Source organism: Gobio gobio (genome assembly GCF_949357685.1).
Source record: "Gobio gobio genome assembly, chromosome: 15".
In the NCBI taxonomy this organism is placed as follows: domain Eukaryota; kingdom Metazoa; phylum Chordata; class Actinopteri; order Cypriniformes; family Gobionidae; genus Gobio; species Gobio gobio.
Genome location: NC_137108.1, coordinates 32,974,878 through 33,088,512, shown reverse-complemented (window position 1 = coordinate 33,088,512; position 113,635 = coordinate 32,974,878). Strand labels below are relative to the sequence as shown.

The following is a 113,635-nucleotide window of genomic DNA, read 5'->3' as shown; positions in this document are numbered from 1 at the left end:
AACCAGGGTGACATACTCCTCGAAGTCCACAACGCCATCAGCATTTGCATCCAGAGCCATAAACATCTTGTCCAGAGCTGCCTTGTCTTGGGTTTTCTTTAACATACACACATAAAAGCATAATCAGAGACACAATATGTACAGTGATGAATCAAACGGCCCATATATATTAGCTCAAAATATATTCATTATGAGAATACAAAATAATTTTTCTTATTTTTAAAATAATGTTATTTATTTAATTTAAAGGAGCAATTTTAATACTTAATTTTTAAATGCATTTTTTAAACAAAAATGTCATAATGAAAAGAGAAATTATTTTTCAAATGTACAATGTATGAAAGAGACCCCAAATATGTCTCCTTGCTCTGCGATGAGCAGGTCCTTGAGCTCGCCTTTGCTCAGGGTGAGCTTGTCTCCTTCCTTTCCTGAGTATTTGCGAAAGGTTGCAAGCAGCTGAGCAATTGCTTTCTGAATATCTGTGAAATTGGGGTGATGCAAAATAGGTGTCAGTAATAATAATAATAATCAAACAAGGCTGTGTCCACAACCTCCAAAATTATTAGTAGTGGAGATGTCAAAAATACACATATATGGAAAGACACGCCCAGCAACAGCATAACGCATGGAACAAAGTTACACCCCTCTAGAGTCAAACATAAGGCATGGAAGAAGAAGGAGGAGAGAAGGGATGGACCTGTAATTGTCTAAAGAGTGGGAGTTTTCAGAAAAGGAGGGATTAAAAACAACAGTTTTATGCACGGCCAACACCCTGGACATACCCTTTAATCAAGGCAGAAGTGGAAGATAGAAAGAAAAAAAGATATCTACTCGATTTTGTAATTTGATCCATTACTAACATGCATTCTCTTCCCAACACACAAACTCTTAAACTACTGTGTTCAAATTTACAAAAGTTCACAAGGTAATTAAAGCAACAGTTTTTCCAATAATGGAAGAATAAAAGTATGGTATTTGGGGGGCGAAAGGCATGATAATAAATAGCTGGCTGACTTATCCATTTGTTGACATGACATGGAAAGATTCAGATATTTAATATTTATTAAAGCTGCAGTCCGTAACTTTTTGTGCTCTTGTGGTTAATAAACAGAACTGCATGCGTCTTGTGGAAGAACATTCTCTCTGTTTATGTCTATGGCGAGTCACGCAGGGACTGTGCTCCTCCGCAGCGGTTCCTACCTGACCGGTCTAAAATAGTCCCAATATAAACACTTATTAAAGGGTTAGTTCACCCAAAAATGAAAATTCTGTCATTAATTACTCACCCTCATGTCGTTCGACACCCGTAAGACCTCCGTTCATCTTCGGAACACAAATGAAGATATTTTAGTTGAAAGCTGATGGCTGAGAAAGGCTTCAGATAGGCCTCCATTAGCATTCACATTTACACTCCCAAGACCCATAAAAGGCACTTAAAACGTTGTTACAAAGTTCATCTCACCACAGTGGCTCTACAATAATTTTACAATGCGACGACAATAGTTTTTGTGTGTAAAAAAAATCAAAATAACACCTTTATCCAACTCGTTCTTGTCTTCCGTGTGTCATGCACGAGAATATGACGTAGCGCCGGCGTTCATTTGAATTTTTGGGTGAACTAACCCTTTAAGTGTACCATAATGATTCAGAGTAAGACAAAAACACGTTTTGGAAATGGATTCATGTTGTACATTCTCATTATATCATTTTTGTAAATCTTGAACACAAAAAAAGTTACGGACAGCAGCTTTAAGTTGGATGTCCACTTTAGAGAGAATACCATATTTATAATGAAACCATCATATTTAAAAAATGTGATATTAATCATATCATATAATTTTGATTAACACGCAAACAAATTTTACGTAACGCTTGCGAAAACACACTTAAGGCAATATCTCCGCAACGCTTCACCGTATTCAAAACAAACTTGGTACATGTCATCACAAGCATGACCTGAGGCAACATGCAGCGTTTCGGCGCAGCGCCACCTACTGGGCCGGAGATACAAAAAAATTGCTATTTTTGCTTATAACTTCTGAACCGTTTGTCTAAAAATCTAAAAATTTCAGGTTCAGGACGTCATGCCGAGTTGTCTGATATCCAATTTTACCATTTCGGCCCTTTTGACTGTCGGCCATTTTGAATTATGTGCTAAAATGCTGTATTTTATCAACGCATGAACGGATTGTTACGAAACTCGGTATGGGTCATCAGCACGATGCCCTGAAGGAGCCTGAGAAGTTTCAAAACAGCGCCACCTAGTGGATACATTTTTTCTCAAACGCTTATAACTTTGGGTGTGATTGACTTATTTTCATGGGAGTCACTTTTTTTTGTCTCCTGAATCCTTGCAGAGTCAAACTATACTAGACTTGCCAGGTTTCGGCCTATGGTTTGTGCAGCGTTGCAATTTAGCGCTTAAAAAAATTAGCTGATATATTCGAAACCGCTAGTCCGATCGAGACGAAACCAGCATCAGAAGTTCGGAAACATTGGTCGATAGCTATTTGCTAATTAGCCTACATGTCAAAATATTGATAGTAAGGGGGAGTAAAATCAGTCATTTTTCATGTGTTTTTTCATATAAATGTCTATAACTCCAAAACGAAATGAGATATTTTCACCAAAATTGACACACACATGTATGGGCTCACTCCGAGGACACATACAAAAATGGAAGGATTGTGCCTCTTGGTGGCGCTATAATAGAACAAAACATACTTAAAAGGTTTCAAAACAGCGCTGCCATGTGATTCATACTTATAATGAAAAGGCCTCTTGAGGCTATATCTCTGCAATGACATATTGACACTATATTGACACCCTGCTTTGATATATTGACACCAAACTTTGCATGTGTCATTGTTCCCTTATTCTGACCACACCACATCAATTTCGTAACTGTGCCACCTATTGGTTGAAAGTGATAAATCATTATTATTGACTGTATTTATCATTTTACAGCTATTTTGCCTAAAATCACCTTAATAGGTCTTTAATTGCTCATTGCTGCAGTTGATCTGACACTGCGAGCCATTTTGGCATGTCTTGTCTTCTTTGCGCTTGGCCCTGATAATGGCTGCTTGCAGCTATATTTAAAAATTCTGTTTATTCTGAATTTAGTTGCAGGAAATTACTAGCAAATTACTACTAGATATAAACAAATTAATTATTTGAGATTTAAGTTCTGAACTTGAGATAAAGTTAATAAAGAGATAAATGGCTGAATGCTTTCAACATTGTAACACTGTAATCGACTATTTTAGTTTAATAGATTTAAATATTAAATATTTACAACTCAAATCATGTTTTAAGTAACTGTGTAATAAGCAGGATAGTGTACCACAAAAGGTCATTACCACAAAATACTCTCATTCAAAAGTAAAAAAGGGTGAAATTGTGAGATATGAAGTCACACTTTAGAGATATATCATATAATATAAAAATCTAAAGTTTTTTATTAAACTAATACTGAAACAGGCCTTCATAGCTTAATGTTGAGAATAACATCATTAAACTTGGTCACAACGGAGAGCAACAGGGATGTTAAATTAACCAGTAGTTCAACTGCACACGGGCAGTAAAAGCATGGTATAGGCCACAGTTGAGCAACTCCTGAGGACAAAAGAGCACCAAAACAATGCATCGCTTCTAGGGGAAAAAGAGGAAGGGAGGGAGAGGGCAATGCTCACTAGCTGTAATCTACAGGAGCAAAAGGGCAATGCAGTACTAAAAGGGAAAATAAACTGCTCAAAGAGCTGATAGGAAGGCGGAGACACTACAACAAAACAAGATAGTGGCTGAACCGTGTAGTGGTATGTGGAGATTAGTAGACTGAAGAGAAAGATGAAGAGCTGGAAGAAAGAGAGGAAAAGAGTCTGAGACGACGGCTTCCTTGTTTACCAATTCATGCAAACCTGATAACCAGCAGGAGAGAGAGAGAGAAGTGAAACACTGGGCTATCAGCGCACTGGTGCCTTACTCATCTTGTCTCAGAGGAACTTGCATCGTTTTCCTCCTCTGAATCAGTCAGACTTGTCACGTTTGTCACGTTGTGTCAAAATTCAAGCTCCTTTTTGTTCTCGTCTATCCTTGAGAATGTGCTTATCGAAGAGGAAAAAACATTCCTAAATGGACATTAGTTGAAATAAACCAGAAGAAAACATTTATCCTCAGTTCTCTTAGTGATAAAAAGCAAGAGTAAAAGACGGGAGAACAAACATGCAAGGTTTCATAGTTAAATTTTATCTGAAACTAAACTTTCAAACCATACAGAACTAGGAACTGTAAATGTATACATGTTTAATATAATATTCTTTTAATAGTAATTACAATCTTAATACAAGCATTGTATAATGAAGAGACATCTTAAACTGGCATTTTTAAGGTGGACAGCAGCTTGATACCAAATTTATTAGATCACTCTAAAGCATGGTACAACAAAAGAAGGAAGGAAATATAGGGAATGAATAACAAAAACAAATAACTGGCCATCTGATTGCAGCTGAAAATCATTTCGAGTGCCAGGCTCGCAAACAAAACTAGATTTACCCTTCAGCCGATGCTTAAGAGCTGAGGACAGAAGCAGAAATTATTGCACTAGAAAGAACTAAACAGCTGTTTCGGAAATACCAGTAGAGTCATTAGAGTTAAATATTATTTACTAATCATTGCAAATTCAGAAATGAGAGCAAAAAGAGGTTGCAATCATCAAATTGTGGTCCTTTGGAAAATGAAATGGATAGAAGAAACGCGAATAGGGCAATTCTCCAATAAATATTTAGGTAAAATTCAAAAGCACTAGAAAGGCTCCTTTGCGATTGTAATCAGCTCCACAGCAGGACTTTCAACAGGTCTGTTCTTTTACAGAGCTGAAGTTCCTGTTGCTCTAGTGACTCAGTGTTAAAAAATGTTTTGAGAGAAAGAGACTAGAATGTTATCAAGTTACTGGTCACTATGAAATAGTCCTCGGCTAGTATTTAATAAATGAATCTTTTAGGAAAAGGATTAGAAGATGCATTGGCAGTTGATCACTAACTTCCAGTTCTTTCTTCATTTATCTGAATAAAAGTGAGCAAACACTATGCGAATGTGCCTTAACTCAATGAAGACAGTGATAGCATTTGCCTCGTTAATTCCGGGGGAAAGAAACACCCTGAACTAAAAGAATTTCTATGCTTTCATTCTAGCTAGTTACCAGTTAAATGTCATTCACCATGATTGTTGCATGCTTTTTTTTTACACAGTCTAACAATGCAATATATAATCACAACAGTCCATGTTTAACTGTTCCGTTCAATCCACACTACGATTGTGTCCAAAATGACCCGCAAAAATGGATGCAAGACACAAGAACTGATAACATTTCTGATCAGTCTCATGAAACAATGGTTTCCAGAGCTGGACGGAGACTGCAGATTCAATGCAGATAAATCTTTGCTAAATGAGCTTTCAGATTAAGTGTGACACTAAGCAAGTATGTCAATTAAGGAGGGTTGCACTTAAAGTTCAGAGATGGATAAGGCATTCCAGGGGTACCTATTATGCAAAGTGGGTGGAGCTATATTTGAATGTGGGTGTGGCTACCTAAAAGCCAGCTATTGTTTTTAGTGTTTGTCTGTGTATTTTTTTCCACTCTCTGAAATAAGGCAGGAGCACTGTTGAGAATCTACGCACGGATGCATACTAAAATGTATACACCATTTGGACACATTCAGTTTCGCCATTTCCTCTTTTATGTAGACATTGCTGCATTCTCTCTAACTACAGTGAGGGTAATCCAAGTGTAATCCTACAGTCGTGCAATAGGCTGCAAGTTTTCATCCCTTCGTTAAATTCAAAAATACTCCTTGCATATGCAGCTTGAATAAGCAATCCCCTAGTTAATCCCAGTAAAAGCAGTGATTGCAACTGCTGGCTTTCTGTTTCTCTCTCCCCCAATATGTGGATGGCAAAATGTTATATAATCCAGAGCGTCACGCTAATCCCGCTCAATCCGAAGCAGGTCAGAATCTTGTAATCTTCATTCCCGAGTCCCCAACAATCAAACGGGCTATGGAGGGATGAACCTGAGACAAAAGAAGGTACAATCAGACATGTTAAAAATAAAATAATTAAAACAAAACTCTAAAAACTAAAAATAGTGACAATATGCATTGTGAATAGTTAGCTACTATGTGAGGGGAAAAAAAGTTTACAGAGTTTTAGTGTCAGTACTACATTTAACCAATGTTCCTTCTAAACTGTGCGCGTGCGCGGCCGTGCAGACACAGATGCACAGATGCATTTGATTGTAGTTTAAATGAGAAATAATTGCAGTGCTCTGTTCTACCGCTATAGAGTTAGTATCGCTATCGTGTTAGAACCGGTTGATGCGGTTTACAGGTTTCATAGAAAGACTGATGTCACGTGTCGTGTTTGCGGTCCAAATAGCTCAAAATGAGAGGCAATGAGCAACACAAAGACGTGGAATAAAACCTCATCATGTTTTAAAGAAGAGTGGCTTGATTAAGTGGTGGAAATAACAGATGATGGACACAGCATGGTAAAAAAAACAGACATTTACAGTTAGCTACACCCCCCACAAGTGTAGCGTGCAAACTCTAAACACTAAAGTAACACACATCAGTTTAAATTGATGCGTGTGTGTGTGTGTGTGTGTGTGGTTTGGGTTTCAGTGATGTTTAGATAACTATAAAAGAGTTCACATGTTCCCTTGAACATATTTAGCTATTAGATCTATTTTCAGCTAGTTTAAAAAAACAACAAATTTAAACTGATATAATATACTATCAGTTTAAATACTTCCATTAGTATTTATATTATATTATAGGCTATTATAATTGTATTATAGTGTAAGCTTAATAAAGAATTGATCTCACAAGGGGATTGTTTAGGGATCCTTGCCATTAAAACGTTTGAAAACCCCTGATATAGAAAATCTTGATTCATAAGCAATAAACAAACATTTAATATAGATGGTTTAATGCTGCCTGTCGCCAATAAATGACTGTACATCGCTTAATTTTTTTAATATTATATTATAAAGAATTGAACTGTCCTGGGGGAGATTTTAATAGTATTTCTTGGTAAAGAAGACTACAGTTAACAGCACTGTAAAATGTGCTTAATTTAGTGACTTCTGAATGAACTGTTTTTTATTTAATTATTTTATTTAATATATCACTAAGTTACATCAATGGTTAAATAAAATAGAAATGGCACATTAAAGTTAAAAGTTATAACTGCATGATGAAACCACTTTTTTGTGTGCGTTTACATACGCTGTACAGGTAAAGAATGTTTTTGCTCAGGTGACCAAAATGTCCGCCCAATAAAGAAAAGTTTTGCTCAGCGAGAAAATAAAAAATTAGAGGGAACATTGCATTTTACTACTATATAAATGTTAAATATAATGTATAATACTGCAATGGGGGAATATGTGTGGGTCCTGATGCCAAATGTCTTATGTTACCAGTAAAAAGTAGCCTACATTATTTTAAATATATCAAGTCAGTGACAGAGTGCAAGCATATTTGACCAAAATAATTATGTATTTTCAGCTTCAGAATATTTTTATTCTGGTGTCACCATTGTTCTGTGCATTGTGTCCAAGCACTTCATTATTCATGTCCAACCCCGATGTAATATCAAATTTAGCATTTTAAATCAACAGTACATTTTTTGTTAACCTTTTACGGTCTTCATGTATCGCAATAATACCGTATCGTGAGTTCAGTATCGTGACATGAGGGTATCATTACACTCCTAGAATTTAGGCATCACAACTTTATAATGTTGAAAAATGGAAATGGATTATGAGATAATTCAATAATTTGTGTTTAACATTGTTAATCAATGAATCAACATCAACAAATAAAAATATGAACAAAATAATCTTTAATATCAGCTTGATAAGTAATATGGAACTGATATATTGTGCATCCCTACTTCCACTAGTAGCTCTCTTCTCACCTGTGCCTGCAGTGGCCCATAGGGCACCAGCTCTCCATCTACAGTGAGGGTTCCTCGAGGGGAAAGCGGCTGAAGGCGGAATGCCCGAGCAGAAACATGACTGACGTAGGGAGAGCTAAGAGACATATGAGCTCCTCTCTCCATTGCTAGGAACAGTCTAAGCAGCGTTGCCCGGGAGATACCAGCCCGCACAAATGTCAGATGGATCAACCCATCATCAAATCGAGCCTGAGGCGCAGCAAAAAGATCTGCTCCCAAGTGGGACTGGTAGATGGCAAGAACCAAGACAAAATCCCCCTCAATAGTGACCCAGTCACGTGTAGGGAGAGGCTGGTCCAGAGGAGGTAGCAGATCATCCTCTGGCAGGTTGATGGAGGATGTCATGTGATGCCGGTTCTTCAAGGATCCTGCAGGCTCTGCAAGGTCAAAGTTGAAGGAAGGGGACGGGGAATGAAAAGAAGGTGATGGGGAAGACGAGCTGGGAGTGTTGGGACATGGTGCAAGATAAGAGGAGTGGGGAGAGGCACAAGATGGAGATGAAGGAGGGGTCGGGGAAAGGGATAGAGAAAGCGATGGAAATTTTGGAGGTAGAGAGTTTGAATGCGATTGATGGAGAAGGGAGAGGGGCCGTGGCCGCGAGGGGTTCTGGTTCTGGTCCAAAGTTTTAGGTTTGAAAGTTTTGAAAGGAGATTGACGGAATGGAGAGGATGAGATGGTGAGGGCTCGCTCACGAGACTTGTCCAGAGAAAAGGCCTCTCTCTGAAAGTAGGTGCCATTTATGTCTTCATCTTCCTTCCCATAAGCTGCCACCTCCAAGTCTTGGTCATTGTCTGCACCAATTGGCTGGCTGAAGAAGGCATTAATTATCTGGCTAGAGGGGAGTGAGTTTTTACGTAACGCGCGTTGCAGATCAGCTGGCGTCTTCTGATAACTCTCGTCACAATCATCTCTGTCACTCAAATCTCTCGCTTTCGTCACTGCTTGTCCATCCATCTCATGCCCATCTGGTTTATTCTCTTCTACTCTGTTCCCATTATTCCTGACTATGTTGTCACACTCTTCCCTTTCGGTTGATTCTGAGATGGTCTCTGACGTCGCCTCCATCTTCTCTTCTGCTTCCACCTCTCTCTCTCGGTCTTCTGCGAGACTGCTTGCTCTCACAACCCCAACCCCTCTTGCCCTCTCTCTCCTCCTTTCCCTCTCCCTCTCTCTCTCCTGCCTCTCCTGTTCTCGTTCCCTCTCTCTTTCTCCATCTCCCTTACCGAGACTTCTTTGTTCACTCAAGCCCATGTCGGAACAGGTGCGGTGGATGGGCGTGCGACAAAATGCATCCAACCCTTCGGTAATGCTGCGTGAAAGCGGCCTTCGGGCCGGCTGTGGCGTGGCATCGGGGGACGGGTTGACCATACCGGGTGGCAGGTAGGATAGACGGCCCTTATAGGACCGCAGAGAAGCCAATCTCACCAGTGTTCCCAATGTAAACCGTGCTGAGCCCAGCCCTCTGTAGCGCTCACTCTCTATGTCCACGTCAGACACAAAACCCCAGGCCACAGAAAGGAAAGAGAAAAGCCTCTTGGGAGCAGGTGGGTGCCCATTCTGATTGGATGTGGATGAAGAAGCACATGGGCTGGTTGTAACAGAGACCAAGTCCATCGGTTTAACCCCACCCCGGCACAGCAGAAAACAACAGTTGAGGAGGAGAGGCTCCCGAAGGCACATGTCATATCTGAAAGACAAACAAAAATAGATTAAATCATATTTAGAACACCAAAAAAAACTTACTAGCCTTACTAGCCATGGCTCAAAAATTTATCAAATATGGAAGAGAATCAGCACAACATAGATTTTGTCTGTGAGTGTAAAAGTAGGTAATTGCTACCAATACACCCACACATATAGGGCAAACACTGAGAAATGTATGACGCTCATTTTAGTAAAAGGAAAGGTGAGTTTTCTTTACATGTAACTTTTCTTTTCTTTTCCTTTTTAGTAATAATAAGCTTTAATATTTAGCAGAGACCCTTAATATGTTGCAGCATGTACATTTTTTATGTCAAAAGTTTTAAAGCATTCAAAATAAATTGTACCAAAAAGGCTTGCATACATGCCTGAAAAATGGGATTTAAAAGGATTCTCAAAAATAAAACCTCTGTCATTTACACACCCTCATGTTGTTCCAAACCTGTATGCTGTTTTTCATTAACAAATATAATAAGTCTTTTGTTTTTTTTGCGTACAATGAGAGATCATAGGAAAAATAACGTGTGTTTGGAATGTGGGTGTGGGTGAGTAGATTAAACTACAGAATTTTATATTTTTGGGTGAACTGTTCCTTTAAAAATAAGGGAGGCTCTCTGAAGAACTAGAGATTGTCCCAGGTGAGCTCAAGAACATTTCGTACCCTGCATAGTGGTTTATGGAACCAGCAAGTGCATTTCCAGAGCCACAAGGCAGTATTCCCAAAGGGGTTTTTATTGCTTGTTCCCAATCTGGCCTTTCCATAAGGCCATTTATCACCTGCAGAAAGAGGACACACAGATTAATATGTAAATCATCTTATTTTTAAATACAAAGCCTGTGGTAGATCAGTCAGCTACTACAGAAATCAAACGTGTGAGCCTTGACGCAGAAAAGGCATTTGATAGTGTCAATTGGGCCTTTCTATACCAGGTGCTTGAAAGATTTGGTGAAAAGCCGAACCAAAATAAATGGACATTTGACAGCCACTTTCAATCAAAGTAGGGGTACAAGACAGGACTGCTACTTTTTGCTCTTTATATTGAGCCTTTAGCCCACGCAGTATGGCAAAATGAGGACCTGAGTGGGATAAGAACTGGAGAAGAGGGGTAATCATGTAATTAGGTTGTTTGCTGATGATGTTATTATCTATTTTAAGGTGCCCAAGTCTGCTCTCCCATAACCTATGAACCTACTGGAAGATTATGGGAAACTATCTGGATATAAATTAAATGTCTCAAAAGTTTGCATGGAAAAGTAAACAATTATCCACAGACACCACAATAATGCTGGAGGATGTGTGGTCATGTTGATGTTGACCATCTTCAAGTATTCTGGAGTTGGCCAAAAATATGATCTTTCTGGAACATGGTTTTGATGGAGAGCCAAAAGATTTTAGGGTATGAAATACCAAGAAATTTCACAACATTGTATTTTGGAAACATTACACACTGTATCATGTAAGAAGTGTATTACTAGGCATTAGTTTAAGCAGGACATCCCTTTACTTGGTGAATGGATATAAATTGTTAAAGAAATGTGTAATATGGAAGAATTAACTTAATTTGAGACTTAAAAAGGACCCATTTACTGTAGTACTGGAAGAAATGGATTGATTACTGTAATGTCTTTAATGTGAATCTATACTTGCCCCAAAACAGAATGTATACCCCAGGTTAAAAATTCTCTTTTTTTCATGTTTTCTTTGAAAAATCAAAGAAATGTTTCTCTCTCAAAGTCAGTAGATAACATCTGGGATTTGTAATAAGTTGATTAAATATATAATGTGACACAGCCACATGACATTGTTAAGACATTCACCTCGTGCAAGAGTCCATCTCCAGATACAATGATTATTCCGTCCCATTCTTGTAGCGAGATCTCTCTGATTAGCTCTCGTGCATGATTCTGACGCTCTGCACAACAACAAAACCACATGCATCACAACCGTTCAATGGAATAATTCCGATTCTGATCACTGCTGGTGTCAGCGCTTGAATTTATTCTGAACCATTTATAACCAACAGCATGTGTGTGTGTTGTTCTTACCTGTCTGTATGAGGTTGTAGCTGATGTTCGCTTCTCTTATCATTGGAAGTATGTGCGTTTGACACCATTGCATTGCCTGACCCCGGCCACTGAATGGGTTGACCAGCAGCAACAGTCGACGGGGACGGGGCAACATGCTTTTGCAAAATTCTGCACAAACAAAAACAAGCAAGTCAGGATAAGGCCTTCATTCTAAGGCTTAATAGGAACACTAAGCTACATCCTAAACCAGCTGAAAGTAGACATCATGATGTTTTAGTGGATGTGAAAAACCTCAAAATCACATATCTGAAATACAGATAAAATAGAGAATTTAAATCATCCAATTGTTAATGGATAATTTAAATTCAGTTTTTTACTGTAATTGATACTTTTCCAAAAACAGAATCACTTAGTTTCTTACATTATTGGTTCAACTGTGTGGTATCTGAGAACATTTCACTGTTCTGGGATTTTTTGATTGTAGGCTTCTTCGTTAACAACTGTTTTTTTCCCCAGACGACTGATTCATGCATTTTGAAATTAAACTGATGCAAGACTTTCCTGTTAATTCCTTGATGTTAACTTTTTCCATAAATGTAAGATGTTTCTTTTCGTTTAAACAGCTGATTGTGAAATGTTATGATTGAGTTTTGCTTTAAATTATAGTCTAATCAATCAGTATAACTGAAATTATGCTTAAATGCCCTTAAATTCAAAACAAAATTAACAAAATACCCAGTTTTAAAGGGATAAAAAAACATGTAAATTGTGTCATAATTTACTCACCCTCAAGTTGTTCTAAATCTTTGAGTTTCTATCTTCTGCTGAATACAAAAGAAGATATTTTTAAAGAATGTCGGTAACCAGACAGTTGATGGTAGCCATTGACTAGTCAAATCAAATATTTTCTTTTGTGTTCAGCAGAAGAAAGAAATGCATACAGGTTTGGAACAACATGAGGATGTTAATGACGACACAATTTTCATTTTAGGATCAATTATTCCTTTAAATGGGGTGTACTTCCATCTTCACACCACTAGACCTGCTAATCTGAATTTCTAACACAAATTACAAGCAAAAAAATATTAACATCATATAAAGGTATTTGAATGATTTACTGAACTGCAACGACTAGCACTGACAACTAACTACAGCACAGCAGTTAAAAAACAGGGACAGAGCGACAACACGCAGCATCTTTTAAAGTCAATAAAGCCTGGTGTATTGCTACCGAATGATCTGCACTACTGCACTAAAGCTGTATTTTCCCTACCGCAGACCCACCCATTCTCTGACCGTCAATGACAGCATGTGGTTCACATTATGAGTGAAAGAAAAAAAAACAGAAAGGAAAAAAAGGGAGGAAACGGTTAAACTCTTACACAAATAAATGCAGACAGTGATGATTCGTTCTCAAATAAATTTAGCTCACTATGAAAGAAAATCAAAGTGGCCTCCTATTTAAAAGACACAACCTTAATGCAACAGCACAGACTCAGATGTCATGAAGAATTAGCAGCATCCATTATATTACTATTATTTATTAGATCATAGTATTTTTGAATTGGCTTTTATTTTTATATTTTCAGTTTTCAATTGAATTCAGTTAAGCTATCACGAAGCTCAATCTTTTAAGATTGAACATTAGTCTGGGGAGTCTGCTCTGTATTTTCTAGGGCTGAACGATTAATTGCATTTGCGATAATATCGCGATATGATAAAACACGATTTCCTAACCGCACAGGCTGCGATTACAGTCTGGTCACGTGACACGCGAGAGGAAAGTCTGCAGAAGAAGCAACTTGGCACGTTACACATGCCTGGCCTAAAAGGGGAAAAAACTGTTTGTGTTTGATCTATCTAATATTGTGTTGTTCATACTATAGGCTACAATAGAGGTGGGAGAAAAGATTCTTCTCCAATGATTCTGGATCGATTCTGAGCTTAGATTTTAACTGCAGGTGCGTGGTGGCGCTGCGTGTGTTTTAGAAACACCCATATTCTGATTGCTTCCATTATCTCTCTCTTTCTCTCTCTCTCTCTCTCTCTCTCTCTCTCTCACACACACACACACAATCACACACGAACCATTAAATAATATTTCATAACGTCCGGAGCGGTTGACGGCGCGAATCGCAATGACATTAGCAGGCTTCATTGCACAGGATATGCGCTCTGAGAAACTTAGCTTTGATGTCACGCTTACAGAGTGTGTTCTCGCACGCCGGTATTTTCCTTACAAATGCTCAACGAAGGCTTCATTCATGTCGTTAGGAATGCAGTGTGCTTGTATATTAAAAAATTAGTAACTCACTGACAGAAGGTTTTCCATTTCAAATGCTCACGCGGCGCTTTGTGAAGAGTGCTCGCGAGCACGCGTCTGTGCGCGTCTCAAAATGCTTCTATGACGCAAAATTAATGTAAACACCATCAGTAATGTCTTAATGAATTAAACAGACAGGGCAATAACATCTTATATTTCAAAAGAGATCTGTGCATTAGAGTGAATGCAGGTCTCCTGCTGTCTATGATGATGTCATGATTAATAATCAAACAACAGTAAAGCTGAGAAAGAGAAAAATCACTCACAGTTCAGACACTCTTAAATAATGAAAGCACTCTTTGTTCATTGCTTGTAATATGTTTTTTGTTCCTCTTTATGATTTACTAGCTTATGTTTTGCAGCTATATTAGTTTATATATTCAAAATTATTAACATGCAATTGTTTTAATTAAAATGTTATAATGTCCTAGTTATTTTAAAAATCTTAAAATTACATATATCATAATAAAAAACATTTTAAGTTTTTAATAAATTAATAAGATTAATTAATAAGGAAAAAGTTCAAGAATTGTTTTGGAATCGGATCGTGACTCCCAGAATCGGAATCGGATTGTGAGGTACCAATTAAAGATTTCCACCATTACTATACAATGATGTATTGTTGAATAATACAGAAGATAAAGAGTTTAAAAAATAATCGCATATTAAATCGCAATCAGATTTTTTTCCAAAATCGTTCAGCCCTAGTATTTTCTACTGCACAAGAGGCGTGATCAATGGGCATAGTTCAAATGACCCTATACCCTACTGGATAGTTCTTCAACCAATCAGACCAACGATCCGGGTGACGTACTTTGCAGAGCGGTCGATAGTAAGGCAAAACACATCCTTTTTTTGTAGGAATTATTCCAGGGCAAGTTTCTGTTCCGTTTTCAAAGAAAACTTGCCTTTGAAATCTTTTAAAACAGCAGCGACAGTGGCATCATCGGGTTGCTGAGGTTGAATGTAAACAAAAAACTGCTTGCCGTCACTTCTGCAAAGGTATTGGGCGTAGCGCAACCATTTTGAACTGTAAGAGGCATTGCACTTTCTTCGTAAGTTGAACCCGGAAGGCGGTCCGCCGGAAGTTAGCTAGATATTTTACTTTATAACGTGTTAAATATGGATATTTGTCTTACTCATTTCTTACTTATCAACGCCCCGGAGCTGTGTGGATTACTTTTATAATGGATGGATGCACTATTTACTGCCATTTTAATGCTTAGATTAGATTAACTCCGATTGTATTCGTCTGAAAGAAGAGTGTCAAATACGCATATAATGGCTTGAGGGTGAGTAAATTATGGGATAATTTTTATTTTTGGGGAAACTATCCCTTTAAGTTCTCATCTTATATTTATATTGTAATATTTTAAAATCACTGCAAATTATTTATTTTTTAGCAGTATCTGAATCCATTTTTCCATCTGGGAGGCTTCAGTGAAAGCTTTCCCACAAACATGAACACAGACACACGTAACTAACTAAAGACAAAGCATCTGTGAATGATCAAACCCCTACACCCACCTGTAGTGGAGCTGACATCCATCCCTCTTAGCAGGCTCTGTATAGCAGCGCTCCATTTCTCCGCCTCAGCTCTGCTCTCTGCCAAGTACGCCCTCACCTGTCTGTGTCTGGAGATGCCCTTCCGGCGTCTACCCGGAGGGTACCAGTAAAGAACTAGCAAAGGAGGGGCCGGCGATCGCGGGCAGCTGCATCCGGTCAGCTCTGCCAGTGGCAGGAGCAGCCTGGACTGCTTCCCAGCACGTGAAGACAACCGCTGGACGTGGACGTGAGTTGGTGTGAGGGTCAGGGCATAGTTGGTGGAGGCGGGGCTGGAAGGTAAAGACACACCTCCAGGGCTGTTGGGGCTGCTGTTGCTGTTACTTCCACTCCCCGCTCCGCTACTCCAACCGCTGAACTGTCCATGCAGCAGGGCCTCCTCGGTCATGGACGGGCTTTCGGGGCCTGGGGAACGCATGTTCGATGACTGGCCTCAAAAGTATGTTTGGACTATACAGCTTGAGCACCTCATGCAGAGGTCTTTCTCCTGCGTTGTAGTGAGATGACGTTCTGGACGGATGCACTAGACGTTTGGAGATGTTTTTAAATGGGTCAGCTTTTTAAGCCCAAATCATGGGCTTTTGCGTAAACTTAATGTTACACAAGTTATAAATGATGAAAGTGCTTCAACAGGTGTCTATTCAAAACAAAAAGAAACTTCAGTAGGCTTTTCTATCCCTGATAGTGTTAAATCATTCCCGTCAGTGCATTTTGCCTGGAAACAATGCTAAATCCTCTTACGATCATCTGATCAAAACACAATACACAAAAGGAATTTACAGTTTAGTATTGCTAGTATCCCAACAAAAAATATTTGTTTTAAAAACAAAGATGCACAAAGAGGCCAGATTATTTGCTCCTCAAATGAGCCTTTGACTTCACTGGTCAAATATGTCACAATCTGAGAAAAGGCAGTCTTTTGTCAAGCTTAAACGGAATTGTATGTGCATCTACATAAATAGTCATTAAACTAAATTTCTTAAGTTACTAAATTTAACAATCAAACTCTCTTACAACTTCTTTAAATAAAATTGGAAGCACAATTTCAATTAACAATACATTGTTTTAAGGTCAGAGAACTTGCAAAGGACTAAAAATAAGCACACACTAAGGTTAAAATAACCCTATAAATGCTACGAAAATGTTCAGTGACAAACAAGCACAAAGAGCAGAGGTAACGGCCCGGCCGAGGATGGTGTTTCCAGAAGAACCAAATGAAACCTTATCGAGGTGGACAACTAAAAAAACAGTTCCTCTCCAAAAACAACAAGTTTAAGGAAGTGATAGAGATGAACTACTGGCTTTGGTCCACAACAGTGTCAGAGATTGTAGTAGTGCAGGGAAATCAAATATTCAAGCTCACCCAATAAAAAAATGCCAGAAAATCCAGGATTTGATATCCATGAACGTTGAATTCGATTCAATCCTTGCAGGATGGTCCTCAAAATGGGAAATAAATAAAACTCAGAATACAGAAAAACGAGGAGTGCTGGAACAGGGTCTCAAGTCATGGTTGTCCTCTTTATCAGTTGTTATAGGTGCCCTGCAGTTTGAAGAAAGAAAAAAAAAAGAGAAAGATTACCTTTTGAATATTAAATGCAGTATCTTCATTTTACAAATCTATTATTCTGAATAGAAGTTGAGGACCTTCTGTTATATAAGGTACTACCAAAAATTGTGGGATTGGTAAGATATAATTAAGATTTCACAGTTTTGAAAGAAGTCTCTTTCACAATACAAAAACTTTACAATTTTACAATAACTCTTTTCTGTTTTAATATAATTTAAAATGTATTATTCCTGTGATGGCAAAACTGAATTTTCAGCAGTCATTACTCCACATGATCCTGATCTGCTGCTCAAGAAACATATCATCACAGTTGAAAACATTTCAGCTACTTAATATTTTTGTGGAAATCATGATACCCCCCAGAAAGTTCAAAAGAATAGCATTTATTTGAAATAGAAATATTTTAATGTAAAAGTCACTTTACTGTCACTTTGACCAGTTTAATGTGTCCTTGCCGAATAAAAGTATTAATTTATTTTTTTTCTTAAAAAAAAAAAAACATTTGCTGACCCCATACTTTTAAACAATAGTGTATCTTATGCATTAGAACTCAAGATAATCTTTACTGCCCTTCTAATGGAATGTGTTGTTAAATTGACCCTTGACCTGCACCTAACCTTCCCAGACTTAAGTAATCAGATAACTATCTTATCTTCAAATATCTGCAATGTCTTCAAAGGTCGGACATCAGCAAAAAGGAACATGCTGAACAATACGATTCTGTTCCTCAATAGAAGTGTGTGGCAACCGTTAGTAAGGAGAAATGTGAACAGATGGATTTACAGTCTAATACAAAGTTCATTATTCAAAATATCCAGGTGCCTGTGGTTTGCCAGTGTTAGGCAACACAAATACGCAGGGCTGTGTCATTTTGACCCAAACAGAGAAAAGAACGAACGAAAAAAAACCCGGACTAGGGTGGAATTACACACCTGCCCAGCATCAATCTTGGATGACACCACATATGTAAATTCCGCAGTTTGTGCCTGAAATGCAACACCGGAACCGTAGATGAGTTGAGATGTTATCACAATTTCAACTTAATGGAGAACAGGAATGTCTGAAATGCGAACCGGCGACAGTTTCAACAGATCAAGATCTCATAGCACAAGTTTATGTGCAGTTGAGAGGCCTAATATACCGACACGGTCTATAAACGTCTGGGACGAGACGGACGCCTGTGTAGGATGTTTTAGCTGTGGTTCAACATCTGCAGACTTCGTTTTGGAAGTCAGCAAATAATGCTCAATGCAGAAATAGGCGACTCTTTTCACAATAATCACACACTTTAATTTTCTTCCGGTCCTGCTTGTTAAGACTCATGCGAAATCAATGCCTGGCAGATTTCCATAACTGTTTAAGAATATAACCAAAAAAAAGAAAACTGTGATGTCCACTTCGCCCCCTTATGTCCTCGCAAAGCAGGGCCAAGACACTGTCAAGAAAGCAAAAAGTGCAAAGTGCATTCCTCTCTAAAGCTGCCCAAAACTTCACCTTTCTAGAGCCAAAAAGAACTCTGTTGACTGTCTGGGCTTCGCACACATGAATGCACACTTTGTCCCTTTTATCACCAAGACTTTTTACTGCATCAATGATATGATAGTTTCAAGACTTATTCAGATATACACCAAAGCAATTCCAAAGCCTTTGACTTATAATTAGTCAGTTGCGATCTCACAGATCATAAAATAAAAACACTGAAGACCTTTAGACACAGTTGTGTAGGTCATTCTATAGGCGACCAGTTTTGGAATCGATAAATTCACAGGCCAACAAATAAAAATTACTTTTGTGTCGCAATCTAAAAGGTAAAAATACAAAGCTCTGTTTGTCACATTTCAAATCTAATAGCAACTTCATACAAATACAGTGTCTGTGAATGTGACAGGTGGCCAGTCAGCTGTCACAGTCACAAGTTCATCAAAAGTGTTGCATGGGGACTTTTAACATCTGAGAGAATTTGTATTAAATTAGGGATTTACATAGAAAAGGCAGCACTCATATAGTGAGATTTGGGAATTATGATGCATGATCACAAGTGGATGAAGAATCAAGCTTGTGTTATCTCAAAGGGTAACGTTACTATAAAATTAATTGCGACCAAAACGTGAGTTTTAAAGATCAAAGAAAAAAGGCAAGGACATTAATAAGTACAACTGCAGTTTCTTAGCAACTCGGAGCCAAACTCGCATATCAACACAGTTAGCTGATGACAGGCCAACACTAGGAACTATGGTATATCATGATATGAGTATGAATGGACTTGTTTGTACTTAACGAAAGCAGTTATAACCTTAAAAATGGTACAGATAAACACAGTTTTATCGATTAGAAGAACAATGTACTCAGCAAACATGTTGTTAATGTCATTTTAAATAGCCAAGCCGACGCGGAGCCGGGAGACATCAACCTGAAAAACGGATCTGTTTCCGTTTAAATTCTTCATTAAATGGGGCGACTTATAAACTTTTATGTGTCTTACGGGGTATAATGACTTTAATAGTGGTAATATACGACAAAGCGAAAGTAATACCGGACTTACCTGTTTTTTTCTGTCCCCCCTACATGGCGAGTTTTCCAGCTTTCCTGAGCTGTAGGGGAGGCACGAGCATTTTCAGGAAGTCTATCGACGCGGTAGGCGGAGAAAAGAGAATGATTGACGTGGTGAACGTACAATCATGAAATACAATCCGTCTGGCCAGCCCATATCTTGGCGATAAAAACACTCTTTTGCTCGATACTCCCCAGTAACGTTACTATCTTCAGTGCTGAAAAAGCCATTTTGCTACATGCATGTTTCTATATTTATTATTGGTGAGAGAGATTTTTTTGTATTAATTGGATTGTAATATTTCAGTTATATTCACATATACAGTCACGTTGTGCACATTCGAAGTTAAATCTCAGATATAAAGAAGAAATGCCAAATAAAGAATTATATAGGCTATATACATAAGCATATATATATATATATATATATATATATATATAAAGAATAAAACGGAATAAAAACGAACATATTTTAGATCACGTTTGATCTAAAATATGTGTTAACAGATGTTAACATTCTGTTAACAGATGTTAACAGAATGTTTTTTTTTTAACTAAAACTAAAACAAACGTTTAATAAACCCATCATAATTCAATAGTATTTTATATAGTAAACAAAAATAATATAAAATTTAAAAATATCTCTATAAAGATTTTAACTAAAATATGCGAGGGATTGGTTCAAGGTTTTCACAAAGAGAACATTATACATAACATATACATGCAAGTATCTGCATGGGTAAAACTAATTAATTTATGTTATAATAGATTGTTCCAATAAGAAATGATGAGGGGAGAAATAACATTATTTCTAATTTTATAAAATAGTCTAGGAAGACAAACAAGTGGTGAATAAAATTATTATGTGTTATTAGTTATAAAAAATAAAATAAAAAATCCCTATATTAATATATATATATTATTTTGCACTTTGTAATCACATAACATTCCATTATATTCAAGCTAGTAACTTTATAAATGAAGAAAAAAATATTTGGGAAGAAACATTGTGTTAAGACCACAGACTGTAAAAAAATAAGACCCCAAGAGAAATCCAAGAAGAGAACGGTATTTTTCCGTAAATATAACCTTTCACCCAATGTTTCATCCAATTGGATCAGCGGTTCAGCGGAAATGGTCACAACTTGAGAAATGATTGACAGACGTTTTTACGGAATCACAAGAACGGAAAAAAGACGAGAGGCGGGAACTTTAGCAGCGAGCAGTGGGCGGAGTCTGCCGTCCATCTTTTAATGTACTGGACAGAAGGGGACTGACGAGCTGAAAACATTATCAAATTTGAAATAAGTAATAAGCGGATATTTTGGTCGTGGCTGTCACATAGAGATACTGACGAATATTACACACGTTTGAAAAAAGGTATACGACGAATGTGCATTCAATTTAAGAGTTGAAATCCCCCACAATTTCTGTTGGAAAAACTATATGTGTGTGCTAGCAGAGCGTTAGCCGTCAGCGCTGCTCGACATCACAACAACAGCAGCTTAATCCATGTTAACTGCAGAAATAAGCAGCATACGGTCTATATATACTGTCAGGGTGACATTTTATCAGTGCAGATGAGATATGGCGATGAAATGCTGCTGAACTAACACGTTAGCATCAGCGTGGCTAGTGCTCAGTGAACAGAGGCTGCGTAAATCTGCGTAAACACTGGTTGTGTTGGCGTAACGGTATACGTGATCTAAATTATGGGAACGATCTATTGAAATTCTTGATATTTTCTCTTATTCAGGGGGATTGCAAAGTAAATAGTTGCGTTAATGTGTTGATCTGAAAGATATCAAAAAAGCATAACTTTGAAGTTATTAATCGTTTTCGGGATTCAGACACATAGTTTAACGTCAATCGAGCAGGATGGGTTGATATTCTTTTCTATTGAGATGAGATTTATCTGTCAGGAGCAGTAGAAACGCTTACCACCTGCTTCACACTGAATGATGTGCAAGGTAACAGTCTCTCTGATGTGCTTGCAGTGACAGAAGGTATGAAGACAGCATCATAGCGAAGCCATGGCTGATAAGAGAAAACTTCAAGGTAAGAGGTTATGATATAGAAAATAGAATATCATTTTCTATCTGCTCTCCCCTGTGTACAACTGCTTGTAAACAGTAGTTTCTGTTAAGATCATTTTTTTAATTGTCAAGTAATCTCATGACTTAAGCATAATCATATGCTTTACACAACCAGGTGAAATAGATCGATGTTTGAAAAAAGTTGCTGAAGGCGTCGAACAGTTTGAAGACATTTGGAAAAAGGTGAGACATTAACATCTCAACAACTAATGCGTAACGCGAATATAAGCGAAAGGAATCGTGCACCTGTTGTTATATTTTACAATTCAATAATTAATTTAATTTCATACTCAGCTTCACAATGCAGCCAATGCCAACCAGAAGGAAAAATATGAGGCAGATCTCAAAAAAGAGATTAAAAAGCTTCAGGTAAGAATGTGCTCATTTGAAATTATTTTAAGGCTTTCTGGAATTGTGTGTATGTGCACAATTGGAATAATAGAGACGCATTACTTGCTGTTGGACAAGATATTAGCACTCTTAGAACACTGCTTGGACAAACAATTTAGAGAAGTGGTGAATAAAATTAATTATTGTACACTTTCTTTAGAACCAAGGGAAAAATCTGTGTTCTCAATCAGTATAATTGTTCTCACCTGTTTTTCTTTTTTAGCGACTAAGAGATCAGATTAAGACATGGGTGGCATCCAATGAGATCAAAGACAAACGGCAGCTAGTTGAGAACCGCAAGCTTATTGAAACGGTAAAAGCATGTTGTTGGATTCCTCATAGCTCTTTTAATTTAACACTCTTGTCACAGTTCCTAAAAATTATTTTATACTTTGATAAAAATATGAATGCCTTGTCAAGACATTTAAATGAATTTTTAGAAGATGTTTTTCTCAAGTCTGATCCATCAAGCTTGCAGCGCTTAACCTGACTCTCTGTCTCTTTTTCCTCAGCAAATGGAGCGCTTTAAGGTGGTTGAAAGAGAAACCAAGACAAAGGCCTACTCTAAAGAGGGGCTGGGCTTGGCTCAGAAAGTGGACCCAGCACAGAAAGAGAAGGAGGAAACGGAACAGTGGCTCACGGTACTAGAGGACTCACCAATAACAACGGGGGGTTGAAAAACTTTGAACAGGATGCAAGCAGTGCAGTAATGGCATGATTTCTCTCTCTCGCAGAACACAATAGACACTTTGAACATGCAGGTGGACCAGTTTGAAAGTGAAGTTGAGTCCCTCTCGGTTCAAACACGAAAGAAGAAAGGAGACAAGGAGGTTGGCATTTCATTTTTCTCCATTTCCCCCTCTTTCCCGCTTTCCTATTTTATTATAACTTGATTCTTTTCACTATCATGCAAACACTCAAAATGTTCTCAAACTGTTCTTTTCTGGGGGTTTTTGTGTTTGTCTTTAGAAGCAGGATCGGATTGAGGAACTAAAGAGGTTAATCGAGAGACACCGGTACCACATTCGTATGTTAGAAACCATCTTGAGGATGTTGGATAATGATTCGATCCAGGTTGAAGCTATCCATAAGATCAAAGATGATGTGGAATACTACATTGACTCCTCACAAGACCCAGATTTTGAAGAGAATGAGTTCCTCTATGATGATCTGGACTTGGAAGATATACGTAAGTTTGTGTGTGTGTTTTTGGGAAGAGTGTGTGGACAATTGCGTGTTGCTAAATGAAATGGCTAGTTGTTGACCTACTGAACAATTTAGTCAAGATAGGTCACATTTACAAGTATCTCTTTCTCTCTAGCGGCAACCTTGATGGCGACGTCTCCTCAGGGCCAAATTGAAGATGAAATGTTCCTTCAGTCCAGCAGCACACCGACCTCCACCACTTCCTCGTCCCCCATCCCTCCATCTCCTGCTACAGGCACAATGGTAAACTGCTTTCTTTTATTCTTCCTCCTGTCTCTGTCTGGTCTGCAAAGTATCTCCATCATTCATAATCGCTCCATTAATCATGCTCTCCTCTTAGCCACAGAATTGATTGTCTTACTATATATTGCTTGTCAATGTTTTGCGCAGGAGATTTTAGAAGATAAGAGAGGTCGATCGACAGACAGTGAAGTCAGTCAGGTAAGACCTCAGTATCAGTTAAAGATTTACACACTCGCATGTTGTTTTAAACCTGTATGACTATATGGCAGTGAATGGGGGCTGTACTTTCATTATAAAAGTAATTGTATGGCTTCAGGAGACTTAATATAATATGTCATGTAACAATTTTATGGTGATTTGCTTCCTTTTTGAAGCTTGAAGTGTCCAGTTGTATAGAACCGAGTGTCCAGCACAGTCTTCTGAATGTTCTTGTTTTGTGTTTCAGAATCATACAGATTTGGAACAACATGAGGAAATGTCATTTTGGGTGAACCATCCCTTTAAATTGCACGCATGCTTAATAAAAAATGATATTTGTGTTTCTAACCTCATGGCTTTCTTGCTCCGCTCAGTCTCCTGTGAAGAACGGCAACCCATCTCTCTCGTCCTTCTCCTCATCCGCCTCCTCAGGCTCCTCCTCCTCCTCTTCTTCGCTGGTTTCCATGGCTACTGTTGTCGGGGCCTGCACAGCGGTCTCCGGGGGCAGTAACCTGCTGGGAAGCTTTAGCAGCGCAGTGCAGCAGCATCCTTCTCAGTCTCAACAGCAAGCACAGGTCAAACTCTCCTCGACATCCGTACCCTCCAACAACACACCTAGCCCACCTAGCCACCCCACGCTACCTCCCTCCACTACGTCCTCTCTGCCCAGTTCCAGCACATCTGGCTCAGTCACTTCCAATTCCCAGTCCCAGGTTTCAACAGTTCCTGGGGTGGAGGGCTCTAGACTAGGGTTGGGCCTGGGGAAAGGGGGTGTGACGGTCACCAGCAGCAGTAGTGTGGCTCAGATCTCAGGTCTGGGCATGGCAGGCATGGCAGGCATGTCTGGTTCTCTCAGCAGCACCATGGCAGGGCTTCTCTCAGGCTCTACCCCTGCCCCCTACGCCCAGGCAGCTGCTGGTGGAACAGCAGGTAGTGCTTCCAGTGGTCCAGTGGGGAGCGGCAGTGGTAGTTCTGTCATATCTGTACCGAGCGGAGGTGCAGTGGGAGCAAACACAGGTGCAACCAGTAACGGTACGGGTACAGGGGCAAGTATGGGCTTGCTAGGGTCCAGTCCAGGTCACGGAGCCCTAACCGGAGGGATTCTGAACCTAGTACCAGGGCAGACGGCTCTCCTCGGGTCTACACAGGTACCCGTAAGCCCTGTGGGCACAACACCTGGAGGAGGAACTGGAGAGTGTGGATTAGGTGGCAATGGAAGCAGTTCTGTGTCGAGTGGAGGAGTAGGGACAAACGTAGCGCCTGCAAGACCCCCCAGTGGCCTCAAACAAAATGGAGCAACCAGTGAGTGCTTTTGAGTCTGGCCAACAAATGATTAGCTGAGGATTATGCCTGTCTCTTTCACCTCTTTATATAGGCCAAACAATTGTTTAAAACTTGTTTAATACTGATGATAATAATAAAATTATTATTTTAAATAAATTATATTTTTTTATTATTCATTTCTTAATTATTGTTTATCATTATTTCAACTATTTTGAATTCATAATTAATAAAATAATATTTATTCAAATGTATTCTTTTACTAACCTAATGAATCTCTTTTTTAATTACTGTGTATTATTATTTTTAATGTATTCATTATTATGAATTATTTTTAATTATTGTTGTTTGTTGTTGTTGTTTTTTTTTAAATGGTTTCTTTTATTTTTCTCCACAGGTTACAGTGCTGTGGTTGCAGACAACACACCAGACTCCTCACTCAGCAGTGCCAGCCAATCACAAAACAGCCATTCCTCGTCCTCAAGCTCATCAACCAATCAAACGTGAGTATACATCCGCATATCTTTTGAATTGTAACTAATATAACAGTAATATGATTGATTGATTGTCACTGTCTTTCTCTCTCCTACTTCCTCTGTATTATAGTCTGGATAATGGCCCCAGTTTATTGAGTTCTATCACTCTACCCCCCTCCTCCCCATCACCTGCTTTCACTGACAGCACACCTGGTGGTGGGAGTCTGCTAAACGGCCCACACTCCTACACACCAAACACAGAAGCCATCAAGGTGTGTTTTTTTTTCATCCTGGCTAGACTACATTGTCTGTCAGTGGTGCAGAACTGACACACCTCAGCTTAAAGTTTCTCAAAAGTCACTCCCATCAAATAAAGCGAGATCAGCTTCCCATAGATTTAAAATGTGCTTTTTCATTTGAAATGTAATTCCATTTGGTCTTTTGCAGGCTCCTGAACCACCAAGCTCTCTAAAAGCTATGGCAGAGCGAGCTGCACTAGGATTGGCACTGGATGGAGAAATCCCACCCTTAGGTACCTTACACACTGACCTGTTAACAGTGCTCCTAACTAACCATGGGAAATAGTAGTTGCAACAACTAATTTTAACCCCTATTTGATTGAGATGCATTGTTGTACATTTTGCAGCCAACTGTTACCCCTCTGCATTCTTCATTACACCACACTTATGATAAAAATGACCCGACCATCACACAGCACACCCTGTCTAGCAGCTCGACTGCAGTTAGTGTGCAAGATTAGACGTTACGTAGAGTAGAGAGTTGGTATAATCATCACGAACACTAAAAATGTCTTTCCTTTAGACCTGTTTTCAACATCTTCAGCTCCACCTGGACCCACAACAGCCCCTCAGCCTTCTGTTTCAGAGGTCAACCTGCCGCCATCTTTAGGGGCGTGTCCGCTAGGCCCCACCCCCCTCACTAAAGAGCAGCTTTACCAACAGGCAATGCAGGAGTCAGCATGGACACACATGCCTCACCCGTCCGATTCAGAGAGAATCAGGTACACCTGCTGCTTGCTAGTCTGAACATAGATTAAAGAGGCCATATTATGTCTTGATTTAGTTTTTGGGGTCTACTTTATAAGGTTTTCACGGTTGAATGTTCAAAAAACACCCCATTTTCACATATTTTACATTGCTGCAGCTAGGGATGCATGAAATATTGGCCACTATATCGTTTTAAGCACGATAAGAAAACTTGGCCGATATATTAAAGCTGATAAATAATGGATTATTTCCTTCAGCTGAGACACTTCAGATGTGCACTGCTCGCCATGAGGGCTTTGAATTGCTTGAAATATGAATGGAATCTCTTCGAAATGGAAAATACAGTTAAGTGCAACATGTGCAGTGCAAGTCTGTCATATAGGCTACATAAAATTATAACACCACTAATTCTTGTTTTAGCGCGTTATGTAATAAGTGCATCCACAACGAAGTTACACACTTCATGACTAGCACAGTCAAGTTCGCTTGTGCATTCGTAGCCTGTTTCCCGAAACCATATTGTTGCAAATGCGTCGTTCAACCACCTTGGTTAATGATGTCACTCTTCAAGCAGAAGATGTAGGCCTAACATGACATAACATGTTTGTTTTTTTTCCCCCCGACTGTAGGCAGTACCTGATGAGAAACCCCTGTCCTACATCGCCATTCCACCACCAGGTTCCCCCACATCATTCAGACTCTATTGAGTTCTACCAGAGATTGTCCACTGAAACACTCTTCTTCATATTCTACTACCTGGAGGTGTGCAATTGTTACTTTTTATAAGCACATCTGCTGGATGTTGCAGTCTTCCAACTCTTTCTCTTTTTCCCTCAGGGCACAAAGGCACAGTACCTGTCGGCTAAAGCACTGAAGAAGCAATCGTGGAGGTTCCACACAAAATACATGATGTGGTTCCAAAGGCACGAGGAACCCAAGACCATCACTGATGAGTTTGAACAGGTACCGAACCCAGCACTGTTCTCATGCTCACCACTGAGTTACCACCGTCCAATGCTCCATGTAGAGTTGTCACAATAGCAGTTTCAGTAGTCGATACCAATACCAGTAAATATTTATTTTCTATAAATTAGGGCTGTCAAAAGATTAATCGCATCCAAAATTAAAGTTTGTGTTTACATAATATGTGTGTGTACTCTGTTAATTATTATTTATATATAAAAACACACACAAGCATGTATATATTTAAGAAAAAAATATTATTTTTATATATAAAACATTTCTATATATTATAGATTATATAAATGTATATACATGCAAATATTTCTTAAATATATACATGAATGTGTGTGTATTTATATATAAATAATAATTAACAGAGTACACACACATATATATTATGTAAACACAAACTTTTATTTTGGATGAGATTAATCGCGATTAATCTTTTGACAGCCCTACTATAAATATGTGTATATACAGTATATATTACTCACATTAAGGCTTCAAGCCACTTTTTAAATCATTTCAAGTAGATATTATTTAAAAAATGAATGTACACTACTAAAGTTTTAATGTACTTACACTCACCAAGGCTGCATTTATTTGATAAAACATACAGTAAAAACAGTGATATTGTGAAATTACAATATTAAAGTAACTTTTCCATTTTTTTCTGTGGTGGCAGTTCTTTGAATGAAAATGTCAAAAGAACAGCATTTATTTCAAACAAATCTTTTGTAACATTATAGATGTGTTTACTGTTGCTGAATAAAATATGATTTTCTTTTTTAAAAAAGTATTATGTAATCTTCACAATAATATTGATTTGCTTTAGAGCCCCAGCTCCTGTGATGAATTTTACTTTGAATGGAGAACTTGATCTTGCTTTGTTTGAATGAATATTCCTTGTCTGTCTGTAGGGCACGTACATTTACTTTGACTATGAAAAGTGGGGCCAGAGAAAAAAGGAAGGATTTACGTTCGAGTACAGATACCTGGAAGACAGAGACCTGCAGTGACTGAAGGAGAACGAGACGGCGAGAGAGAGCGATCGCTACGACAGAGAAAAAGCTGCTGTTGACATTCCGAGATGAACTCCATGTCGTGGTTAAAGTTGGATGTGAAGTTGGCCTTTTTCTTTAAAAGAGAGAGAGAGTAGGGGGTCGAGTGCCTGTTTACATGCAAACATTTGAACCTCCTTTAACTGAGTCTTTATCCCCTACATTTCTGTTCTAACTGAAACCCCCCACCTAGCCAAGCGACAGAGATAAAAGGAAACGATTTGGTTTAGGATGCCACAGACAAAACATTTTGCTCGTAGTTTGTGTTTGGTGGAGTGCTGCATTAGCAAGTCTTATCCTTTTAGATGACATATACTGACTATGGTGTACCGGCACTATGAGAGAACCCGAGTTTAATGCATTGATTGGTTGTTCTTAGTTCATTGAGCCCCTCTGGGAGTGTTTAGGCACTGTGACTTTGCCTTGCGAGATAACGTGTCGACCATTAAATTGCTATGCAATTGAATTCCTCTCGACCTCCCTACCTTTTATCATTACCTAAATGTGGTTTTGCTAGACCGCAAAAAAGTTGCCGTTGATAGGGTAATGTTCTGTAGCATCTATCTTACATATGTTCACAAGCAAGGTGGGTTGACGTTGTCAGCCTTCAAAGTGGCGTGTGATTATTTGTCTGTTAAACATGGCATGAGGGATCTCACTTCAAAAATATCTAATAAAAATACAAATATTAAAATATGTACAAGTTAAAAACCTTATTTTTCTTTCTTTCAGTGTCCATTAGGTTGTCCATGGCTGAATATTTTTGTTGTGTGGAAGTGTGCATGTAAAGTAAAACAAAAACCTTCCCCAAATTTCCTGTTATTTTTCAAGTCACATCTCGAATTTATGCTCACATACTCTGCTGGACAGTTTCCCTTGTTAAAAAAACAAAACAAATCATTGTTCTGTTACTCCATTTATCAGGCAAAGCTTTTTGAAACACCCCCACGCGACTTTCCATTCATTTCAGTTTCCTCTATTATTTGGGGAAAACAACAGGCTTGACCAACACACGCAGTGATATAAATGTGATGAGATGGAAAAGTATTTTTGATGCACAGGGCAGCTGATTGCATTTGTCTATTTCTCTCTGATAATAAAACGAACACCATCATCCTTGCCTTTTTGACATGGACAGGACAGCATGCGATTGTGATGTCGCTTTGTAGGTTGAGAGGAAACAAAACAGAGTTGTAAAATTTCAATAAAATACTTTTGTGATGCAGTGTCAGTGTTCTTGTCTCCATTAACAGGTGGCTCCTTGCCAACTACATAAATGTGCATGAAATATTGATTCGAGTTTCAGATTTATGTGAGAAAAGAGAACAAGAGTCAAAAACATGCAATTTAAGTAGCACACAGAAATACTAATACATTTTTAAAAAATCATGTAATATTTTCAGAAATCGAGTGGAGCACCACTTCCAGTCAACTCATCTCATGCGCTTCTCACATAAAATCTCAACCAAGGCATTTTTAAATGACATTGTGTTCCTCGGTCTACCATTATGTAAGCGTTGACACTTTGAAAATGTCACAATTCATTAAAAATGTATTACATAAACAGGAACTGTTGTATAACGGGACTGATAGGTAGCTTAGTAGGATAAATGTCACAATATACATAACCATTTTGTTAGCTAAAAGTGCTTTGTTGAACACCCTCTTATTGCTAGAACTCCTATGGGTGAAAAACGAACATTTACTTCTCGAGGAGCATAAAAAAAAGGCGTAGAGATTTTTGACATTCAACCTTTAATTTTGAAAATGAAGTATTCAGATAATTTATGACAACAAAGTAACGTGATGGTGCCTGTGGGGAAAACATGTCTAATAGAGTGATTGAAACGCTTAAAATGCTTGAATATGCAATCAAGCATAAAAACCAACCTAAACTAATTAATTATCTTGGGAGGCGTTTCAAATCATTTTGAATGCAATACAAGTTACCTCAGGAGCAGAAAACACAACACAAAAATAATAGCTGGCTTTTAAGTAGAATGGAAAAGGACAATGTTGGTACAACTAGATGAGGAACTTTATTTAATCAATATGTTGCTTAAATGCTTAACTTGCATTTACCATGTTCTTTGTGATTTATATACAACACAATTCCTTTGTACACATTAAAAAGAAGAAATAAAAAAAAAAATCTAAATGTACAACAGAACATGTTGCTCTCCCTCTTCATTTCCTCTGCAGAGAAAGATCTCCAATCACATGTCCTTGTGATGTCCTCATAATGTCACCATCCCCACACAAGTCACACACGAGTGGGTGTGTGACAGAGTATAAATTAGCGGTTGAAGTGTGAATCCGTCCACGGCTGCCGATGCATGTGGCTTTCTCCGTCTAACGCAGTCTCACACCTTGTCATCCTTCTCACGCTTGATCTTGAGGAACTCAGCCATGTTGGAGAAATATTTCTGATTGGCTTCAGCCACCTTCTTTTCTGCAGCCTGTGGGTTCACAATCTCGAGCCCCTGACAGAGAGCAGACAGTGAACAGACTGTTAACTAACAAATCAACCAAACCACAGCGGTCAATCAAGGTTTCAGCAAGGGAACAACACTGAAACTGTGAGAACTTAAATATGAAGGGTGTAATCACCTCTAGATGCACCAAAAGAATACCACAAATAAATCACTTCTCAAAAATGAGTTTGAGTACCTGTAAAGGAGTGAAGGCCACACTTGAGCTGGTTCCAGAGGATCGGTCTCTGACAGTGGACTTCCCACCATACGTCATGCTCTGCTTTTGCAAGGTCCGCTGCAGAAACACAACATTTATAAGTCCTTATGCATTGAAATGATAATTAAACAATGGAAAAACAAAATCATTCTATTAAACAAATCTATACTAAATGTTCAACATTTCGGGGTCAGTTTTTAAAGACATTAATATTTTTATTCAGCAAGGACACTGAAGATTGCAGTAAAGACTGCTGAAAATTCAGTTCTACCATCAGGAATAAATTACATTAAAAAAAATATTAAAATAGAAAGCAGTTATTTTAAATTGTAATATTTCATAATTTAGCTGTATTTCTGATCAAATAAATGCAGTGTTAGCAAAAAAAAACCTTTAAAAACTTTTTTGAACGGTAGTGTATATAAATACATTTAAGACTTGAAGATGTTTCTTTTTTTTTTTTTTTTAAGAAATTTAATTATTTCTTAATTATCAATTTTGTGATTCATGTTACATACAGTAAGCAGACATACCTGTAAGGATTTGGATATTCTGGCCTTGGTGGAGTCGTTGACCTGAGCTTGTCTGACCCTGCCACTGCCAGACTTTCCCAGCTGACCGAGACTGAAGCCCAGATCCTCCTGATAAGCATCATCCTCGATCTTACAGGGAGAGAGACAGAAAGATTGTAATAGACGGTTTTGAAATTTCATGGACTAATTTAGCAGCAAAGCATAATGGAGCAATATTGATAGAAGTCAACTTACCTCTGCAAATGTCATTCTGTTTGCATGCTTCCTGATTTCTGTCAGACCCAGCCTCTCTTTCATCTTACGATACCTGAGGGAACAGGAAAAAAAGGATGAGATATTACAAAAGAGAAAAGCCGGTCAGTAGAATATCACTAGATAAAAAAAAGGTTATGATCAGACAACAGCTTTAGGACTCGCATTGATATTAGAAAAGCTTTTCAGCGCTGGAGAGACCTACGGCCTGAAAAAGGACACAAAGGTTGTGTTGTTTCCGCTCCATACATGGGTAACATTGCTTCACTTCAGCTATGATAAAGCTTTGCTTTGCTTATTTGTCAAGAAGAATACCACTGTTGCACTGCGTGTTTGGGGGCGGTGCAATGTCAAGAAAAGGGTGGTGCATCTTTAAATGTCAAGAAAAATCTCAAATATATACGAGAATATACTGTATATGAATATATACTTCCCCTTTTAAATTTATTTTGCTTATTTGTCAAGAAGAATACTGCAAAGCAAAATCTCAATGTTATTTTCCACAAAATTTTGGCAGGTTTTGTTAGATTCACTGGGACCCATCATTTCCACGCCTTATGACCCTCACCTTCTTCCTCCTCTCTTCTTCCTCTGTCCATCCAGGGGAGCTGGAAGAGGCTTCACCTGCTTGACTGGTGGGGGCTCCTGCCATTTATCAAACTTTCGCTCAATCTCTTCCTTCAGATCATAGCCAACCTGCACATAAACAAACAAGTTAATCAAGACAAAGTAATATAGTACTTCTAAACATGAATGCAAATGTAAATCTTAATGTAAAAATCTAGATTTTAATGTAAAATCTAAATGTAAAAGCAAAACCTAAAAATAAGCAAGCAGTTATGATCTGCAATACTTTGAGCAACTAGATACATGTATATTTATTAAAGAGCCATACGGGCACCTATAGTGGGTAAACCATGGCATTACAAATTAAATGTATTATTTTTCCAGCCACATAATGACTCTAATTTGCCTCTTTGCATTGGAATTCTCCATTTTAACCTTAATTACTACACTAATTGTAATAGAAATAAGAAAAATATTAGAAGAAAAATATTTTAATTCATTAAATGGTCATTAAAGGATTAGTTCACTTTTAAATAAACTTTTGCTGATAATTTACTCACCCCCATGTCATCCAAGATGTCCATGTCTTTCTTTCTTCAGTCGAAAATAAATTATGTTTTTTGATGAAAACATTCCAGGATTGTTCTCCATATAATGGACTTCAATGGCCTACAAACGGTCCAAGGTCCAAATGACAGTTTCAGTGCAGCTTCAAAGGGCTTTAAGCGATACCAAAGCGATACCGTTTCTGCGAGAAACCGAGCAGTATTTATGCTATTATTTTACCTCTTATCAGACGAACGTGATCATCTCTGAGCTCCGCCATAACTTCCGCTAAGTGAGGTCAAAATACGAGCCGGGTCATAGATGTATACGTAGATGCCTCATTAGCGCTTGCACGGATCAGTAGAATGAGGCATCGACGATCGATATATCTATGACCACGCTCGTATTTTGACCTCACTTAGCGGAAGTTATGGCGAAGCTCAGAGATGATCGCGTTCTTCTGATAAGAGGTAAAATAATAGCATAAATACTGCTCGGTTTCTCGCAGAAATGGATCGTTTGGCTAGATAAGACCCTTATTCATCGTCTGGTATCGTTTAAAGCTGTACTGAAACTGTCATTTGGACCTTGAACTGTTTGGAGCCCACTGAAGTCCATTGTATGGAGAAAAATCCTGGAAAGTTTTCATCAAAAAACATTTCTTTTCGACTGCAGAAAGATAGACATGGACATTTTGGATGACATGGGGTGTGTAAATTATCAGCAAAAGTTTATCTAAAAGTGAACTAATCCTTTAATGAACCATAATCATTGCACAAATAGTAGGCCTATTTAGTATCAAAAGATCTCCTCAAAATATTCAATACATGTTATTAAACTAAAATATAGAACATTTATTTAATTGAAAAACAGTTAAGGTGTAGCCTGGATGCCAGCCGAACTTAGCCCCGCCCACAACATTTTTACACGGGCAGTTTGGTCTGGACTTGATCCGTAGAGGAGTAATTATGCCGGAACAGAAGCTGTTCGGACCAATGAAATTGTCAGGGCGGGCTTTAGACGATGATGGACAGATGATAAACAGTAACGTAATCATCCACGTCATCAAAGGCGCTTGGGTTGATTTTGTTCTAATCCTAAACAGAGAACTTGTTCGTATATGCTTTCACCTTTACTATTTCTCTCAGAAATGATCGTGTTGGTAAGTACTCTATCCTTTTTTTACAACACCGGCAAAGATTGTTTACACTCATCTTTTTCTTCTAACTTATTCCAGCGTGTGTGCAGACAGGGTTGCCAAGTCTTGACAACAAAACCCGCCCAATTGCTAACATTCCTCAAAACTAGCCAAAAACAAGCCCAATAGCTTTCCAGGGGGGTTCTCCGGGGAAAAAAGGCATTTGGGGGGTAAAATATGTGTTATTTTGGCAGGGCTGGCAGCTAAAATTCGCATTCCTGGGTCTGTATATAACATAATTGGGGTCGCTTCAAGCCGGGAACTTGGCAACACAGTGCAGTTGAGTTCTGTTGACATTTGATAACTAACGTTATGCGTCGCTCCGTTTCTCTGATTGGTTGTAGTTCTATCCAATTGAGATCTTTCCTGGTTCGGTTGAAACACGCCCCATAATCGCAGCCCAACGGAGCAGCATCAGACTCATATTCTGACTAGAATTGAGTATGACTATGTCAGGCTAGTTAAGGTGTATGGTCACATTTGATCACCAATGAGTATGAGTGTGACCAATTAGTAAGGAATACCTGAGGGCTAAATACAAGAAAAACATTAACATTAATGTTAACAATGTTGCATCTCCATCACTCTCCATAATAAAATGATACTGGAAATATGGTTGACATAATAATCAATGCACACTATGCTGTACTGTTTGCCAAAAATTGCTGCAAATACCTGTATAGTGAAACTGTCGTCTATCCATTCAAATGCATTGACAGTGCTGGTTTGTTTAGAACTATTGAGAGCTCGAACCACGTGACCATGCGCGCCGCTGGGAGATGAGAGCATGCCGCAACTCTGTTTTTCAACGGCTCTGGCTTTAACTGTTATGCCACATTAGCGCCAAAACGCTATTTATTGTTTGAATTGAAAATTATAAAAGCTTAGACTTTGTTTCATAACAAAAGCAGGTTTGGCAATTTGAGAGCGAGAGACGCGCTTGAGTGACAGAGACTGAGGGAGAGCAGGGAAAGGAAGTGCAGATGAACGAATACGCTGCGTGCTTTAAATAGCGTTAAAAAAAAAATTATAATAAAATAACGACATGCAATATGTGGCGGCCGGTGTTGATTCTGTGGCACACCTCCACGAATTAGTCTGCGTGGGAAACACTGGTTTAAAAGTCCAATCTGAATGAAAATGCTCCATGTAAACACCTCAAAATATTCTAATCCATTCAATGAGACAAGAAAACACTTGATCAGATTGAAAACCGAAACTGGACTTTTTTGCTCATGTGCAATGATGTAGAAATGGTGCACAGAATGAGCTGATGTTGTTGAACATTATAAATGACTGTCGTGCCAATCTAAAATTCTCTTTCCACTCATTGTCTGCGAAGTAGTGCAGGACAACATTGTCCCACAAGTGTTTGCTTTAGGCCAGGGGTCTCAAACTCGCGGCCCGCAGGCCACTTGCAGGATGATATTTTGTGGTCCCCTTCTTGACATCAAAGTTTAGTGTTAGTGCGGCCCGCGCGTTGCTCTGAAAAGCACCTTTTTGCTGAGTCGTTGCGTGTGCAGCGCTTGCCATGCTTGCTGACTCCTTTGTGTATGTGTGTGTGTGTGAGAGTTGGCTCGCCCCTCCCTCGTGCAGTATAATTGGTTGACACCGCATGATTGACAAGAACAGACGAGCGAAGCTGATCAGACAGTTGAAACGAATGTGGTCTAACAGCGCTCGTCAATGTCAAAATGATTGAGATTAGGGCTGGGACGGTATGGATTTTTTCTTACCGCGGTTGAAAAGCAAGAAATTCCCGCGGTTCAGCGGTAAACCACTTTAAACGGCTCCCGCTCGACTTTCGGGCACAGGCGCACACACCAGCGCAGGCAATTGAACATAATAAGGAACATGTTTATTTTACATTTATTTTTTCACGTTTAGAACAGGAACAATTAGAACAGAAATGGAATGATATCTGAAAAAAAAGTGCTGGCAAAACAAAATAGACTAGGCTATGGTTTACATCCCAGCCTTCATATTTTTTGCAGAGAGAGCAGATCACGACAGAGATCTGAAGATGGAACAGCATAAACAATTTTATTTATCGGTATTGATCAGTAATATATATTTATTTGTTCATGTTTATTTATTTCCCATATTTTTACTTTCAGATTACAGTCGTCGTCATCAAACAATCACTTAAACTATAACGACTTTCGCGCACACCAGCGCATAATATAATATATTATTTATATTTCTATTTTTACATTACATATTTTTACATATTCAGGCTATTAATTTACATTTACAATTTACATCTTGTGTGCGCTTTTGTCTCAGTGGTTAATGAAGACTATTTAACGAAGGCTCAAGACTATTTAATTAACAAAGTGTCGTCACTCGCTGCTCACACTACCGTGATTGTATATTATGCTACTTTTATTATTTATATACATTTTTTATATTTTAAAACACTTACATATTTATATTATTTTACATATCTCGTGTGGTGTGCGCTTTTGTCTCAGTGGTTCAAGGCTATTTAACGAAGACTTTTTAGGCTAATTTAACAAGGCTATTTAGGCTAATTATTGTATATTACTTATACAAATAATACATATATTTATATTACATAAATAATTTGTACATATATTAGGCCTATTTTGACATATTTATATTAATTTATATACAGGGAGTGCAGAATTATTAGGCACGTTGATTTTCTGATCATATTTTTTTTCCAGGCACATTTGACCAATTCCAAACCACAGTAATCCTAATAACTACTATTGATTTAGTATTTAATAATGTATAAGTGATATATAATTGTTCATGAAGGCTGGAAATGAAAATCACCTTATATTCAGGTGTGCAGAATTATTAGGCATGTTTTCTTTTACAGATAAATTGAGCCAAAAAAGAGATTTAACTCAGACTGAAAAGTCAAAAAGTATTAAATGCCCATGAGAAGGATGCAATACTAATGCAATACTAGACATTGCAGTTAAGGCGTGACCATTGGACAGTGAAATGCTCGTTGGGTCAGCAGGGTCAGACAAAAACATGTGGCGGAGAAAAGACACCTGTTAACTGCAAAAGAATTAAGAATTAAGGTGAAGAATTAAGGGTGAAACCATCAGGAACCCTTTAGTCTCCAGCGCCACCATTTTCCAGAGCTGCAACCTACCTGGAGTCTCCAGAAGTGCAAGGTGTCAGGATCTCAGAGACTTCAGTTAGGTAAAGAATCCTAAAAAATGACCCCCACTAGATAAGAATCACAAGCTGAAGTGTTGTAAAATACACGAAGAAGGTTTTTTTATTGGCTTTATGGACAGATAGGTTTAGAGTGACTCTTGAAGGACCAGCACCACATCCTCTAATACCACTGTTTGAAGAATTCATCTTCCAGAATCTGGCAGTACGTTTTGGGAGTTCATTTTTAGTCCATCCTGAAGTCCGTTTTGCAGAGATGGACTAAAATGAACTCCCAAAACGTACTGCCAGATTCTGGAAGATGAATTCTTCAAACAGTGGTACTAGAGGATGTGGTGCTGGTCCTTCAAGAGTCACTCTCAACCTATCTGTCCATAAAGCCTGTAAAAAAACCTTCTTCATGTATTTTACAACACTTCAGCTTGTGATTCTTATCTAGTGGGGGTCATTTTTAAGGATTCTTTACCTAACTGAAGTCTCTGAGATCCTGACACCTTGCACTTCTGGAGACTCCAGGTAGGTTGCAGCTCTGGAAAATGGTGGCGCTGGAGACTAAAGGGTTCCTGATGGTTTCACCCTTAATTCTTCACCTTAATTCTTAATTCTTTTGCAGTTAACAGGTGTCTTTTCTTCACCACATGTTTTTGTCTGACCCTGCTGACCCAACGAGCATTTCACTGTCCAATGGTCACGCCTTAACTGCAATGTCTAGTATTGCATTAGTATTGCATCCTTCTCATGGGCATTTAATACTTTTTGACTTTTCAGTCCGAGTTAAATCTCTTTTTTGGCTCAATTTATCTGTAAAAGAAAACATGCCTAATAATTCTGCACACCTGAATATAAGGTGATTTTCATTTCCAGCCTTCATGAACAATTATATATCACTTATCCATTATTAAATACTAAATCAATAGTAGTTATTAGGATTACTGTGGTTTGGAATTGGTCAAATGTGCCTGGAAAAAAAATATGATCAGAAAATCAACATGCCTAATAATTCTGCACTCCCTGTATAGGCTATATGCCTATCTCGTGTGCGCTTTTGTCTCAGTGGTGCCATTTAATTTAACAAAGTGTCGCTGCTCACACTACCGTGATTGTATATTACTTATTATTTATATTTATATTACGTTTTTACATATTCATATTAATTTATATATCTCGTGCGCACTTTTGTCTCAGTGGTTCAAATATTTAATGAAGGCTATTTAATTTAACAAAGTGTTGCACACTACTGTGCTTGTAAGCCTGCCAGACGGATATCTTTTTCGATAGCCTTTTAATGAAATTGGAAATTTCAGAATCACATAGCCTACTTATATTTAATTGCCTACAATAGATTATTTATTGATTATATTGAATGAAATTTCGCAGGCCCAGCTTATTTGTAGTCAATCTTTCCCAAACAGAGTTGTAAGAGAGTTAAAACTTACCAGTACTAAGTGCTGAGGCAGGTCCAGCTCAGTTTGTTCTTTCTGAAGCCGTTGTTTTTTTTTGCCAGCTATGGGAGAAATCGGTCACCAGCGTTCGACCCAAACCCACGGCCCGGGCTGCGCGTTCTTTTTCTGCTTTCATGACTTCTACCTACCCGCTATTGTCGGCTGCGCAACCATGTGAGAGAATTGTGTTAAGCACGTGCAATTAAAAACTGAGGTCCTGCTTATGCGCCTGTATTTTATGCTTTAGTAAAATTAAATTCAAATTATAGGCTACAAGACATTACACAGGTACAAATGGAATGTTATAATGGAACATTGCGCTCCCCAACTCGCGAAAGGTCGGATTTGCTCCATCTTTTGATTAAGTTTTGTTTAGAAAACCTTGAATCCATATAAGACACGCATGTCATTAGACACAATCCATGTCATTAGAATCAATGAATCCATGGAATTAGACACAACGTGCACAAATGTGCAGGCCAATGTTTTTTTTGTTTTTTTCTCAGTGATGGCGGTGACGATCTTAGACCCGCGGTAGGCGTCACATGACCGCGGTATTGCGGTAACCGTCCCAGCTCTAATTGAGATGGCCAATCAAATCAGAGTAGGCGGGGTTTACGTTCTCTTTTGGCTTGTGCAAACTGCACAGTCTTCACACACAGACGAGCGCGTCAATCTATCCCGTTGCTGAGACTATTCTTTCCGGTGAAATCACAAAACAAAATGCAAACGTGTCCATGGTCTTATTATACAATCATTGATGGACATCTTTGATTTTAATGAAGAAAAACTATATGAGGGCGGATTAGAACCCGGAACCAACAAGGTTGACAAAAATTCTAGCACCAGACCACTAGGGAATTCTTTCACAGATCTATGTATTTATAGAATATTGGGACTAATAATATATTTGATGCAAATTAATGCAAATATTGTTTACAAATAGTCCCAAAAAGAATATTTCCCAACTAGAATTAGACCTAGAATTTTGCTCACTGTTCTGTTTGACCTGGTTACGGCCTTGCTGTGAATTATTCTATTATTTAAAATTAAATTAAAATCATTCATCATTTCATATTACATGATTTAATTTCTATAGGCTATATTAAGTTCAAATTCAGAGGAACAGTTCACGTTCAGAAGAAACATTCATGTTGAAGAACTGTTAATAATAAATATTGAGAAGATTGGATCAGTTGTGCTACTTTTTTTTGGAATCCTTGAAACACTTTTTATGTGTAATACTTGATGCGGCCCAGCCTGACCCAGAGTCTACCTCCAGCGGCCCCCAGGTAAAATGAGTTTAAGACCCCTGCTTAAGGCTCTCATCTGCAGATGCCTTGTTTTAGGAACGGGAATGGGTGTTTTTACTGCTCGATTAATATACGCATCATGGTACAAAGCTTTGTGTGCTCATCGTCTTCTAATTAGGACCCAAAACGTATCAATATTAAGTGTGCTTTTTAAAACCAAGAAAAGGAGGATGGTTAGTATGTGACAAAAGTGGGAAACTCCGTATATTTGTGCAGTGTGCATGTCAAATGATTAAATCCAATTGGAAGCTTGTGACATATTAATGCGCACATCAACCCGATCGCTTTATTTAACCTTTATGTAAACACCGTGTTCAGATTCAAAAAGTGTTTATGTAAACGTGGCTACTGATGCTAATCTCTGACCTTGCCATCGGAACTCTCGTGAAAACTGTCCACACGAGAAGCCAGAGTGCATTTCGCTGAAACCAGACGAGCTGCTTTTCTCCTCAGATCCTGGAAACAGAGAAAAATGGAATGTTATTCTGAATAAAGATGATCAAATAAAAGAAGAGAAAAAGAATCAAGTTGATGCTCACTGGAGGCAGAGACTGCACTACATCACAGTGATAGATGTAGCCTGTGTGGGGCAGCAGAGACGTGCTGCTGAATCCAGACAGTGTCCTACGCTGGGCGCCCAGCAACATCAGATTACATGCAGGCATCTTGGACAGGTTAGTCAGCCCACCAGCAACACCTGTAAAGAGGGGGAAAGGTATGCATGTGGTCAGAAAAAAAACAGATCAGAAACTGAAGGGATGAAAAGCGGTATATTGATTGCGATCAATCATGAGCGTCTTAAGTGAATAGTTTGCCCAAAATCTAAAATAACGCGTAACATGAAATCACAATTGCTATTTTTGGGTGAACTATGCACTTTATTCAGCATCCTCCAACCTCTTGTTCTCACCCATGATCTTGGCAGCAGTTGAAGCTCCGACAATAATGGAAAGATTTGGAGCAATAAATGACATCTTGGATTCCACATATTCATAGATCCTGTGTTTTGATTGGTTGAGCTCAAGGGCCATGTCACACGCTTCCTCCAATCGCTGGAGCTCATCATCACCAAGCATCGTTCTGTCAACATCCAATCATTTAATCAGAAAACCAGCAAACTTACACTACCTATCAAATGTTTGGGGTTGATAAGCATCAGAGTCTGCTTTCAAGAACCTTAAATCTTATCATGGCTGCAATTATGCATCTTCGTTTATTTTTCGTGAAGCATGATTTCGCTTCAGCTATGATAAAGCGAAATGTCCTTGCATTGTGTGTTTAGGGGCAGAGAAATGCAGGGAGGGGTGTTTTTTTAGGTTGACTTCAAATATCAATGGTTTCTCTCAGAAATCGCTTACTGCACCTTAATTATCAAGAAATAAATATCAATGCAAAACTTGAAATAATTTATGAAATTGTCTTTTACAAAACAAATCTTTAACCAAGTCATATTTAAGAATTAATGAATATACAATGTAATCGAAAATAAATCTTGTTTTTGTAATTACAATAAGTTTAAGTACAATAAGTAATTACAATGCAGATGTTTTTAATCGATTTCTTTCAGACAAAATATAATGTTGTAATATATATAAAATAAAATCTATTCAAAATTTCTCCAACAAAGCTCATATAAAGGTCATTATGGTACTTCCCCTGTTAAATTGATTTTGCTTATTTGTCAAGAAACATGTTGCAATGCAAATAAATACTGCAATGCTTATCAGGGCTGCAATTGCTTGATAAATACAGTAAAGCAGTAGGATTATGAAATAACTGTAAATACACTTTTCTATTTGAATTTGTATTTTAAAAAGTAATATTCCTGTGATTAATTTTTAGCAGCCATTATGCTAGTCTTCAGTGTCACACGATCCTTCAGAAATCATTCTAATGTGCTGATTTGGTGCTCAAGAAAAAAAAATATTATCAATGTTAAAAACAGTTGTGCTGCTTAATGTTTTAAAATATTGTTTTTGGTTGATAAGTTGAATTTGAAATAAAAAAAATTACTTTACTGTCACTTTAGATCATTTTAAATGTAAACTGGCTGAATAATTAAATTTCTTACCCCAACTTTTGAACGTTAGCTTATAGCTTATTCCTATAATTATACAGAATCCATCTACTCACTCACCCTTGTGTGGTTGAGGCGGTGACACTGACCACCATGATAGTAGCATTGGTCAAGATCTGCTGGAGGGTCTCATTGTTTTTGCACTTCTCTAGATTGTTGCCCAGCTCCTGAAGACACGAACATGAACTTATAATACACACAAGAACTTGGGTTTACACCTCATTAATGACAACAAGGATCAGAGCATGTAACCAATATGATGGCTTTGCATGAATAGGCTGCTCACAAATGCTTGAGACTATAAGATCTCTACCTTAACAGTTCTGATATAATCTAGTGCATTTGGCACCAGGGACTCAAGCTCAGGAAACCTTTTGGAGTACTTGTCCCGAACAAACTTGTGAATGATACCTGGGGAGGAAATTATACAAAAATAAATGTTATTGTGCTTGAAGTGTTATAAATCTTGTAATTTGACATTAAAGGGTTAGTTCACCCAAAAATGAAAATTCTGTCATTAATTACTCACCCTCATGTCGTTGGACACCCGTAAGACCTCCGTTCATATTCGGAACACAAATGAAGATATTTTAGTTGAAAGCTGATGGCTGAGAAAGGCTTCACACAGGCCTCCATTGGCATTCAGTACATTGACACTTCCAAGATCCATGAAAGGCACTTAAAACGTCGTTACAAAGTCTATCTCACCACAGTGGCTCTACAATAATCATACAATGCGACGACAATAGTTTTTGTGCGCAAAAAAAAATCAAAATAACACCTTTATCCAACTTGTTCTCGACTTCCGTGTATGCCTCCACGACGCATGCGCGAGAATATGACGCAGATCCGGCGTTCGGACATATGACCCAGAAGCGATTTGTTTACTATCAGAGGAAGACGCGCGTGTCTAAGCTGTTGGATTCTACATTGATCGTGCTTTAGGTCTCGGCGTAGTGCTCAAAATGGGGTTAGAGTGTGCATTTCATGGAATCCCGAGCCCCGGCGCTACGTCATATTCTCGCGCATGCGTCGTGGAGACACACGCGGAAGGCAATAACAAGCTGGATAAAGGTGTTCTTTTGATTTTTTTTTGCGCACAAAAACTATTGTCGTCGCATTGTATGATTATTGTAGAGCCACTGTGGTGAGATAGACTTTGTAACGACGTTTTAAGTGCCTTTCATGGATCTTGGAAGTGTCAATGTACTGAATGCCAATGGAGGCCTGTGTGAAGCCTTTCTCAGCCATCAGCTTTCAACTAAAATATCTTCATTTGTGTTCCGAATATGAACGGAGGTCTTACGGGTGTCCAACGACATGAGGGTGAGTAATTAATGACAGAATTTTCATTTTTGGGTGAACTAACCCTTTAAAGGAAGAGATTGCAGACTCAAAATAAAATAAATAATAAACTCACTAAGTTCATTGTCTATTTCCACTGTCAGATTGTTGGCGGCGACAATGAGTCTGTACTCTGGGTCTGCTTCAACAGGTCCAGACACTGAAAAGATTGGAAAAACATGTTAACCTCCTGGGTGCCACAGTCCTCGTACGAGGACATTATATATTTTAGTGAATTTCTCTGATTACCTATAAAGAGCACATTCAGGGTTTTTCAGAGATTTGTTTTGAGGTTTCACCAGGATGACTTCTCCTTGGTCTTTAAAATATTATGTAAATATTGATAGATTTTGTATTTAAATCTTCCAGGCCAGTTACTGTTTGTAAAATGAGCACCATTTGTCTTTAATGGCTCTTGGAGCCCATGAGTGATTGGATTAGCATCTATGCATTTGAATGTCACTGTTATGCTGATTGGATCAGTATCAATGGCAGGAACATTTGGGGTGTGTAAGAACGATCTCCTGTGGGAGGTCCTAACAGTTTCCCTTTGTCTGAAGCCCTTTGTCTTCCCTGTATAAAGTTCTGTCTCAGAACACAGAACGGTTGGTTAAGATTGTTGAAGGGCGGCATGATAACATCGATGCTGAAAGACTGCTACACTACAAACCTTCAATAAAATCTTCTCCCCACAAGAACTCTGGTCAAGCTTACTTATTTTATGTATTGGAGAAATCTAATACATTGGCGAGCCACCCAAACGACTGCTCGGCCAAATACACCAAAATCTAACAATTTGATAATACTTTGTAATTATCATTTAAATCTTATAAATCAACATCTCAGGAAAATGTTATGGGGTTTCTAATCAAAATATGACTTTGTTACAAAACAGGGCATTGATTTCATACATGTCCTCAATAGAGGACACCGGGACTTAAATCATGTTTATCAGGCATTTTGGGAGACACAACAAATGAATATGGAAATAAATTGCATTTCAATGTTCCTATAAAATTAGGGATTCACTGAATATTGGGCTTTGACAGGGTTCGGTTTCTACCGAACCTGCTTTACCTTAGAATTTTTTTCCGCCGAACCAAACCCTAGGCTTGCACTACGCACGCAACCATGGTCGACGTAATGACGGCGCCGTAGATTACAGGAAGGTGCCTATTAGATGGACCGTTCTAATGCAGTAGGCTGTGAGAACGTGAAAAATGGAACTTGTGAACAGAAAACGTGTTGTTTGGCAGTACTTTCAGACAAAAGAAGGCGATTCAAGTCGAGCTACATGTTCAATTTGCAAAGCCGAATTGTCTTGTGGTGGCAAGGACCCTAAACAATAGCCGCTGTTAAAACATTTGCAGATGAAACATCCGAAAGAATACGAGTTGTGCATGAGGGAATCGACAGACAGCAGCCAAAATATAGCAACTTCAGGTACAGCAAAGGACGGACAGTCATCCTGGCATAATGTTGGCTATTCTTTTGTATTTTTTTTTAATAAAATAAAATGAAAAGGACACTGCTGTGGACGTTGTTTACTTCATTAATGTGTTTACTGTGATAATGGACTGAGGATGGGAGTAGGATTTGGTATTTGGTTTCAGTGCATCCCTATGTAAAATATTAGATATTATGAAAATGTTCCCAACTTTTACTCCCATTATGATTACATGTTGTTCCAAGAACACATTATATGTAAATTAGATACAGTGCATAGACACATTGCTTGAATGGGAAAACCCATGCATGGCCATTTTACCCACATATTGCATAAAGTAAAATGGAATATCAATGAATTCTGTTATATCTTTCATAACATAGTTGAGAATCATCTTTACACAAAGTTTGGTTAAAACAAATCTTGAAACCTGAAAATTGAATGGTGAGTGAAAAAAAACAATCCCATTGATTTTGCATATACATGAAATTTTATTTTTTAAACAACTGAGTCCCGTTGTCCACTTACGAGGACATTGCATAACATATGAACAAAATATAATTTATCAAGAATTATTTTTTGATTCATATGTTCTAAACAATGTAATTAAAAACACTAAATTTAAAATACTTTGTTTTCCTGGGTCGTATTAAATATGTGAAATCAACATACTTGTGTATATAAATATGCATCGTTTGGTGAAGTACAATGTTACTTACCTTCCGAATTCTTTCGTTGATTTCCAACATATATACCAATTTTATCCATAATTTCAGAAAACTGTGGAAAGTTAAGACGTTTGCATTAAGTTAGTGTAAAGCTTCAGGGAGACGGGACTTATAAGAATCCAGTTATATATACATATGAGTCAAAAACTCACTGGCTTGCTGTGTCTTAGTTTTGCTATGGATGTGACACTCTCCGTCCCACTGTAATCCACCTCCATCTCCTCGGGTATGTCCTCCAGACCCCCAGTTTGTCTCTCGCCGGGTTCCCCATCACTCTCACCCTCTTCTCCACCGGCGTACAGCCCGTCCTCTTCTTCTCCTGCCTCCTCCAAATCGGCAAGCAGCTCGTCTGCCAAAGACATCTACGAATAGAGCGAGAAAATATACATTACGTCAATTAAGATAATAAACACCAGTTTTTGCTGAACGATGTCTGTATAATAGTTTTCCTTGAAAAATGAGCTCCAACTTACATTCTCAGTGCGTCTCTTTTCTTCTCACTTCAAGAAATAACATGAGCTAACATGCAACGATTTACCAACGCACAACACCGAGCAACGCGCTGAAGTCGCAGCTTAAATGCGTCACATGTTTTACAGCAAAGGCTTCTGGGAAATGTGTTCTTCTTCTTCTTCTTCTTCTTCTTCTTCTGTTTCCTGCGGTTTCCTGGCGCATTGCATCCTATGTGCATATCGCCACCTACTTTTGCTGTTATGCAGTCAGTTTATTTATCAAATTGTTCTTGTTTGTACTCTTTCCTATTTTCCCCACCTACCTACTTAACTACACAAATACTCATTATACAAATGATCAATGCTCTATCCTATTCCTTCTTCCCAGGACCCACCTGGCGCTGCGTGTTCAGCTCCTCCAGTCTAATTTCGTGGTCTCCTAAGATCCAGAATAGACTCACTAGACCATCTTCGTTCTATAGTTTTAAATCCTTTCACTTAACCCACTATTATATAAATATATTATTAATGTCATGTATCCTACTTTATCTCTATTAAAATCATATCCTAATAGATATTCCAAATCCTTATTTACCTTTCCTTTTTTTATTTAGATATAACATTAATTCCTTTCTTTCTTTTTCCTTATTGAAAATAAGGTATTTTCACAAAATATCCTGTGTTGGAATTTTCTTGTTAATAAAGTAATGTGACAAAATGTCAACCCTGTTGTCTGTGTTCTGTATTTTGCTTAATATATTTATGTTTTTAGTCATTTGTCTTTTGGGACAGTGAGAAATAAACAATTGTTACTACAATTTAAAATATTTAATTGGACCAACCTCACAGTTTCACTGTAAAACATTTCTCCAATTCAAAATTTTCTAGTGACCGATCACATCTACATTTTTTGGTTGGCCAAATTTAATTTCTGTGAATTAAATTGTATCAATTCACAGAAATTCAATTTGGCCAACTGAAAAATTTAGATGTAATCGGTCAAAATTTTAAATTGGAGAGGCCTGACAACACTTTTTTACAGTGTTGGTAAATTACATTTTTCCATTGGCTCAACATATTATTTCTAATTGAGCCCATGTTAACAGACTGTTGCCACAATGGATAAAATTCAATTCACAGAAATTCAATTTGGCCAATTGAAAAATTTAGATGTGGTTGCTCACTAGAAAATTTTGAATTGGTGAGGCCTTCAATTTTCTACAGTGTAGTGTTCCATATTTCCTGCGATTCTTTAATAATACTTTCCTTAATAGGGAAATTTGTTCAGGAACGCATATGGGATTTAAATGGGAAGTATCAAATAGAGCCTGGAATTGGAACTCTTTTTTTTTTTTTTAAAGTAGCAATTTAAAAAAAAAAATATATTACATACATATTTTATACAAATATTGTAAACCTGATAGAAACATCTAGGACATCGAACATAAATACACTTTAAAACCATAATTTGTGTCATCAATTTTCTAGAACTGAACAATAAATAAACATCAATAAAGTAAACAAAATAACAATAAAAATTAACTTTTATCGAATGGTAGTGCATGGAATTTAGTTTGTGTAAACAAAGAAACTGAGAAAATAGAATGAAAATTCTGTGACATTTTGTATAAAAAAGAGTCAAGATGGTGTTTCTAGTGTGCCATATTTTCTTTGGGAATGTTTTTCTCCCTTTTTATTGTAATGGGACAAAATCAGGGTTGCATGCAAAATGCGTGACAATTTACAATACAATATTTAATGTTTATGATCATTAAAAATAATAACTATTTGTTTCTACTAATTTTATGTTAGATAATAGTTTATAGACATATCTAATAGGCACACAACAATAGACATGGGATTTGTGCTTCATGTAGTGTACAGTATGGTGAAATGTGCATCTTCATAATACTAATCACTGGTGTAATGCTAGTTTAAGTTGTATTATAGAAAAATGTATAATTTTAACATTAATATTATATTAATTATAACATAATATTGCAAAGTTTGTAAAGCAAGATTTTACACAGATATTATAAGACAGAACAATTTATTGTCATCAAACAGTTCAATAAATGTTTCACAGTTTCCATGTTATTTCCACTCCCTCAGCTTCATACAGAATTATATGAAACCTCTAAATGAAACAGATGCTGAACGTGATGTAATGATCTGGATTACCTCAGACATTTGAATGAATGATTGAAAACGAGAAATGAATGAACAGATAAGTCAATTAATAGTCATGTATGCTGATTTCTCTTTTTTCATGCCAAGCTATAATTACTGCTTCAAAATGAGTAAAGAAAAGCTAATGTCAAATACATTATTAGAAAATAACACCTGCAGAGAGACACATCATAGGACAACTAGATACAGACTGACATCTAGAAATAGCTAAATTAGAGAAAACATTTCAAAGTGTTTGTACCTATGCAAAGATATATGTTTGTTGAGGCGGTTATTAATAGGATTAAATGGCAAATGCCACGAATCCAAAATAATTTGATACAAAGTAAATATACAGTTTACTTAAACTTATAAAGTGAATTAGGCCAAAAGACAAACATATCTTTAAATAAAAAACCAATGCAGAATAAATAAACAAACAGGTAAACAAATTAGATACAGAAATAAATAACATCTGCAATAAAAAATACAGTATAAAACAACAGTTAGTTGCAGTTTTATTTTTTCGTGCATTCTAAGAATACATTTAAAATAAATGGTTTTAAAATGAGTTTGTATTCTGTCGCCATTTCATTTTTAGTTTGTACAAATGCTAAATGAGAACTGCACTGCTGTGATTTAGAGAGACAATTCCCCTCTCAACCACAAACTACAAGAATGCCTGACTGCAATGAGAACAAATTTACAATGTCAATATTTCTAAGCTCACAAATAGACAGGTACTGGTCAGAGAAAGTGCGCCCCTTCATTTAAGGGGAATAAAATACAAACGTACTTTAAGAAGCCATGAAAATAGAACAGTTAAGCTGGTACATAATAAGACTCCCATTGCATAGCCGAAAAGTACATGTCAGATTTTACAGAACTCCAAGGTTTTTGGCTGTTTTGGAAGGTACTTTCTATTTGTGGATTTCCCACTCCAGCTGCTGCAGTGAGTAAAACCTGGACTGCCTCCAGCCTTTTGAAACGGGAGACCTTCTTTTTCTCGCAGTTAAAAAAATAACCTCCAGGAGTCGTCATAGTTACCGATGACAACGGGGGCCACTCATTCACTCCAGGGGGATACATTTTGTCCAGGTGTTTAGGGAACAGAAGTATGTCACACTAAATGCGGGTCATCTGCAGGGCTTACTGTAAACCTTGATGATGAGCCAGAAGTGACTCCGGTTGGAGATCTTGCCTTCACTACATGGTCTTTACTTTTTGATGCCTTGTGGCTGCCTGATCCTGAAAAAAAGAAAGAAAGAAAAAATCAGAAAAATGTGATCTTAGAGGTGTTATAGGAGTACTATGTACGTTTTACAAAAGATAGATATATGTTTATTAGTACTATTAACTGCAGCTAATATGAATTGTGCAACAGCCTTGCAATATGTCGTTCATATCAACATAAAACGGTGGAGATGCAGACAGAAGAGTCTGGAATGAGCAAAAAACATTCCTGGTTTCATTTTTTTTTTACCTAAAATGCTGATATTATCAAATTATCACATGAATTTTACTCTTTTCGCACAATCACAAGTTTTACATTTGCTTTATGCAAATCAGGCCCACGTTATCATATCTTCTGCTGAATAGACCATTTGGGGGCAGACGTCACCGCAGCTGCGTGCGCATTGTGGTGGCAGAAAAACAATGGTAACAAGTCTTGTTGTGCCTTTGGATGTCAGAATCAGAATGCAAAAAAAGATGGTCTTCATTTTTACAGAATATTGTGGTTGAAGCTAAACACAGACGTTTATGGTTGCAAGCCAAAAAACGTACAGACCGGACTTATGAAACCTGCGACGATTACACTATTAAGAAAGCATGAATTTGATGTAAACACTAGTCTACATAATATTCACATATGCAGTTAACAGGGGGCATAATTGTATTAGCCCTACAGTTAAAATACAGGGTAAATAGCCCTAATATTTTAAAGAGTTTGCATTTATATACCTATAACATTTGTATTATTTCTCACAATTGCGAGTTTATATCTCCCAATTTGGACTTTATAACTCACAATTTAAAAAAAAATTCTCGTAAGAGTTGTGATATAAACTCAGAATTGTGAGGAAAAAAAGTCTGAATTGTGCAAATAATTTTTTATTTGTATTTTAAGAATTTTAAAACTGTCATTTGCCCTATCCCAACTGACACCCTAAACACTTAGGACTTCTTACGAGTCCGCACTTTCGTGACGCGGCTTTGACTTTTGGGAAGAAGTCTGCTGCGGTGCTTAATCCAGTGCGGACTCAGCAAAAGTGCACATCGAGGGCACATATTTACCACAAAGGGAAACCTAAAATGACAAATGGGACACCCTACGGTCTCATGGACTTAACAGACATGCATGCGCGTCACCCATTGTAAATCCACAAGACCGAATGTGCATATGAAGTGTGCCATTTAGGAGAGGGCTATTTTCTGCCACCAGGTAGGCTTGCCACAAAACACGTCATCACTGTTTGCAGACACCCAAATGGTCTATACACTTACCAAAACCATCAGTGTTGGAGTGTTTTCCGTGAGGAGATGAACTAGTAGATCCAGAGCTAAGTTCATTGGTTGGAGTTTCCTGGCATGAAGAGTTTTAAGATACAGAATAGTAACAAAACGCACAATGTTTAACAATGTGAAACCTTGTAATTGAAGGTACTTGATGCTTTTCTGTATAAACAACTTTGACATACCTGATCGAAAAGATAGACTGTGACATCATCAAAAAACGATACATTCCTCCCACGGTCACGGTTCTCTTTGTCCACGGGTTCCTTTGGCGATTTCAGCAAACTACGTAAACCCACTCTCTTGTCAACATCTGTCTCTGTGACAACAATGACACGCCTTGGAGATTCGTCCTCTTGTTCCTCTTCTTCATCTTCATCTGGATCGCTACCTGCTGATACAGTCCTTCTCCTCCCCCCTCTATGTTCTCCCCCTTCCCAGAATCCTCCTTTGGCATTCGGTGAGAGAGGAAGAGAGAGAGAGAGCGGAGGGAGGGATAAGGAGAGACGGGCCAGCTTAGCTGGAACAGGGGTTGATGGTACAGGGGGAGAGGGAGAGATGAAAGAAAAATATTAAAGATGGTGGGATATAACCGGATTATAAACCAAATCACCCAATCATTTACAATCATAAAATCAATTTTAATATATTGCTTTTTCTTTAATTGTTCGGTTTTCAGTTTTGGTTCATTTAAAATAAAAAAATGTGTTATTTAAAATTGCCCAACATATTAAAACAACATAAAATGTAAAACACACTAAATTAACACAAATTCAAAAATTAAAGTGCTTTCAGTTGACAGTACCTTTCATAGCTTGATTTGCAGCTGGCAGAGAAGTAACCTCAGGCTGTTCAAGCACAGTCGGTCCTTCTGTCTTTGTTTCAGCAGATTCACTCATAGACACTGAGGGAGAGGAGGGTGGAGTCTCCTCTTTGCTGCTAAGATAAATCATTTACACTAAGATGAAGTCTGTTTTTTTTACCTCATTTGACCAAGAAATGCATTCAGTTAATAATAATTCTAAAGCAAAGACTCTGGTTACATTAAATGCTACAATGAAACCCATGCCATGAGGAGATTAAAGCCAAGATCCATTCTCACATATCATATTCTGTAGTAATAATCACACCTCTCATTGTCCTGGAAATCTTTCCTTGCAACACTTTCTTCAGAGGACGAAGTGGTAGAGGCACCCCAAGGGTGTAGAATTACGCTGTCACTAACTGTAGAACCCCACAGGACATTGGTTTGAACATTTTCACATAGAGAGTACTGAAGTCTCTCCTCACAAACCTAAAAAAAAAAATTATATAAAGACACAAAAGGTTTCAGAAATAGCAGAGCATCAATAGAGTACTGGTCATTTTAGTGTCCTTCTTACCTGCATCATTAGTCCATTTTTTGTCTGCATTTTTGAGAGTGACCTCTGCCCTTTGGAACCATCTGTAGAATGGCATGGCGAGAGAGGTGTTGACGCATGCTGCCCCGTTGTCTTCTCCACTGACTGCTGAGTTTCTCCTTGGAAATTTGGAGAAATGGTTTCATATTGCTCTGAGTGTTGCAAGACAGCCGAGGTGCTTCTTGAGATCCCATCAACTTCCTCTTTTAGCTCTACTCGCTCCTTATTTTCTGAATCTGCTGAGTCATCCTGGTTTATTATACCACCAGCACCACTTGTTCTTTGCTCTGGGTTTTTCTTTAAAGATTCAAGCAGATCTAAGTTTCCTAAAAACAGATCTCCAAGGGTCTCTTCATCCCCAGAAATGCAGCACAGCTGCTCTAGTTTTTCAAAATCCTCCAGAGGCTCCTCATCCAAGTCCTTCCACTCAGAGATCAACAACTCGGGGATGGAGTTCAGAGAACACTGGGAGAGAGGTGGATGGGCCTTCTGGGAAAGGCTATTTCTGTCGTCCTCCCGTGAAGCATTTGATTCTGGGTGAATGTGGTTTTCTTTCATGAGAGACGTGTGCAGTTTTTGTCCCAGGTTTGCAGTGATACCTTTGCTTTGAGTGGTGGTACTAGTTGCAAGTTCTTCAAGAGACTGATCTAAACAGTTAGCATCATCAGAACATCCCGACAGCTCCTCATGTCCTTTGGTCGATGTTTGATTTGTGGCACAGAACAGACTTGAACTTGTCTTGATTTCTATGTGGTGTACTGTATTCGGGAAACCACTTGAACCTTGACACTTACCCACTCCTGCATGTGGGGAAGCAGCACATTCAGAAAGCTCCATTGAAATCAGTGCAGGGGCTGAACACTGAACGTTGCTACTGTGGATCTTACATGGCTCTGGATCAGTGCTAATGGTGAGACTTGGGAAAGATGGAGAATCTGATCTTTCTTTTTCAAAAAATGCATCACTGATCATGACAGAACAGTGATTACTGTCAACATCATGTCTACTGGTTTCCATACTATGACACTCTGGATACACTGAAATGTGAGAATTATCAGCCAAGTCTATTGTGCAGGTCTGATGGTCTTCAAGGGCTGCAACCAACATTTTGCTTGCTTCAGTCGTGGACACCCAGGTAGCTTCGGTTGGGTCTCTTGGTACATTGTTCTTGTGACTAGAAAGTGATTCTTTGTGGTACTGCAAAAGTTCCACCTCATCGGTTGGAGAATTTGTAATAGAAAATGAGGGAGAGTGAGTCATACAACCTCTTACACCTACCATGTTTTCAGGACGGTCAAACTCTTTATTTTCTTCATTACTAAGCAATTCACCTCCCACATAATTTTGTAAACACGTCTTAGAATTCTGAGTATCAATCACCATCTCAATAGGTCTGTGTTGTACTAGTGCCTCCAGCTCTGGGTTCTCCAGATTCTCAACCTCCATCTTTATATTTATAGTATAGTGTTCTGGTGATCCATTTGCCATGTCTGGATTTTCATTGTTCTCCTCTTGCTGAAATTCTAGCCTTTCTAAAGGTGTTTGCTGAGATGAAAGAGTTCCTTTTGCCCCACCAGAAAGGATCAGCCTCTCAGGTGGTGGATAATCAGTCTGTCCTACCTTCTCATCATTAAATGTATCTTCACATATTCTCTGAGCAGAGGGATGAGACTCACTATCTGCAAGCTCATCATTTGCTTCAGATTCCCAGAATTCATGACTAATCATTAAGTGTTCCTCCTCTGCCCACGCCTTTTGTCCAAAACTCGGGAAGAGCTCTGATCCTAGCCCTACTTCTGGTGTCTGAGCTTCGGCTGCAGCCCACTGGTCATTTTCCACAGGCCAAAGGTGAAGTTCTCCCTCCTGAAATGTCTGGCAGTTGAATTCCCCTCTAACAGTCTCCACCGTCCCGTAATCTTCCTCGAGGGCGCTCCACAACTCCTTCTCCTTCAGTTCAAGACATATTGAGGCACCTCTGCTGAATTCAACAGAACGTTTATCTTTTGGGAGCTCTATACTGCTGACTTCTTCCTCTGCAACATTTTGTGGGGATTCTTTGCTAGTAAAACAGAGTTCCCCTACAGCTAGCTGACTTTCCGACCTCTCCTTTGCCTGTTCATCCTCACTCTCCTCTGAATACGAGAGGTTTCTCAAGCCTAGTTCATTCGCATCTGTGTCTTGAATATCAAGCTTAACCCTTTCACTTCCTCCTGTACTTCCTTCAAGGTTTGTCTCAGACCAGATGAACTGGGTCAGGCCGCATTTGGTGTCATCATTGCTGAGCTTTATGTTTATCTCAGGGCTGCTGATGCATTTAGAATTATCAGACTGTAAGCTGTAAAACCGTGATAACCTAGATTTACTTTTGTCTGAGGACTGTTCACCAATTGGGAAATCAGGTGATGTACAACGTGCCTCTTTATACTTAGCTGTTTGCAAATATGAACTATGTTCAATGAGTTCTTCTTGACAAACTGGTCCAGAAATGTTTTTTTGAGGCTCTGAGACTATATGGGCAAGCAGTGTGAGATCAATAGCGCTTGAATCATGAAGCATTCTTTCTTTTGAAAATGTGTGAGAAATTACCAGCTCACTATTTTTAACTAGAGATGAGTTTTGGAAGTTAAGGGAGCTGTTGCTAAATGGAACTCCTTTATTTGGCTCATCCTCTCCATTGGAGAACAACTTGGCAATAAACTCAGCATTGCATTCACTCTGAGAATCTCCTGAGATGACAGCACCTTGTTTTTGACCCTTCTCTATATCAGATGAATCATCTGAAACCCACAATTCCTGAATGTCCTGTTTTATCTTCACTTCCTTTTCAAAATGCTCCAGTAGTCTTTCATCCTCAATCTTTTCCTCAATTCCCATCAATATTCCTCGCTCTCCCGCTCTGACGCCAACTGAACGAGAAGGGCCAAGTACATCGGTGATTCTTCTGCCTAAACCCTCTCCACCATCCAAGTCGCTGTCTGAGAAGTAGGCAGAATCCCGATGTGGTGTTTCAGTTCCAAGGGCCCTCCATCCATTGCTTCCTCCACCCAAACAGGAGTCTCCAGGTGTGAGGCAGTCCATTGAACTAGAGGTCGAAGGTGACAAGACAGAATCTGTGGGGGTCATGGTGGACAATGACTGATCAGAGTTGGGTTCATGCACCATAGGCGAGTGGAAAGCATCTGAGCTTGATTCATTCAAACAGAGTGAAGTGTCACTTGGAAGTATGTTCTCATTTGCCATTTCCCTGTCTTTTTCATGGCACATGGTCCTTGAACTGGGTTCCTTATCAGTTAAAGTGGTTTGCTTAAGAGATTTAGAGGATGTCTCCATTTCCTGCACCTTTGTAGAGCTTGTGCCACCTGTTGAATTTCTGTTTTGTGAAAGATCAGGAGAGTTTGATTCACTTTGGCTCTGTTTTGAATGTTCTGACAGTTCCTTATTTTGTGCAAGTTCTTGAAATATTACATTTGATGTCATCACATCGATGCCAGGTGAAACACTGTAATCATTTTTCTGCATTTGCTCTTTTGCCTGAACAAACATGCCCTTCAAATCATTTTCATCTACACTTCTAATTTGCGTATCATCAGTTATTTGATTTTTGTCACAACTCTGTGAACCATTAACATTGTGCATATTCTTGGTTTCTACTGGACCTTCACTTATATGGTCATGTTGATTCTGAGACTCTTGTGAATCTTGTTTCTCTTTTATAACAGGAGATATCTGCTCCAATAGAGGCCCATTTTTATGCATTACTTCTGAGGAAGGAAAATCAATAAGGGAACTCTTCTCAATCTGTATTTCAGGTGTAAAGTGACTAACTGGAGTTAATTTCTGACTTGATTCAAGATTTTGTAACTCAGATGCAATTTGAAGTACTGGAATTTCTGGGCGCATGGCGACTTTTATTTCACTCCGTTTTGCCCGCTTGGTGACTTGAGCATAAATTGCTTCTTTTGCATCTCCTGGTGGTTTTCCTGCTCTTGCTCTTTCTGATTCAAACCGTATTGTCTGAGACGATTCTGGGTCGATGCATATTGACTCATACTCAGGAGACAATGGAGCAGGTGACACACTCTCCTCCTTTTTACGTTGCCTTGTAATGATTTCAGTTAGAAATGTTTCAGCAGATTGAATCTCCTTCAAAAATTCCTCTCTTGTCATTTCCTCTGTCTTCGGCTCAGGTTCAACACTCTCATTAGATATTTCAGAGAGCAGGGAATGAGACTTCTTCATCCCTGATGAGAAAGCCTCCTCAGCTTCTGCATATACTGGCAAATTTGAGTGAAGTGCAAAAGGATGAGGTGTAGTTCCAAATCTGGAAACAGGGGTGCCACCTTCGCCATCATATGCATCCTCACAATCCGACACAGATGTCTCAATCTCTGTAAGGAATAAATCTCTCTTTTTGCCACTGCCTTCATATCCAGGCAGGAAGTCTTTATCTGAGGCCCAAGCTTGTGAGGATGAGTCAAGTTCTGTGACAAGAGACTGGGATCGCCGCATTCCTTTGTCTTTTCTTCCATCGCTTTCTCGTGCCCATGAGCTTTCTCCATCTTTCATGTCCACAGAGTCATTGGAGATCTCAGTCAGAAACAAATGTATGGGAGATTTCCTAGCGGCTGCAACTCGCTCTCGTTGCATGACTGCATCTTCCCTCCATATGGCTGGGAGGATGGTGGCGAGGCGGGATTGGGTTCGCTTCATCCCCCTTGAGAAAAGCTCGGTTGTAGCTGGGTCTGGTTCATTAGCCAGGTTGGTGTGCTGAATGGTTGTGCCACTGGTGGCTCTCTGTGGTGACATGAAAGCTGAATCATCATCATCGTCTTCATCATCATCGTCCTCATCCTTTGAGAACTCTGGGCTAGAGGATGACGTTCTTTCAATTTTTGGAATAGTGGATTGGGATCGAGTCATTCTGGAGTAGGGATCGTTGTCTGTAATGTACGCATATGGACTATCTCTTGAATTATACAAAGACTGAGATCGTGTCATGCCTCTGTCAGCATACTCTTTTTCATCATTATGTTCACAGCTTAGGGGGTCTCTTTGTAAGTGCATCGCATTGTATCTGGAATGCATCTCCAGTGAGTAATTTTGACCCTTTTGGAGTCTATAGTGGGGAGGGAGAGGTGGAGGACAGGTTTGAGTTGTGAGGAACAGGGACTGACTGCCAGAAGATGGTGGAATGGAGGGAGAGTGTGATGGAGATGGGGGCAGTGTCTGGTGAGTGCGATTTAAGCCCAAATGGTCAAAGTTGGCTTTTGACAGTGAACTCATTAGTAAAGAATCAGAGGTCTCAACTTTGCCTGTCGGGTACGAGGATCCAGGGTAGACATCTAACCCGTATGTTCTTGCGTATCCTAGTGGAGGAGCAGGCAGGGGACGTGAGTGTAGACGGCTGCCAGAGGACATGGACATTGATCGAGGTTTAGGTGGAAGAATGGGCGCTTGAGGGCCAAAGGACTTTTGGTGTGTTTCTCCAATGTCTATAACAGCATAATCTGTCACTCGGTTACAGCTCTCCTTAGTAAACTCAACCAAGCCAGTGTTTGGAACCAAAACCTTCACCTCACTGGATCTGACAGTCTGAGAGGAGCCTCTTGTAAAGCCATCTTGCTGACTGAACACTGGTCTGTCTTTTCCAGTAGTCCCTGTTTGAAGGTCAACCAACTCCAGATCTCCAGGACACACTGAATTTGATCTTAACGAGCGCCCTTTTCCTAGACTAGGGGACTTATCCTGGGGAGTATGCTCTTCCAGACGAATGTAATACTCGCTGGCCAGTGAAGGGCTACGGGCGCTGATCACAGGGACGACAGTGGGTGTATCCAAAGTTTGCCTGTGGCCAGAATTGGGTGTTGGTATTGGTTGAGGTGGAGGAAGTGGCTTGTAGCCTCTCCTGCCATGGGCCTTTTCCCAGAAATATTCAAAGTTTAAGCCTTTGCTGGTTTCTGTTACAGTAAGGATGTCGTCAAGCTCAGATGTAGGAGTGATCATACTGTCCACGGGGTCCAAAAGAGGGTAGGAGTTTCCGTTTCCTCTGAGGCAACCATCCTCCCTTCCGTACTCTCGCTCCCTCAGAAGTTTGTGTGCGGCTGATTGGAAAGCTGGGGGTCGGAGTGCATCCCATCGTCTTTCAAATGATTCGTCACTTTCTCCTCTCCTTCCTTGTCCACTGTCTTCCTCATAGTCCTCCTCGTCCTCATCTCTTCTAGAACTCTTCCGGCTTCCCTGTTCTGCGGCAAGGAGAGAGGAGAGGAGGAGAAAGACTTCGTTGACGGTTGGCCGCTGGGATGAAGGTAGCCAGCATGACTGCATGACCTCGTACCTAAGGAAATATGCAAAAATATAGTTTATTTATTAGTATGTCACATTTTGCATAACAGCCTTACAATTGACTCTCTTTAGATAACAAATCTTTTTTAAACAAGCATTTTTGTCTCATTTTACAGTTAAAATATCTTAAAACAATATAAATAAGACATATTCACTTGAGAAGCAACACTATAAGATATTAAGAAACAATCTGCCAGTGCAGTAAGACAAAATACACTCAAGATACATTCGTTTTGAGGATTTTTGAATATTTTTTATGGAAAACTTGAAATAGGAAGTTCTTTTCATTTCTTTAGGTGTAAAACATTCTATCTAAATACAGATATAGTTCCATCTAATTAAAGCCATTAAAAATACTGACCAATAGTCTGCATGAGCGAGTTTGAGGCGAGGTTGAGCCAGAGTGATTTGTCGTTCCCTTATGACAAAGGTGAGAACCTCTTCATCACTCAGATGTCTGTGCGGTTGAGCTCCGAATTCAAACAGCTCCCATATCACAACACCCAGAGACCTGTCAGTTGTCATTTGAAGGAAAAAAGTCAAAGTGCATAGTATTGTATGCATGATCAAAATCCTTTAAAAATATGTAAATCCATTATTCAATTTTTTTCTTCTTTTGTGCTATTAATGGATTCCTTGATTTAAATACCCTTAGAAATACATTTGTCCATAATTTTTCATACCACACATTGCTGGTTTTGGTTTGATCGGTGACAATCAGATTCCCACGAAACTCCTCCAGAAGCTCAGGGGCAATCCAGCGGAGAGGTATCCACAGTTTATCTGGGGTTAGATAGTAATCCTCCTGTTTGTGTAAAATATAGATAACCACATTACCTAAGTTTCAAAAAAGAGGCTAAGTTGATCTAAAACCATTATGCAGCTAAATGCTGACTAAACAATATGAAATATCTCAATCCTGACAAATCACCTATTGTGAACAGAGAAAAACCCTCTATACTAAAAACCTAAGACACTGATTGATTGAGGGCTTGATCTATAAAGTCTCTGAAGTGCAATGAAGTTTAGTAATTGTTTAAGTACCTTATATTGATTGTGCGAGAGGCCATAGTCTCCGATCCGAACGGTAAGATCTGAAGTGAGGAGGATGTTCCTCAGTGCCAAATCACTAGAGAACAACAGACAAACAGACAATAGCATCATCGTTTCCCCCCCACACAAATGCTGTGTGTCAATTTTAGGGTAAGAACATTGACACACAGCTTTTAGGGTTAGAAATTTAATCAATCTAACCTGTGAATGTAATTGTTCTCATGGAGATGCAAGAGACCTGAGGTGATCTCATATGCCATTCGTTGTAAGTTCAAGAGGTCTCTGTTTAACAGGTCAGGGGTCATCCCATCAGACTTCCTCTGAGCTCTTAAATACCTCTTCAGGTCACCCTGAAGATACAGAATGAAAGATATTATTTGATCAAATAAATATTGGATACAGAAAATAGGAAAAATTCTTTATCCTCTAAAACGTCTTATTAAAAGTGCTAAGACAATTTAGGATTATATAATGCAGGTATATTAACATTTATTTTAGTTTATTGCGTGCACAATGGGCCTTCTTTATGACACATGTAGACAATTAATTAAATAAATTTCATGAACTATCTAATCCAATCCATCATAAATGGAACGTGTTCTGTTAAACTTAATGCACCACTGTTTCATGAATGAGGCCTATTGTATTTCCCTGAACTACTGATAAGAGACAAACACATTGTCCAAGGAAATAAATGCATTTTTCTTTAAAACTGGTCTCAATGTCCGAGATTTGGGTTCTCACCAGCTGACAGAACTCCATGACCAGAAGGAAAGGAATGTTCTCACTGCACTGGCCCAAACACTGGAGGATATTCGGATGCTGAAGACTTCTGTCAGGTGTGGAAAAACAAATCAATAAATGTTGTGTTGTCAATATTCTTGTAAACATAAGGTGTACATGGTGAGAGGAAGAAGAGAAAGAGATGGCAAATGTAATTAAAATAAAATGTTGGTCTAATAAATAGATGTGTTATGTTTTGCAGAATTCCAGGGCCCATCAATATACATTATATATACAGTATATGTATATATATTGAGAGGAGGTATAGTATACGGATGTGTCCGGTGTTCAAATTAAACCTACGACATTAAAAGCTACTATCATGCCAATAATTGGTCATTCACTGCTTACAGGAACAATTTAAGTGTTAGATAAGTGGGGTAAACAGCCTCAATAAAACAATAATATAAAAAAAACATGGACTAACTAGGAAAAACAACAATCAGCTAAACATAATGACAGCTAGAGCAACCCAGTTTGTCTGACCTGTACGGTTCGGACTCTGCTAAGAACTTTCGCTGTTCCAGAGGACTAGCACTGACCCTCAGCTCCTTCACCACAGCCTGATAGGAGCTGCAGTCACATAGCACCTCAGCCAGTATCACCTAACAGAGACAGATCAAACGGTTAGGCCCAAAAAGAAGAACGTTTGCTACACCAAACCTGTGGATTATTATCAAAATTTCTTTCATTTAATGAAAGAGAGGAAAAAAATAGAATGTGTATAGAATGAAAATGCTACATTCTTATATAAATATGTGTGCAGTGAGGATATACAGACCAAGACGACCAACACGTGTCAAACAAGACTACAAATTCAGGTCAGTGTAATTATAGATGGTCATCAAGTAAGAAAGAGAGCAGCTGAAAATGAGACCATGGCCTGAAATGTCATATTTTAAGTATTTAAGATACTGAGAAATAATACTTGCTTGTGTGAAATGACCAATTTAACAGATATTTGGGATATTACAAACTGATTTAGAAGCCTTAACATTCATTCAAGTGCATATCCATACCTGAATTATTAATAATTAAAAAAAAAACGAATTACTTTATTCCAGTTTACCTGAAAGGACTACACAAAAAAAATCATAATAATATACTTTTCAGTTTTCTTAGATACGTTAAACATCCACCATGGGTTCAAGCGGTTCGTGAGGATAAAAAATCTTATCGTTGAAATGTGTCTACCTTCCCAAACCAGCCATTTCCAATCTCTTGCAGGTAGTTGAGAGTGTGCCTTCGGAAACATTGAGAGCTGTCTGTGGGATGCAACAGGAGTGTGTTAAGGAGAGTTGGAGGTTTGTAACGTTGTCACTTAGGAACAGGTTATGGAGCAAGATGTACATATTGCCTGTGGTTAGTGGGTTTACCTGTGCCGTTCGGTAAGATGGTGTAGTTCTTATCCCGCAGTGGGAGAGTGTAGACCTCTGGTAGTGATGGACAGGAGGACAAACTGTCCTCAGGAACAGGGCTGGATGCCCCAGAGCATTCTTCCCCTTCTGCATTATCAAACTCCTGAAAGAGAAAGGTGGAGGTGGGAATATGTTAAATGTAACAAACATCAAAAGAACAAGCAGCAAACATACTGTTTCATGCTGATTCATATTAGTAACACCCACATTATGCAAAATTCACGTAAGTCCCACATGTATAAACTCCACACTAAAGAGACTTACATTGAATCCCACGCCTCCTCTTTTGCAGCAAAGGCAGGTGAGAAGCAACAGAACAAAAGAGACCAGCCCAGAGCAGGAGATGAGAATAATCACATAAGGGGGAGGAGAGAGAGAGCCGTCCCGGGACACAGAGACTGAGGGGAAAAAAAGGGTAGAGTTTTACATATCCATCCTGACAAATACTAAGGGACTGATAGATAGATAGATAGATAGATAGATAGATAGATAGATAGATAGATAGATAGATAGATAGATAGATAGATAGATAGATAGATAGATAGATAGATAGATAGATAGATAGATAGATAGATAGATAGATAGATAGATAGATAGATAGATAGATAGATAGATAGATAGAGAACTTGTATATTTTCCTAACGGGGAAAAATTTAAAAGGGCAGCGTTACATTCAGAACATAGCACAGGAATCCAATGAAGAGTTTTCATTGCACAAAGGGTGAAAGTACAGAGAAAAGCAGAGGAGCTCAGAATAGATCACCTTCATATTGGGTTTAGGGAGGGGTTTGAGAGTTAAGGTTTAAGGAAAGCAAAGGAGAGAAACCAGAGAGTCATCATACAAGACATTCCTTGTACTCGTCACTATTGAAGAAGAAGGGAAGGTATTTGTTTTGTTTGGGGGGAAGGGCCTTTTTTTTAGGGAAGGGACTGGATCATTGAAAAAGATTCTTGTATTCTGGAGGGTTGCTGGGTCAGAAGGAAAAGTGCCATACTTGATTTTGTACCTCAATTTGGCCGTTTGTTTTAGGAGAGCCATCTGTGGAGAAGAGAAGGTGGGGAGGAGGGCAAGGAGGTTAAATACCTTTGGTATTGTGAATAACCAGATGCTAAGAATGAATATCCACTAAACTAAAATAACTCGTATCATGTATTCAACTGACTTGAAACCTCATCATTTATTCATCAATGTTAGCACACATGCCATTGCTGGAGAATCGACATATCCCTTTTACTAGCTCATCATTAAAGGGGTCATAGAATGGTACATGCACTTTTACAAGTTGATTATACGGAAATGTGTGTTGGCAGTGCCTGTACACAACCATCCTATAATGATAAAAATACATCCAGTGTTTTTTTTTAATATCCTTATATATTTTCCCCTGTCTCAAATCGAGCCGTCTGATCGTGTGACGTTACACGGTGTACGCCCCTCCTAAGATTGTTGATTGACAGCAGCGTTTCAACACAGACCCGCCCTGAGCGAGCTGTCATCAGTCCGCCATTGTTGATACTCTGGAGCAGAATGGCGTCTAAGCGATTGTGGTGTTGTGTTTTATTAACCTTTATATTAATCTTTGCAAATCGCTTGCACGCTTCACGATGAATGAGGCTAAAGTTTACAGGGTAAGTTACATTACGGCATGCTTTCTGTGTATGACGTTCTCAATATAATTCATAATCCCACGTTTATAATGAACAACGCGTTATGTTTGTTATTACAAACTGTGTACTCGGGTGATAAAGTTAACGTGGTAACACTACACTAAGCTTACTTTTGTACATGGTTTATAACGGTGTCTGTTACTGATTAAGAAGTAATGTAAAAAAAAAAATCTTATAACATAACATCAATCTGTCAATGAACTAACACATCAGTAAACACATAGCAACTACACTACTCTGCCAGTACAAAGATAGATCAAAGTGACATGACGTTAACCAACCATTCAGAAACGTCCTGTTCGAACTTCGATGGTTTCGTCATCTGTTCCTGGTCCGACTCCGGTTCAAAATGATAAGGTTGCTTAGATGTGTCCTCAGAGACTCCTGTTGCCATTATTTCTCGAAAATATACCCTCAAATGTTGTCAAGGCAACACTCCACGTGTGTTGTGGTGTTGTGTCGGGTCGAACCGAACGCCCCACAGAGCAGAGGGGGCGGGGTCAGCAAAGCTCATTATCATTTAAAGTCACATACACTAAAATGACTTGCTGAAAACTGAGTTGGTTTTGACCAGGTAAAATGAGTGTTTTCTTACAATACTAATGAGAATTTTTAATTAAAGTATATTACAAACTTTTCATTTAGACACTAAAGAATCATATTAACTTGTACAAAAATGTCATTCTATGACCCCTTTAAGCAAATAGCTAAATTAATAATCTCATATAATAAAATATGTTTGAATTAAAAATAGTACTGAAAATAGCAAGGATAATAATGTTCTCATTTCTTAATCATTTTAGAATAGTAATGTAACTTTTAAAAGTGGTAGGCCATGGTTTTCCTAAAATAGCATTTTTAAAAGACATTTTGGGCACATCAGGACTGACAGCAAGGTCTTGGCTGAGGCTGTTTAAAGCTGTTTAAAAAGAGGCAGAGTAGCAAGCAGTCATTAGGGCCTGTTGTCTGAAAACTGCAGGTCATTTGAGGTTGTGCTCATTTTAGACACTTATAGATGCCATTTTCCAGGAAACGAACTGAAACCTAAATATCAATAAATCCTAGTTTTCATAATCTTTTCTCAATTATAAAGCAGTATTATTATTATATAGCCTAATGATAATATATAATAGCATTGTAATTATTATAATTAATAATAAATGCTAATTTATAATTAACACGTAGGCTACAGAATTGATTTAATAACTTAATTAAGCCTTTATTAATTATGGAGCCTATCGTACAGCTTAAAAATGTCTAAATATCACATGATGTCAGGACACACGAACCTTATGTGTGTTAAAAAAATTAATAAAATAATAATAAGAATCCCATAAATGCATATTAAAAATCAACCATTACCACAAATGCCACGCTTTGCAATTAACAATAGGCATACGTTCTGCATTCGAGAATCAGCCCGCGGTGTTCGTCCACTTGAGCTATGAAAATATAGGCTAATATGCAGGTAGGTGTATAAATACATGAAGGGTGTTATTATTCATCTGGTAACCTTTTATTGTTCGGAAAACAGTGGCCAGACGCTGACAGACACGGACCTGTGCGCAATTCCCTTCTTGGACCATATGGGTGCACATACTGCATACGAGAGCACACAAATAAACACGCGGGCCTACTGGCACATTTGTGTTCATATGGCACTAAAATCATGCGCGAAATAAAACATGACACCTAATAATACTCCCCGGTCATGCAGTTCTGCGAACAGTTAAAACAGACAGATGATGATTCAGGAAAAAATCGCGCTATGTAAAAATAGCATTTACCTCAGGCCTAAAGGTAAAATTACATAGAGGAGAGCGGTTTTGCAGGCCCACAATGAAAAATCATACATGCAGAATAACAGCCAGGCTCCTTTATTATAACCAGTGCATGATGACTGGGCTCTTTAAATGGACGCATGTATGGTGCCAATATGTACTTTCTAACAGATATGTCTCTTAGATATATAGAGATATTAATGAAATAATATTTAATGAGCGTCACCCCCATCCAGAAATGTAAAAATACTCCTCAGACTGTCAAATTTGCCTTATTCACATAGCGTCTCATCGCCTCCTCCCCCCTCGAGCGCGCATCGATAACATGCCATCTAAACGACACGCTCACCTTCCTGCTGCGGGGCTCCCAGTGCTCTCTCCGGGTTGAAGTACGACATCAGCCCGACCAGAACAATCACCCAGCACTGTAGTGACATGGTCGCGCGGTCCACGGAACCACCATCCGAGCGATGCTGTCAACGTTCCCCGCCGCGCGTCTGGCTCCACGCTAATAAAGAAACGTCTCCTTGTTGTGCAAGGCTGGTGTCCTCTTTTAATCCGCAATTAAACACGCTGTGAACGCTCTTTTGTGTCAGCTTAATCCCGCGATCCGCATCCTCAGCAGCGCGCTGTTACTATTCCGTCCTCATCGCGTCCCAATGGTCGAAAACGGGCAAAAAACACCAGTGAAGTCATTCTATTGGTTCTATATCCTATCCTATATAATGTGTCAGTATCATGTGGTCCAGCTATGTTTTCTTCCAAGAAGCCCCTCTACGTCAGACGCAACCGAGTTTGCGCTATTAAAATCTCTGTGGAGCTGCGCGCGCCTCGCGGCGATTTTCGTAGGTAGACGTTGCCTCGCAATACAACGATTACGTGATGCCCTTCACTCAGGTACCTGCTGTGGGCCAACAAAAGCGTTTGTTTATGAGACTGGAGAGAACGTCAACGCCCCCGTGTCGTGGCCTTGGGTATCATTGCATCAAAATCCCTCTAAATCGGACCACCTCCACGGAGCGGTGACATGATCCGTTTGGGAGGACAGGTGCACTGAGCGTGCCATTGATATTCTCTATACAGCCTTCAAGTTAATAACATGCAAATCTCTGTCTGGGTCTGGAAGTGGCCAAATATTTTCACCACAAAGATGTCTTTAAATACCAATTAAAGCAAATGTCATAATCCCATCCCCTCCTAGCATACTTTATAACACTTATATTCTTGATTATTTGTGTCCCACAAAAAAAATTGTCTTAATGAAAATTCATAACTGCACTATATTATTAACTGTAAAGGATAATGAATTGAGACGAATGCATCATTTATTTTCTTTTAGCATGTAATTCTATTATTAATGTGTGCGTTTCAGATGCCATTCTCACACTATGCATATTGCAGAAAACTGTATATTCTGCTTTTTTTTTTTTTTAGGCATTTTTGTGAAAAAATAATCCAGTTATTTTCTCTCCTGTAGAGGTTACACTATATTTCCATGCGTTTTCTGTACAATTTATCGCAGAGACTGCTGTGCTGTGCCATTTTTTCCCCACAATATACTATGGTATATTATATTAATCTATTCAGATAAACCTGCGCCTAAACTTTACATTTAGGTCAAACAGTCAGAGGGCAGCACGGCCAGATAAGGGCCAATATGGACCAGACTTTTTGCTGTTTAGTCCAGCTATGCAATACTAGCAGTGTAATGAAGTATTTACATGATAACCAGATATTTTATGGACTCCTCCAGTATCAGCAGCAAAGAGATGTTCTTAGTCTCACAATAATGGCTTGTTTTAATGCTGATGCCTCATATTTGTACAGGAAAACAACTGATGCAGATCTTACAAATCAAAAGATGACATTTTTACAACAGCTTATTTGCTCTTGTGCTGTCAGCACAAATACAGGCAAACGGGAGGTTTTCCTGTTTGTCCATTTTTTACCAAGTCATCTGATGCCAATAAAAGGGATGAAGAGGCCAGATCGATGGCTTTTAAATAGCAATCAGTCATTTTAAATGGTCTTCACACTTTGAACCTGGCTAATTTCTTGTCCGCTCACAAAACAGTTCTGCACATTCTAGACATAGTGAATTACTGCCTTTGTTAGCTAATAAAAGCCAAACTGATCTCGGTCTCTCCTTTGCCTTTTCCGTGCCAATTCAGGAAAGTAGGCGCTGTTGTATGGTCTGTCTCTATCGCCCATCTCTCGCTCGTGCTCTTTTTCTTTCCCGCCTCCACTCCTCTGTTGCAGTAAAGCCTGTGTCCGCTTCCTCTCCTCGGCTTCTCTCTGCAGCCGTTCAGCCCGTAACCTCTCAATTGAACTGTCATGAGAGTAAAATAAATAATTTCAGGATGAAAAGGTTGGCAAAAGAATTCAAGAAAAGAGCAAGATGTTACTACTGCAGCGGGGATCTACTCATGCCCTGTAAGTGAACTAGTTTGCAAGGGAAACCATTTTCAGAGAGTAAATTATGTAATACGTCCTCATTTCTTTTCCTGTATCTAGTAATTCTAAACTGATGGGAAAATTAGTTTTGGAAAAAGTTATACTTTTAGTCAGCAAGGACGTGTTAAATTGATCAAAATTTACAGTGAAGATATTTATAACATTACAAAATATTTCTATTTCAAATCATTTTTTTGATACATCAAAGGATCCTCCAAAAGAATAATAAGGAATGTTTATTGAGCAGCAATATTGTAATATCAGCATATTAGAATGATTTCTGAAGGATCATGTGACACCGAAGACTGCAGTAATGGCTGCTAACAATTCAGCTTTGCCATTAAAGGAACTAATCACATTTATTAAATTGTAATATTATTTACCATTTTTGATCAAATAAACTTCTTACAAATTCAGACTTATTTCAAAAACATTATAAAAAGAAAAGAACCTCGCCATCCCAAACTTTAGAACGGAATGGTAGATTACAAACATATTTACATCAAATTCTTGCAGATTGCAACTATTCATGTTCACATTTTCACTTTCAAGAAACGGCTCAGTGATCATTATGACTTGTGAAGTATGACTAAATTGTTGTGTAGTCAGGCAAGATGCTTTATTGGTGTTGACAGAAATAGAAAAATGATTTCGCACCTCTCTCCACTCCTCTTCTCTCCTCTGTCGTTCTTCTTCTTATGCTTTTTCTCCTTTCTGTCCTTCACTGCCAGTGCTTTTTTCATTTCTTTAAGAGGATCCAAAAGGTCTTTCAGTTTCCTGTCTTTCTTTTCTCTTTCCTCTTCAGTTATGGTTCTTTGCTTGTTTATGCCTTTCTGTTTTTTGTCTGTCTCTTCCTCTTGGTCTTTTCCGTCTTTCAGGTACCAGGGAGTGGCTTCTGTTCCAGGAGCGGGACCTAGAGACACTAAAATACCAATAGCACGTTCCTGCTTCTCCTAGAATAAAATAGCACAAAAACAGCTTTAAAATTACAATTTTAAATAGACAATGGCAGTATGGAAAGTATATTGCAAAATCTTAAAGTCGGCATGAAACGCATTGCTATTGTTGTGATGTCATGCGAGTGACAGGTTGTCCCGCACACACACCAGTTAACACATCATCAGAGAAGAGATGTCGTTGCAAGAGGGAGGGAAATGTATTTCGATTAAAGATTAAGAGGGGCATATACATTTTAAAAATATGATATGCACGGATAAAACATTTATTACAGGGGTGTCCAACCCTGGTCCTGGAGAGCTACCAACTTGCAGATTTTAGCTCCAACCTCAATCAAACACACCTGAACCAGCTAATCATGGTGTTCAGGGTGCTAGATAATTACAGACAAGTGTGTTGGAGTAGGGTTGGAACTGAAATCTGCAGGACGGTAGCTCTCCAGGAGCATGGTTGGACCCCCCTGATTTATAACAAATGCTGAAATATGGCATAAAAAATTAAGAATTGTCCATTTTGATTTCATGGTGACTTTAAAACAAAAAAAAAACATTAAAACTGTAGGAAGGATGTGTTTATTATTTTTGTCACACCTTTTCTTCCTTCTTCTCTTTGAGGTATTCTGCATTTCCTTTCTTTTCAGATGAGTCCTCTAGAGGAAAAAGATTTAGGTGTTCTATCTCTTTGGCTCCTCGGCTTGTCTCCGCCACCTCTCCATCCTCTGTGCATTCCCCTGTCTGCTGAAGAGCTGCTCGAGATTTCTTTCTCAAATACTCGGTTCGAGCCTGAGGGATTATGGGACAAACGTTCAGCTCAAAATGCAAGCCATGATATGTAGATAGCAACGCAGACAGAATACAAGCAGCATTTAAGCATGCATTATATTTATGATACATTGACAAAATCCACATTTTATTTTAAATATATTATTTAAGAGGGGCTGCGAAAGTAGTAAATTAACCTAGAAACAGCGGAAGGATGCTGGGTTGCTATGGTTACCTCTTGCTCTGCGCGTTCCACTCGCCTCTGAATCTCCCGTTCTTCCTCTGCTGCACAAGCCTCGTCGCGGCGCACGCGCGCAATGTTGTCCTTATTGCGCACGTGCCAGCTCTTTTTAGGTAAAATATTCATTGTGAAATACTTACGAGAACAGTCAAACTGACAAATATAATTGCGGATTCGTAGCGAGGTTTTCAGGGCACATACAAGACCCAACAAAAGCGGAAAAAGCTCAGTTTATGGCTCGAAACAAACAGCCTCGTCGACTAACTACGCAACGAAATTCAAACCCCTCAGCGAATCACGTCGGTAACTGTCAGATCTGTTTCTTTCATACTGCATATTCACAGCAAAACACATTTAAACAGCTTTCGGAAAAACACACCAACTGAATGCTATGGACAGTGAGCTAAACACCGGAAGTAAGTTGTCGTAGTGTGATTACGTCACACGTAAAATATTTGTGACGCAGTGGACAGTCAGTTAGGTTACCACACGAGGGCGCACCTAAAAAAACTCAAAGAAAGCCTTTTGTTTACCAGAGATTGAATTCTCTCCAACGCTCAACATTTTATACTAATAGTGTATTTTATATATTTAAATTATTATTATAAAAAAAAAAAAAAATAGAAGTAGTTTGAGTAGAGGTCCTCAGTGTTTTTGTGTGATGTTTTCATGGTTTGAAAAAGAATGGAATACTCATCCAAATGAACAAAGAATTTAGTACAAAAATAATTAGGATTTAATGCTTTAAGGAGGTATAGCTTAACAAAGCCCAGGACACTAGAGTACAATATCCACCACAACATTTTTGAGTGGCAAAACACTTCTTTCACACAAAGTATGAAATAAGTATATTGACTCATAAACATGCATATGTATACATATAAACATTTATACATTCCCGTTCAAAGGTATGGGGTCGGTAATATTTTAAAATGTTTTTGAAGTCTCTTATGTTCACCAAGGCTGCATTCATTTGATCAAATATATAGTAAAACAGTAATATTGTGAAATATTAATAATTTAAAAAGAATTTTAAAAATATATTTTAAAATGTAATGTATTCCTGTCTTCAGTGTCACATGATCATTAAGAAATCATTCTAATATGCTGATTTGGTGCTCAAGAAACATTTCTTATTATTATTGATGTTGAAAACTGAAATTATTTTTCTTTTCAAAACAAATCTTACTGACCCCAAACTTTTTAATGGTAGTAAAAGTATCATTGGTTGTATTTCTTTAAAATAATGGAGTGCACGGTTTTCAGCATACACTTTATCAACAAAGTCTTAATATGGCCTTGGGTTTTCATTGGGGTCAAATGCATAATTGTCATGTTGATTCCACCGTGTTGCTGTGTGGTAGAGGGGCTCAGTCTCTCTCTGGGGCTGCTGTGGGTCACGTTGATCCTTCTGCATTATGGCATTCAGCTCTTCAATTTGTCGGACCAGGAATTGCTTGTCACGCTGTTCCTGTTACACCCAGATAAATACGGATTAAAGGAAGGATTAATAATGGTTGCAGTCAGAGGTTAAACTGGAACGAAGAAAATCTTAGTTTAGGTAGGTGATCACATCCCTTATTTTAAATCTTATCTTGGCTTTCAGTGTTATTTACATTATATTCAGACCTCAAACTGTCTTTTCTTTCCTGTTTTGCTTAAAGGTGTAAGTGAATTTATTGTAAATAAATATTATTGTATTATACAATTACACAAATCACACAATTTAAATATGCATAACCATTCTATTTTGCAGATTTGGATTACTAATAACCAAGCACTTACCTGCTTACACTGAGATTTCAGGAGTGCTACACTTTTCCCATGGACAGATGTCAAAGCGCTCACATAGCAAAGGAGCACACTGTGAATTAAATATCAAATACATGTAATACATAAATGGATGTTTTCAATCATATTTTTATCAACAATTATTTCATAAGCAGTCCTCACTTTATATCATTATTTATCTATATAAATCAATTATTTTAAACACATTAAAGTAATCTGAAGTTTTAAATGAAACCATAAGAAATCCTGAATTGACCCAAGGCTGTTTATACTGACCAGGAGAAGATGAAGAGTGGTATAGAGAATTTCTGGGAGCCGATATAAAACAGGAATCCTGCACTGGTGCTGTTTAGCATTTTGACAGCTTCTGGTACAACCTCCCACATTGTCGGGAAAAAGCGGAAAGGCCCACAGCCATAAGATGGATGGATCCTACCCCCCCAAAAAAGCATGACATACACATGATTACACATGAATACTCTGATCTGACAATGTGCTACAACATGGAGAGTGACAGGCCTCACTCACTTAGCCACACTGTAAAGGAGAACAATGCTGGCCAACATCCATCCAAAGAGCAGAACCAAAAGGAAGAAAAAGTTGGAGGTGGTGGATCGGAAGTTTCTTGTTGCCGGTTGGCAGTTCTGGAAGAGAGTTATCTGACACAAACAAGCATGTACAAAATGAGCAATTGCAATCAATTGCGCGTGTGTGTGTGTGTGTGTCTAAGAAGATTGTGCTTATGTCATACCTTTTTGCAGTAATAAAAGAGGATGAATTTGATGGTGTTGATAAATGGCAGCAATGGACAGAAAAGAGCTCCTGTCCAAACCACCGTTTGACTGTAAACTAGAGCCAAAACATTTGGGGCAACCAGAAACTCTTGCCGTCCCACCCACTGAGTCAGTTTACATGAGCAACGATCCACCACAATCCTGAACATGCCAAAAATAAGTTAAAGACATACATTTTTAATATAGAAATGTATGACCTAACACACACACACACGCACAAATGTTAAAAAAGTAATACAATAAAAAACAAAACAGACCTGCGTGGGAATTCCACCAGGATAAGTGTAGCAATGGTAATCAGGAAGTCAAAAAGAGTCAGTTTATACATTTCCTGTCCAACTCGTGTCTCCCAGCACTGTGGTTGTGAAAGAGGGATTTAAAGTTACAAAAAAAAATTCAACAGTGGCATTAAACAGTAAGACTTCACTTCGAACTTGTACTATTTTGTTCAAAAGTTTGGTATCAGTAAGATTTGAGGAAAAAAAAATTCAGCAAGGATTACGACTTTTACATTTTTATAAAATATTTCTATTTCAAATAAATGTTGTTCTTTTGAACTTTCTATTCTTCAAAAATCCTGAAAAAAGATATATCACACAAGAATATAAAGCAGCACAGCTGTATTTAACATTGATAATAAGAAATGTTTCTTGAGCAATAAATTAGCATATTTGAATGATCAAATGACACTGAAGACTGGAGTAATTGCTGCTGAAAACTCAGCTTCATCAAAACATTACACTTTTTTCAAAAACATTTAAAAATCTTACCGACCCCACATTTTTGAACAGTAGAGTATCTGACCAAATTATGAATGAGTGCATATCTTAAGTTGTTTACCTTATATTGAACATAAGAATAATTGCAGGGTATACACTTTTCATCGTCGATATTACCCTTGCAGGTAATCTGTTCCCATAGAGTGTACAGCAATACACCCAAACTCACCAAACGCAGGAAGACTGCCCTACAATCACAAATGCAGACAATGAGTAAAATTGAGCAGTGGATGAATGAACAATATGTGAGCATTTAACGAAAAGGATGCTTCATTAGAAATGATTCATTTTGAAAGCTATTTAATGAGGGTAACAAAAGAAACTGCGGGCTAAGAGCTCTTTAACCAAGGTTAAACAAGTACTGCTCTTCATCTTTCTGCTCTTTGTTCTCTTTATTCTGTGTGGGTGCGAGTATGGCTCTTACCGCAGCAAGGCCAGGATGACTGTGGTACTGGGAGAATACTTTTCCAGTAATGCAATCTTGTCACACAGTAAAGGCACCACAAAATTGCTTGCTGTTATGACCATGGAGGGCAAATATTGCCACAGCAGCCCCGTAAAACCTGTTGTTTTTTTAGTCTGAAAGAAAGAGAGATTTGAATAAATTGTCAAAAAATAAAGCCCAACAAGGTAATCAGAACAGCAACCAAATAAATAAATAAATAAATAGATAGATTTTTTGCATTTTCATATAATCTTGTACATCTTAAAACAAAAAAATAGACCTACACTGTGTCTGAAATCACAAATAGTAGGTACTACACTAAAAAAGTACACTCTATATAGTATGAATGTGTGTAGTATGAATGAATTTGAACGTGCTACATCCGCCATGTTGTCACTGTCATAGACCAGTGCTGGGTAGATTACTTACAAACTGTAATCCATTACTGAATACAAATGACATTGTAGTTAGTACGTAATCTATTACATTACACATTTTAGGTAATATAATCTGATTACTTTTAGATTACTTTTGACCCAACTCATTTATCACATTAATTTGAAAAGAATAATCTTGTAGCATTTTGATTTAAAAATGTGAAGAGAAAGAAAAGTGATTCCACTCTTTGTCATCAACAACATAAATTGCATTAAACATATGTCAGGCGTTCTCAAACTAGCGTTTGTGTAGGATCTGCAGGGGATTCGGAAACTGATAAAAAGCTAATAATGAATTTAATCTAAAAAATGTTAAATAAAAATAAAACACTTACTAAAAATATTTTACTTGTTTATGCTGTGTGGCCTCTCAATTTTCCATGTAATTATAGGTGCCATGCTAGTGGCCGTTCTTGTGTGTGCAATTCCACAAAAATGGAAGACTTTCCGAGCATATATTTAAGCTATATCTTCAGAGGTTCTTCACCGGTTCTTTGACTAAGGTGCTATATAGCACCTCTGAAGAACCGCTGAAGAACCACTGAAGCACCAAAATTGGTGCTATATAGCACTAAAAAAGGTTCCCCTATGATTACGAGCCTTTTTTTTTAGAGTGTAGGCTTTTTAGAAACGAAAATGTAAAAGTTAAAATTAGGGGAGAATTAGGGTGAATCACTGAATTATGAATAATTTACTGGCATTTTGTGAATATTAAAGTGCCCATATTATGGTTAATTGAATATTCCCTTTCATGCGTTGTGTAAAATGGAATGTAAAAGCAAAGTTGTAAGTCAAAAGTGCATGATAAATAAAGATATTGTCTCACCAAAAGAAAGAATCGACTCTGAACCGTCTAAAAGAGTCATCAGGAATTCGAATCCCATTGTGTTACGGTTCTACGTCACTAGATAAGACATTTGCATAATGCGCTGTGTTGTACGTTGTCCGCTCGCTAACAATTTGACCCGCCATTCAACGCGGGATTCGCAAAACACTAGCTCTTGAAAGATGGGTCAGTACCCACTTTATTTGGACCAGCTTGCTCCTCGGAATCACAACCTGTAAGTATGATTAATTATTGATGTATATATTTTTCAACCGTGTGTTCAAAATACGTCGTTTTGTGTTTTATATTGTGTAAGTTTCCGGCTAACCGGCTAACTCACGTTATTACTGTCTTACTCAATTAGTTAATGCTAACCAGCTGTGTGCACACTATTACCTAAAACTGTGTCTATTAATGCAAACTGACTGTCGTTCTTACTACTTTGAGTAAAGTTAAAGGATGGAGCAAGATTTGTTTTACAAACTTTAATGATGCATCAGTCATTCACGTCAGTGCTCGGCTAACGTATGTGCTGTCATTGATACAGAGACTGAATCATTGGATGAGTTGTTTGAGAATTATTGAAAAATGTGGTGATGTGCAATGTATATTATGAGAACATTTATTATGAGTTTTTGTAACCTTTGTAAACACGTAGGAGACCTCCAAAACAAAATTAGGAACCTTTAAAATACCATAATAGCAGTAATCATGTAATCAATAAAAAAGTAACTGTAGTCTGATTATGAGTATTTTAAAATGTAATATAATCCAATTACAAGTATGTCATTTTAGGAATCTGATTACGTAATCCAGGATTACATAGAATCAGTTACTACCCAGCACTGCATGACCTATGGTGTTAGTTGCATTGCTTTACCGCGATTCACAACTGCTCTCCTATGGCCTCATGGGATAGTAAAGTGTCCACCAAATGCGTACTTCAGAACCTCTGTGGAAGTAGTAGGTCATCTATCAAGTACTTTTTTCTAATACTATGTATTCAGACATACTGTCTGTTGGCATACAGTTTTTTGCATACTCTATAATAGGGAAGTATTAGATTTCAGACGCAGCGCTAGAAAAATTAATCTCTACATAGGTTTAATGAGACTTAATGTTTAGATTTAGCCACAGTTTTTTGTAACTTCAGCTAACCTGGCTGAACAAGGTTGCCTCAGCAATTCCATAGAAAGTTGCACCGATGAGTATTAAGACAACAATGTTAAGGAAAACCCGGAGTGCATAGAGAGAGACTGTTTGGCCCAAAGTCAGAGAGGCAGCCCTTTTTTTAAGTCTTTCCTCTTCTAGATCCACCTGAGGGAGAGAGACAATATGTCATCAAGATAATGATAAACATAATACTGCACTAGCAGTTTTCCTTTTAATTATTTATTTTTTCAATTGGAACGTACTCCCACACAATAGCTCACAATATTTTCATACAAAAGGTATTTGTTTCAAACTTGTTCTCCAATACACAGACCTGTAACCGGTAGCGAAAATTGTTTTGTTTAAGTTTTGTTGCGCCGTCTCCTTGGAGACCGTGATCCCATCCTGTAAACACCAGCATACTGTAACCCCCTGTTGTTCCTCCACCCGTCACAACGGCAACACGAGCCGTGCCGCCCATTCTGTTGGTCAATCAGGGATTTCGACTTAATACATCAGCGATGTTCTTTTAATATTTTGTTTTTATTTTTGTTCACAAAAATCTGACAAAGCTGACTCACCTAATAATCATACAAATGAAGCAGAAGAGAAAGTAGAAGGCTGCCGTCAACAGATATGCCAGAGGGATGTTGTACGAGAAGCCTTTACTCTCAATCATTGAATTATTATAGTAGCCATAAAACAGGTAGGAATACTCCATAAAACCCTGAAAGAAGACATGATTATGATGAGTGAAGATCATTTATAAGATATTCACAATGAAAAATAAGATATCAGATGTAAGATATAATCAGGGATTATTTCTATTTGTTTTCTATTCAGAGTCCTAAGTTTCACATTATTTAAGAACAGGCTCGCAAACAAACAATAATTTCTAAAAAAAAAACACATTACTTTTAATTTAATTCTTATTCTATTTGCTTTTTTTGTGCTCAAGTACCCTTTAGCCCTCATAGTTGTTCAGACATTTAAATTTAAATTAAAAGCAAGCCGGCTTAAATTTAAAACCTGCTATTTAAAAAAAAAAAAAGTGTTATTTAATTCATATACCTCTCATATACCTCTATACTATATCTCATCCAAGATGTTCAGGGTTTTTTTTCTTCAGTCGAAAAGAAATTACGTTTATTGAGGAAAACATTCCAGGATTTTTCTTCACATTATGCATTTCAATTGCAACCAACGGGTTGAAGGTCCAAATCAATGCAATTTCAAAGGGCTTTGAAGGGCTTCAGGAGGCTCTGCACGATCCCAGCAGAAGAAAAAAAACAAATGTATATACTTTTTAACCTCAAATGCACAACTTCTGTGTTGTTCTTCTTCACTACGTATGACGTCATCATGTCGGAAACGTTCACGTCCATGATGTAGGTGGAAGTACCGACCCAGTGTCGAAAAACGTTAAAATTGTCCGACATCGTTGTTTTACCTTTATTTTTGTAAAGAGCGTTTAATTTAGTCTTTGCACGTAGGTTTTAACACTGGGTCGGTACTTCTACGTACGTCACAAGCGTGACCTTTCCGACGTGATCACGGCATATGTCGTGAAGAAGCACAACACAAAATTATGTTTATTTGTTTTAGAATCTTTTTTTATTTGTTTAATGTTTTTTTGTTGTTGAAAATGACCAATGGTTTCGCTAGATAAGACCCTATTCCTCAGCTGGGATCGTGCAGAGCCTCTGAAGCCCTTTGAAGCCCTTTGAAACTGCATTCAGGGCTCACTCACTTGTCCAAATAAAAATATGCTTGTCCGGAATTTTTTTTTTTTTTGTTGGTGTTGTAAATATAAATTATTCTGAAGAAATATTCTTACCAGTGTTCAATCAGCTTTGACATATTTAAATCTGCATATTTGTGATATTTTTATCTTTTATAAAGGGTATTTTTACCATAATCTTATTAAATATAGGCCATGCTTCAGCTCTCATTTTATTGTTTTTAATTTGATCTAGAAATTAAATGGGAATAAGACACTATAGGGCTGTTACCAATCAAATTAAATAATTTACACAAAAAAATATAACTGCTTTACATAATGTTCTGAGAATGTTTTAAATATGTTTGAATACACAAAATAAATTTTGGAAAGATGAAACTAAACCACCAGGAGGTGGCAGCAGGTGACCGTCTGAATGAGTGAGTCATTGAATCATTCATTTAAACGATTTGTTCAAACGGGTGATTCATTCAAGAATGAGGCAGTTGTTAATGAATAGATAGGTCATTGAATCTTTGATTCAACCGATTTATTCAAAAAGCTGGATCATTCAGTAACACACTGTTGCTGTGAGATGCATTATGGTTCTGCTGTGATCTTTCTCTGGAACTATTTTCGCTGCTGAAATTTAACAAAAACACACACGCACCCGTCTCCTCTCATTCAGTCCGGTTAACCCTCTGAACACGGCGAACGCGTGTTCTGCTGGATTTTTCCTCATGACTAGTGTTGGTGTGACCGGTCAGAATTTTGTGTGGGATTGCACATAACGTGGATTCTACTCATTCCCACAGATTTCGCGCTCGCATCTGAAGCGCACACACATACCGTAATAAAGCCGCCTCTGACATACAAGTGCAAAAATGAGCTCCTTTTTCAGCTTATTAATGGTCAAATACACTAAAGAAATGTCTCAATGCCCATCTTGATGGTGAGTATTAACTTAAACACAGTCGTAACCAGTTCAGAATGTGTAACAGGAACAGTATTTGGGATCCATGTGTGCGTCAGGTCTTAAAGGGACAGCAATTATTTATTATTCAAACTACAAAAAGACAAACGATCACTTACTGCTCATGACTCATTAACTGGTGTAACTTTAATGGATTAATATGTATTACATTTTTTTACAATGAAGATTATCCAGTATTATTTTAAATTTTATTACTTTGTTTGTTTGTTTTTTTAATTCAGTTTCTTACCTGAATATTGTTAGACCTACGTTAAAAAAATAAAGCAGTCTATTTCATTTGTATCTTTATTCTATTGTATTTATTTGTGCTATTGTTTGTAATTTGTTTATTTGTTCTTATTTTATTACTGTTTACCCGTCTTTTTAAATTCAATTTGAAATCAAGCTTCCTTGTGCTGTGTGTAAGCTATTGCAACACAATTAGTTAGCAAATATTTGTGAGAGAATTGTAATGGTAATTGATCAACGTTTATATTTGAGAAAAAGCTTAAAAGCTTTATCATATAAAGTGATCTCTTCAGACGAAATGATTAATTGCCTAGACTTTCAATAGACAGACAAAAAAATTCATTATATTAAAAATATCTATTTGACAGTATATGTAGCGTTTTTCCCCCATGGTATCGAATATCGATACTTTTTTAGGTATCGTATCGAAGTTAGAAAATCCAGTATCGTGACAACACTACTCAACAGCGCAACCTTGTTACCGACAGTTCATTATACATTATATATTATTATCCACTATCGATCACCACTTATACTAAACAATTGCACAATCATTTTTGCATTTTGGTGATTCCCTAGTTATTTTTTAACGTTTTAATCAGGATACTTGTCCGGTCGTGCAAGTAAAATTCTCTTTCACTTGCCCCTTCAAAAAATCCACTTGTCCTGGACAAGCAGACAAGCATTAATGTCGAGCCCTGGCATTGATTTGGACCATCAACCTGTTGTCTGCAATTGAAGACCATTATGCGAAGAAAAATCCTGGAATGTTTTCCTCAAAAAACTAGACATGAATATCTTGGATGAGATGGGGGTGAGTAAATTATCAGGAAATTTTCTTTCTGAAGTGAACTAATCCTTTAAGCAGCACAAACTTTCAACTGTTTCTGTTTATGGAGCAACAAATCAGCATATTAGAAACAAATTCAGGATCATGTGACACTGAAGACTGGAGTAATGACACTAAAAATTAAACTTTGCCATCTAAAGAATAAATAACATTTTAAAATATATTACAATAGAAAATAGAAATGTTTCTACTACTACTGTATTTAGAAATGCATTCATTCATTGAGTGTGTCCATACCGTTCCTGAGATCAGGTCCAGAAAGTATGTGATGAACACTATCAGGGTATCAGGTTTTGGATCATACTGCAAGCATATATCCACACCTGTTTCAAACAAAAAATAATAGTATGACATTTTGATTGCATATATATATAAACCAGTTCATTATATTTTATGTGAATAGTATTTCAATAAAGAAGGTTATTTCCTGATTGTGTTTTACCCTGAATCCAATATTAGGAGCAGAGGGTTATTAAATGACATTAAGGGAATTCCAGCAAACTATTAATAACTACAAACTACTTTGCATTAGGTAATGAAAACATACCAGAACAGGGAAGTAAAGACCCAATTTAGTCTGTTCTATTAAAATAGTTAAACTGTTTCTAAAGCGATTTAAGGTTTTTTGGAAAGGTTTAGTTATTATTAATAATTATTCAACTAAATCAACAAATGCTTTTGTACAGATGTCTTCATCTCTTTGCTCCTGGGGACCCAGTGTCCTGCATAGTTAAGCTCCAGCCCTTTAATTAAACAAACAAACCAGCTCTTTAGGATTGCTTGAAAACCATAGGCAGGTGTGCTGAAGCAGGTTGGAAATAAACTTTGCAGGACAGTGCTAAGTTTTCAGTGCTGTTTTAATTTAATAGAACTTCGTGAAATTAAACTCTGAAGGTACTAGTGCTAAATACTGTATGTTGTCAGGGTCTTGCAGCTTTTCCAGATAATATAAAGTGTCTCAGTTCAGAGAGAGAGGATTGTGTTATCCTGTAACTAGCTGGAATGTTCTCATTAGAGGCACTGAAGCATGGAAATCTGTTTTTTTTTATACCAGAGAGATTGTCTTCCTACCAGTTAGATTGTTAGTTAGATTGACAGTAGAGAGGGTGGAGTTCAAGTTCATGGAGCGAAACACAACGCTGGGAATGAGGACAAATGCTGCGATTAACAAGGAGGACAGGAAGTTGAGAATCACAAGAAATCTCAGGAACAGGAAGTAGGATTGGACTCCTCCACCAAAGTGACCTACAAGAAAACAAGTGGATAAAGGAAAAGAAAAAAAATATGAATGCAACTTTTATTTTTGAACACAAATTATTTTTAATATACTTGTTTCTTTCATCTCCACTAGGCTAATATATTATCTATATATATATATATATATATATATATATATATATATATATATATATATATATATATAGATATATATAGATATATATAGATATAATATATAGATATACTTGGCATCTTTTCTTAGATTACCAGAGTATTTACTGGGGCAAAAACACATGTGCTAATGAGAGCACCATTTCTTATTTATGTAAACTATTTTTTTCACCTCCTATCCTTTGGATTCCCCTTTTCCACAGAACAAAATAGCTGAGAATGTATTTGGCAACCTCAAAGAAACGGCGAAATGTCTGTGATTGTTTGATGTTCCATGAGCTAGAAACAACAGGAACTCTCATCTGTTGCACCTGCCTGTAAGAAAATGAGAAAGAAACAAGCCATTTTACGATAAATCTTTCTAAAGCTAAAAATTTCAATGGATAATTCTGTCTGAAACTTTTTGGAACTAGTGTTAAGAGGGACCTATTATGCCCCTTTTTACAAGATGTAAGTCTCAGGTGTCTCCATGTGTCTGTGAAGTTTCAGCTCAAAATACCCCACAGATAAGTGATTATGCCATGTTGTAAATGCCCATTTTTGAGAGGAAGGAAAAACATGCTGTTTAAGTGCATGTGTCTTTAAATGCAAATGAGCTTCTGCTTTCTAGAAGAGGGCTGAGCCTTTACAGCTCGTGCCTTGGATACTCTGCCAAAAATTAAAACATCTGTTTGGTTTTGATTATCATTTCTATCGTGCTCATGCTCACATGACATTGCAGTTCTTCAAGTTTATTATTTGCATGTGTTTTAAACATGTTTAAAAATTATCATGAGGTCGAGAGGTGCTCTTAACGTGCTCGGCTCCTCTCGTAATTCCTCTCACACGTTGCGAGCCGCATATGAGCATATGAGCATCCACGATGTCCACGCGATTTCTCCCAAGAGAAAAAAACGACAGCAAAAATCGCTCGTACGACAGCAAAAATCGCACCGTGTACGCCCGGCTTAAAGCCATATCTAAACTTCTGATATAGTTTTCTGAGGGCACATATCCGAAGCACGCGCACAGACAGCTGGTTGTCAGACTGCGCATCCTGTGAGTATTAAGTTCTCTTTTGATCTTAAACCATCAAATACACACAAATTATGTCAAAAACACAAAAGTTCACATACCGTAAACACAGTCGGTTATGTCTCTGTGAACGTAAACAGCAAGTAAAGAAATCGCTTGTGTATATTAGATCTGTGTATGAATGTGATAGCAGCATAATATACAGTACCTACTGTTAAATAAGCTGTTAATATTAATCAAACAACAAAAGCAAAACAGAAAATCACTCAATGCTCTTGACTGAATAACTTTATTAGCTTTAATAAGAATTCATTTATTACTTGGATGCTGCTGTAAAAAGCTCTGGCGAGGAGATAAACATGGCGGACTGTGTACCGCCCACTCAGGGCGGGGTCTATGTGTCACATGCCTGTCCTGTCTCGTGTGCACTTGTGGTGTTTTGTTATTTTGGGCATGTGCTCTGTCTTTGTCTTGATCCCACCCCCCTTGTAATCTCGTTATTGGTTTCATTTGTCCCACCTGTGTTCCCTCGTTCCCTGCTTGATTTGTCCCCTTTAAATAGTTCCTTTGTGTGTTCAATCTGTCGTATCGTTGCCATGTTATGTCTATGTCTCCCGTTTCCCCTGTGATTTCTGTTTTAGTAGGTTTTCAGTTTGTTTTGTTATTTATAGTTTATGTTGCCCCCTCGTGGGTTTTTGTGTTGTATTTATGTTTATTTTTTATAAATAAATCCTTATTTCTGCACTTGAGTCCTCGCACCAGTTTCTGCTTGTTTGGACGTGACACTATGCTAACAGGGCAGAGTCCATCAGCAGTCGTGGGCGGGGCCTTATTCTGAGACACTGCTTATGATTTATGGGGATTAAAAAGTGGGTGAATTTTTACCATTATAGGGTGATTGTGTACACACACTCCCAACACACATTTATGTTCAAAAGTGACTTTTGCATAATAAATCCCCTTTAAGACAGAGAAAGAAGAATTGTTTGTCTTCACTTCAAGAGTATGGCTGAATTTTGATCATGTAAAAGTCGACACTGGTACATTTATGTATATGTAATGAGATCATGCATGTACCATACTGCTCTCTTCAGGCCCATGTGCAGCGGCAGCTCTCTGAGATTTTGAGGCTCATTAGAGTCTTCAGCATCTTCAGGCGGGGAGGCCCAATCAAACTGAACAGCACTGGTATCTTGGGCTGGAGCTGGAGCTGTCCGTAACCTCAATGAATGCTGGGAACCATATGGACTAGGGTAGTCTGTTGGTGTTCAGAGAAAACAGATTAATTTCAGAGCAATAACAATTACAAAAGTTGGTATATTAAAATTATATTTGGCAAGGATAAGAATAATACTGATGTTTAACTGTACTGTGAGACATTAAAGTCAAGTACAGTAGCCTAATGGTTGTGCTAAAAAATAGGACTGATTTAGGAGCAGCATTTTCCCATCAGCTCAGAAAATATTCTATGCACTACATTACTATACATAGCCATGACCTATATATCCCTGCCAGTTCTCTTTAACACTTCTAAGATAACAGACTTTACATCTTCACACTGAACATGGTTAAAACTAAGGACATACACATCATCGCTGTTAAATTTACACTATTACAGTGTAATCAGTGTGCATTTAGGAAGCAAGTCATTGTAATAAATAAAGAACACGAAAAAACAGTAAAAAGCTATTAACTGATTAGTTACCTCATCATATACAGTAATATTGTACATAAATAAATAAAGTAGTCAGTAAATAGTATGATTATAATGTCAAGATTCATCAGGCTCAAATTGTGAAAGAATGGTTGGGCGGGAGCATGAAGAATAATTTTCACACCTTGAATCAGACCTTGAATTCATTAAAAGTCTTTAGGATGTGCTGGAGTAGACTTTACAGAGTGCTTGACTCATACACTGTCAATACAAGATCTAGACCAAAAACTGATGCACCTCTTGATGGAAGTAACATCACAAAACGAATTTCCATCAAGAGGTGCATCAATTTTTGGTCAAGATCTTGTATTGACAATGCTAGCACTCTGTAAGCATTCTTTTGAGCCTGGTGAATCTTGACATTGTCATCCTGGAATATGGCCATCATGTGTCTTCCTACCTACATGGTTGTTTTACACTCCTTCAATCAGTGCTAGAAGAACGGTTGCTTAACATATAGCTTGCTAGAAACCTAATAAATACTGCAATAATGATATTGTCATAAGCATTGCCTATTTAAATTCAAACAGCGACTTTTTTGTCTTTGTTTTAAGTGTAACGTGGCTTACATTGTAACGTTAGTGTTATTATCAGTGCATTTTACAGTACGAGACATTTTAATAGCTCAGTCAAAACAGTTATTATAGAATTACATAACTTAATGACACACAGATAAGGAACTGTACAATATACAGTCTCCAAAATTATGTCTTATAATATTTTAAGATTTTCGAGCTGTAAATGAAAACGTACAACTCTGACTAGCTAACCTGAGTGTAAATAAACGTACGTATCATATTCTCTTACCTGGAGTTGGATGGACTTGATTGTTGAATTCTCTCAGCTCCATCAGAAATCAATATAGATTCCACATAAACAAACACGAAGACAACTAGCACAATCCAAAAACGGCAGTAGTCAGTAACTTAGTGCATAGCTATAGTTTGGAAGATTCCCACTGACGGAGAATAACACAGGTGTGTCAGGACTGTCAACTGGACTTTGAATCTCATGGAAATAAACTTTAGAAACATTTCCTTGTACTTATTACCAGCTGAACACCAGCTTAGTTCACACGCTATAAGACTTACGTTACTGTGACAAAGAGACAAAGGTGACCTATTGACAGATCCTGTTACCATGAGTGAAGATTCAGTCTTCAACTCAAACATTTCCTCTCTCTGTGGACTGATAGCAGATATACTTTTTTTTTAAACAATGACTAACGTAATAATAATTGAATAATAAAGTTTTTAATCTGTTGAAAAATAAACGTCTTGCTTGTTATGCGCTTTGGTAAGCGTGTTCCTGTGGTTTATTGCCTGTTAAAAATTGTCATGGTGACGAGTTTGTTGATCAAATCTTATCACTAAACGTACACACCAGTAAAACACTGCACGTAAACTAAATAATAAAAACTTGTTTAATGTAACTTATGAAACAATGGTTAAAAGAACAGACAATATGTATAGGCTACTATACAGAAACTTTTAATTAATACTTTTATTCAGCAAGGACACATTCAATTGACCAAAAGAGACAGTAGACATTAATAGTGTTATAAAAGATTTCTATTTTAAATAAATGCTGTTCTTTTAAAGTTTCATCAAAGAATCCTAAAAAAAATGTAAGCTCGCTTGCACAAAACTGTTTTCAACGTTGATAATAATAAATGTCTTGAGTATCAAATCAGCATATTAGTAAGGTTTCTGAAGGATAATGTGATAGTGAAGACAGTGAGTAAAATTCAGCTTTGCCATCACAGAAGTAAAACACGTTTTAAAACATATTATATTAAAAAAAAGTTTTAAATTGTTAAATATTACAGTTTTTTACTGTATTTATTATCCTATAAATACCTTGGTGAGCATACCAGACTCAAAAACATTGAAAAAAAAAAACCTTCCCATCTCAAACTTTTGAAAATTTGTGTAAGTCAAGGCAGAATGTGTGCTATTACAGCGGGAAAAAAGAAAGAATAACAAAAAAATTGAGACAATGAAAAATCAGGTTGAACTTTTTAACATTTTGTATCCAGACACAGAAATTCTTTTGGCAGGGATGAAAATCACAGATTTTATTGAAAACATTGTGATTTTTCAAACAAAACATTGAAGGATATGAGTGGCACATCCTGTGTTTAATACTCCAGAATGTAAACATTAGAGATAAAATATAGCAGGTAGACATTAAAGGAACCAGCATACAATCTGAACCTATCGATGAACTAAGCACCAGCACTATCCTCCAGTGTGCGGGAACAAAAATATCTAAATGTTTGGAATAGGATCGTTTTCATATAATAATTTATATTTTAAGGAAAAAATTCACATCTGATCTTTTGAGAAGATCTTGTATACTTATTCAGACTTTAATTGCTCTTAGTAATAACATATTACTTTGATACATGTTGATTGGCGCACAACTTTAGCAACACTTTACATCATATATGGCATCAAACTAAAGAGCAAATGATGAACAAAAGAGCAAAACACATTCACTCCTACTTTCTGAAAAAGTGAGAAAAGGAAAGTTTCCAAGTACTTTCACATTCTTTGTAGAATAATAAAAATAATAGTGATATATGACCATCAATGGATAATCAATCCACCTATCGGAATGGATGTAAAACAAGGCAGACCAACTTTAAATGTCCCATATATACAACTTTGTAATCACAAAGGTAGTATGACACCATTACAGAGAGAGTAAATCACCACAAATTTGCACTCAATGTAGTGATGCAGGTCTAACATTCATCAGTTTGGTGTGTGTGTGTGTGTGTGTGTGTGTGTGTGTGTGTGTGTGTGTGTGCGCGTGTGTGTGTACGGATGGATTTAGTTATATAAGTATCTGTGTGGGAGCTGAATTCGAGTCCCACGGCCAAGGATTAGCAGAGAACTATTAAAATCTCTATTAAAATATTATACAACCCTTTTCCCAACTGTTCAAAGCAACTTAAAAATGAACATTTTAAACAATACTGACCTGGTCAAGATTCATCTATAAGGTTGCACCTTTTTTCACCGGACAATAAAAATAAGCATTTTTCAATATATGCAATAAAAAAAGCAAAATTATGGAAATTAACTGAAAGCTATTTTCACCATAAATAAAATAAAGATTGATATCCTTGGGTTTATCACATATTACTCTTCTCTCTGTGTTGTTTAAAAAACTTAAATGGCAGTTGATGGCTATTACAGTGCATGTTGGGAAATGTGTTTTTTTTTTGTAAACATACCAACTTCCCAGTTATCAACACACTTATCACATCACACATTTGTTTCACTCAGCCTTCTCTCTTACCACATCTTGTTTCTCTCCTTCAACTTGTTCCCTCCTCTCTCTCTTTTTCCCTCCTTTCATCATTTGTCCTACTCCTATACAAACAATGGCGATAATATGAATTATGAAGTATATGGAGCTCCAGTAGTTGACGGTGTCGCCGGCCTTCAGGAGAACAAATCCCATGCACATGTAGTCGTAAGCCCTCATCTTGAGGAACCAGTGGATCCAGTCGAAGATATTCTGGCCCTTCGGCCCCAGATGGGCTCTGATGGAAGCCTCCATGGCTGATTCTGCTGCGATACACAGTGGGATGGTGAGAAAAGAGAGGTAGTAACCAGCATGGAGGCCATGCCAGTAAGCGCTGATTAACATTGTCCATCCAGCCCTGCCACAATGTGAGAAAAGAAACAAAAACAAAGTTGACAATTATATCAATAATATCACATTTTAACCACAATGCTTTGAACTGCAATTGAAAGGTCAAATGTACATGCTCGTACCTGAGAGCGTACGCTCTGAAAGGGGCATTGGGGTAGATATAGTGGTGAAGCCACCACTGCACAGTCATGTTCCAGTAGCGCATACCATGCCTAACCTTCACGCAGAAATCTGTATTATAACAGTCAATGTTCTGGATCGTTTTGAAGTCGTACTCCACTGCTGTGTCTGGATCAGGACTGAAACAAAAAACATTTCAATAACATTATCAACCACATGATCAAACCTCAAATGAGCTTATTTCCTGTAGATAATCTTGCCTAAAGCGTCTTGTAGGTACAGGCAACAGAAACATTTTATTGCGAGTTTACACTAGGGATTCACAATATTTTGGTACCAGTGGCTGCCTGATATTAACAGATTTTTTTTTCTGTATCTATGTACTGTCCGATTTAATTGTCATGCTTACGCTCACTTAAAAGTTCATCTTTAAAAAAAACTATCAATTTAAATATTAAATATATTTAACTTGGAATAAATAAATAAATATTTTCATATTTTTTTAAAACAGTTGTACTGCAGTTCAAAAGTTTGGGATCACAAATGTCCTTGTTTTCCATTAAAACACATTAAATTAGTTTGAATAGGAAATATATCAAATGAATAGGAAATGCAGTCATTGGCAGATTTTTAATTGAAAAAAATTATTGTGTTCTTCAGACTTTGCTTCCACCAAAAAAGCCACCTTTTGCAGCAAATACAGCCTAGCATATCTTTGGCATTCTAGCTGTCAATTTTTCAAGGTAATCTGAAGAGATTTCCCCCCATGCTTCCTGGAGCATTTCCTACAAAATGGATTGGCTTGATGGACACTTCCACCATACCACACGGTCATGCTGCTCCTACAACAGCTCGATAGGACTCAGATCTGGAGACTGGGCACTCCATTACAGACCGAATTTCAGCTGACTGCTTCTTCCCTAAATAGTTTTGAGGGGTTTTGAGTCATCATCCTGTTTAAGGATGTAATTGGCCCTAATCAAGTGCTGTCCACACTCTACAGGGTATGGCATTGCAAAATGTAGTGATAGCCTTTCTTCTTCAAGGTCCCTTTTTACCCTGTACAAATGTCCTATTTTACCACCACCAAAGCACCACGCCACCCCCAGACCATCACACTGCCTCCACCATGTTTGACAGATGGCGTTAAGCACTCCTCTTGCATCTTCTCCATTGTTCTTCATCAAAAAAAAATGTCTTCCGTTTGATCTGAACACCTCAAATTTGGACTCATCTGTCCACAAGACATTTCTTTCTCTGGCCAATGTCTGTGCTCTTTTGCCCCTCTTAATCTTTTCTTTTTATTGGCCAGTCTGAGATATGTCTTTTTCTTTGCTACCCTGTCTAGAAGCCCAACATCCCAGAGCCACCTCTTTACTGTTAATGTCAACACTGGTGTTTGGCAGGTACTATTTAGTGAAGCGGCCATTTAAGGTGCCTGTTTCTTAAACTAGACAATCTAAAGTATTTGTCCTCTTGCATAGTTGTGCACCGGGGCCTGTCTCTTTCTATTCTGGTTAGAAGCAGTTTGTGCTGTTCTATGAAGAGACTAGTTCACAGCATGGCAAGATATTTTCACTTTTTCCAAGTTCTTGCATTGTCTATTGTGCTGACAAATGAAGACTATTCAGACTCGTTTCCAAAGAAAGTTCTTTGTTTCTGGCCATTTTGAGTCTGTAATCAAACCCATAACTCCTGGGCCCGGTTTTTCAAAAGGTTTAATCCGGATAAAATTGATCCGGATTTAGTAATCCTTTTTTTGCGATCCGTGATCACGTAATCCAGCTAACTTTTGGAGCCAGTTTTTTAAAGCAACATCGGATTAGATCAATCTGATCCGGATAGGAACTTTTTAGGATCACCAAATCTGGATAACCAGTGCTGGATAACCAGTGCTCAAACAGGACAGGAAATCACAATGTAGAACTATAGATATGTAAAGAGCAACAAGTAGAATAGCCAGTGTGGGGTCAATACAAGTTTATTTTTATTTGAAATGAAAACACACATTTAAAAAAAACTAAAAACAAGAAAAACCCTTGCCTGTATTGTCCTGCACAACATCGCTATTAAGCGCAATGTCCCTCTCTGTGCTGACAATGATGCACCTGAGCCCCTTGGAGACCCTAACCAACCTCCTGCATTCTGCCAGAACGAGCAAACAGGACGTGCAACAAGGGACGCAATAGTTAGACACTATTTCTGATTTGGATTTGTTTTGGATTTCAAAAATCAGTGATTGCCATTCTTTGCATTTTTTGGGTTATTCTGTAATCATTGCATGCATCACTAATAAATATTCTAAAAACTAAAATATTTTCGATTGTAGTGAATATATATATATCAATTAGTGACAGAATAAAATGTATTGTTTTTGCTCAATTTTAACAGCTGTTTGGGGGATTATTTTATAAGGCCAAACTCTTTCTACTTTGCTGTAGGCCTATACTGAAAGGCTGAATACGTTAAAGCCTACCTAATCACTGTAGCCTGACGGATGAACAGATAAAATTAAAACCTTTTGAATAAAAGGATATCTTGTAAGATACTGCATGATCCAAATATAGTATTATTTGATAAATTTTTTAAGTTTTCATTACATTTTGGGCATGAAATCCACGCTGAATCCACCCTTCTGATGGGATCAGTTTAATCCAGATTTTTTGGATCAAAGTGATCCAAATCCTACAAGAAAGTTTTGAAAAACCCAAACTAAAGGTTTGATCCGGATCAAAACCAAGATTGGATTACGTGATCTAATCCGATTATGTAATCCGTTTTTTCTTTTGAAAAACACATTTTCAAGATTTGATCCAATCCGTTATCCAAAATCCTAGTGGATTACTTTTGAAAAACCGGGCCCTGATGCACCAGAGACTCAACTAATCTAAAGGTGGCCACTTTTATTCCTTAATCAGTGCAACAGTTTTGAGCTGTGCTAACACAATTGTAAAAGGGTTTTCTAATGATCAATTAGCCTTTTATAATGATTAACTTGGATTAGCAACATAGCATGAGATTGAAACAAGACTGATGGTTGCTGATAATGGGCATCTGTGCAACTGCAATCAGCTGTTTCCAGCAATAATTACTATTCACAACATTATGTCTGCACTGTAATGGATAAAAACTTTGTTTTTCTTTGGAAAACAAGGACATTTCCAAGTGGTTCCGAACATTTGAGCTGCAGTTGTATTCCCCAATTCTAATTTATCATGTTTGTTGACATGTACAGTTTAATATTGCTGATGTTGAGGCTGTGCTTTACTGGATCCTGCTTCAGGTCTATTACAACATGTACATTTCTCCTCTTGGATAATTAAACTTCTATCCTATCCTTTCAAAAACATACCATGTTTTTCCTGATATACATCCAGATAAGATAATATCATCAAGATTCCAGTCACCATATTAACAAGTTACAAACTGTAAAAGTACATTAAAAAGCTATCAGGTAATAAAGTAAGTCACCCTACCTATATTTCACAGTTGGTCCTCCCCCGGGTTTGGACAGCGCCCCCTGGGGGTAACAGCCTAGACCTGCGCTGATGCAGCCTGCCTCTGCCCCACACCATGCGGAGTAGAAACGCATCCGGAATACAAAGAATATTGCCACCATGTAGAAAAACCTGAAACATAACCACTATGATCCCCAATATGGTAAAAAAAAAATCATGATAAAGTGTGATTTAATTTTAACATCTCTTTTAGACTCGTCTGGATTGGTCCTTTAATCCAGAAAAACAAACCTGTAAAAATAGTTGTGCTCCAGGAATTCTTCAGTACGGACATAGGACAAGGGAAACACAGAGTTGACGGCCATAAAGAATACTCCGTAAACGGGCACCATCTTCAGCCTCTGCAGACAGGGCTCTTTACCTGGCAGCGACAGGGGACTGGACTGCAGCAACCAGTCTGCATACGTCTGATAACGGAAGAAGGGACCTGAGGGACACCGGCGAGAGTGGATGGGAGAAAGAATGGAAAATGAAGGAATGTGTGGAGAGCATGGGAGAGTTATCAATGAAGACAAGACATAGTTGGGCAAAGATGACATGATATTGGGATAGAATGGTGTATAGGTATGGAATCGAATGCAGTATTGGAATGAAAAATGAGCCACATCAATGTGCCACAGGGATGACAAAAGTGAAGCATATGGTTTGGGAGGACAAATCATGGTAAAAGAGGAGCAATAATAACACAATCAGTTATAAAAAGAAATTGGACTCACACATTACTGAACTAGTAGCAGAGAGAAACAGAGAAAGATAAGTTAGCATACATGCAAAACATACAGCACAGAACATTTGAACAGACTCAAAAGCATTCCAGCATATTCAAATCATTATGCAAAGTACCTGTCATTATGCCTACATAGCAGTAGCTATACGTTATAATGTCATAGAGTGAAGGCTCATGGGAAAGTCCTCCCACAACTGGGGACTTGGTGAATGTGCTCACTTCCTTTTTCTTCTCCAAGTGATAACTTTGAATCTCATTAGCCAAACTGACCATCTGTTTATTCAAAACAAAACTCTTTCAATAATTATATCAAGAGATTAAAACATGGAAAATGTGTTTAATTTTATTGCGTTTTACCTTCAATGTTAAAAGAAGCTGAATGGCATTGGCAAAAGGTGTCGGCTGAGGGAGGCCAAACCAGGTGGCCAGACGGAAAAAGAAGAGGTACAGAAACGTCCAGCCCAGAGACAGAGCAGGGGCATTTCTGAATAAAAAAATAAGACAGAGCACATGGGAATAGCTCAGAATCTAACGTAAAATTCCAGACAGATATTCATCACACTAACCTCCAATTGAACTTTATAATCAGCCATGTTCCTAACACGGTAAAGAAAGAGTGTAGAGTGTGGATCCCACAGGTTGCAAAGGAGATGATCAAACCCAAGAGCAATGCAGCGCCCTGCTTGACTGGAGGGCCTGGTAAATAATGCACATGAAAATAATCAAGAGCCGTTAAAGTCATAATGACACAGAAGTACCCTCACCCCTCCCTTCATTTCATTCAATTTTACTTGTATTTGAATGTCATAAAAACTAAAACTTTGACCCATCACAATGATAATAATAATTAATGCCTGAAAGACTGTGATCTATGGGGTGTTTTAGGTTGTTATCTATGCATTTATATTGAGTCTAAATGTATTTGAAGTGAGATTTCAAGTTTTAGTATTTAATATTTTGTTCTTTTTGTGAAAAAATAACATTGGCTCAGACCCTCACACATTGTAAAAAAAATTGTAGAACTTTACCTTTATTCGCCCTATTATTAACACATTTTCATGTGCTCTAACGTAAAGAAAGACATTCAGACTTACTTAGGTAGCGGAAGAGGAATCCTACAGGTATTGATGCAGCAAGGATTCCTAGGTAGACTAATTCATCTGGTGACATCTTTCTGTTTACAAAGCATAACAATTTTCTAACCGTTTATTATATATTCATATTCAAGCTTATCCATCCAACATTAAAATAGCCATCCCATCTTTGACTTTCCCATCATTACTAAAAAAAAAAAAAAGGTATATATATATATAAGATTTAATTAATGATTTTATTGAACCAAACATTTCTAACTTGTCATGGCAGGACCAGGCATGTCTGTAAATCATAGGCCTACAGTCACTTCCAGGCACTACGTTAGTCATTCAACACTTCTTAACAACAACATCAGACTAACGTTAGATTTTTAGAAAACTGACATTTGAATAGTGATTTGAATAATATACAGGATGAATCTAATAGACTGGCCTTGCAGATAAGAAGATAGCCTTTGACACAGAAACTGGATAATATATACCCCCTATAATTCTAACATGACCACAGCAATACTTACAGCAGTGAGGTATGGAGGTGTGCTATCAAAGACTAGTTATTCTGACAGATATTGAATTTCCCGTACTCCCCTTTAACCGCCCGAGCACTAGCCTGCTCTTCTCTCCTCATTCACCACTTCCTACTACCGCATATGTTCGAGCGTCCCTTTAGAGTTGCCAGATATTCATAAAAACTTCAGCAGCAAATAACTGTCAATCGTAAAACATCACAGCCGCTGTGAATCGTATCGATATTTTCCTGTATCGGTTTAAAAAAAAAAAAAACTTTTTAAAGTGCTGTTTATAACAGTAATATTTCACCAACTCACACAAAATATTAAAAAGAGAATAAGAGACGAAGGTGAATATAAATAACAAGGTGTTTTGTAATAAATGTTATAATTGATCCACGTCCCAGTGTATTGTGGTAGATTGCATTTCTTTTACATTTTCTGACTGTAAAACAGAGAACATTTTAAAATATATTAGAATATCAAAAAAACTGCAGGTATAAAATTTGCAGGAAATTTGTGCTTATGGTATGTATGACGTTTACAATAATAAACGTAATTATTCTTTTCCATATATATCCAACATAATGTACTTAAAACTCAAAAAAGAGAGAGAAAAAGACGCAGTTAAAATCTGAATATCTGGCAACCCCTTTAACAGACGGGAACTTTCACTGTAACTGCTAGGGGGCGGAGCATCGGTGCAGAAGCGCATGCACTCCGGAAACATTTGGAATTCGTTGTTAATAAACTAATTCCATTTATTTAAATCGTATTGCATTCGTTCAGCACTGTCATGTTATTATAATAAAATTTGAATTTATAAAAATATAATTGCCTTAAATGTAAAGTTGATCAATACTACAAACCATAGCGATTTTTTTTAAATTGACTGGCGATTCGTTTTAAATCAGAACAAGCCAGGTATTTTTTTTTTATAGCATTTACTTTTTAAGCAGGTCTGCAGATTGTTCAACAAACTTCTGGACTTCACATGCTGCTCACGCCCAACCATAGACGGCGATGTTGTATTAGATGCTAGATTAAAACAATCGTTGCTAGACTACTGTCTGCGTTGAACTTTAACACAGTTTCTCTTCAAGGACCGCAGTGAGACTTTTGACGCCAAAAGTAAGGTGTAACTGCATGTTATAAATGACATTGTTCTGACATTTTTAGTCCATGTTCGGTGATACGAATATGCTTCATTACAGATGTCCAATCCCAGAAAAGTGGTCGAGTTGTTTTATGACGTTGTTTCTCCGTATTCCTGGCTGGCATTTGAGGTACATGGTGTTTTTCGCCCTTAGTATAGGTCATTGAAATCCATGCTGCTTTATGTTTTCATGTTTGTATTGATTGTGTGTGTTAAGGTGCTGTGTCGCTATAGAAATGTTTGGAACATCGACCTCAAATTTAAACCAGCATATTTAGGGGGAGTCATGCATGGCTCAGGTAATATAGAAATTGCTTGTTTACATTCACAAAATACAAAAATTAGAATCAGAAAGTTCTTTATTACCAAGTGTGCTTCACACATATAAAAATAACAAGACACATAATAACATTTAAGAATAACGAATATAAAAAGTATTAAACATGTATAGCGTATTTTTATTAGACATTTAAGATATGTTTGTAGAAATCTGGGCACTATGTAAATAAAACCAGGAGGCTTTAGGCCTCACTCAGTCACTATGACCCAACACTGTGCAGTTCTGTGGTAAACAACTACAGGACAACTTGCACCTGGACAATAATTATAATTTGATTTACATGGCCTTCAATGTGTTCTCTTGTTAAATCTTTCTTTTGGAAAACAGACCAGCTGGTGGCATGCCACTATTAAAAAGAAGCCAGAAATGATAGGAAAAGAATTGGGGCAGGCAAAGGAAGATGGGCCCTGACTGAGTGAGATTGTCAGGTGTTCTGCAGGCATCCGAGCTTTGTCGTCTCCTCCAAGTCTAAGTTTTGGCATTGGAACTCCGTGACTTGGGTACTTTTTGCATAGAGAAGACCTTTTTCACAACTCATCATGTTATTATAATAAACATTGAATTATCTTAAATCGAAAGTTTAAAAATACTACAAACCATAGTGCAAGAAATTGGCTGGCGATTTGTTTTTTGTTGTTGTTGTTTTTTTAAATCAGAACAAGCCAGGTATTTTTTATTGCATTTACTTTTTAACTTCAGCAGGTCTACAAATAGATAAATAACTTCTGGACTCACGGCATAGATGGCACTATTGTGTTAGATTACCCAAAAAAATAAAATTCTGTTATTAATTACTCACCCTCATGTGATTCTAAACCCGTAAGACCTTCGTTCATCCTTGGAACACAAATGAAGATATTATTGATGAAATCCGAGAGCTCTCTGACCCCTCCATAGACAACTATGTAATTAACACTTTCAAGGCCCAGAAAGGTTGGAAAGACATTGATAAATTAGTCCATTTGACTACAGTTGTTCAACCTTAATTTTATGAAGCGTCAAGAATATTTTTTGTGCGCAAAAAACGAACAAAAATAACGACTTGATTCAACAATTTCTTCACGTCTGTGTCAGACTCTTTTACGCTGTTGACATAGTAAATACAAACCAGTGCTTCCGGGTTACATCAGAGCTATGCCAGAACAACAGTTTACCATTGGCCGATGCTGCTCACGTGAGAACACAATGCATGTGTGTGATGCTGACGCAGGAGCTGACCAACATAAATTGCGCAGAAGGCTGACACAGACGAGAAGAAATTGAAGAATAAAGTCGTTATGTTTGTTTGTTTTTTTGCGCACAAAAAGTTGTCGCGTCATAAAATTAAGGTTGAACCACTGGAGACACATGGACTATTTTAAAAATGTTTTTACTACCTTTATGGGCCTTGAAAGTGTTAATTAAATTGCTGTCTTTGGAGGGGTCAGAGAGCTCATCAAATATATCTTAATTTATGAAGCACATGTGAATTCAAAAGCACGTGTCTCCAGTGCTTTTGACACAGTTAACCACCAGATCCTCCTGTCAACTCTCATGAAGATGGTCATCTCAGGAACTGCTCTCCAGTGGTTCAAGTCTTACCTCTCAGGTAGGTCCTTCAGGGTGTCGTGGAGAGGTGAAGTATCTAAGTCACAACATCTAGCTACTGGAGTTCCACAGGGCTCAGTGCTTGGACCACTTCTCTTCTTCATCTACATGTCATCATTAGGATCTGCCATTCAGAAACATGGCTTTTCCTATCACTGCTATCTATGCTGATGACACTCAACTCTACTTCTCATTTCAACCAGATTATTCTACAGTTGGTGTTCGCATTGCAGCCTGCCTGACAGTAATTTCTGGCTGGATGAAGGATCATCACCTTCAACTCAACCTTGCAAAGACAGAACTGCTTGTGGTCTCAACCAACCCAGCACTTCATCCCAATTTCTCCATTCAGCTAGGTTCATCAACCATAACTCTGTCCAGGACAGCCAGGAACCTCGGAGTTGTGATTGATGATCAGTTCAACTTCACTGACCACATTACTGCAACAGCCCGGTCCTGCAAATTTGCATTATACAACATTAGGAAGATTAGACCCTTCCTATCAGAGCAGGTCACACAACTCCTGGTCCAAGCTCTTGTTCCCTCCAGACTGGACTACTGTAATTCTCTTCTAGCGGCCCTTCCATCATGCACTATCAAACCCTTGCAAGTTGCAACTGATCCAGAATGCAGCGGCGAGGGTGGTCTTCAACCAGCCGAAGAAAGCGCACGTCATGCCTCTCTTCATCAGTTTGCACTGGCTAGCAATAGCCACTTGCAAAGGCACTGGTGCTTGCCTAGAAAGCAACCACCGGCTCTGCACCAATATACCTAAACCTGCTTGTTCAGACTTACGCACCCTCCAGAAGCTTGCGTTCTGCATGTGAACGACGCCTCATCCCAAAGAGGCACGGACCTTTTCCTGGACCATTCCCACCTGGTGGAACGACCTGTGTCTATCTCAATTCGAGCAGCCTAGTCTGTAGCCATTTTCAAAAAACATCTAAAGACACATCTTTTCCAGCAGCACCTGACAAATTAAGACTAGCACTTAACTATTCTATTAATTTATATATATAAGTGCTAGATTAACGGAGACTTGTTACAGCACTTGCTTGCTGTTGCCCCTTGTTTGTCTAATTGATTCTATTGCTCTCCTCATTTGTAAGTCGCTTTGGATAAAAATTAAATGTAAATGTATTCCGAAGATGAACGAAGGTCTTACAGGTTTGGAACAACATGAGGATCATTGTAAATAAATAATGACAGAAATTTCATTTTTGGGTGAACTTAACCCTTTAACCTTCCTACTGTCCAGAGCCATACTGTCTTGAGACCGTTACGTCACCTGCCTGTGATAATTTGGGCAAATTGTTGCAACGCAAAGAGTTTTTTTAAATATAGTTTTAAAACGCATTATGTGTATGTGTTTATATGTATATATGTATATATATATATGTGTATATATATGTGTATATATATGTATATGTATATATATGTGTATATATATGTATATGTATATATATGTGTGTGTGTGTATATATATATATATATATATATATATATATATATATATATATATATATATATATATATATATATATATATATATATATATATATATATATATATATATATATATATATATATATATATATATATATATATATATATATATATATATATATATATATATATATATATATATATATATATATATATATATATATATATTATATGTTGGAGTAAAAAAATTTGGGACAACTTGGGGTAAAAAAAAACATTTGGCATTTCATAATATCTCACATTTTAAACAAAAATGTAGTATTCTGGTTTTAGTTACCAGACAGTATCCTAGAGCTTCATATTTCACAAATAAATCACACTGGAGCAGTCAATATGGACCCAATTTAGAGAGGCTTGACACTTTCACAAAGACTACTCAAAATACCAAAACCGATGTGATATTTATGGTGCATTCTTTACTGAAGCAGCTTAAATACAAGATCATGGTTAATGATTAATGGCCATTTCAAATAATTAATGAATCTCTTATGTAGGCTAATTATTTATTCACCCTATGTAATGTAAATGCACTAAATATGAATCAAGCTCTCCTTGAAGCAATAATCATGTAACAGCTAATAGATTAAAACATAAATTATAATATACATTCATCAAATGATAAGATAATACATGATCAAGTTTCTTCTATTTCTAGGTAACCGGCCCCCTGGGATGATCCCTAATAAGTTTTATTACATGAACGTAGATCTGCAGCGGCTGTCTCAGTACTTTGTGGTCCCTTTGAATCCACCTTCAGACCCTGCTGAGGCAATGTTTGAGAAAGGTATTCAAACTGCTGTTTCTTTTTACGATGACACTCATGATGACCACCACATGCACAATGCAATGCTTGGGGATTTCTTTCTCTCGTATAGAAAAAACAATTATTTTATAGTCTAAAAAGGATAGTCTTGTGTTTTTATGCGAGTCACTTTGTCACATTCTCTTTAATTTTCTCTCATCCTCTATCTTTCCATGTAGGCACTTTGAATGCTATGCGTTTTGTGACAGCTGTAGCAGAGAAGGACAAAGAGGGTGATATGCTGGTGGAGAGGGTTTCTAGAGAGCTCTGGAAAAGAATCTGGAGCACTGATCAGGACATTACCCTGCCTGCCTCACTCACTGAGGTATCATATACTCAAGATTAGCTCTTTTTAAAGGTCAGCATGAAACGTAAGTTGTGATTAGACTTTTCTTCCCAATTGTCACGTATTTCCGAGTGAAGCGGATTCTGAAATGAGGAAAAATATAGGGTGATTTTTATCCTTTGGGAATTGATTTGATTGTAGGAAGTTGGGTGTTGCTAACTAAACAGAGGCAGATCTGAATGCCAATTTGCAGTCAGTTGTGGTAGATATTAGATTACGAGTGCACATAAATTTAAAAATAAGATCTATCAACATTGATTTCATGGTGTCTTTTAACTGAAGAGGTTTCAGTTGCAGAACCTACATTATAAAATCGCTAATTAGAATAAATCAACATATTAATTCATAACTATGAAAACATTTCTTGATGATATCCATTGTACTTCACCACTGACTTTGTCTTCAGTGTGTTCACTAATGTATTGCTTTTCTGTTTTGCACAGGCAGGATTAAAGGCAGGTCTCTCAACCAATGAGGTGGAGGAAATTCTGACCATAGCCAAATCTCAGCCAATCAAAGACAAGCTGAAGAGTGTCACACAGGATGCACTGGAGTATAAAGTCAGTGCCTTTTACTTGCATCTTTGCATCCTTAGTCTTTCTAACCAAAATTTTCCTTACAGTGATTTCCCCCTGTTTTTGCAGTGCTTTGGTTTTCCTTGCATTGTGTGTCATGTGAACGGGAAGGCCGAGGTCTTCTTTGGTTCCGACAGATTTGAGCTCATGGCTCATTGCATCGGTAACTTTGGATTTTTATTTCATTTATTAGATTGTCTAATGGTTATATTTATCATACTCAGTTTGCGTGATGGTTTATTGCACTTTATCATGTTTTAAACCATAAATTAACCATGGGATATTAAAATCTTAGGTGATATAATGTACTGTTCTTGTCCAATCATTTTCTTTCTTTTTGTGTTGTAGGGGAGAAGTGGGTGGGGCCTCAGCCTGCCAAACCCACAGCCAAAATGTGATCACTGCTCCTTTATACTTTGTGTATTTCAACAACTTAAAAATAAAATTTTAAATTTGGTGTAAATTCACTTATTTTATTCAACAGCAAACACACACACACAAAATAATAAAGGAAAAAAACAAGCCACTAAGACTGCATTTATTTTAAAAACAGTGATATTGAGAAATGTCATTACAATTTAAAATAAACGTTTTCTATTTTAATATATTTATGTTGGCTTGACAAAGACAACTGCTCTACTATTTAAACTTCTTCTTCTTCTGAGCCAAAATGTAAACAGTGGCTGCGTCCGAAACCTGGAAAATGCTGCCTTCGGAGGACACATTTCAAGGTAGGCTCTAGGAATCTAATGTTAGCTTCACTTCCTGTCTCCTGAGATACCTTCATCTGATCGATTTTTGAAGGCAGCATATATGCATCCTTTGCTGGGGAAAAAAGATGGCGTCAGAAAGTTGCGTTTGCTGGTCAGTTTGTGTGTAATTGTATGGTTTTTTTTTTACCAACATTTTCCACTTCTGATGTAATTTCTTGCGAGAAATTACTAATGTAGTAATTAAATATTTGTTTAGTTCTCACCAAAGCTCTCTGTATTTTGCTGTAGATCATTAAACGGTTACAAGAAGTCTGTCCGAAACTAGTTTTGTGAGGTGCCTTCATGCACAAACGCTGTCGACTAAATCTACTGTAGATTTAGTCGTATAAAACTAAATGGCATTTTAGTCAAGACTACAGCAAACAAAATTCGCTGTCAAAACAAAGTGCTAAACGTGCTTAAAACATGCTAATTCAACGTGTTAAATCATGCTAGCAACATGTTAGCAAACATGCTAGTAAAACATTTTTTTTCTTTCTCTGAGTAAAACCTTCAAACTACAAGCTGTCCAAAGATATTTTAAACGTTCAGATCTGGGTATTCCAGAAAGCAAGGTTAACTTACCATCACATATACCTTAAACTCTCGGTTGATTAACCCAAACCTTGCTTACTCGAGGTATGTTGGTTCCAAAAACGAGTCCGGGAGTAGGTTCAGACAACTCAGAGTATGTTCTCGGTTAACACACAAGACCTTCTCAACAGAGCAACGAATCGATGATTCACCATGGAAGAAAAAGCGTGCCGTTCTACTTCCTTCTTCTTTGGTTTAATGGCGATTTACATAACCTCCTTAGTGCAAATCGCCACCTATTTGGTGGTTGTGCAATAATCTTTTCGTTTAATAAGTAATCTTTAAAAAAAAATATTGTTTGTTTGATGCAAATTAATTGAATGCAAATCCATGTGTGAGATGACAATAAAATAAATAATAAATATATTTTAATTGAATTAACATTTAAACATTACCTTGCTATAATAGTGATTTATAATAAGTGTTGCCAGTTACTTTGAAAAAGTAATCTGATTACTCATTACTCCTTTAAAAAGTAACTTAGTTACTTTACAGATTACTTGATTTTAAAAGTAACTAAATTAGATTACAAGTTACTTTATTAGTTACATTCAGCAGTTGCCGACAACACCCCTGCCGCCTCAACATAGAAATGACAACCGTTTTTGCCAACACTCACTTTATTGGAAGTGCATTTTAACAGTAACGTCAACAATGTATCTCCTGACATTTTAAATTGAAATTAAAAAAAAAAATTTCCTGGAGAAAAAAAACATGTTTTAATAAAAAATTTAATAAAGACAGTCTTTCTTGACTTCACCTAATATAAATACTTTCCCAGAGACGCAAGAAGAAAGCAAAAATATATATTTTTACTAAGGAAAATGACTGAAATAGTAACTCACAGTGACTTGGATAAATTACTTTAATCTGATCACTGGTTTGGAAATAGTAACGCGTTAGATTACTCGTTACTGGTAAAAAGTAGTCAAATTAGAGTAATGCGTTACTGGCATCACTGTTTATGTACATTATATAACAGTAACTATATAACAAATTTGGCATATTAATATAACTATATTAATTATATAACACGCGAGAAGTTGCTATGGTTACTTACATACCCTGAAAGTTACCTCTGTTTTTGGACCCGAAAGTTGAGATTATCCGCTAACTTACTCTTAAACATACCCGGGTATGTCACATAACCTGCTTTCTGGAATACCCCCCAGGCTTTGTCAAGCCAACATCAAAGTTTGTCATCAAACTTTACTCATCTAGTTTAAAATGTAATTTATTCCTGTGATAGCAAAGCTGAATTTCAGGTAATATGGGTGATCTATCCCATACTATCCAACACTGTCGCTTCTCACTCCAGTCTAGTAGGTGGCAGAAATCCGCTATAAACCAGTCTGACAACCGCCGTTAAACAGAATCAGAAGAAGAAACAGAACAAGAGGACGAAACTAAGGGTAAGTTGAGGAGATGCATGTAAATAACATTATTCCAGTTTTCAACTGTGAACGCTGTTACCAAATGCAGCTGTTAAAAATTTGCAGCACATCAGTCATGGTTCTCGCTCTTTTATGAACACCAGATTTAAGGACCTTCAAGGACACCTTCCAATTTCATATCAAGCGCCTATCAAAATTACATTCTTATGTGTGTAATCCCAGTAAAGCTCAGTATCTTATTCTTAATTATGCCACATATTTACAAAGAAAAATAAATAAAAAAGTATCAAAAACAATAAAACTGTATTTAACTGCAAAAAATTAACACCTCTTTCTCTTTGCAATACGTATTTGTGCGTATGTATGTGATATTCCTTTGAATCTGCAAGTATGTGTCTAACTAAGCTTCACTTCATTGTGTTTTACTGAATTTAAAACCACACTAGCATAGTACTCTATTTCTGCCATATAAGTACATGACAGAAATAGCACATGCTAGCATGTGATTCAGATTTTAGCCAAGGGGACGGGTCAGAACGTTCCAACCAGGAATTTGCATCAGCTTTAGACGCATACCTACACAGTACATTAGGTCATGTCAAAAGTCATGCCAATCAAGTTTCGAGTGCACTGAGTGGAAATATGCATTGCTTAAAATGATTGTATATAACTGCCAAAGCAAGAGAAATACATTTCAGAGAAGGTTGTTCACTTTTTTTGGGAATGTTTTAAAGTTAATCTTTCTGAAAAAGATGCTTTTTCAGGGTTCCCCCTCTTTTTCAGCGATCATTTTCCAGGACATTTTAAATTTTACTACAGTGAGAATAAAAGACAAGGATCACGCCCTTAAGTAATATATTGCTCTCTAAGTCTTTAAAAGGCATACAGTTTATTGCCATGACTAAACTATCAAATACGTTTTTAATATGAGCTCTCAATCATACATTGTGACTAATGAAGCTTGTTTCTGCCACAGAATAAAAAAATAAAAAGGTAATTGAGACTTTTTATCTCCCTACTCTGAATTTTCCTCAGAATTGGACTTTATAACTCGCAATTGCTATTTCAAAGGTTTCTGCAACCAACGGTAATTGGTTTGGGCCAGTGATAAACTCTTTTGAAACAAATTTTCCAGGACAACAATAAGTTTTTCCAGGACATTTTCCATTTTCTCTCATTTTCCATGTGTTTTCCAGGACTGAAAAATATCATACATTTTCCAGGACAAGTGGGAACCTTGTTTTTTTTTTTTTGTATTTCTATTCAACTGTATTTTGATATGTAAGTGATGTTAATTGTTGTGTTAATTGTTTATAATTTGATTGGCAATAAAAAAAAAAAAAAGATTGTCATGGCTGAGTGGAGATTATATATACACATATATACATACAATTTATTTTTATTTTTTACTTTTCAACAGGGGGATACAGAGTTACAAAGCAGATAAACAGATAAATCCACATATACATATTTAACAGTTTCACACTTTTATCTACATCAGTTATTCCCACAGAGACCATACTTCTCTTAAAAGTCTTGCATTGTAGTTTACTTTAAACGGATGATACAGGAATTCAGTAGGAGTCCAGTAGGTTGATCCATAGACTTGTCCTGCAAGATTGCACAATGTTATATTTATTATAAACCTGTAAGACTTGTTTTTTAGCAATTGAAAAAAAAAAACTGTAAATGGCCTGCTGAGAAGTCAAGGTCCTAAGAGAAGAGAATCAGGAACTAAAGGCCCTGTACAACTTAAAAATGTACAAAGGTAGTGATTCTAGAACTTTTCATGTGAACATAATTTTAAACTAAAATCATTTTTTGAAAAGCCCTGTTAATTTTTAACATCCCTTTGTCTCCTGCTTTCACCCCCTGCCTCTGTCTAAACTGATAGAACTGACTTTTTGTTGACTATTTTGAATCAAGGTTCATGGCTGAATCAATTTTTTCTGGTGACTGAGGCTGGGTCAGGCATAAAACATAAATAGCTAACACTTTTACCACACTCTCTCCTTTTGAAATAAAAATTAATAATATACACTCTCCATAGACGTAATTGTTTTTAAACTGTACAAAACGTATATTTATATCCCCTTCCACTATCCCCTACACCCACCCATCACACAAAACTTTCTGCATTTTTACATTTTCCCCAAAAAAATAAAAAAATAATTCTGTATGATTCATAAGCTTGTTTCCTCATGGGGACCTCAATTTAGGTCTTCATGTGCACTTTCGGTCTTGTGGCTACAATGGCTTACGTCCATGGACAGATTTGTCATCCCTGCACCACTCTAGATATAAATCTAGATATAAAATATCTAGAATTCTGCATTGATTACTTATAAAATGTAGTCTGATCTTAATTTAACTCACAATTAGACAAACAATAGCACTTTTAAAATGTTTAAGTACAATGAGTGATCATTCACAGTCCAGGGTGGGGAAAATAAGTGAATTCATGAATTTAGTGAAGTGTAGATCCATGTATGGTACAAAAAAACTTTTCTGTAGTTGCTTATTTACTTCTTGACCAATTTTGGACAAAAAAGTACAACTGTTTTTATGTTATTAATAAAGTCAGAATGTGTTTGTCTATATTGTGACCTATACTGTGAGATTACTTTTTAGGAGAAATCAAAGCAGAAATTCAGATCTTTTCAAAGAGTACACAAACTTATTCTTGACACTGCAGATGATTATAAAGATATGTTTTAAAAATATTTTTTTAAATACATTTCTCTTGCATTTTTATGTAGACTACTTTTATTTTTGTTTTGTTTTTGGTGCATATGCATATAGGTCTTTACAAATTATTCTCAGATTTCTGAGGCTGGAGATGTGCAACATCCATTCTTATGTTTATAAGGCTGAGCACAGAGCACCTTGAATGCTTTCATTCCTGTTCCACTGTATATCCTATGTTTTTGTTGAATAATTTGGGTGTGTTTTATTGTTCGTTTTGGTGTGTTTTTCAAAATAAATGAACTGAATGAACAAGTCACTTTGAGTCTGCATTCGTCATTAACAGCTACTGAAATAGCCTTCAAATTAGTTTTGGCAAATGAGGACATAAATTAGGATAAACTACAGCATGTCCGCCAAACTTAAAAGAGTATTTACAAAAGAGACAAATCGGGAAAAAGACGTTAATCTGAAATTATTAAATCTGAAGGGTGTAATTTAACGTTATCACAGTGCTGTTGTCTCTTTCATATTTATTACAGCGGAAAAGAAAATAACACAGAAAATAACTCTTACCATAGATATTAAGTTGACCATCTGTCCTCTTTTCTGGTCGGTGTTTCTAAGTATAGCCTAAAATGTCCATGATTTAGCTTTATTTTCCTATTGACATGCTCTCTGCGACCCTCATACTATTTGTGTCTGTGTGTCTGTTTTCGTTGCTTTTAACCGTTCTCTGTAATCCCTCCTTCTCACTTTGTAGGCGAGACGTCCTTCGTAGGACGTCTGGGCAGAAAAGGAAACCGGAAGTATCACGTTGCTATGCCAACACGTTCACAGCGCTCTCTCACTCACCTCAGTTAAATGAATGAAAATTATTTGGAAAGTAATTTTTAAAAAATGTGTTCATTTGTTGTTGTTTTTTGTTCAATACTTGAGGAGCTGCGCCATACGTACAACAGATATCTGTTACAGAGACAAAGGAGGAGGATATTAAGAAGAACAAAGTTTATCCGTTTTTACCAGAGGACGTTTCAAGTAAGTTGTAGGGTAATGAGGCGATAATTACAAATACATTTATCTATACATAATATTACTATTTAGGTCAAATACAATATTATTATAGATGAGCACTGTCTGTGAAACTGCTACAAATTACATAATTTAACCCAGTGTTCATGATTTTTAGATAATTTTAAGAAAAACTAAAGCAAAAAAGAGATACTATACAATAAAGTTGTTTATTAACATGATTAAACACAATAGTAAATATTAAGAATGAACAATTTAACGCTGTAAAACTATGTTACATGATTAAACACAATAGCAAACGTTAAAAATTAACTAAATGTAATGTTGTATGTTCTATTTATTAATTATTACTATCTTGCTTCATATAGACAGACCTGAAGTATTGCAAGCTCAACCCCCATGTCCCTGTTCTTGACAAGTTTTTTGATGGAGGGGATACAAAAGCAGACTTTCGTCTGAAGAGAGAGAGCCTCAATAAACTCCTGGAGCTGCTTCATCAGAAACGGAGGCATGGCTGGGGAACAACACTCCAGACATTGGTGTTTTTGTATTGGTTGGCCTGTGGTGCCTCTTACAGGGTTGTGTCACAGGCTTTTGCGATGCCACGGTCAACCATACACAGAATTATACATCGAGTGGCTGATGAAGTCATGGCTATTTTGCCAAAGGTTGTGGCCCTGCCAAGGTCAGAAGAACACCTGCTACAGGTTGGTGCAGGCTTTGCTTCTCTTGCCAATCACCAGGCATTTGGTAAAGCTGTTGGAGCCATTGATGGATGCCATGTCAGAATAAAACCACCAGCTGGTCCTGATGGACAGTGTTACAAAAACAGAAAGCTGTTTGCCTCAATCTTGCTTCAAGGCATATGCGACCATCATGAGGCATTTTTAGACATTTTTGTTGGGTATCCCGGGAGTGTCCACGACTCACGAGTACTTAAGAACAGCCCCATTTACAAACAGGCAAAGTATCCACCACAGGGCTTTTTCCTCCTCGGTGATGGTGGATACCCCTGCACAGAGAAGCAATCACAATTATGACCCCGTTTAAAAATCCAGCATCACCATCAACCCAGCGCTTCAATGCACATCTTTCCAAAGGCCGCGCAATTATTGAGCGTGCCTTTGGAATGATGAAGACGCGATTTAGAGCCATCTTCCTTCAGGCACTTGAAGTGCATCCAACTTTTGCACCAAAGGTTGCACTATTTTTCTCTATATTTGACCTTTACTTAAAAAACTTAAATGTCAGATAAAATAATTTACATAGAATGTTGTTTTCATATTTCTGTGTATACAGGTAATAGCAACATGCACCATGCTGCATAACATCTGCCTTGGTGTTGGCGACGTTATGTTACCAGATGAAAGCCAAGAGGAAGAGGAAGATGACGTGGAGCCATGCAATCCAGGGGAGGCAGTATCTGGTGCAGCATGGCGTTTGAGATTGTGCAACCAAGTGTCTGCCTTACAGGATGTCGATCAGGACCATGACTACATAATTCACCCTAATTAAAAAACAAGTAAGTGGAACACACTTTAATAACAGTCTACAAATGAATATGAGACTGTTTAACCCTTTCAACCCGAAGTGAATCGCCAGCTGTACACACCATCCACAAAATTCATAATCAAATTACTAAGCAACTTCTGAATGGAATAACACAACATAGGTATAACTTAGAAACTCCGCTTTTTAATGCATCTCATTTTGATCAACTCTTAAAGGGTCACTTCAGCGCTGGGAAGATGAATGTGTATTTAAACTGGTGTCATTTACGTAGTAGAAATGTGAAATTATTTTTGAATTTGGTGCCTTCTAGACTGAGAAAAGACAGAAAATGTATTTTTGTCTCATGTGGATGAAAGACAACAACTCCCAGAATGCACTTGCTTCGCTGCCCTACAAGGCCACTCCCTACACCGTCCCCAGTGTCGTTTTTATCTTCATAATAATACAATAATTTCGTTCAGTTAGAGAATAAACACTACAATTAAAAACTGAATGTGTCTTTTCAATAAAGTGTGAGTGAACCGAACGAAAGTCACAGGAGAAACACAGCAGGAGTCAGATTTCATTCAGCACGAGAGGGAAGTAGTAGCTGAGGTAAGCGCGGCTGTCATTCTCAGCCAGTCTGGCGTGTTTTATGAACGCATACGGAAGCTAAACTCTCATAGGAATTAATTGAAAAGTTGAAACACTCACTTTGCTCTGTACCGCTCCATTATTAATGCCTGAGGTCGAGCCGCGAGCACATTTATATTCTGTGAGTGAGATCTCTCCCCTATGGGCGGGTTGATAACATGCTGAACAGCTCCCTCCACTGGCTGTAGTTTTTAGCCTCTGGCCAAAAAATCCTCAGATGGCGCAAAATGACGATATTTGCGTCATCGGAGGAATTTTTCCAGAAATAAAATGCATAATTCTCTCGTCTCAGGGGGATATGATGGGGGAAAGTACCATAATTCAAATATACTATGGGGTTTCTACTGATACAAAGCTTAATGCTAAATCACTGAAGCTACCCTTTAAGTGCTACAACATTATCCATTGCGTTGATCATGAGATTTTGCTCAGGGTTACGATAACTCCACAAGTGCCAACTAAAAAGAAATATGAAGCTTTCATAAAAACATACATAAATCATATAGAAAATGGCACAACATTACTTATAAATTCACATAATCATAGGTTTGGCGATATGAGTCTTTACTTTTGTGTATGTCACAAAAAAACAACTCTTAAAATGCCTTCAGGGCTTAAAGGGTTAAAATTAAGTTTAACTTTTTCATGGAATTTTAAGGTCCTTAACCCAGTATTTTTTTTTTCTTCTTAGGCTTACTAGGAAGTCAGCATAAGAATTCACACAACACAAGCCATCTTTACTTTGTTGTCTTTTATTTATGTAAATGTATAACAAAATTTATTGATTCATTAATGAATGTGTTTAGCCATTTAGAATTGATTATTTTATACATTTACTCATATGTTGTCAATAGAATTAGCTTTTTAATATGTGTAACATTTGTAAGTAAATATTGTAAATAGTATTGTAAATGTTTTTCATTTGTTACATTTTATCGATTAATTTTTCCAGTAAATTAAAGAGCCTATCACTCCTTCCTCTCTCTTTTGTCTCTCTGTCACGTTTAACACAAAGGAAAGCTGGTGCGAGGACTCAAGTGCAGTGAAAAGAGGATTTATTAACAAAAACAAACATAAATACAAAACAAAAACCCACGAGGGGGCAAAACACATAATAAAACATAAAATAACACAAAAACATACCAAGAGAAATCACGGGGGGAAACGGGAGACGTAGACATAACAACGAAACCACAAAGACTGTGAGCACATGGGAACTATATAAAGGGGAAGAAATCAGGAGGGAACAGGTGGAGGAAATCAAACACTAATCAGATAACAAGGGGGAGGGATCAAACAATGACAGAGGCACATGGCCACACTAACAAAACCCACATGTGCACACAAGACAGGACAGGCATGTGACACTCTCTCCTTTCTTCCCACTCCTTCTGGTGTGCCATGTCTTCTTTCAGTAGCTCAAGAAGAGGGTCTGATTTGGCTTTTCTCTTTCTTGGCCGTGCATACTGCTCCATCCCTGCCTCCTGCTCCTGTTCTGCTTCCTGGTCAACCTCAACAGAACTACAACCTGGCCGTGGTTCGTCATCAGGCAATGAAGCAATGAGAACAGGGGGGGAAATTGAAGGCCTCTGACCCAACATCTCATCCATCAGAACGAACCATGGCCAGGTTTCAGCTGTCGGCTTACCACTGCTAAGGCCCTCACCAGACCCTGGATGTTTGCATTCCTAAGCAAAAAAATATATATACACAAGTTAATGGTGGCATAACTAGCTTTAAAAATTTAGATCCTAAGTTTGTAAACCTGTCAATACAAGTTAAAGGGTCATGAAACCTCAAAACACTTTTTTGAGATGTAAACAGATATGTATAGGCTGCACATCATTGAAAACACTAAAGGTAGTCATTAATGTTATTCATATGTGAAAAAGTTATTTTTGCATTTTTCAGAGCGATTTCTGTCTTCCGGTTTGAAAAGCTGAGTCGGAGCATAATATATGCAAAATATTTCATCATATAGAATATCATTTCTTTTCATTTCTCACTGAATTACCCTATGCTGATCTGAAGAGCTGAATGACATTCAGAGCGATCTCGGTCTGTTCTTCCTGCTGCACGCCACTTATGATCTCAGAGCGCTCTCATTCGCTGTATCCCTCATCTCATCTCTCTGTTGTAAACATTGCCAACGTGTGAACCAAGAACAGGTCTCAGAACCGCTGTCACTGCTGTTGTCGGTATCGCTATCCATGTCACCGGTGTCTGTGCATTGCCGGTTTGCAAATTAGCTAATTTTAATGCGCCTAATGACACTCCCCTATTTCTGCAAACCATTCCCTTTCCACACACTACCCATCCCACCTTTTCACAGCCGACCACGCCCTTTTTGGAAGGCTTTTCAAATCGAAGGTGTGAAAAAAACCCAGCTGCAGCAGGGGGGTTTCATGACCCTTTAAAGCTAAAATGGTTAAGCTAATTATCAACATGCTGTATTCTAGGAGAATAGAACATTTAAATGTCATAATCTTATAAAGTTGTTAGACATGGGGCTGTACAAGAGTACATCTTAGCTTACCTTGTATTTTTTTTTTTTAGATTGTCCCACTTTTTCTTAGCTTGAGCTGGTGTGACTTTACTGGACAGGTCCATTTTTTCCAAAATAAATCTACTATCAAAAAATAACAAGCATAACATGACAACTTAGACAGAGGAAAAAAATCTTAAGAACTTTTAAATTAACTCCTTACACCATAGCCTCAGCTTAAAATATCAGTGATGTGTGTGTAAGCTGTTCATGTGACAAGGAAACACTTAAAGGAATCTGCTTGAAGATAGTCCTTCTGTCTAACAGAGGGGTGGCCAGCTTTGGTCCTGGAGAGCCAGTCCTGCAGAGTTTTGCTCCAACCCTAATCAAACAAACCTGAACAAGCTAATCAAGGTCTTTAGGTTAGAAAGCTATAGGCAGGAGAGTTTTTTTTTTTTTATCAGGTTTGGAGCTAACCTCTGCAGGTCTTTGACTCTCTAGGACTGATGTGGGCCACCCCTGGTCTAACATGCCCTTGTTGGCAGAACTTAACATTTTTCTTGTGAAATTCCTTCTAAAAGAACATCTGCCTACTCTTTACTTCTCCCATCTTACCTCCAACCATATAAAGCTGTATTTTTAGCCCCAGTGAAGAGATCAGAATGCTCCTGTCTCAAACGTATAAATCTCTCTGTATTTTCCTTGCTCCCTATTCGAAACAAACAAACCTTGCTCCTTTATTCGAAACACTACTCCTCAACACCAAAAAGATATGCCAGGGGATAAAACAAGAAACTGTTGATTTGTGAGAACAATCACATGTTTATTTTCTAAATTATAAATAAAATGGAACACCATTGCAATAAATCAAGGTCGACAACAGCCTCTCAAACTCAAAACTCAAACAGTCTACAAACACTCGTTTCAGTTAAGCTGTAGTGCTCAAAAAAGGCATTAGTAAACCAATATCCTTCAAAAAGATCTCTTCAGTATGACAGCAAAGTGTAAAATGCAATTGAATCAATAATCTGTGATTTGTTGATTCCCGTGAACCTTTATTTAACAAAAACATGACAAAAATACAAAGTAAAGATTTCCAATGTTTCCACTGACAAATTAATTGTATTTTTTAAATATAAACACATTTTGATGGCTGCAACGCACCCCAAAAAAGTTGAGACTGACAGAGTCACTTTTACCAATCTCACATCACTTTCCTTTTAATTAGACTTTTTAATCTTTTGGGAATTGAGGATACATTTTGTTGCAGTTTTGCAAGCAAAATGTTTGCCCAATCTTGCTTGATACAAGACAGCTGCTCAACAGTCCATGGTTGTCGTTGTCTGATTCTCCTTTTCATGATATGCTGTACATTTTCAATAAGAGACAAATCTGAACTGCAGGCAGGCCAGTCAAGCACATCCATTCTTTGGAGTGTCTGAGAAACCACTCTGTTGTAGCACATGCATTGTCTTGCTTCCCAGGAAAGATGTGATCTTGATGGCAGTATAAGTCTCTGTACGATCCCAATATATGCCTCCACGTCAATGGTACCTTTACACACATGCAAGCAAAAATCAATCATGGTTTGGAGGTGCACAGTGCAAACATCAGCTGTAGCTGATGAAATACTGGATTGTCCCATTCATCTTTGGGTCTGAGAACTTGATGTCCGTTTTCCCAAAAAATAAAATGTGGACTTGTCTGACCACAGCACACATTTCCAATGTTTTTTAGATAATGTGAGATGAGCTTGCACCCAGAAAACTTGTCATCTCTGCATAGAATTGATGCAAAGCTTTCTCCTTGTATAACAGAGATTTGAGTTGCATTTCTTGATGCAGCAGTGGCAGACTGTTTAGTGACGGGCCACACGGCTATATTTAACAGTCTGAGGGCTCAAAGATCACATCATGTTTCCTGCCTTGCCGTACACGGCTGAGATTTCTCTGGAGTCCCTGAATCTGTTTACGATATTATGTGTGGTAGATGGTGAAAGACCTAAATTCTTTGCAATCTTGCATTGAAAAATTAGATTAGAATTATTTGACATAGTCCCGCCGCTGACCGTTTTGAGGGGGGGGGGGGGGTGAAGAGAGCATTTTCTTGTGGTGCCCCCATGAGCACTTGGTGCCCTACGCGCGTGGTGGGAGCGGCGACAATTCTCTCATGAAATCTGGCACAATGTGATGAGCCATGACCCATCTTTGCTTGCAGAGACTGAGATGCTCCTTTTATACTGAATCATGATACCCTCACCTTTCAAAACAGTTTAACTTTGATATTCTATAATCTTTTCACTTTGATTTTGCCTTTGTCCAAACCTCTGTTTGTTTTTGGAGTGTGTCGCAGCCATCAAAATTTTAATTTGTTTATATTTAAAGAATATAATTAAGTTGGTTAGTTAAAACATGGGAAAACTTTTCTTTGTATTTTTGTCAGTTAAATAAAGATTCAAGACAATTAAGGGTTAAATACACACAAATATGTCAAAATACCTGTTT

The 113,635-nt window shown here is 37.7% G+C and overlaps 9 protein-coding genes across 12 annotated transcripts; 2 read left to right on the top strand and 7 right to left on the bottom strand.

Annotated features, from left to right (window-relative positions):
- Positions 1 to 4,227: 4,227 nt before the first annotated feature.
- sphk2 (sphingosine kinase 2) lies at positions 4,228 to 19,796 on the bottom strand. The gene is made up of 7 exons (XM_079837222.1): positions 19,744 to 19,796; positions 15,596 to 17,174; positions 11,764 to 11,913; positions 11,536 to 11,630; positions 10,379 to 10,494; positions 7,978 to 9,703; positions 4,228 to 6,071 (listed from the first exon to the last, which is right to left on the bottom strand). Exons 2-7 carry the CDS (start codon positions 16,047 to 16,049, stop codon positions 6,009 to 6,011), a joined length of 2,604 nt encoding a protein of 867 aa, XP_079693348.1. The 5' UTR covers positions 16,050 to 17,174; positions 19,744 to 19,796; the 3' UTR covers positions 4,228 to 6,008.
- A 1,180-nt stretch (positions 19,797 to 20,976) lies between these two features.
- cnot3a (CCR4-NOT transcription complex, subunit 3a) lies at positions 20,977 to 29,902 on the top strand. Of its 2 annotated transcripts, XM_079837134.1 has the most exons (19): positions 20,977 to 21,131; positions 21,749 to 21,809; positions 21,963 to 22,030; positions 22,142 to 22,216; positions 22,461 to 22,550; positions 22,750 to 22,878; positions 22,972 to 23,067; positions 23,207 to 23,426; positions 23,559 to 23,686; positions 23,834 to 23,884; positions 24,132 to 24,173; positions 24,259 to 25,186; positions 25,563 to 25,668; positions 25,772 to 25,913; positions 26,089 to 26,173; positions 26,464 to 26,662; positions 27,278 to 27,410; positions 27,486 to 27,611; positions 28,532 to 29,902. In XM_079837134.1, the coding sequence occupies exons 2-19, from the start codon at positions 21,785 to 21,787 to the stop codon at positions 28,628 to 28,630; spliced, it is 2,742 nt and encodes a 913-aa protein (XP_079693260.1). In that variant the 5' UTR covers positions 20,977 to 21,131; positions 21,749 to 21,784; the 3' UTR covers positions 28,631 to 29,902. The 2 variants fall into 2 exon arrangements, with proteins under 2 accessions (XP_079693260.1, XP_079693261.1); XM_079837135.1 differs by lacking the exon at positions 24,132 to 24,173 and having other exon boundaries at positions 20,979 to 21,131; positions 28,532 to 29,898.
- Positions 29,903 to 30,408: 506 nt separating this feature from the next.
- On the bottom strand, positions 30,409 to 46,588 carry prpf31 (PRP31 pre-mRNA processing factor 31 homolog (yeast)). The gene is made up of 14 exons (XM_079837136.1): positions 46,443 to 46,588; positions 46,122 to 46,331; positions 45,961 to 46,021; positions 43,871 to 43,954; positions 42,764 to 42,861; positions 42,511 to 42,617; positions 41,284 to 41,453; positions 40,913 to 41,070; positions 40,740 to 40,829; positions 32,717 to 32,844; positions 32,131 to 32,203; positions 31,897 to 32,025; positions 31,343 to 31,441; positions 30,409 to 31,155 (listed from the first exon to the last, which is right to left on the bottom strand). The coding sequence occupies exons 2-14, from the start codon at positions 46,329 to 46,331 to the stop codon at positions 31,036 to 31,038; spliced, it is 1,527 nt and encodes a 508-aa protein (XP_079693262.1). The 5' UTR covers positions 46,443 to 46,588; the 3' UTR covers positions 30,409 to 31,035.
- Positions 46,589 to 48,455: 1,867 nt separating this feature from the next.
- LOC307138128 (uncharacterized protein) lies at positions 48,456 to 56,839 on the bottom strand. Of its 2 annotated transcripts, none has more exons than XM_079836278.1 (6): positions 52,487 to 56,839; positions 52,235 to 52,398; positions 51,910 to 52,043; positions 51,290 to 51,624; positions 51,096 to 51,174; positions 48,456 to 49,838 (listed from the first exon to the last, which is right to left on the bottom strand). In XM_079836278.1, the coding sequence occupies exons 1-6, from the start codon at positions 56,741 to 56,743 to the stop codon at positions 49,711 to 49,713; spliced, it is 5,097 nt and encodes a 1,698-aa protein (XP_079692404.1). In that variant the 5' UTR covers positions 56,744 to 56,839; the 3' UTR covers positions 48,456 to 49,710. The 2 variants fall into 2 exon arrangements, with proteins under 2 accessions (XP_079692404.1, XP_079692405.1); XM_079836279.1 differs by having other exon boundaries at positions 48,457 to 49,838; positions 51,910 to 52,040; positions 52,487 to 56,293.
- LOC307139226 (uncharacterized protein) lies at positions 56,763 to 66,465 on the bottom strand (the record flags this gene model as incomplete). The annotated part of the gene is made up of 13 exons (XM_079838116.1): positions 65,899 to 66,465; positions 63,108 to 63,139; positions 62,365 to 62,498; positions 62,059 to 62,203; positions 61,877 to 61,947; positions 61,169 to 61,287; positions 60,644 to 60,731; positions 60,101 to 60,249; positions 59,891 to 59,975; positions 59,530 to 59,651; positions 59,208 to 59,357; positions 56,877 to 58,838; positions 56,763 to 56,778 (listed from the first exon to the last, which is right to left on the bottom strand). The coding sequence occupies exons 7-13, from the start codon at positions 60,659 to 60,661 to the stop codon at positions 56,763 to 56,765; spliced, it is 2,502 nt and encodes an 833-aa protein (XP_079694242.1). The 5' UTR covers positions 60,662 to 60,731; positions 61,169 to 61,287; positions 61,877 to 61,947; positions 62,059 to 62,203; positions 62,365 to 62,498; positions 63,108 to 63,139; positions 65,899 to 66,465.
- An 863-nt stretch (positions 66,466 to 67,328) lies between these two features.
- On the bottom strand, positions 67,329 to 70,424 carry leng1 (leukocyte receptor cluster (LRC) member 1). Its single transcript, XM_079836315.1, has 4 exons — positions 69,957 to 70,424; positions 69,551 to 69,742; positions 68,661 to 68,956; positions 67,329 to 67,878 (listed from the first exon to the last, which is right to left on the bottom strand). The coding sequence occupies exons 1-4, from the start codon at positions 70,086 to 70,088 to the stop codon at positions 67,665 to 67,667; spliced, it is 834 nt and encodes a 277-aa protein (XP_079692441.1). The 5' UTR covers positions 70,089 to 70,424; the 3' UTR covers positions 67,329 to 67,664.
- Positions 70,425 to 71,250: 826 nt separating this feature from the next.
- Positions 71,251 to 84,945, bottom strand: tmc4 (transmembrane channel-like 4; the record flags this gene model as incomplete). Its single annotated transcript, XM_079836817.1, has 16 exons — positions 71,251 to 71,433; positions 71,748 to 71,826; positions 72,030 to 72,185; positions 72,282 to 72,412; positions 72,505 to 72,688; positions 72,805 to 72,902; positions 73,388 to 73,514; positions 73,751 to 73,905; positions 76,193 to 76,351; positions 76,521 to 76,668; positions 76,768 to 76,913; positions 80,216 to 80,301; positions 81,050 to 81,223; positions 81,540 to 81,682; positions 83,459 to 83,639; positions 84,903 to 84,945. The coding sequence occupies 16 exons, from the start codon at positions 84,943 to 84,945 to the stop codon at positions 71,251 to 71,253; spliced, it is 2,193 nt and encodes a 730-aa protein (XP_079692943.1).
- A 556-nt stretch (positions 84,946 to 85,501) lies between these two features.
- On the bottom strand, positions 85,502 to 93,887 carry mboat7 (membrane bound O-acyltransferase domain containing 7). Of its 2 annotated transcripts, none has more exons than XM_079837227.1 (9): positions 93,742 to 93,879; positions 93,224 to 93,303; positions 92,696 to 92,825; positions 92,487 to 92,613; positions 92,246 to 92,402; positions 91,634 to 91,829; positions 91,361 to 91,513; positions 87,887 to 88,063; positions 85,502 to 87,771 (listed from the first exon to the last, which is right to left on the bottom strand). In XM_079837227.1, the coding sequence occupies exons 2-9, from the start codon at positions 93,297 to 93,299 to the stop codon at positions 87,384 to 87,386; spliced, it is 1,404 nt and encodes a 467-aa protein (XP_079693353.1). In that variant the 5' UTR covers positions 93,300 to 93,303; positions 93,742 to 93,879; the 3' UTR covers positions 85,502 to 87,383. The 2 variants fall into 2 exon arrangements, with proteins under 2 accessions (XP_079693353.1, XP_079693354.1); XM_079837228.1 differs by having other exon boundaries at positions 85,508 to 87,771; positions 91,634 to 92,129; positions 93,742 to 93,887.
- A 521-nt stretch (positions 93,888 to 94,408) lies between these two features.
- LOC307138076 (glutathione S-transferase kappa 1-like) lies at positions 94,409 to 100,548 on the top strand. The gene is made up of 8 exons (XM_079836208.1): positions 94,409 to 94,863; positions 94,947 to 95,018; positions 95,106 to 95,187; positions 98,977 to 99,105; positions 99,303 to 99,448; positions 99,913 to 100,029; positions 100,114 to 100,207; positions 100,393 to 100,548. Exons 2-8 carry the CDS (start codon positions 94,947 to 94,949, stop codon positions 100,440 to 100,442), a joined length of 690 nt encoding a protein of 229 aa, XP_079692334.1. The 5' UTR covers positions 94,409 to 94,863; the 3' UTR covers positions 100,443 to 100,548.
- The last annotated feature ends 13,087 nt before the right edge of the window (positions 100,549 to 113,635 follow it).

Bases quoted from the DNA above. Each gene is read 5' to 3' on its own strand.
- cnot3a (XM_079837134.1), top strand. From the start codon at position 21,785: ATGGCTGATAAGAGAAAACTTCAAG. The intron at 23,427-23,558 runs GTAAGTTTGTGT...CTTTCTCTCTAG, and splicing joins TCTGGACTTGGAAGATATAC to CGGCAACCTTGATGGCGACG. The intron at 23,885-24,131 runs GTAAGACCTCAG...TTTGTGTTTCAG, and splicing joins CAGACAGTGAAGTCAGTCAG to AATCATACAGATTTGGAACA.
- prpf31 (XM_079837136.1), bottom strand. From the start codon at position 46,331: ATGTCTTTGGCAGACGAGCTGCTTGCCGATTTGGAGGAGGCAGGAGAA. The intron at 41,454-42,510 runs GTGAGTGAGTAG...GGATGTTGACAG, and splicing joins ACCGCCTCAACCACACAAGG to AACGATGCTTGGTGATGATG. The intron at 41,071-41,283 runs GTGAGAACAAGA...CCCTCTTTACAG, and splicing joins AACTGCTGCCAAGATCATGG to GTGTTGCTGGTGGGCTGACT.
- sphk2 (XM_079837222.1), bottom strand. From the start codon at position 16,049: ATGCGTTCCCCAGGCCCCGAAAGCCCGTCCATGACCGAGGAGGCCCTG. The intron at 11,631-11,763 runs GTAAGAACAACA...GTTGTTGTGCAG, and splicing joins CTACAACCTCATACAGACAG to AGCGTCAGAATCATGCACGA. The intron at 10,495-11,535 runs GTGAATGTCTTA...CTCTTTCTGCAG, and splicing joins GAGATGGACTCTTGCACGAG to GTGATAAATGGCCTTATGGA.
- LOC307138076 (XM_079836208.1), top strand. From the start codon at position 94,947: ATGTCCAATCCCAGAAAAGTGGTCGAGTTGTTTTATGACGTTGTTTCT. The intron at 95,188-98,976 runs GTAATATAGAAA...TTCTATTTCTAG, and splicing joins GGGAGTCATGCATGGCTCAG to GTAACCGGCCCCCTGGGATG. The intron at 99,106-99,302 runs GTATTCAAACTG...CTTTCCATGTAG, and splicing joins TGAGGCAATGTTTGAGAAAG to GCACTTTGAATGCTATGCGT.
- LOC307138128 (XM_079836278.1), bottom strand. From the start codon at position 56,743: ATGAAGAAGTCTCATTCCCTGCTCTCTGAAATATCTAATGAGAGTGTT. The intron at 51,625-51,909 runs GTACTGTCAACT...CCCCTGTTCCAG, and splicing joins TGCAAATCAAGCTATGAAAG to CTAAGCTGGCCCGTCTCTCC. The intron at 51,175-51,289 runs GTATGTCAAAGT...TCTTCATGCCAG, and splicing joins CAGTCTATCTTTTCGATCAG to GAAACTCCAACCAATGAACT.
- leng1 (XM_079836315.1), bottom strand. From the start codon at position 70,088: ATGAATATTTTACCTAAAAAGAGCTGGCACGTGCGCAATAAGGACAAC. The intron at 69,743-69,956 runs GTAACCATAGCA...ATAATCCCTCAG, and splicing joins TGGAACGCGCAGAGCAAGAG to GCTCGAACCGAGTATTTGAG. The intron at 67,879-68,660 runs GTGCGAAATCAT...CTCTCATGACAG, and splicing joins GAGAAGAGGAGTGGAGAGAG to TTCAATTGAGAGGTTACGGG.
- mboat7 (XM_079837227.1), bottom strand. From the start codon at position 93,299: ATGTCACCAGATGAATTAGTCTACCTAGGAATCCTTGCTGCATCAATA. The intron at 91,830-92,245 runs GTACTTTGCATA...GGTGTCCCTCAG, and splicing joins CTATGTAGGCATAATGACAG to GTCCCTTCTTCCGTTATCAG. The intron at 87,772-87,886 runs GTACGAGCATGT...ACATTGTGGCAG, and splicing joins TTCAGAGCGTACGCTCTCAG to GGCTGGATGGACAATGTTAA.